Source organism: Scomber japonicus, chromosome 21, assembly GCF_027409825.1.
Source record: "Scomber japonicus isolate fScoJap1 chromosome 21, fScoJap1.pri, whole genome shotgun sequence".
Taxonomy (NCBI): domain Eukaryota; kingdom Metazoa; phylum Chordata; class Actinopteri; order Scombriformes; family Scombridae; genus Scomber; species Scomber japonicus.
Genome location: NC_070598.1, coordinates 21,786,383 through 21,930,561, shown reverse-complemented (window position 1 = coordinate 21,930,561; position 144,179 = coordinate 21,786,383). Strand labels below are relative to the sequence as shown.

At 40.1% G+C, this 144,179-nt stretch overlaps 4 protein-coding genes across 6 annotated transcripts in view; 3 read left to right on the top strand and 1 right to left on the bottom strand.

Moving 5' to 3' along the window:
- Positions 1-20,041, bottom strand: part of sspo (SCO-spondin) — a 107,534-nt gene extending 87,493 nt beyond the window's left edge. Inside the window, 35 exon segments of the mRNA XM_053342197.1 lie at positions 1-105; positions 666-818; positions 964-1,195; positions 1,507-1,604; positions 2,592-2,771; positions 2,851-3,024; positions 3,135-3,256; positions 3,495-3,609; positions 4,749-4,921; positions 5,035-5,128; positions 5,247-5,396; positions 5,501-5,610; positions 5,719-5,846; positions 5,946-6,148; positions 6,427-6,561; positions 6,665-6,921; positions 7,003-7,097; positions 8,372-8,582; positions 9,964-10,231; positions 10,764-10,929; positions 11,028-11,246; positions 11,462-11,634; positions 12,625-12,784; positions 12,883-13,024; positions 13,129-13,381; positions 14,162-14,318; positions 15,091-15,216; positions 15,918-16,003; positions 16,597-16,755; positions 17,012-17,114; positions 17,399-17,622; positions 17,717-17,887; positions 18,490-18,572; positions 19,481-19,690; positions 19,989-20,041. The exon segment at positions 1-105 is cut by the window's left edge and continues 33 nt beyond it. Of these exon segments, the coding sequence (XP_053198172.1) occupies positions 1-105; positions 666-818; positions 964-1,195; positions 1,507-1,604; positions 2,592-2,771; positions 2,851-3,024; positions 3,135-3,256; positions 3,495-3,609; positions 4,749-4,921; positions 5,035-5,128; positions 5,247-5,396; positions 5,501-5,610; positions 5,719-5,846; positions 5,946-6,148; positions 6,427-6,561; positions 6,665-6,921; positions 7,003-7,097; positions 8,372-8,582; positions 9,964-10,231; positions 10,764-10,929; positions 11,028-11,246; positions 11,462-11,634; positions 12,625-12,784; positions 12,883-13,024; positions 13,129-13,381; positions 14,162-14,318; positions 15,091-15,216; positions 15,918-16,003; positions 16,597-16,755; positions 17,012-17,114; positions 17,399-17,622; positions 17,717-17,887; positions 18,490-18,572; positions 19,481-19,690; positions 19,989-20,041 (5,488 nt within the window).
- A 5,222-nt stretch (positions 20,042-25,263) lies between these two features.
- On the top strand, positions 25,264-29,522 carry aoc1 (amine oxidase copper containing 1). The gene is made up of 4 exons (XM_053342205.1): positions 25,264-26,806; positions 27,459-27,747; positions 28,275-28,407; positions 29,031-29,522. Exons 1-4 carry the CDS (start codon positions 25,270-25,272, stop codon positions 29,298-29,300), a joined length of 2,229 nt encoding a protein of 742 aa, XP_053198180.1. The 5' UTR covers positions 25,264-25,269; the 3' UTR covers positions 29,301-29,522.
- Positions 29,523-64,691: 35,169 nt separating this feature from the next.
- slc12a7b (solute carrier family 12 member 7b) lies at positions 64,692-105,231 on the top strand. 3 transcript variants are annotated; one of them, XM_053342204.1, is made up of 26 exons: positions 64,692-65,036; positions 85,040-85,134; positions 85,914-86,045; positions 87,645-87,791; positions 92,104-92,158; positions 92,570-92,700; positions 92,802-93,043; positions 93,158-93,369; positions 94,455-94,622; positions 94,755-94,853; positions 95,168-95,225; positions 95,514-95,688; positions 95,783-95,901; positions 96,076-96,174; positions 96,585-96,704; positions 97,041-97,145; positions 97,615-97,783; positions 98,397-98,592; positions 98,856-99,025; positions 99,354-99,485; positions 99,682-99,789; positions 100,124-100,240; positions 102,595-102,770; positions 103,562-103,576; positions 104,875-105,008; positions 105,139-105,231. In XM_053342204.1, the coding sequence occupies exons 1-26, from the start codon at positions 64,916-64,918 to the stop codon at positions 105,228-105,230; spliced, it is 3,387 nt and encodes a 1,128-aa protein (XP_053198179.1). In that variant the 5' UTR covers positions 64,692-64,915; the 3' UTR covers position 105,231. The 3 variants fall into 3 exon arrangements, with proteins under 3 accessions (XP_053198179.1, XP_053198178.1, XP_053198177.1); XM_053342202.1 differs by lacking the exon at positions 100,124-100,240 and having other exon boundaries at positions 64,697-65,036; XM_053342203.1 differs by lacking the exons at positions 100,124-100,240; positions 103,562-103,576 and having other exon boundaries at positions 64,695-65,036.
- Positions 105,232-114,028: 8,797 nt separating this feature from the next.
- gfod1 (glucose-fructose oxidoreductase domain containing 1) lies at positions 114,029-143,448 on the top strand. Its single transcript, XM_053342472.1, has 3 exons — positions 114,029-114,899; positions 142,409-142,602; positions 142,708-143,448. The coding sequence occupies exons 1-3, from the start codon at positions 114,647-114,649 to the stop codon at positions 143,446-143,448; spliced, it is 1,188 nt and encodes a 395-aa protein (XP_053198447.1). The 5' UTR covers positions 114,029-114,646.
- The last annotated feature ends 731 nt before the right edge of the window (positions 143,449-144,179 follow it).

Genomic DNA, 144,179 nt, shown 5'->3' with positions numbered 1-144,179 from the left:
TCCCGCTGCTGATGTGGGCGCAGGACACTGGGCAGGGAGCACAGCTGTGTCTCACCAAGCCAGTGGGACAGCTGGTGTTGACACAGCCATCGTTAGGACAAGGCTCTGAAATGAGACAGGAAAGAAAATAAGGGAGCACTGAGGTTTCAAATACATAAGTGCACTTATTAAAAAGTAAAAAATATGTTTGAGTATTAATTATTGAATAACAAAGTGAATTTTAATCAAACTGTCTGACTAAGTTGTTTTTTACTTACATTTTGAGCAAAGAGCAATAATACATTTAAAGATTCGAAAGAATAATAATTATAGTTATTTGTGAAATTATATGTAAATTGATTGGTCTAAAAGCACCTTTCCTTTCAGAGTCTCAAGACTGAATTAAAGGACCAATTCACCCAAATTAATGCATATATTTTCTTTTGGTTACAGTGGTATCTAGCTTTGCAGATAGTTTTGGTTTTATTCATCCAGGTTTTGTGATATACTGCAGGTCTTTAAGACTTCAGCCTTTAAATTCAGGTGAACCAACACATGACATAAAGCATTCTTTTTCTGTTGTTCATTTTTAGCCACAAACATCTTCAGTTCAGGATCTTTTGTTTCAGCTTAATCTCTCTGTTGTTTTATTGTAGTTAAGTTTAATTTGCACAGATAGCTCTTACTGATTTCCATGGTGACGTTAGATGATCCAGGAAGCTGCGCGCAGTCTCGGCCTCCGTAGCGAGGAGGGATGCAGCTTCTGTGTCTGACCTCCACTCCTCCACAACCACTGGAACAGTTTGACCAACTCACCCAAGGCAGCCACTGACCATCCACTGGGCGGGAAGGAGAAAGCCATCACATTATAGTTTCAAACTAAGCCGTTGAGAGATGAGTTTTCTTCACCTTTGCATGCCTGTGACTTCTTACATTTCTTTTTAATTTTTATATCTATTCCTTAGTTCATCTCCATCTCCTTACCAGGGCATGTGGTGTTGAAGCACTGCTGCCTCTGGACCTCCTGGCCCTGACAGCGGCGCAGGGGGTCTCCTGGAGGACATGATCTCTGTCGGCTCATGGAGCCTGTACCACAGGAGGCGCTGCAGGGGCTCCAGGGACCCCAGAAGCTCCAACTTCTGCAACCTTGCTCATCTGTGGGGCCCCCGAGTGCTGCTAGTGAGGAATCTGGGCAATCTGCCACACCATTACATACCTGTAGAGTAGGATGGAGGTAGTGAACATGACTGGTTGATTGTAATTGGAAGGAATAAGCATATTTTTTGTTGTGTTCAATAACTAAGTGTGAAAATGAATTTCCCTTTTCTATTGAATACCTATGAAACTGGAAAGAATCATGCATGATGGTACTGACCATGACTCGATTAAAAAAAAGACTTCTTACAGACCTTCTGAATGCGTCACAACTTTTTGCCCTGATTAATACATGCTGTTTGTTGAAATGTTGCAGCAACTTCACTGAAAGATCTTGTGTGTCTTATTTGTCACAAACCAAACAGCATCTACCATGTTGAAGGGGATGCAGGATCCATCCATACAGGTGAATTCTGGACAGGTAGTGGTGGTGTTCCTTCTGCCAGGGGGCGCTGGTGAGATAGTTTTATCTGGACACGGAGCGACAGAGAAATATATTATTTAACTCTAGTATTAAACTTCACAAAGATCAGTCACCATCCACTTTGTGAATATAAGAGACTGGGATGTTTAGTTATTTCACTGTTTGTTGTCCTTCATTCTTTCCCTTTTTTCCTTCTTTGCTCCCTTTTATAATTTTAACTTCTATTGATCTTATTGGTCAGGTCCTCCTTTCTCCATCACTCTGACAAGTCAAGTCAATTTTATTAATATAGTTCCAAATCTCAAAAGTTATCTCAAGGCATTTTTTCACACAGTATACTATAGGTTGAACTACAGAGGACAATCTTCTTCCATCATTACAGTCAACATCTACAATATCATAATTCAAAAAAACATCTGAAAAGGACTAGTGAGCAAGATTTACTATTCATGGTTTTTCACTGTAATGCGTTACAACTTAAAATAAACCTCTATGTAACTTCTATCAAATTTGTATTATTGCTTGGTCATGAAACCACTTTTCCTTTTTTAAGTATGACTAGTGATATTTATATAAGCAAGGCATCTTCAAAAGTTATTTTTAGATTTTTGTCTTCCAACCTCTGCGGCACAATGTTCAAACTTTTTTTTAATTATTTTTTTATATTCTGTATATGTGCAAATAAACTAACTGTCCCTCCTCCCATCTCATACTCTACTTATCTTGTGAGAACTCACCACACACCAACTCATCCTCTCCTCGTGGACAGTCTGGGACGCCGTTACATACTTGCGTTACGTTCACACAGGTACGGTTGTCACATGGGAAGCTGCCTGGGCAGGGAGGAATTCTGATGGAGCCTTGAAGAAAGACAAAATTATTACACATTAGTATATCTTCAGAAAAAACACATGATAAAAAAATCTATAGGGTTCTTTAAATACTCAAAACCCATATTGTCATATCCAATACCACATACCACAGTTGTCTATGCTCTCATCTGAGGAATCCCTGCAGTGTGGGGTCCCGTCACAGAGCTGCTGGTAATCCACACACTGGTCTCCACTGAGGCAAGGCACCTGTCCAGGACCACAGAGTGTAGGACACTGCTGTTCATCACTACCATCCATACAGTCTGTCTCCCCATCACACCGCCAGGCCTGAGGCACACACTGCCCACCAGTGGCACATTCAAACTCATAGGACCTACAAGCTGAAGAGACAGAGGTCCATAAGAAACATAGAACTCTGAAGAACTTCTCTTAAAATTTCTAAATCATGATTGTGATTACCTAAAGTGGGTGTGGTCGGAGTGGCAGGTGAAGGAGCTGGTGTGATGATAACAGAGTAGCAGTTGGTTCTGTTCTCGTCCTCTCCATCTGGACAGTCTCTCGATCCATCACACAGCTTTGTTGTGGCAACACATGTTCCATCACTACAGGCAAACTGGTCGGGAGCACAGGTCACTGCCACACACAGAGAGAAGGACATGTTGGGTTTAAAATCCCTCTCCAAAACTGTATTATACAGGATTTGGACAGGAGTTGGTTTCAGATATACATGTTATAATTTCTACCTTTACTTGGACAGACAGCTTCGTCTGTTCCAGATGTACAGTCTCTGCGTCCATCACACACTCTGTCTGCAGGGAGGCACTGATCCCCGGGGCACTGAAACTCCCCTGGTGCACAGACACACCTAGAACCAGCCAAATAATGATAAGATCATACAGATGAATCCATTATTTGATAGATGTTTGCTTCTAAGGAAACAAACGAAAAGAAAGTACTATCTACATGTAGCGAAGAGATAGGGGCTGAACAGTATTTGCACTGTTCTGATTTAGTATCACTGTATCAGCAATTTCACATCCTAAGAAGGTGAAAATAAACTCATTTATGACATCCAAAGTTTGTCGAAATGTAGACAAACACACCCCCTCTCATCACTAAGGTCCCCGCAGTCATCATGTCCATCACAGCGGTGGAGGTAGAGGATACAGCGTCCTCCAGCGCACAGGAACTCTCCTTCATCACACACCACGCCACAGTCTTATTGGGCAAAAAAAACAGTTCACCACAGAGGAAAGTCATCATTCAAGTATGCTAGCATTTAAAAAACTAAGAAATTATAGAAATTTACTGATGAACTATACATACAAAACATTTTTTGGAGTATACTGCTGGACGGAGTGTAAGTAATAAATCACCTTGCTCATCAGAACCATCAGCAAAGCCACAGTCCAGCCGTCCATCACATACACGGGTGGCTGACAGACACTTCCCACTGGCACACTGAAACTCCCCCGGTGGACACAGGGGCACAGGGGTGGTGGGGCCACAGAACTCCTCGTCTGATTGGTCAGGACAGTCTGGGTGGCCATCACAACGCAGAGCCAGGTTCAAACATGGTCCACTGCAGGGTCGGGGTTAATTCATTTTATTCACTTCAGGAATTACATTGTAACAGCTGAGAATGACTCTTTTAAATATAACCCTAACCCTAACCCTTATTACTAGTGAGGCATAAATGTAACATTTAGCTGTTGAAAGGTATCATGTTATTGTTTAGCATGTAATATTATGCACGTTATTATAAGATTATAGCCAGTATGTAACATTTTGGTTTGCATGTTAGTGGGATAACATGCTACAGCTCACATATTAAACATCAGCTCTGTCGCCAGCAGGGTGAGGCCTTTGAGAACGTATCCACAATAAGACAACATGTTTTGAGCAAAAACAGGAAATAAAGTGATAATGCAGCTTTAATTAGCTAAGAAAGACAGCATTATAATCTAACATCTAACCCTGTGGTATCATTAATTTTAAAGATATACTATCTGTAAACTAAAGTGACGTGAACATTTACTGTGGTTGCTAAATGAATCACAGGGTCATTAGTATTAATTCTCTGAAAACCATCAATGCACTGATTAAATTTAATGGGACTCAATTGCATGATAGTACTGATACTTTACTTTAGATCAACGTGTTAGACAACCAACTGATACTACTGTACTATTCTCTAAAGCTATTCTGTAAGAGTGGTTATAAATACCAACTCTTTTTCAAAAATACTTTTCCTCAAGGCTTGTGACCAATCAGAGCTGATCTCAACCTTGTTAAAAGATTAAAGTGAGTTTGGATTCACCTTGGTGTGCTGGCACAGCGGAATTGGTCCGCAGTGCAAGTGGATGGACAAATCTCATCTGAACCGTCGCCACAGTCATCCTCATTGTCACACACCCACTGAGAAGGGATGCAGCGACCCCCAGCACAGGTAAAGTCTGATTCCTGACAGGAGGGGAAAGGACGAGGGCAAGCCACACCCTCACACTGCCACGCACCATCCTCACAGGAACTGGAAACACAAGGGCAGAAAATTCCCAATGAATTCAGTCTTAATGGTCACATATTTTGAAAAGTAACAATTTTTCTTAATCTTTTCGCAAAGGGTGCTAGACATCAACTGACCAGTTCTGGCAGTATTGAGTGATGCTAGTTCCAGGTGGAAACATGGAGCCCTCCCACTCACACGGACACTGGGTGGAAACTACGCAGCTGTCACCTGGAGAAGAGAAAACAATGTAGATAGATAGATGCCTATTAACAATACATATGATGTGTTTGACCAGAGTATATGTCATTCTCAATAGCAAATAATCAGTTTGTTAAATCTGTCATACCATGTCGGACAGTGCCAGCAGGGCAGAAGCATCCCTCCACACAGGAGAGGACACCGCACTGGGAGTGTGGACTCTTCTGCACAGTGGGACAGGAGGGGGAGCAAGCTGGACCGCAGGGATTGTACACCAGCCCGTTGTCACACTGCAGAGCTGCAGGGAACGAAGGAAGAGGAGACTACACTACGTCAGTAAACAAAAGCAATAGAAAGAAAGCGAGAAAGGAGTGAAATCACAAGCGCTGAGGAGTGACGTACGACATAGCTCTTGGGACCTCCAGCGGATGTAGACCCCTCTGCGGTTACACTCCTCAGCATAGGCAGCAATGGCTGTACAGAGACACTCACAGTCCCCACCTGAATCACAGCTAAAAACACACACAATAAAATCACATGGTGGATTCAGGTGTAACTTACAGTATTAGTGTAAGTGAACAATATCAGTACATCCAGTGTAGATTAATGCTGTCACTCACCCACAAGCATCAAAGACACACCAGTCATAATACTGCTGGAAGGGCACCTCAGGGTGGCACTGAGAGAAGAGCTCCTGAGTCAGGACTGCACATCTTTTCTTGGCCCATGTCACTCTGTATGGGTTCAGCTGAACAAGACAAAGAGACAGACTTTAGTTTGCTTTAAAGTGTATGTGTGTGTGTGAGAATGTATCATCAAAACTCTATTTCCAGTGTATGAAACTCACAGTGCAGGGGTCTCGGAGGTCCTGGTCTGCTACATCAGGGCAGGAGGGGCTGACCTTCCAGGAGTTGCCAAACAGCTCGGGTGTGGACTCCACTATGCCTTGTCGCGTTGTGAAGTCATTCTCTGTGTCGCCGTCAAAGTTGCCGCACAGGCCCCCGACCCGGCCCCGCAGATGTGCTGCCAGACGCACGTACACACGCATACCTGCAAACAAAGCAGAATGACATCATTACTACTGACTAACCTGTATCTAAAGCCACAGACTATTTGCTACCATTGTATTTCCCTACAGTAATACTAGATCAAGCACTGTATGAAAATATACAAAAATATGATTTTTGGCAAATACTAAATGTGACAGGGATCTAGAAAGACGTTTTTCTTTTAAAGTTACCAGAGAAAAAAAATTACAGTCTACAGAGACAACTGAGCATGAAATGGTTAAATGAGAGATTATTTTAGGTTGTTAGTGTCTGTCCTACCGCCATCCCAGAGCAGAGTCACTCCAAGTTGAGAGGAGAGTGAGACAAACAGTCCCACTTGCTCCAAAGTCAGACCACTGCCACTGTAGGTCTTTGGTAGAGTAACTGGCATCCCGTTGACTGTCACAGCTTTACCTAAATGGCAGAAAGAAGACATCTTAATTCAAGCCCCTACAACATAGTGTGTAATACCTATGAATGCCAGCTTTGTATCACCCAGCCTCTGCTTCCCCTCTACCTCTCAGCAGGTGTATGATGGTGTTCCCCAGGCTGAGGGTGACTGATTTTGTACAGGTGACCCCAGTGCTCCCGCAGGGCACGTTCTCTGCAGTGACGCTGAATAAACCGCTGGTCTCCCTCGCCAGCACGTACTGGCAGTCGCCCAGGAAAGAGAAGCAGCGTCCGTCAAATGTCACATAATGTGGGTCACCGGTTGCCACACACACACCGCCACAGGTGGACTGGCTGCAGTGCCAGCGTCGCTCCTTACACACACTGCAAGAACGAATGGGGTACAGTTGAGATAATTAAATGTCAAAAAGGGATGTGATGCAATGAGGCAACTGCATACATTACCATGTGTTGCAGTCTTTAGTGATGGTGTCGTTAGTGTAGTAGAGTCGACCATTATGGCGACATGGACACTCATCTGGCAGGACACAGCGATCACCCTGGAGTAATCCAGAGAAGACATAATGTACAATGAGATTATGATATTAGGTGGCAATCATCTGGTTCCATTTAATATTTAATGGTTTAATGACATATTTTATAATGAAGACAGCCACATGAACCAGAAAAAGTGGAAAAATTATAAAGCTAACGAAATATGACACACAGTAAAGGAAAAGACTGCATAGTTATGAACTATGTTTAACCTATAGCATAGATTAGCACTAGCTAGCTTAGCTCCGCCAAAAGTTAAAAAAAAAAACCTTGCTCAGTATTAGCATGCTAACACATACAGCTGCTTTTAATAGTTTCATAATGACAATGGATTAGATTAATACGTGCAATGTGGAAGGTGTAATTCGTGACAAAAAATTCACAGAGAAATATATAACCAACTTTGTAATTTAGTTCTACCGTTAGCATCTAGCGCTCAGCCTTAGCCTTTAGCTCATTATTTTGGTTGAACACCACAACTTAACTACTTTTGTTCAGTCTAACTGTGCTACCAACCTTGTTTCCAGATGTAGCAGGCAACTTTTCTCACAAAGAAGCTCTGCCTAGTAAAAATAATTCTGCTCTGTTTTTCTGAATTTTCCTCCATGACATCGAGCTCTCAAACAGGAATGAGAGTTTCTCTTGAGATTTTGAGGTACCTCATTAATTCAGAAAAACTGAGAAAATTATTAGTTTCATTTAAAAAAATATTCTGAGGTTATTATCTTGTTAATTCAGAAAAACAAGGCTTTCTTTTTACGCTAAAGCCTAGCATCCAAATGTCAAACAGAAAAAGTTGGTGAACATACTGGAGTAATTATTTGCTAAAGGGCCAGAAGGAGTATGAATATTAAACCTACTTTTGCCAGGTAGACAGACACATGACTCCAAATTAATGCTAATGTTTTTCTATGTCTGCTACACGTATAAAAGTTTGCTAACATGTTTACCATATCAAGGGGTTAATAAAGCTACTGTGTTTGCTGGCTTAATGGCCAAAAACAGTTACTGCAGATTTACCGCAAATAATCTACTGGGGACAAATCACTGTGTTTGACCTCAAGGATTTTTTAAATGTCAGACATTGACATTTGGAAACCCACAGGTGGAACTAATAACCTTAATACTGACTGCATGTGTTTGCTAAAAGTATGGCTGACTGGAGCCAACGTTAATGCCAACTACACCTGTGCTTTGCCTGCAAGGGAACATCAAAATCAAAATGTCTGCGAAGAAAAAAAGCCTGTATAGTGTGAACTTATTTGGAATTTGCACCCACTAGTAGCACAGTTCCCTGAGGACACACACAGCCAGACAAGGGCTCTCTGCAGCTTGGCTGTGAGACACTGGACCCCTGCTGTTGACTAGGGGGGTCCAGGCTGGAGCAGGTGAGTAGGCAGGAGCGTGGAGAGTAAACCAGAGAGCCGGGACACTGGTTCACCTCCTCACAGTGCTCTTTGGTGCAGTTAAACAACCCATGCTCACACACACTGTGAATGGAAGAGTAGAATGAGAAGCATTAGTTCCAACAAAGACTGAAAGATATTATGTGCATGTTCCAGCTTCAATCAAGCTTTGTGTTGAAATATCAGCAGTCAGTAAGGAACACAAAGTGGAAAAACACACATGATGAGACAAACATCTTGAGGAAAGTTGGCGAAGTTAAAGAACTCTAGATATATAATAGTGCATACTAAAGTTGACTAGGGATCAATAAAGTTGCACTTCACTGTTCATAAAATTGGAACAGTAGCTATAAAATGCAATGAGGCAATAACTAAATGTGTTGAGTGGTGTGTCTACAGCCAAGTCATGTCAGTTAAGGTGAATGGATGTAATGGACCCCATTTTATCAGTGTAATAATTATCTAACCACTCAACATGTCTTCATAGCAATTAAGTAGGTCAATGGTCCAATCTCAGAAGTTACAACACAAGAAAATGCGTCAGGTAAAATTACACTGCACACACACACGTACATACAGGTGAAAAGTGCTCTATACAATAAAACCGAAGAAAGACATTCATGAAGACATGCTTAATTATTAAAAGATGACGTGTATGCATAGAGTGGTGCCGTTATGTGGTAAAGAGACACAATGAAATCAACCTATCCTGTAGCAGGGAGCAGGAACATAGAGTGATTTCATCAGAGCTCTTACACCACTAGAAACTCTCTGAAGACAATGTGTGCTCATAAGCAGTTTACAGTTTCATTACACTTGTTGTTAAAGCAGAAAACAGGGCTGTAACTGTGTAGACTTTCTGTTTGATTATAGCATATTTAAAATACCAGCACAGGGAGGTGCCAAGATTTTACAATTCTACACATCATGGTTTTAACTTTAAGTTTATGTACTTTTCCATACTAACACTTATATATATTATATTGCAGTGGCATTACAGAAAACATGCTTACTCACTCTGATTCTTTATCAAAATTACCTCATAATAAAAGCAACATGGAGATAGGCATTAAGGAGAATGCTGTTTTTTATGATGTGCCATAATGCACAATTAGGTCAGTTGGAGTTTAACCTAAATTAACTTCTACAATCATGTCTTCACTCTGAGAGGATTGAGTGCATCTGCTGTCTGTAGTTACAGCTGAACTGTCATGTTAATAGTTAACCTGGCAGGAAAATTCCATCAAGATTCACACAGGCCTCAGTGAAATGAGCTGATCTAAGTTATATGTGTTTTTTTTCAGTATGGCCTGTTATTTGTGTTAAAAGGCAGAACTTGATTCAACAAATATCTAAAACCCCATATAGTGTCAGTTACAATGTTCAAAAAATAAAATATATGGCAGAAATGTGGGAGGGAGTTCTTGAAATCTCAGCCTCATTATCTTCCTACCCTACTACATACCAGGTGTTACAGTTGTTCTGAACAACAGCCCCAGGCGAATACGTTCTGTCTCCTTGCACACAGGGGCACATAGCGATGGGCACACACTGGCCCTGGTCGTCCTGCACTAGTCCTGATGGGCACTGGCAACCTGGAACACACATCCTGAAGCCTGTTCCACCACCAACACCGCCATCATCACAATTCCAGCCCTGACGTAGGTCTGAACATGCACCCCTGCATGCATGACCACACTCCTGGTACACTTGGCCGCCTGAACACTTGACGGCTGGGGAGACACGAGAGGGGGAAATGTGTGAAAAGAAAATAAGTTGGTACAAATAGTTTGGCATAGTACATGAATATTCAGCAAGGGCACTACAGTCTGTTAAGGGATTCTCAGGGTTATGGGGTTTATGCTTATGGCCTTCAATAAAGCCTATAAACTGAATCTTGGCTTGGATATCTACGTTGTGTCTGGATACGCTGCTGGTGCCATCAAACACTTTGGGAGGGGATCGGAACTTTCAAGCCAGTAGGCTCAAGTTTGAGTGAAGTCACAAATCAGTGATGTTAAAGTCAAGTTAAATTGTAAGTCTTGCTTGAGTTTGATGTCAAAGTCTAAATTGGTTTCAAGTCTTGTGATCTCACGCCTGAGTCTGTTCTGACTTATGTGTGTTGCGCCTGATCCTTGGACCAATCAGAATCCAATTAATGGTGATCAAGACTGCAGACATCAGGTATTAATAGGATACTTCTACAAACTCAGTGTTACCACTAATAGGAATCCTGGAGCGCCACTAAACAATGGCCTTACTTACAGCAGAAGGTGTGGTTGCGCCAGTGGACAGCTACACCCTCCTGGGCACAGTGTCGGGCATAGGCGGTGAGGATGGTGCAGTGACACACCCTCTGTGGAGCACAGCCGCAAACCTCCGTCAGACAGAGGCGGACATAGGGCTCCCTCTCCACCACGTCATGACACGCCTAGAAGGTGAGAATGAGACAATGAGTATGTGTGAATGAGTGAGAGACACATCACACAACACAGTCTGAAAGAGACACAACATGTCAGATACACTAACTTGGAATATGGGGCTGTGTATGACGGAGCACACTGTCTCTGCATAGCGTCTCCTCTGGGTGTATGTGGTGCAGGGGTCAGGCGGTGCTCCTCTAGGTAGAGTACAATGCTCTGTAGTGAATTTCCCAGCAAAGGATGATACACTATTCTCCACGTCTCCTTCTGGGGTAGTGAAGTCATCATGCTGGTTCCAGGTCAACGTTCCACACAGGCCGCGCACCTTGAATACAGCAAATACACTCATTGTGTAAAACAAAGGAGTACGAGTTGAGTAGAGGTGAAATTTCGGATTAATTTGGAACTCAAGATGTCACCTGCGCTTGCAATTTGGAACCACAAAGGAATTCAAAATGGAAAAAATGCATTTAGTTTGTTTCAACTGAGGCCTCAAACTCGATTCACCTGAATCGACTATATACACTATGTAAAGGTCACCTTGTTTGCAAAGCCAGGCTGCAAAGTAATGAGGATCAGGGGTCCATCTAGGTGCCAGAGCAGCTGAGCTCCAAACGTCTGGATGAGGAGAAAGGAGGAGGAGGCCCTTCGCACCACCAGGTCCCCTGTCACCACGGGTAACGCCTCCCTCTGGCCATTCATTGTCACTGTGCCTGGAAGTAACAAAGACTTCTCACCATCAAAAGGAATATTTCTTTCCACAAGACAGCAGTAACTACAGTAACTAGCAGTAACTTGTGGTCATTTATTACATGAAATGCTTCTGCAAAACAACTCTCTGACGTAAATGTGCAGTGTGTAGAATTTAGTGGCATCCAATGGAACAGCCTTGGCAGAAATGGAATATAATCTTCATCGCCATGTTTTAATTAGTTCATAATTAGCTTAAATAAGACCCATTGTGTTTTTGTCACCTTAGAATGAGCAAGGACCCTGCCATGTTTCTGCAATAGCCCAGAATGGACAAAGCAAACACTGACTCAAAAGAGAAACTTTTGTAGGTGTTCTCCTCTGTTTTGTACACTTGGAAGAGGAAGGGTGAGATGTATTCATTTGGTTGCAATCTGCAACCTCACCACTAAATCCTACACACTAAACCTTTAAGCAATATCTGCTTGGTCTACGAACATTTTATTTAATCGCTGCTAAAACTACATAAAAATCTTATACATGGCTGCTGTAATAATACATTTTTTCATCTTAGTAAATATTTGGTATATCTGATCTGGTTCTTAAGCTGCTTTAACTGCTTCGCTATGTTGACGAGTTTCTACTGTAACTTTGTGTGTCTGCTGTTTGGTGCTGGGCAAATAGTGTACAATGGATTTATTAGAGCTTTTTTTATAAAAACAAAACAAAAACAAAAAAACCCCATCTGCCTGCTGTTGCTGGAAACAAGATTGATGATAACTGTAAACCAAAACAACAAGCTGAAAGACATTAAAACACTCCATAGAGTTATTCAGTATTCATTAATTGTAATTACACCACTACATTCTCTGGAATTTGTTTGAAGTTGCAATAATTAAATAATTCTGGATATGGTGGATTAAGTGTTTGTCAGGTTTACTGCTCCCAGTGTCAAAGTGTAAATTGATACCTCTGCAGTACTGGCACTGGCAGGCATGAGTAGTCTGACTCACCAGTGTCTGTGATGGTAACTGTGGTGCGAAGTGCTGTGACCAACATCTCCCTTAGACAACCTAGTCCTCCTCTGCCGCCACCACCACCACCACCACCACCACCTCCTGCTGTGCACTCCCCACAGCGCACACTCACCACCAGCTTCCTGTCAACAAAGTCCTGAACACACACAGAGCATGAAGCTAGAAAAGAGAAGTGGCTGCTACACACATAAAATGCATCTCATAGTGTATATGCAATAACTGCATGTGTCTCACCTCCACAGCGGTGAAGGAACAGTCCCCACCCTGTAGCGAATATCTCTTTTTGTCAAAGGTGGTGACCTGTAGCGCTCCCATCAGGCTGCACTGGGCCGCGCACTTCTCCCCAGTACACTGCCATTGACCTGCTCTGCACACACTGGCACGATTCAGAGTGAAAAATTTAAAAAAGGAGGATGGAGAGTTAGAAAGTAAATAATGAAACTGTGTGAAAAGGGGAATACAAACACGCTACACCCTCACCAGATGTTGCATCTCTGCTGTATCCTGTCGCCTGATTGGTAGGTGCGTCTGCGATGGAAACATGGACAGTCGTCTCTTTTCAGACAGAGGCCCTGGTGGACGTAGAGGCCCGGTGGACACTCGCAGCCTCCTACACACTCCTCCCTACACTGGCCCACAGCTGCAGCGGGCCCAGGGAGTTGCTGAGATGCACAGCTGGGGGGACATGAGGACACACAGTCCGAAAAGACCTGATCTCTGGGACAGACACGAGCTGGAAGATACAGTGGAGAGAGATGTATGATGAGTCATTGAGAGGAAGAGGTAGGTTCATGAAGTTGTGTTTCTGAGCACTGTAATGTGTAATAAGTATACACAGTTATGTTGTAGTATTTAGTTACTATTATTTTTTATCATTAAAAAGTCTTTTTTTTTAAAGATATATGTTTGAGATTTTAAAAACAGAAAAAAGTTATTTCACTGCAGTCAGTACAAACAAACGTCTGTCTGTTTAAGCAAGAAAAATTTCAGCATCATAATTTTTGATGCCAGACATTTAAATACAAAAGTCACATTTTCTATTGCATCCATCTATGTTTGCTTGTCATTTAATTTCCAGTGTTGTCTGACTACATAATTCTGAATCTGGTGCCTTTTATCAGTATTCCAGACCTCAGCATCACGATACACATCTCATATACCCTTTCTCTATTGCACTCAATCCACTCATGAGTTTTGTCATAACAGCCTTGTTTGGTCTGGTATGACCAGTAACTGTTGCTTAGCAAATTTTAAAAAGGTACTTAGTAAGTGATATTACTGACTGACTGACTCCTCTCGACTATATTTTAGTATTTACCAGTGTTGTAGTTGGCAATCATGGCCACACTGCCAGCTTTTCAGTAAAAATTGCATCAGCTTGCTTGAAAGTAATATTTTCTGAGCGAGACATAGACAGACTATAAATGTGTCCAATTTAAAATCCCTGTCTCACAGGTCTACAGCCCTTAGCCGACAGAGCCAACAGGTTACGCAAGCGCTTATATTTCTTTACCACATAGAGTGGCCGTTCTCCAAGTTATGATGACGTGCTGCTGGGCACACTCTCGGGCATAGCTTGCCAAAGTGTCACACACTGCTGCATCCCTCTCTCTAGGTGGAAGGCTACAGTACAGGTACAGACAGGTGTCTACGTACGCTGCTGGGTCCACCTGAAAGACATAAAGAAGGACATGTATTGCTGCTTTTTTGATAGCATGAGTCACTTAAGTTCTAAAAAAAATTGCATTGCTGCACAGAGTGGTTTAGAAATGGGATAGTAGAAATAAAAATAAGAAAAATGCAATTTATGGAAACCCAGATTGTGTAAAAGTATAATCAGATTAGACATTATGAAAATGAATAAAATACACTAACGGGATACACAACCTGGCCATCGTAGTACAATATGTTATCTTATCTAAAGACGTACACCTGTAACGCCAGAGAGAGATACTAGATACCACCATATCTAAAATATTAACTTATTAACCTGAGTTTTATTATTGCACCTATTCATTCATTTGGTGTGTCTTGATACCGCCTTGATCTCGTCTTGATACCGAGGACATTTCAAAAGCGTTTGTAAGCATTGTTAAATGTAGGTTAAACCCTAACTAGCAATTAAATTCGGTCACTAAGGCTCAGCTGTTGCTTAGTCTTTTCTATGTGTTCATTACAATTCATTAATCTCCGAGACAGTCACATGGTTTGCATTAATCAGACCCATTTCTTGGAACGGCTGTAACAATTTACACCTGGTTAATTATCTACCTCAATGAGCTGATTTGATTTACAGTTCATTATACTCACTACAGACCCAGCTTTCAAAGAAATACAATTAAAACACCTCTGTATACGCAAAAGAAAGGACAATGAAAAACAATGATTTTGAAAACACCAGGAAAGTCAATGTGAGTGTGCTGAGTATCAGGGGTGTCTGACCCGGGGGTGGCAGTGTGTGAAGCTGTCTTCCAGCAGTCGGTGACAAATGGACTCAGCTTGCCTGCGTAGGACCGCATCTCCAGAGACATCGCAGCTGTGACCGAGCTCAGCCGCATCGCTGCAGCCCTGGAAGAAGCATGGAACACAGAGAGCCATCATTGCCATGGTCTATCACACTTAATGCAAATTGACAGAACTGACACCAAGAGCAACCCTCAATCAACAGGATGGTTTGCAGCTGAATTTTTGAACAATATTGAGGCCTGTCACAATACCTACTTTTGTTGGACGATATATTGTCTCAGAAATAATCACGATAAACTTTATTATTGTCATTTGAAGATAATTTCATACCACTGATATGATGATAATATAATAGCATAATAAGGCAAGGGGGGGGGGGGGGCAGGTGATGGGATTGGAGAGTGGGTGCTACACTTCTATAAAAAAAACACAGACTGCCATTATGGGCCAGGACAGTTATTTACCTTTAATTCCACAGTGAGGAATGGAGGACACTACTTGCTTAGCCAATGTGAAGTGTGGCAATATTGAGGTCAAAAAAATTATCGAGGTCATGTCCATGTATCATACGATAAATCCATATATAGACTTGATGATGTTGATAATTACGTTACTGTAAGTCAATAATGTAATTATTGTGACAGTCCTAACGATATTCGTAGCATCATGCTGTGGCTGTGTCCGATTTGAATTTAGAGAGCATGAAAATCAAGTGCTTCATATTGAAAAATAACAGCTGTAATAAAAAGTCATAATGTTGCAAAAGGAAGTCAAATACTCATTCAACGTATTCGGTGCAGTACTTCATTCTGCTGGTCAGGAACTTTCCATGAGTTGCCAAAGCTGGCAGCAAACTGGGACACCGTTCCACCCATTGTGGTGAAATCATCTGTGACAGATATGAGAGAGATTTAAATAGTGGTTATGATGTGATGTAGTTCTTGTATGTATTATATATGTTACAAATGTTTTCAAGGGTTGTTTGCTGACCTCTGGGGTTAGCTGGAGATATATTTGCCTTAACCCTATTGTCTAAGAAACTGTGAAGGATGTCCTTCTAGGCATAACTGTTTGCAGAAGTGTCCATTTGGGGTCCTGACTGTTTTTAACAGTCTCCTAGAGAGGTATAAAACTGGTTTGTGTTCAGGATCTTTAGAGAAAAGGCCAACTGAACAACATGCTTTCTCTCTAAAAATACAACATAAGTGTATTTTTGTTTAGTATGTTTGTATTTGGACATTTGTGTAATTGTTTCTAAAGGTCTAATGGATTGTACAGTGTCTACAACTGCTTCAAAAACTGATCATGTTAACTCTCTTTGGTTTTTGAGCAACAATGAAAACATGTCTACAATGAAAGAAGAAATAGAGTAGTAACCACAGTTCTGGTTTGTCAGGTTAAATCCAGCCTCATTGATGAGAGACACTATAGCAGAATGTATAAACATCACGTGTGAGCTTTCACATGTGGCGTATCCCTCACCATCAGCGTTGTCGTTGTAGACGCCACAGAGCCCCCTGGTGGTTGCCAGATGTTCAGCGGTCACAGTTAGGTAGACTGTATTGGCCAAGTCAAACTTCACTCTAACCCCCAGGCCGCTCTCCACAAACACAAAATCCCCCAGCCAATGGACACTTACTCCTGCAAGACATGGGACATAACACAATGTAAGCTGGCTGAAGCTGTATCAGCTTCCAGTGATTTAGAATTATTGATGGCTGTGTTAAAAGTTAGCTCTATACTGATTAGCCAAATCCCTCTATTCAACAAGGTATTGAAACTAAAATAGACCTGAACATGTTGGAAAGGAAAACGGATAAAGGTTGTTCTAAGTCACAAAGAAGAGTTAAAAAAGGAGATTTGGATAGAGAAGATGACCCTGCAAACATTAGCTCACCATTTTGGAAGAGTGGGTCTCCATTTGGGACATAGAGGTTGTTCAGCGTTAAGTTCCTGTTCTGAATTGACACCAAATCTAAACCCAGCATCAGTCTTAGAGCCTGAAAAGAGAAGGACACAAATACATATAAGCATGCTATATTATCTATATGCAGATATTTCCATCACTGCTGATTTTAATGCCCTTTAAGAAGCAAACCCACTGGTCATACTTGCTTTGAGTGGCAGACAGTTTTTGTATGTGAGGCCCACATTGCTACTGCTATTATTTCTTTATATTAACTCATGCTAATTTATGGTGAAAGTCAAGAAAAGCACAACATGATGCCACCAGTACAATCATACCACATTGTCAATCAGTGGTGTAATGTGCAGTGTTTCATACCTTACTGCAGTCTCCTCTCCCATCACACACTGTACTGATATAGACTGCCCACGTCCCATCAGTAGATGAGGCCAGCAGGTAAGTGCAGCTGCCCTGGAAGTGGAAGTGCTTCCTGTCAAAAGTGCGATAATGGGTACCACCCCAGGACATACAGGTGGCTGAGCCCTGAGGGGCCCTGATGCTACCCAGCAGACCCCCACGCACCAGGGGGGAGGACTGAGAGTCTGGAGAAGAGCAAGAGAGGATACATTAGTGATTTAGAGTGCGATTTTATGGAAAAAGAGAAAAAAAAGTCAGTTCACGTTCATGTCCTCTGACCTGGAAGGAGAGTGTATGTGCAAGACAAGCAAGTCTGGTCTGATGCGTTCTTCCAACTCAGCCCCCACAGGCTGCTGCAGCACTGCTCCATCGGCATCAGGGACGAGTTGTGGACTCCGGGGAAGTCCTCACAACTCCACGTAGAGTAGCATTGGCCACGCACTCCCACACCTGGGATAAAGCAGACATACAGATGAGGTTGGCAGAAGGATGAAGGGAGTCATTGAAATGGAAACGTTAGAGGAAGGAGGGAGTCAGGAGGACACTTTAAAAAATCTGATATTGTCACAATCTTGTCACATCTTTGTGTAATAAAGAATTACCAATCATTACATCAAAGATTAGTTAATACAGCCATAGTTCAAGCTTATTTTCATTTTTTTTTAAAGTATATTTTTTCAGGCTTTTTGCCTTTAATGTACAGAACAGTGGAGATAGACAGGAAACAGGAGGCAGAGAGAGGGGGAATGACATGCAGGATAAGACTGCTTGGCTGGGGATTTGAACCAGGATCACCTGCAAAGAGGACTATAGCCTCAACACATGGGGCGGGCGCTCTACCCGCTGAGCTATGCTCAACCCCAGCTTATTTTTATTTAATTGCTGATAGGCTATAAGCAGTTAAATGAAAATAAGCTTGAACTATGGCTTTGGGTTATAGAACCTTTGGTTATACAAGGAAATAAAGAAACATAATAGGACAGGTACTTGTGTTATGTTCATATACGATATAGATATTTAAAAAATACTCTTCACTTATTTTTTGTCCTTACCCTCAGAGCAGTGTGTTCCGCCCCACCCCTCACAGCATGCCCTTACTGTCTTGTTCACCATCTGGCTCTCCATCTCTGGCGGCCTGGGGTGGACAGGCATATCAGATGAAAAATCAACATATTCATTTATAATTAATTCAACTGTCACACTGGTCACTGTTAAGTACAGGTATTTCCTTGATGTTAACATATAATCAAAGCATATCTCTTCCTGTATCTGAGGCTGGGCCAGCTACCAGAGTCTCCTTTCCTGGGAATGCTGATGGTCACATTTCTGCATAACTGTTTGGATTACACCAAGCAGCATGAGCAACTTCTCCTGACCCCTCAGAGCCCCAAATACCACAGGTTTACTATGTGTGTCTTTGTTTTGCTATTTTTTAAACATCAAAATTCAGTTTCCTTCATTACTTTATTTTACTTTGACTAAACAACCCCTACTCAACATCCACTTACAATCTGTTCTACAGTTGACACACACCTTTCAGCCCTGCCTTCTAGTCTATGGGCGTTATTATAATAAAAAAAAAAAAAATATATATATATATAATTATTAAAAAAATATAATTAAATAAAAATTGAATTCAAGCATTTGTTTTCATTTCAAGACAGTACATTTCAAAATGTGCCTGAGAACAGTTTTCTCTGCACAGCAGTACTTGTCAATTTATCTCACCAGGAGAATAGAGAATAGTCAGTGTTACAGCGACAAGAGCATGATCCCCCAACACATGACCAAACAACAACAGTTCTGACACAGGAGGAAAAGTTATTTGTTCAAATGTCTCAAGTTATATTTTAGATATGGTGGACACCAACAATGGTACACTGGTGCTATTGAACTTCTGGGAAACCCTTTTAAACCTATTTCAACAGCAAAAATGTAATCCCGAACATAATAACTGGGAGCACCCTGAATAATCCTGTATTCACCTGTTTACCAAAGACTCTGATATTTCAGTGCAGCATTGTTGACCAACATCTAACTTACTTGTACAAGAAGCAGGATGCCTTGGGACCCTGCTGTTTGTAGTAGAGTGCGATGCCATCATCCCCCCCATGCTTAACACGCATCCTGTCCACATCCAGCCTCCAGCCCTGGGTGTTATACTGGTACACCTCAGAACAGCTCACTTCAAGCTGCAGACGTGGTGCCAGGACTCGCTCCACTCTCTCCTCCACCGTGTGTTCACACCAGTGTCTGAAGTGTGATACAAAGATTTAAATTCCATCCCATCACCTCAAGATCAAGTTTACTGTTGTGTACAAAGTTTTCTTACATGTTCACTATCACTATGACTCATTTGTTACCCCACTGCTTGCATGCACATCAGCAAGTAATGCATTTTTAATATAACATAGTCACAGGAAAATGTATAATGAAACTGGTGTTGTTGAATGAAATATATAAGCATAACTAAAATAAATAATTCATACTTGATTTTGCACAGTTTTAACCACAGTTGTTGCTGTTTCTTTGACTGATAAATCATACTCACCCTATTCCCATCACTGTCTGCAGTCCAAGCAGAGTCAGTACCAGTGCCTCCATGCTTCTGTCTTGAATGGTTGTGCTTTTAATTACTGTAGAATAGTTCATATCAGAGTTTCAATTTAAATAAGATGAATTAAATATATTTTTGACTTATCATACTTAATCTTTAGACATTCTATAATTGTTATATACTCATTTCAGTTTTTAGATAATCAATGTTGGTGTTTAAAGGCTCACATTTATTGGAGAAATTATTGCTGCAAGGCTTCTGCAACCGATCAGAATAATATGTACATTATCAATATAGCATTTTGTGAATTGTATTTATTTTTATCTTCTGTATTTCTGTTTGATTATCATTATTATTGCTATTATAATTACCTATATGTGCCTTCTTGTTCTGTATTGTTCTCTGGAAAACTAACAAAATGTAATAAACAGATGTTTAAAAAAAAAGCGTTTTGTGACTATCTATCAGAAACATTTTGCTACTACAACTAAGAAAATGTGAACTTACCTTTAAAGTGCTTTGGGGAAATCTTTTTTTATTTTTGCCACAAAAAGTCCTTGGTTACCCGATATTTCATAAGTTAATACCTATTGTGGCTATCTTGTTCTACTTTTCCAACAGCTTGTGATACAGTCCTCCATGAAGTGATACGGTGTAATGGGGGAGCGGAGCCCCTGATGCAGGGTTTTAAATGCGGGGGTTGACTCATGGGATGTACAGTAGCATCTGAACCTGCTGCCATTGGGTATGGGCGCCAAGGTCACAGCTGGGAGTGCAGGAATTGGTCATCAGACCTGTGACAGACAAATCCTCTGACTTCGCCCCGTCAAACAGTACAAAACGCTGGAGGTAATGGCGGGGGTGGAGGAGCCTCAGCCACAGAATAAAGAGATGTTTGTCAGAGCCTAATCCTGTAAAGAGAGGCGTTTCGGGAAGGATGATGGGGGAATTTATTCAATGAAGCGTGTCAACAGACATGGGGACTCAAGGCTTTCACACTCACCAATACCCCAAGTCTGACCTCTGACCCCAGAGTGAGGAGGCTCAAACACAGCTGTCACCACAGCAGCTTAAGCAAGGAGGAAAGGAAGGAAAAGATACCATTGTCTTTAATGGTATAAGCAAAACACTGTGTCATAATTGACTACTTGACTTTTCTTCCATGTACCCCCAGGTAGTTCTCTCTTAGCCTTGGAGTCATTGTGCAACTTAATGGTAACAGCAATGAGCTGAGTCACTGTTGGTTTAGCCCTCCATCATCAGAGTTTATGGGAAGAAGGGTGAGAGCAGAGGGGAGGGAGCCAGAGAGAGAGTTTCAGGGTGGTGGGTTAGAGAAAAAAGCTTGAAATGTACCATGTAATAATAATAATAATAATAATAATATTCCCCAGATAAAAAGAAGGAAGACTAAGGGGTAAACTTCAAATATTGGCCGATATAGTTACTATTCATCTTGTGGGTATGACAGTCTGCATCAAATTCCTTAGCAAGCAATAGACTAATTTGTGATAAATTTGATCCAAAACCCAAATGTGAAGTTGCTCTTGGCGTTGGAGTAAAAGTCACAGATTTATCAAAGTCATTAAAATATGTGTTCTTTGATTAATTCATGTTTTATATCAGGTCATCCAGTAAAGTGTTGTGAGTAAGAACAGGCTGCTCCCTAATTGATGGGGACATTATCAATATTCTAAGTTGAAATTAAGTTCAGAGTCTCATAACTGGAACTGACTGAGCACATAATTAAACATGTAACATGCCCACATTGTAAAATATTACAACTTATTAATAATCTTACACTCAATATATAATGATCGTAAGTCATTTACATAGATATGTTGATGTGATGCTCGCGGGTGAACCTGTAAAGCTAACTTATAACTCAAATTTTAACTTTTACTCGCCCCAAAAAAGCCTTTGTGGCATGTTAGTTAACATCATATGATGTAGAAATGTAATGTTAGTTACTCCTTAACATGGCATGTGTAGATGTTTACATTCATAGTATCTTCAGCTTTAATCTGACCGAGACAAAACACAGGAGGACGCATAAATGAATATTAAAAGATATTATTTACATGAAAAATCAATTGATCTATTTGTATTAATAAAATGTAATTTATAGCTTCTTACACTGAGGAAAAGAACATGTTGCAGAGTAAAAAGCAGATTTTTGTATTCTGTCTTGTTACAGTGTTCACTCTGTCCCAGTAAGATGATGTAAAAGAGCCACAGCAAACACCAACTAGATCTCACTACGATTCAGATACGGAAGAGTTTAGGTAGTTGTATCACTGCAGCCCTTACACTGTAAGGACAACATAATGTGTTTGGTGATTTGCACGGCAGATTTTAAAGTTTTAGACATGTATTTGGATTTTAGGTAAAAGGCATTCAGTGATGCTGAATCCTGCTCACTCAGAAATAAACATGTAATCTCTAATATTATAGGAATGATGTGTGACCAATCATACCATGAATGATAGAGACTCTATGGCTCTATGTGTCTAAAGCCTCATGAAAACTTTTTAAATTTTTCTGAGCAGGTTTGGTGCACAGTCAGTTACCATGGTAACTGACTTTGAGTTTGAGTTAGAGTACCTCAGTTTCTCTCTATCTCTTGTTCTGGCAATATTTATTATTAGGAAGCACAAAGTCGTTCCTTGTCTTTCTCTAGTTTATTCAGTTGTCTGCAGACGGACTCCTTGCTGTCTCAAGCGTGAGATGGCACAGCAAGCCCAGAGCAGAGGAAACAGTCAGAAAATATACAATACATTATCTTGTGAAAGGATGACCTTGTTCTATCATCAGAACAATGTAAGCACAATAGTCACGTCATAATGTGTGTACAATCAGGACAATGGTTAATCAGTAGATTATAACATACATGATGTTCACTCAATGTTCAATGATGGTCAGCAGATTATGACACACACATACACCTAATCATATGGCATAGTTACTCATTTGTGTCAGAAAAGATGAATAATAAGAATTCCCATTACACTCTCTTTCTTCTGTGGTGGAAATTTGAAGATGAATTCTCAGAACACAAGTTGCCTTTCAGAGCTTTATTGCAATATGCAGTTCACCTTTGCAAATGCAGATCCCCCAGCTTGCTAGGCTGAGGGTTACTGTATGAAATTCCTGACCCTAAGACACCCACCCTTTTAATTAATTTACCATCTGAGGCGTTTATCTCGGTTGTCTGAGAGTTAGGAGTTTAAAGATTCATTCTTGTCTGCCTTTCCTCCCTAAGGACTTTCCCTCCCTGCCTCGCTCTATTTAATGAGCAATATTATTACAGTGATCAAAGCTCACAGCTCTTCTTCCATGGAACCTGTTAGGAACATGGAAAGCAGAGGTCATAAAGTCTTATAATGTGCTTTTGACAATAAGGCAGTAAAACATAATTAAAAGACAATAACATAAGGGTGTAAGTTTGCATTTCAGTTGAGCTGTCCTTATCATTTTTAACTGTGATAGGTACAACTGTTTCAGAACTATGAGGGCGTGCTGCTGCACATACATGAACCAAAATAACAGGGGCGCATGGAGATGGCCACACCATGTGCCAAAGACTTATCATCATGTGCTTGTCCTTGCACAGTTAAAGTAGGGCCCAGTATTTCATTACTTTATTGTGCACAATAACTGTCACAATGGCTCACTCAAAACATTCTACATGGTTTAAAATCAAGTATTCAATTCTTATTTCTCATTTCTATTAAAGTAGTAGATGGTCCCCAAAAGTCTTTAAATATGTTTTTCTTTTTTTTTCTTCTTTTTTTTTACCAATGGAAGACTTGGTACCATCTGCCTGGAAAATAACATTAACACAAAATAGTATTAAACAGGTAACTGAATATTTAAAATGAAAAAAAAATCACTTAAAAAAGTGTCTTCTGTTTCAGTGATTCAGTCAAATGTTTATAGTGGGGCTGGGGGTAGGAGTGGTTTAGAAATGAATGCTCATCCCCTGTCTGTTCTTTATTTAGCAAGTTATTTTATTTCATATCATTTTACATGTCATAACTGGACATTTTGAATATTTCTGAAGCTTTATGATTTATTTATAGATTTACATGAAAATATTACAGATGAGATTTATATTTACTTTAATGATTAGAGATTAATATAGTTTTAAGTATATATTTATTCATCTGAAATGATAAATGTTTTAAAAGTTAATTTCAATACATGCTTTTTTTTTTACCTGAGGCTCATACAGTGATCGCTTATTGCAAGTGAAAGGGCAATGTTCATCCTTGTCAGTAGATTTATTACAAGTAGTAAAACATCAATCAAAATCAATGTCACTACTTAACACTCATAAAACTACACACATTTTCTCCTGAGCAATTCCTATCTACAGTATTATGGTTATATAACAACTGGGGATTTTGTGATTCATTGTATCTTGATATATTCATTTTTATTGCAAACAATTCAACAAATCACAACCTGAGAAATTACAATTACCAATCCCAGTGTTTCCAAATTACTAGCACAGCTCACAATGAAGCCCACTCTGTATGATTCATTATCTATTAAGAGCATTTGTTATTTCGTCATATCGTAGTTACACCCCACTGTTGGCCAATCACTGTCCGTCACTGCAAGGTAGGTGGTTAAATATAAATGGGAGTGCATTGTTTCCTGTTTCCATAAGAGACTTTTCTTCCACTGCTGACACAGGACAACAGGACGAATCAACCTACTTTGTGCTTGAAAGAAGACACAGGTACAGTAGCATTGTTTATTTGTTGCTCACACAGAGGTGCAAGTGGTTTCTCAAGGAAACATTTGTAATATACAAGTCAGTACACTGATGTATCACATTGATGGGAACTTTCATACTGACAAGTACTGACTTGCAGTACAAGGTAAGTGTGCTGCACAGTCAGTGCAAGAAGATAAACAGAGCAGACAGGCACATTGTTGAATGAGGGTGTGTTGTTTGTGTTCCTGTGGAGAAGTAGAAGAGAAGCTGATATAATAAAAGCAAAATAAAAAGGAACAAAGACATCTTCTTATCCAGCTGTGAAAATAGAGAAGAGGGTGACAAGGGAGGCAAGTCTTTTCTTTGAATTCTGCAGGAAATACAGTACCTTTCTAGTCCCTTATTCTTTTTTAGAAACAGGTTTTGATGAGGGAGATAGGAGTCTTTCTTCACCTCTCATAAATGAACACCACTATGTATAATGTATAAGAGTTTTGATATTTTTCTTCTTCAAGTTTATGCAGATTTTTTTTTTCTTATCATATTTCAGCCATGAGGCTTCTCTGTCTGCTGCAGCTGGTCTTCTTGGCTGGTTGTAGTGCTTCCCGAGCCAGAGATTGGGCTCATCATGGTGCCCCCATATTTGCTGATCTCACAGTTCGAGAGATGAAGGCCGTTCGTGCCTACCTGCATGGCATTCCAGAGATGTTGCTCACTGATGCTCGCAACGAGGCTCTGAAGAAGAACAGCATCCTACTGATGGAACTCCATCTTCCAAAGAAGCATGAAGCCCTGAGAGCTCTGGATCGTGGACAAGCCAAACCCACACGTCAAGCCCGTGTGGTAATTCAATTTGCGAACCAGGCCACGCCCAACATCACTGAGTACATTGTCAGTCCTTTGCCATCCCCAAATTCCCATGAAGTCAAGACTTTCAAGGGGAATAAGCCTGTCCGGTTTGAATCTAGGCCTATTACTGCAGTAGAGTATCAGCATATTGTTGCAATGCTTGACCAGATTACAACTACAGCTTACAAGCTTCTCTTGGAGACCACAGGAGGGTTTTCCTTCGGTAACTGCTCTGACCGCTGCCTGACATTCTCAGACATAGCCCCCCGAGGGCTGGCTCCAGGTGAGAGGAGATCCTGGATCATGTTGCAGAAGTTTGTGGAAGGTTATTTCATCCATCCAGTTGGGTTTGAAGTACTCATCAACCACCGGGATCTTGACCCAAAGAAGTGGACTGTTGAGAAGGTCTGGTACAACAGTAAGTACTTTGATAGTGTGGAGGAGTTGGTAAAACAATATGAATCAGGAGATGTGGAGAAGGTCAGACTACCCGACCATGATGAGAATGACCTCTACTCCACCTACATCCCACGGGGTCACAGCAACACTCCTACTAATATCCATGGGCCGAAGCTTGTGGAGCCTCAGGGGCCTCGCTATAATGTTGAGGGTAACTTTGTTGAATATGCAGGATGGTCCTTCGCCTATCGAGTCCGCTCATCAGCTGGGCTTCAAGTGTTTGACCTACGTTTTAATGGAGAAAGGATCGCCTATGAAATCAGCCTCCAAGAGGCTATTGCCTTCTATGCTGGTGACACTCCTGCTGCCATGCAAACAAAGTACATAGATGCTGGCTGGGCAATGGGCAGCTCATCCTTCGAGCTTGCACCTGGAATCGACTGTCCAGAAATTGCCAAATTTGTTGACCTTTACCACTACTTTGACACAGACAAACCTGTGCGCCACAAAAATGCACTCTGTATTTTTGAGATGACCACCTCTATGCCTCTGAGAAGGCATTTCAACTCAAACTTCAAGGGGGGATACAACTTCTACGGAGGACTGGAGAGTACAGTGCTGGTGTTGCGGACAACTTCGACGGTTTACAACTATGATTACATCTGGGACTTCCACTTCTACCAGAATGGTGTAGTGGAGGTGAAAGTCAGTGCCACTGGATACATCCATGCCACTTTCTTTACACCTAATGGACTTCACTATGGCACTAAGGTCTACGACTATGTGCTTGGGAACCTGCACACACACCTCGTCCATTATAAAGTGGACCTGGATATTGCTGGTAAGTAATATACTATAATTCGTTTTTAGGCCCATTTTAAATCAGTAACTGTTGACCATTTGTACCTCAACAAAGGCAAAATTGAGCATCAGATAGACATCAGATAACGCAACTCAGTATGAGAAGAGTTACATCTATATTGGAGGATAACACACCTCACAATCTATGTCCAGTGCCATAATTCAATGTGAATGCAGGAAGCAGTTTGCCCTTTGTGTAACATTGCAGAGTATAACATATCAGACTTTCATGCAGGATACAAGAGTTTAGAGTTAAGGTTCTTGTCTTGTATTGGGGTTAGGTAAACCATATCACACAACATTTTTCAAAAACTAGAAGATTATAGGTTTTAACCACACCTATGTATTCTGAAGTTTGTATACTGGGGTGAAAGAAAGGACACATGAACTGGGTATTTTATTAATGCCCCTGCAGATAAGACGGCTTTCTGGACTTTACCCTGTCATAAAGAAGAAACTGTTCTGTTGAAATCCATGATTGAGACCATGTATTGCACACAACTAGCTAATCTTCTAAAATATGTCTGTAACTTGCTATATTATTGTATTGCAAGAAAATCTAAAAATCAACAGACTATTTATACCTTGGCATCTAATCTCCCCTTATAACTCTTTGCTTTACTGTGGCACAGGTCGGGACAACAGTTTTGAGACGATGGATCTGAAATTTGTCAACTTCACAAATCCCTGGAGCCCAGATCATAGAGTTGTCCAGTCAAGACTCCACTGGACTGAAAAAAAGACAGAACGAGATGCTGCTTTCCGCTTTGGCAAAAAGTTTCCTCGCTATGTGCACTTTTTTAACCCCAATGAGAAAAATAAGTGGGGACAAAAAAAGGGTTACCGTATTCAGTTTAACTCACATGGCGATAGTGTGCTTCCAAGAGGCTGGAGGGAGGAAAATGGCATCAGCTGGTCAAGGTAATACAAATATTTCTCCTCATGTTACAAGACAATACATATGTTCCATAACACACTTTTATATTTACCGCCTTTCCATCAAATGGACATATTCTAAATGTCTCGTCTATCATCTGATATACATTTCCACCAAAAAACACTCATGTTTTAGTGTCTGCTCAAACATTAACGCTGGGGTGTCAAATTTAGGTTCTGTTGATGTGAGCAAAGTTTGCCTACACTGATGTAAGTTGGTACTCAGGGCCAGGGTTAGCTAATGATTGACAGAGCAGAGAAAAGGTTAATGGTTTGGCTAGACATAAGGTCAAAGTTGGGTTAGGGTTTGGGAGTCAATAGAGATGCAACAGACATTCAAACAACATTTCCCAAGGAGAGATCACTATTTTAAATACCGTAGTAGAATAATCTGAATGAACAAGAGAAAAAACATGACAGGACAGGCTGAAGTGTTGTTTTTCTTTTTGTATGAATCATCACACTACAGGTAGTATGAAAACCTGATTGTCTGCTGGATTGTCTCCCTGCAGGTATCCTCTGGCTGTGACTCGTCATAGAGATAGTGAGGCCAGCAGCAGCAGCATTTACACCCAGAATGACCCTTGGGAACCTGTTGTGTCCTTTGAAGACTACATCCGCAACAATGAAGACATAGTCAACAAGGTACAGTAGTTATTGTAAACTCATTTACATTCCCTGGTCTGTATGTCTGTATTACACACATGTCCACAGTTGGCTTATAAGAGGACAGTCAGGACAGCACATTTGTCCACAATGCCTATGAAAATCAAGATGCACATGAGATCAGCACTGATTTTCTTGCTTTCACAAAGACATTAAACCAATGTTGAAATATGCTTCTATCCTAACTGAAAGAACAAACACAGCTGATTCCAAACTGTTTTGCAGACGTTGAACTTTATTTCACCCTCACCCTAACACTGTTGGCAACATATTCTTTCAATACTACAAAAGCAAAAAGTATTGAGTATTTAGGGATCAATGATCAATAAATCTAAGCAACATGCACAGCCTCTCTTTATTTACTTGTACAAGAACTCATAATTCCTTACCATGTCAGAGAAAAAGGGGGAGTGTTTTTCCAAGAGGTTACGTCAGTGGTTTGAGTTTGCTCTGACTAAAAGAGTCACTTCTCGTCATTCACAGTCACAGTAACTCCTAAACGTTGACATTTTCTACTGTTTGCATTTCAAAGTAGATAGAAGCCACCTCTGATGTGTCCTGATGACAAAATTGTAATGTAATGTTTACTCTCCTGTGTGCAGGACTTGGTAGCCTGGGTGACTGTGGGTTTCCTGCATGTGCCTCACTCTGAGGACATCCCAAACACGGCAACACCGGGCAACGCAGTGGGCTTCTTCCTACGACCCTTCAATTTCTTCAACGAGGACCCTTCAGTGGCATCCAAAAGCACCATCATTGTCCGACCGGGCAAGGACTGCAAGCCCAAGGTCCAGAGATGGACACCTGAGGTCATAGGTCACTGTGTGACAGACAAGCCATTCTTTTACAATGGCACTTATATGGGAGTCTAAAAGTGTTGTTGGAGTTTTTAAAAATATATCATCGTTTGCTTCATTTAAGTATGTTTGTAAAATGAAAATTTACTGTAAACAGCACTCACTCCCATTAAATATGGAACGATTTATGTAATGTTTAACCTTTTCTTGTCTTGCAATCTTCACATTTTGAAAAAACAACAACAAAACAATTAAAGACCGAATTGAAAAACATTTTTAAAAGGGAAATGTTGATATTATGTGTATCTTGCTTGAATAAATGATGTCTGGACTTTTGACAGCTGGTCATGTGGTAATATAACTTAAAATCCTACACACACACACACACACACACACACACACACACACACAACAAAAATTCTTAAGCAGCACAACTAGGCACCTGTCACCTATTCCTGGTCTCACTTATCTATCCTACTGCCTTACATGAAAACATGAATTTCAGACCAAAATCATACACATGCAAACTTAATCAAACTTAAAGTCAAAGTGTATGTATCAAACCCTCATCTCTATCACACCACCTCAAGCAACACACGTACCCTTGAAACAGGGGGGAGGGGAGGCGGTGTGGGGCATAGAGATGCTTCATGCCATGAGATCTCCCCTAATCTCACGCCAGGTCTCCATGGTTGAGGTTTAGCAGCAGCGAGCATGCAGGATGCAGGATGCTCCGTATCCGTCCTGCTCCTGGTTAAACCGCTGGCCCTCAGCGTGCTCTGCTTGCCCCTGTGGCGGGAATGTTTTTTTGCTAAGAAGACAACAGGCCTTACAAAGCAAACAGTCTGATTCCGGATGCTTCCCCGCAAACAGTCCAGGATACCACCCAGCTACACCGTCGCCCCTGGTAACCTGACTATACATACAGTAACGATGTGACAGAATATCAACAACACATGTACAGGCTTTGTACTTTATGTACTCATTCCTGACATAGTAATGTCGCTTCAACCAAAAGGATCTGATAGAGTGCTGAAAATTAAAGTGTTTTGGTTATATGTTTTTGTTTTTGATTAGAACTTTTCTGTATTAAGCAGAAAAATAATAAACACAAGTCTATGTGAGCCAGGCTTTGCAGACTGAACAGTGGCAAAGTCGGTTTGTGTGAATTGTAAATAAGTGGGCAAAAGGAATCTGGCCAACAACAGTTGTCAGTATTTTCAGTCTGAATCCCCTTTTTTAAAAGTGTGTGCCGATGTTTTACAGTGTACATGGTAAAAGAGGGATAGTATGAGAGCTATGCAGGCACGAGAGAATGGACGGCGTTAGAGGAGGGGACGAAAAAACAATGAGAATTCACTCCACTTGGGTAACAAGCATTCCTATAGCTATTCCCATGGCAGTGGTGTCCTTGACGTCACCACAGTAAAAACTACAGGAACACAACATGCAGTTAATTCATTTTAAACTAACAAACAGTAGTTTTACATCTACAAAAACTAACATTTTATCACACTATAATGCAGCAGTTACATAAAATCTATTTGCTTCTCTCTTGGTTCTCCTGAAATCTTATACTCTTACAGCAGCCAAGACTGAATACTAACAAAAACATACCGGTCTGACTTCATGCACAGCCATTAAACATTGTTTTACAAGGCAGAACTATATAAGATACATCAGCCACACAGTGTGGTAGATCATCTATAATGATGACTATGACCGACAGACCTAAAGATACAATTGACAAGAGATACTTCCCCAAAAATATAAACATTGTGATATGTCTACATAACTATAACAAACATATGCTCAGGTATAGTCTGCAGTGGATGAGAAAGTGGGTGGTTCAGGATAAAAGGCCTGGGAATTTAGGTGGTGAGCTATTGCCACCTACTGGATTTTTGAATAATTGTGTAGTCTGTGCACATCTTCCTGCTGAATATCCAACAGTCTGTCTGTGGTAAACATCTAACATCAACATGCTTTTGAGACATTTTATTATTATTATCCTTTAATTGAAATTATTCAGCTACTGAAACAGTCTTCAACAATATATATATAATATATATATAACATACTTGAGTTATTTCTTTGTTGTCATCGTCAGATGAGAAAGGAGCTGTTGGCTCTAACATCCAACTGCACGGAAAATGTTTAATCTGTCGAGTGAAACATGAAACACGGATATCCTACTCTGTGTGTGTGTGTGTGTGTGTGTGTGTGTGTGTGTGTGTGTGTGTGTGTGTGTGTGTGTGTGTGTGTGTGCGTGTGTGTGTGTGTGTCCGCAGTATGAGAAAAAAATAACTGATGATGTCACAAGGGTTAGATCAACTTGACCTTGTGGATGACAAATTGACTTTAACCCTTTGTCTGCTCAACCGTTTGGTAGAGGTCACTTTGTGTCATGATATCTGGTCAAAAACAAAATCTATTTAACCCAAACTTTTCGGGCAATCTTTACCATCAGATTGCGTTATGGTTGCTATAGATACAGGTTGTGCTAGTGTATAAACGAAGAATAACACAAATCACTGCTGACATCAGAGATCCTGCTGGAGATATTTTTGAAGTTGAGTTTCATTTTTTCATCTTGTACACAAACAGAATGAGTCTCTAATATGTTTTTTAAAAAGTTTTGAACAAATGAGGTCTGAATGAGGTCTGTAGAGGTCTGTAAAACAAATCCATGTTTTATGTTTTCATGGCCTCAAAAAAAATGATTTTTTAAAATAGCACTTTCTTGATGTGACCTACAAACGGTTAAAAAAGAATGGAGTTTGAAAGACAAACAAGTTTACCATGCAGAAAAGATTTAATGATATACACTAGCAAGTTACATTGTGGGAAGTGTAGGAGCAGTCCTGGATCAATTTTGACAATTTTTAACTGTTACTCGTAAGTCCAACTGTATATAATGGCAATACAAAATCACTGAAATACACCTTTAACCCAATAAATAAGATTTAAAAAAAAACAAGCGACACAATCTTCCCATTATTAAAGGGTATATATATGTAAAAATTCGAGTTTCAAATTCTTAATGCATACATTCAATTTTACACAAGTTTTCACACTGGAATAGTTACGGTAGATGCTGTAATTAAATCTTTCACTTAAACTTACCCAATTATTTTATTATCGATTTAATGATTTATCTCCCATTAGTAAAATCATTTTAAAATTAAATTGCTTCTACTTGATTTTAGTTGTCAAGTTATTTTATTGTAAGATCAAATGTGTGGGTCTTTTTCCTCATGTTTCTTTCAGTTTAATTCATCTTCAGTCTTTGATTTTCCTGATGCAGCCTCAGATAAAAACAGAGCTACAATAACGGTGTCTGGATTTGAAGGAGCAGACCTCTCACACATAGATTACCTTCTAATTCTGCATCTTTCCTTCCCACTCCTTCCTTCTTTCCTTACTCTTATTAGTTTATCTTTCCCCCCTCCTATATTCAGTCGTGACTTTGCTCCCATTATTCATCTGTTATCGTCACTAGATGATTACCCTCCATTCATTAAAGCCTTCGTGTGAATGCCTCGGTGTGACTCTGCTATGGAAATGTCACATGTGTTTGAATGATCTGATATCTCAATACTACATCCTGTTTGAGATTGAAGCCCCAGTATTTTTCCAGTGGTGTATAATAGAGAGATGTAGCAGTAAACAGATTTGTACTGAGAGAGTGTATTATTGGTAGCTAAAGCAAGCTTGAGCTTTTATTTTCTGCCCACCATCTTTTCACACTGTAAGAACATTAGAAAGAACTGATTGTTTATTTAAATTCTATTATAAAACTATAGTTATTTTCTGTGATGTCTGTGTACAATGATCTGCTGGTGTGGTTGTGGCTTGATAGAAGACTTAATACACTATTATTTCACATTGAGCCAAACTCCTGGATCAATCTGACTTTAAATCCAGCTGTTTTTATTCTCAGCACTACATCAGACAATAAATTGAGTCTTTTTAATGCAGATGAAAAAGCTTTATGCGTGTGTGACATATTGTCAATATATATTGTTGCACAGTTGGGAAACTTTAACCAATGGCCAAGAATTCATGTCAGTCAAGAGTCCAGATCTGGGATAAACTGAGCATATCATACTAATAAGCCCATGTGCAAGTGCGTGTTCTTGTGTATGTGTGCGGCCGGATGGGTGCATGATGGTGTGTGTGTCCCCACTGGTATGCCAACTATCCCATTCCTCTTTGTCCACTTCTCAAAATAACCCCATACCCCGGCAGCAGCTGAGACAAAGCTTCAGACAGACAGACCGACCTCTCAAAACAGAGAGCGAGATGAAGGGAGGGGATAGAGTGGAGTAGACGGAGAGAAACTTGCATTACAGGACAACAAGATGAGGGAGAAATCGGAATCACCTGACATATATCTGCAGTGAAGATTAGCTGGTTTCATGCCATTTGCTACTAGTGTTTAAATATAACCAGAAACTTCATACTTCAAGTTGTTTTGAGGTTTAAAAGGTGCAGATTAAAGGCGATGCAGGTCCTCAGAGATCACACATAACATATGATACAAGCATAAAGTAAAAGGGAAAGAGAATTTTTCACTTTCATGATGCCTTTAGCCAAAGCTCTACTCTACTTTTCCTCTTGATCATCAAGATTCCTAACATTTCTGAGGAGGATATGAAAATTATAAATCGGCCCTTGGTGATGTAAAACTGCACCTTCACTGAAATATATATATGCTGGTGTCACTGCTGCAACTGTGTAAGTGAGTCAATCATCCCGTGAGCAATGCTGCTGTATCCAATGTAACATGTATCCGGTCATTCCAAGCTGGCAGATGGGAACGCCTGGGAACATGAGGGGAGGACAAGAGGGCAACAGGAGGGCAGGCCGCAGTGGATTTGGAAACATGGAGAAGGGTTTGTGTAATTCCAAACCCCCAGGTCCAACATTAAGCCTCAGTAAGTGCTTGTTTATATCCACTTTCAGTTTCCTCTTTACTGTACCCCCCTCTCTCAAAAGCTACCATTGTAAGCGGCAGGATCACACAGGAGCTTTAGTTGGACTCAATCTTGGATTTTTTTTTCTTGCCTTAACATCTTATATCTATAGCTACACTTTTGTTGTTGTTGTTCTTGTTGTTGAGGAAAATTAAACACTTAGGTCTGTAAGTTCAGTTTTGACTGAAACAATTCAAATCTGAGGTGCTTTACCAGCTTTTTCCATAACTTTTCCCATAATATGCACACACACTCATAACAGCAAGAAACTGTACAATACTTAAATAAATAGAGAACAATCTTTGGAACTAGTAAATGGATCTTTAGTTGGGATGGTTTTGTTAAATTAATCACAATGTATAGTCAAAAACGAAAAAGAAGAAAAAAGAAAAAGAAATATTGAATAAAAAATGAAAACACAAAAGAAACAGCAAGTCAAGCCAAAGATAATAGTCAAGTCAGTGGACTTCCTCTGTATTGGCACATAAAGAAACCATTCAGTTTGCTGTTTGCTTTATTCTGTTTTTATCAGGCACTTGATCACACTTTATTTTAGTATAGCACTGGTCTTTTTTAACCACTGCTGCTTTATTGTCTTTTAATTGTTCTTATGTGTTTCTTAGGTATGTGTAGTTATTTATTCTATTTCTTTTGCACTCTGGTCCTGAGAAACTCAATTTCATTCCATTATATGTATTTTATATGGTTGGAGTGACAAACAAATACACTTGAAGACATAAGAGAAGAAACTTTAGCAGAGACAACTCAGAAGATAAGATAGCATTATAAAATGAAGTGTTGGAGTTGCTTTTTTGGACATTCCTCTTCCAGCTCAGAACAACATGACAGAGTTACACACTATGTGACTCTAGTGTTTCCAAAAAGATTTGGAATTGATTTCTAAATTACTGTTGTTTCTCCATCCAGCAACCAAAAGAGACACATGCTTGATGCTGATAGACACTTAAGCACTCAGTGATATCTCTAGGTTTATCACACTTGACACAGGCTTGTTCTACACCCTGATAGAATGTGCCAAAGTGAAGATATACCTGATGCTGCATCCATTTATTCATATTTTGGGGGAGATGGAAGCACATCATAAATTACTCCTACCATTAATCCTGACTGCCTCCACTTAACAGCAATTTGCAACTCTCAGGTTCAGTGTCTCCATGAATTATGCAGCAAAAATGAGTTGAAGAGCTCAACTGAAAAAAAATATTATGTGACTCCTTGGCTGGGGCATTAGCACGCAATAGAATGGGCAAACCTTTGCAAGGAGTCAGTCTCCTACCTGCTGATAAGAGGTCCTCCTTTCCTGTGCAGGCACAGGCACTCCACCAGAGGGCAACAGGAGTCCTATTTTTTTTAAATAAATAGTTTTGATATGAAATATGATTAAATCTTAACCTAAAGTCACATGACAACACCTGAATGGACCTTGCATGTGCTCTTGAATTTTGGCATCATTTGGGGCAAGTATTTGTTAACCAGGAGTAATTCTTCATTACTACATTTTTTGCCACATCGCCACCTACTGTCAGATCAAATTCACACACTGAATTTTTAATCCATATTGGATTTTTTTGGTTGTTCTGCATGATAAACCTGCATTTTAGGTGTATCTATTGGTAAGATACATATCAACACATCACCATCTCCACCTGCTCCACTCTAATATTTGCTTTGACTAAACAGGAACTGCTAATAACCAATTCAATAATCTGTCAATGACAACATAAACAAACATAGGCTAAAAAGGGCTCTAATGAGAATACCTGCACCACTTTTTCAGTGAAAAACAGTAGGTGATTCCAGCTCTAATTATTACAAGGAAAGGGCTGAAGAATTACACACACATGCTTCAGACTGGATTAAAATGATTGACCAGGGCAGGCCATTACAACAACTCACCTCCCCTAGAGAAATAAATCAAACACAAAACTCTACATGGGGCAATCCTGACCCCCTGCTAGATAGCAATTCAACACCTCAATACTCAGAGACCAACAGCACTCCAGAAGTATCAACCTGCACCCTCTGGCAAACAACAGCGGTGGTGATAAGAGGTAAAATAATTGCATTTTGCACAAATAAAAAAAAAATACGGGGACAAAGCAATCCACAAACATTGTTTGCAAAGGGAGGTGGAGAGATTGGACCTCCTGGTAGGGTGTAATGGTTCGGTATATGCCTTGGGTTTGGGCTCCATATTAGTGTTACGTATTCCACATCTAAAAGGGGCTCAGAGTGAATTAGTTTTGCAGATGAACATTATACTACATTTATAAAGTAAACTAGAACAAAGTGCCACACCTGTATTAAAGGCAAATTAAAATGGAAGTATATAGATCAGGATGCATGTGCTATGGCCTAAAGCATTATTTGAGAATTTTGAATATACTGTTCAGAATTTAAGATATCACAGGTGTGAAGTTCCATAGTATACTTAACATTATCACTGGGCAGCTAATGTTAGAGTCATGGTTTACAGATGGTATGGATATGAAAATAGAGACAGGCCTGACCTGCCCCCCTGACTGGCCTTTAAAAAGAGCCTAGCCTCTAGTCTAGGACCTCTCTCCCTGCTCTTCCCTCTTCATCACCTACCCTTTAAGAAGGTTCATTTCATCCTGTGTAACACTCAGGGGATCTGGAACCAAATAAGAAAGTCTTGCAAGCAAGATAGTGGCCAAGAGATGCATTTTGAAACAGTGGGCATCTGATTCAGCCCCCTAGTTTGGTAAATTGCGCCTTTTTAGTCTTCCAACCACACAATGTGCTCAACATTACAGGTCACATTCATGCACTAATGGCATAGCTTTCTGGAACAATTCAGGGTTCAGTATCTTGCCTAAGAACTCTACAACATGCAGACTAGAGATGGATCAAACCACCAATCTTTTGATCAGTGGACAATCCACTCTACCTCCTCAGCCATAGGAAGCAGAGGTATTATCCAGCCAGCCATCCATCCATCCATCCATCCACTAACCCACTAACCCATCCATCCATGGCTGAGTTGCAGATACCCTCTTAACATCTGCAGGGTCTTAGTAGAGGGGTTGGGGTCTGAGTTTGAAGTATGTTGGGGAGGTGAATTATGTTCTTGTAAGCACAAATGCTATACTGTATCATGCCAATGCATTAAACATATATGAAAGTGTTATGCAAAAGTCATGAGACTGTGGTGTGCTACATGGTGTCTGAAGTGGTGGAGGAGGAGGATTCTGGTCCTACATTGTTTCACTGATTAATATGGAGATGAGAGAAGACAAAGGCATAAATATCTCCACATATATAAAAGGAGGCGATTTCAGACAGGGAGAGCATTTCAAAAAAGAAAAACTATTACAAAAGTTGTTTTTATTTGACCATCAGAAAAGCCAAACATCAGGCCGAAATACTTTTTGTGGAAATTCAGCCTTTTCCAGTAATGATCTGACATGCCATTGTTGAACCAAATAAAGTTCAAACGATCAAATCTTCTTATGTTCAATTTAGTGTTACGTGGTGCGGAACAGGTGGACCAAAACGCAGTAGACTGCAGGCAGAACAAGCTGAAGAATAGCATCTTTATTCTGGTTCAAATGAAGGCAAAGTAAAACTGTACAGAACAAACACAGCAAAACAAAAATGAACAAAGAAGCCAACAAAGCTGAACTGAAAACCAGGACTTAAATACAAACTGAACGATTGAAATGGCAAGTAACAGGTGGGAGACATAAAGGCAGACAGGGAGCTGATTGGCTGGGAAGGACACAGGGCTTATGAGAATGATGCAGGGCAGGTGTGTTGATAATGATGAAACGAGGACAACAATTCTTATGCCAGCCAGAAAGGGGGGGGGGGTTATTCTGTGTACTACAATATTCATGTTAACTCAGCCTCTCCTGAAAAACCTTCCTTCACACACCTTTAAAGGAGAGGGGAAAACGGCAGTGCAAGTAGGTTAGCTCATATTAGCTTAATGCTAACATAAATATCTACACACACACTAACATACATCTCACTAACACAGAGGAAAAACATGTACGGCCTATCCAAAATAATCCTCATGCCTCTGCTTAGCGTGTTTAGCATTATTTTGGTATTACTTACAGAGTACCTCAGTCGCAGGAGGTGACATCACATCCGGGTCAAAGGTCACAGAATAAAAGCAACGTTTACACGTAGTGTATGCAGTCGGAACTGTCTAGTTAGTCAGGATATGTTGTTGTGATGTTAGCCGTAAGTAGAGTTGTTACTACAGCTGTTTGAAGCTGTGCACGTAAGCTTTGTAGCTAGCAGCAATAACATTATTGCATGCTATGTTATCATTAGCTTCAAATCTTGTCACTGTAGTTGTGTAAAATCATCCTGAACAGCTACCTCCTGTTAGTTTTTACTCCGTTGTGTTTTGTTACGTTACATAAACAGATTGATACACAGATACACAGATTTACTTTATTGATCCAAGATTAGGAAAATCTTGATTTAGACTAGCATGTTATCAAGGCATTCCAGAGGAAAAGAAAACACACAATAAATCAACACTAGACAATAGAAATATATGTCTGTAAAAAAAAACAACAACAATAGCTCAATACAAAAATATAATTTTGAAAAACTGTATGTTGTTAGTTAGGTGATGTTTAATATGATGATTGTTTAATTCAGCTGAAAAAAATAAGGCCTGGTCATTTCCAAAAACAAAAATAAAATCAGCACATATTTTCTCCACAGTTGTTACAATCTGTACAAACTGTATATGAGTGTTTTACATTTCACATTACTGTATCTTCTCAGTTATCCAGTAACAATGGCATAAGACTTATAATAGCTCTGTATTTATTCTTTTTAAAGGCATCCCAGACACAGACGTGATGTCAGCTCCAGAAACCTCCCTGCTGAGTAGTGCTAGAACTGTATAGTGGATAAGCATTATAAGTGCTTCATGTTGGAGGGAATCTGGCAGAAATACCACGCTGTCTGACCCTGGACAGGGTATGCAGCTGATGAGACTACTCAAGGTCCAGGTCCTGAAATGAGAAAATTATTAACATTTCATTAGTGTTCATAAGTCATGACCAGATGCAGTTTTCAGACTATATGTAGAGCCAGTGTCAGTCCAGAGGGAATGCTGTTACACTGATGTAATCTGGATTTATTTCACAGGATAGGGATATTTATGGAGGGAATTTATCTAACTTACTGTCCCGCAGTAGACGCTTCAGACTCCGCCATGTGGGTCAGCTTGCGCAGTTGTTAATGCGCGCCCATAAACTTCGAGGGTGGATCCCCAGAAGGAGCCCAAAGGGAGGGGAGGGAGGGTTGTTTTGGTTTTCACTCACATATCAACAACTTTTCTCCTCGTTTTTTCCCACATCGCTTACTATCATACCTTACATCGGTTACACACAAGTCACAAGTAAACAGCATATATTGCTGTCAAGCTGAGGGGCCTACATATTAAGGATTCATGTAACAACATAAGTTGAACTAAAAGACAACTTGTACAGCTGTGAATAACATAACTAGCGTTTAAGTTCACTTGAACACTTAGTTCCAATGGGAGTCAATGTAGAAAGAAACAGCTTCCCAAGTGATCCTTTTTAAATATAGTCTGGAACTTCCTATCTGTCTTCAACACACAGTTCAGCCTGAGGGCATCTGGTGGATTGGTAGGGGGACATAGAGCTGGGCTCGGACAGAATATAGATATAGATAGAAAATAAGTAAGGATGTAGGATGCCAATGATCTAGTGTTTTATTTTTCAATTTCTTTTCAGTGTTTCATCTTGTAACAAACCTTTTTACATGTCACAAATACAAATGCGATACACATTAGTGTCTGCCGAATGAAATGTTAACATTGTGAACAAATGAATGATCACGTTAAACCACTTAGAGCAATTTGCACCTCTCAAGTGTGATGTCACCATGTATTATGCAGCAATCATGACATGGAATTCAATTATCTCATATCAGTCTACACTCAAACTGCAGTGACCGTATAGTCAAGGAAAGACCTGTGCAAACACTGATACCAGAGGGTCTCAAGAGACCACAAAATGTATTGTTATTGATCTCATGTATTTGCCCTACTGTTTGGCAGATTTTACCACTTTGTTTCTGGAGTAGGCTATACGCAGGAGGTGCTTTACAAAATAAAAAGTATTGCAGTACAAATTTAAATAATTTGATGTAGGCTAAATTTAGCAAGGTAAGTCTGCAGCTTGTACCGTATATGGTTACTAGATGTTGTGTAATTTGGAAGCTCTATTGAAGAGATTCAGTTATTCTAAAAATGACAGATTGAACAAAGATCGCAGTCATTTGGCTGGCAGACAAAGTGTGTATTTTCAGAAAATAATAGCATAGTCAATATAACAGGTGGAACTGAGCATATCATATGCAGCTTGATGTAAGCAATGTGTGTATATACAGTATTAGGATGTGGAATGTATGGTTTGCAAGTTATGAACAAAAATTTAATTTGTCTTTATAACAGCGCCCCCACATGGATGTCCAGTTTATTTAGGTTTTTTGCTTGTTTGGTTTTTTTGTGCTTTGAGTTTGAACAATTTCATCTCTATCCTGATAAAAGTCAGACCAAAATCAATCAGGTTCCAGGACTGTTACTGCTTAAACTGCTAACAATGAAAATAATGTCATAAATCCAATATTGTTAAGCCTTTAAAAATAACCCCCAGAGAAATTAGTCCTAAAGTCCGATCAGGCCTTCAGGACATCCATACGGAGTCCCAACCATACCGCATTTGATCGCTGATGAATCAAATCTAAATCTTTAATGCAATTGTGTCTGCATCATGGTGGTTGTGTCATCTTTTCCATCTTTAGCTGCCTGGCTCTTATTGACTGCACACTTACCCAGCTGTGCCTCGTGTGCACACATTGCACAGATATTTACTCTCACACACAATTTTGACTTTTTGACACAGGTCTAGATATAAAGTGTACTCATGTTCTCTGTGTATCTATGTATCATACACACACACACACACACACACACACACAGATGTCCCTTATGAATAGTGCAGCCCATGGGATCCTGTTACAAACAATGTGCCATCTGCACGCTGATAAAAACAAGTCCTGTTAAAGACTCCTACCTCTTCCATAATCACTTCCCCTCTGGCTGTCTGCCAAACAACCTTTGATTCATGATTATAGCCAATAACACCAATGTTATGGTTATGGTTTTGCTGGTTTTAACATTACATGTGTTAAATTCTGTTTTATTCAGATATCCCAGGTTATATTGAGAGAAATAAGCTGTATATGATTGATCACATAAATCTACAGTATGAAGAGTGAAACGTATCTCAATTACATCAACTTTTCATGAGCTAGATAGCTGTTTTTTTTTGTTTTTTTAGTAACACTTAATTTTATTAAATAGGTTTTTTTTCAACATGTTTTGTAGGGAGTGGCAGCCATGGTATCACTACTGGGGACTGTAAGCAGGGAAAAGCCTTTTCATAAGAGTATTGGTTGCTGAGTTGCCTTCTTAAACACATTAGGGCGTGGCAGAAGGGCCTGTACTGCTCACAGCATCCCTGAACATCACGTCCCCCTCTGAGATTCGTTGAGACTGCAGAGCCGAGGGTGTGCCACTGATGACCCTTCATATTCGGTTGTGACACAGGGAACACAATGACACAGCAGTGGGGGTCCCACTTAGAATAAAAGCTTTCTTTCATGCTATGGCGTTGACCCACATACACTCTAGACACGCATCATCGGCTCTGGTCGTTTCACCCAAACAGCTGAAACAGTCTTTAGGTGGTCAGTAAGCAGCTGGATTACAGTAAGTGACTGTGATTGCTGCTGTTTAGAAAAGTTTATCAAGGAGCACACAGAGTAACAGCCTACACCCTTTTGCTTTATCAACTTTAGAAATCTGGAGGAAACCAGAGAAGGAGTTAGTGGCATTGACATTGAGAGGAATTTGTAGGTTTGACATATAAAGTCTGAAAAACCTCTGAACTGTACAAACTACATTTAAATGTAAACTGAAGTTGAGTGGAGATAGTTGTAAGAGACAACATCACAATGATACACAGTTGGCATAAATGAACTTATGACTTGTATATTTATAAGATGTTTTTTCTCATTCAGTATAATATACTGTAATGATAATGATAAGTGCTACACTCAACTGTGTTTCAAATGTGATTTTTCCCTCTTACTTGCAGGTCAAGAGGGTAAATTATCTCACTCAATCACTGTGATGATCACTTCATCTTGGCAGACAGTTTGCTCAGTTTCCTCCCTGAAGACAATCTCTATGACAACAGAGTGAGAAGAGGATCAGGGGAGACTGCCGGTCTATACTTCCAATGTAAAGTCACTTATCATGCATGCTATAGTGTTGTCTCTCTCACCTTCCAGGTTGTTTTATGTAATATACCACATAAAAAAACAAAAATTAAATCAAGAGTTAGTATTATCATCACATTTTCAATATGAATACAGTATTTCTGTTTTTCTTCATAACATATTTAGTTCATTAAATATCCTTTTTAATTCAGAAAAATACAGAAATAAGTCTGTCACAAATGCTAGCTGTGGTTACAAGGATGTATGGAAGCTCATTTCTGTCATAAAAATATAGATAATAAGGAATGATGAAAAGAAAAGAGACTGATATTAAGTAAAAGTTTTGACTTGTACAGAATCAAAATGATTAGATTATAAATCAAAATTGCAATTTACTAACTAAAAGTGATGAGATAGTAGTTCAATTTGTAACTATAATTTTTTTCATCATGTTTTTTAAATCTATAATTCAACTTTGTATCTCTTCCAGGAAAATTGAAAATCTGTAGGATTTAGTAGTATAATCTTCAAAGTTAATAATATTTTCAGTATTGCATATCCATCATTTTATTAAAGGTAAAGATGAAGATCAAACAAACATGAAGGCTTGCAGTTGTCACCCTGACACTCACAGCTGTGGTTGGACTGGAAAGGCCACATCTGTTCTCACCAGCTTAAAAAAGTAATCTGCATTTCATTTTGTCTGGCCTGCAAGTCATTCTGAACTGAGGTGATGAGTTTGACAGTGGATGAGTAAAAGAACATGGATATGGAAGATTACAAGTTAGTTTGAAAGTGCTGTATTTCAGCCTCACACATTCATACATTCATCCAGCCAGGCTGAAAAAGGCAAGTGTGTGTACACAAAGAAGCTTAAAAACACAATTACACATAAACAACACACACACACACACACACATTTTGTTTATGTTTATATTCACATTTCATTTTCTCTGTTAAAGCACTTCCCAGTGATTCTTTTGTGAAGTGAACTGACTTTTACTACTTATGTAGAGTCAACCCCACCACTCCACCCCCACTTACCCTCCCACCCCTCGGTCACCCAACTGTCCTGCCAGCTGTCTATTTTAGATGTCCACGTAACACCCTTCAAGCAATTACTGCCTGAGTGGTCTCCTGGAGTTCATCCAAAATATTTACTCCTTAGCAGTTTTGGATGGCTGAAAAGTCAATGGCAAACATGCACCATTAAAGAAAAATGATAAAGAACTAACAGCAGGTTTTGGCAGGAAGTTACTGTAAAATGTTGTTTTAGCTGAAATGCATGGTTTGTGCTTTTATGTAAATGAAGCATAACGTTACAGAAAATACTGACAAAAAGATTAGATGTCTGTTTATTTGCACTTGAGCATACTATTGTGTGCTAGTAATTGATTAGCAATGACAACTACAGTGATAACAGAGCTTTTGATTTGAAAAATGATGACTTGAAAATTGCTTTAAAAGCACCATCTTTTAAATCAACTTTTAAAGTGGAGAAAGATTGCGTTTTGAATTATCACTTACATTTTTAAGAGGAATGATCTAAGTTCAAATGTGATTCTGAAATAGTAACTAGTAACTAAAGCGGTGACATAAATATAGTTGAGTAAAACATTGCAGCCTTTCTCTCTGAAATGTAGCAGAGTTTTCATAAGAAGGAAGTAAGCATCTAATGAAAGAATTCCAGTAATGCAATGTCTGCTTGGTAGTGAAGGTTAAAGGTGTACTAAGTAGAAAAGACAGCAGCAAGCCTGGACAGGAGAGCTGGCAAGATGCCCTCACTAATGTGACTGTCAAAGCTGATTATACACTTATTTCAGCATAACTTTTCAAATACATCCGTAAATGTTTGAGCTGGAATCTGATCTAAAATATGACATTGGACAACATGAAGAACACATGGAAAAACCTTAGCCACAACAAACACCTATTCATGGGCATGTGTGATGAGCTGACATCAGTTCATCTGCAAGGTAGAAAAAATGTCACTAACAGTTTTCAGGGCAGGTTGAAGTGCCGATTAAAGAGTTTAGACTTGGAGAATTTCTATATTTAACCTCAAGTTTTGGAACTTTGACCATGTTTAATATAGAGCATTGTAACAGGACATAGATAACAGAAAATCACAAAAAGCATAATATATCTCCTTTAAGGATGACTGTTATGTTATCAGTATCAGTGTGTTCAGAGATATTAGTTCAGTTAGGATAAAAGAACTGTGTTTGATGAGATTTCCGGGGTGTTGCACATGGTTGCATGGTGTTAATATTTAAAAGGCAGAAGCTTAACAACAATAGAGCACAGAGTGACTCTTACGAACCACTAGCACCACCCAGCAAGTCATGACGACAGTAGAGCTAGAGCAGGCAAGGAGCCAGAATCTCTGGTCCGGTTGTGACTGCTGTGACTTAATTTGACAGGTAAAAATACATTTTTATGTTGTTTATCAAAACCGAAACAGCTACAATAAACGTCTTTTTAGACCTACTACTTAATTACTGCATACACTTATTTACCAAAAGTTCATACGTGGTACCTCTGCCCCAATATCAACTGGTGTCTGATGGAGAGTTCATCCTGTTACTCTTAATCCTTGTGGGCCTTTGTATGCCTACTCAGGTGATGTTACAGTAAGTTTACTTCCATTCCAATCATCTTAACTTAAAATGTGGAACAAATTCATAAGTAATTTTAAGTTGCATTCCATGTCAGTTTTTCTTAATATTTCCAGCTTTTTATCTTATCTTTAAAGGGTACATTCAGATCTGCAGTATGGTTTGTACACATTTTCCCTCCTTCCCACAATTACCAAGCAGTATTCTACTCCATAGTATTATCTCCCAACCCACAGTGTCTGATATAATCTCTGCATCCTATAACCTTGTTTCATCTTTTGATAGCGCAGCTCTATCTTGGATTAAATGAGACTGGGAGAATGTGCTTGGTTTGAGCTTGTTGGAAGACTGGTAGGGGGATACCCTGAGTAGGGGGAACATGACCTCTTCTTGTGCATGCCTCACCCTGATCCATTTTAAGGTCCTACATAGGATAGTAAAAATTCAAGGCCAGGAAAAAGTTTTTCTGGATTGGATAATACCTGCAATGGATGCCTATTATCTTCAGCAAACCATACTCATATGTTTGTCTCATGTTCCAAACTGTCTCATTTGTTTTGGTGTCATGTCTAAAGCCCCTAAAAATGTCATTAAACCCAGCACTCATATTTCAGTTGTTAGTGTTATAGAAGATTGTCGCGCTGTTGGCCTCACATCAGCCAAAACCAATGTGTTGGCCTTCACTTCCTTAGATGACCTAAAAAGATGGTTATTGCATTGGGAAAGCCCAAATCATCCTTATTGTATCTTATTGTATTCTATTCAGTTTACCAGTTGCTCACCAGGACATTTCCACAGAAGTTGGGATCACATGCTCTATTCTCTTACCTCAGGTCCCACATTGAGACCTCAGGATGGAATTAAATGAATGATTTACAGCATAGCCAGTACCCAGCCTTCCCTCTGAAAAAGGTGACAGTCTAAGTAATGACAGAAAAGGAAATGGTTTGTAGTATATTACCAGCAGAATGCTTCACCACTGTATACTGGCACATTTCTAGAAGGCATTTGGTGACATTATCATCAAAGTTAAATTAAGCTCTGCATGTAATTTAGAGGGTCCAGCTCCACTCTGCAACATCAGATGTGCTGACTTGACAAAAAAACAAATATCAGGTCCATATTTCACTTTACAAGGAAAAGAAACTGTGACTGCCACAATGTCATACGTCAATGTACAATCAATAGGCCGTCAGCTCAGACACTGACATCATCTGAAAATCTAATTTATATTGTAGCAACTTCGTACTTATTTTGAATTAAATTAACAGCATTGTCTAACATTGTGGTTTATGTGTAAGCTGAGATGTTTAGGTAGGAAATGACTGGCGTCTAAAGGCTATTAGACAGGGCATGCACACAACAATGAGTAGAGTGTCCCATGGCACATAGGAAGCTTTCAATGTATGATTATTCACTTCAGCACTATTCATTCAATTATTCATTTAATCACATTGCATTAGTGTAGTTGTTCTTATTGTTGCAAAAAGCAGCAAACATCAAAAGACTTCATGCTCAATCATATTTCTGTTTCTATCAGGATGTAAGGGGTGTGTCTCACAAAAGTTTTTCTTACCTTCAACTGACCATAGATTCTGTTAACATTTTTCATGTTTCATAAAATATTTTGTTGGAATGTGTGCTTTTTACCAGCTGCTGCTTATATAACGTCTGTGACGTGGGTACATTTTCAACTCACTTTGTTTGTTTCTTAGAGTGACGCGTCAACAGGTCTCTGCCCAACAAACAGGTTCATGATCTGGTGTTTCCAGCACCAGAAGATTAAGTTTAAGAAAACTTTAAGAGAGAAACTTTATTCAGAGCATCCAGATTCAAAGCAGTTATTAAGGGGGAAAAAAAGAGAAAAAGTTGCTGTTGCTGTGTGTACTGACAATTTGAAGGATGTTTGGAGAGCTGCACTACACTTTAAAAAAGATCAAATGTTCTCTGGTCAGCAGGGAGTTCTGGGTTCTGTCATGATGGACTACATGTATCAAACAGTGCCTAGAAACATGAGAGGTCATTCTATCCTGAGGTATTGACAAACCATTTATTGTAAGCTGGAACATACCAAAGTTATTATAGTGGGGTGTTGGCAGGAAATGATTTAGTCACAAACCAGTACTGATTTTTAAATTAGAATGATTTATTGTGTTTCTGTGTCAGGCTGGAGGATGTACAGAGTGAGTGTTAATTACTTCATCATTTTGAGATCATTCAATAAGTTTCTAATGAGTTTGGTGTGACATGCCAGTAGGTGTGCCTTAATTTTTGCACTTTTTTTTTTTTTTTTTTAATGAAAGGCATGAAGATAAATAGATGATAAATAGATGTGTAAAGTGGAGAGAAATAAGCTGTGTTGTAAAGGTATCACATTAATTCCATTTATTTTGTGCTGAAATTGAGTGGATATTTGCACTTCTTTCAACTATTTTGGGGGGCTTTCTGAGTACCATTAAGAATATAATACTTTGCAAACACTCAGGCTTTTATTTTATATTTTAAAATAATATATTTTTGTTTGTTTGTTTCTTTTTTTATCACATTAAACTGGAGGGGTATAATTGAGGCAAATTTCAGAATTCGCTCATTCCACAATTAACATACTTGAACCACACTGATTTGCTCCTGCGTGTGATCGACAGCGCTCCTTGACCCCCTCAACCAATGAGCGTATGCCGAGGGCGGGCGCGTGTGTTACTGTAATCAATCCCCTGATGAGCGGGTGAGAGTGTGTATATGTGTGTCTCCAGTTGTGAGCTGTCCGGTGTGTTCGTTCGCACAGAGTGTGAACCGCAGAGGTTAGCCGGCCGGTGCGTTTCCTCCTCTGCTAAAAGTCCTGAAGAGACAGGAGAAAAAGAAGGGGAAGGGGAACATGGGAGAAAGATTTGTGGTGGTCCCCGTTGACGGCGTTCGAGGAGGGGTCGCAGTGGACGGGGAGCACTCGGACGCGGTTGTCTCTGACCCGGCGCCGGACACCGGTAGCGGCATAGAGGAGGAAAAAGAGGCGGGGGAGGAGGACTCGGTGTTCGAGCAGCAGGACCCCGACGCTGTGGTGCCTATACTGGAGTACAACAGGGAGCCCAACAAGTACGGTAAGACAGACGCCCGTTACAAACTCCCTGCCCCACTTCTTATCTCCTCTCACCTATCTATTGAGGATTATCTGTCGCACTTCACTTTAGCTCTGTTGGTGCTTGTATTTATGTAATGAAGTAACCCCCAAAACTAGCCTGTAGCAACCTACATACGATACACCTAACGTCCGCAAAAACTTCTGAATACCGTTAAACGTATTATTTTTGGTCAATATAATGACTTAACAGACTTTTATCATCAAATAAGCCGTCGAAAATATTGACACTTATTTGAAGTAATTACAAAAAATGCTCTGGAAAAAGTGCACTAGCTTGAACTGTCCATTTAGTTAAAACAGTAACGTAGAATTAGCATGATATCAAACGTTGCTTCATAATTGAATGGGACTTAATGAGCGCTCTGTGTTGAACTGCTTTTACATTTCCTCTCCTTCAACAACCGCAGTTTCTTTCTTCTGTTATGAAAGTGCAATACCAAACGGGGAAGAACAGTAGCGTCAAGTCATGACTAGTTTTGACACTTTAACAATACTGAAAGCTCAATTTTAACCTTGAACTATGGCAAGCTCTAAACAAACTTTAGGTGAGCTAGGCCTTACAAACCTCACTCATGTTCAAGTAAAGATACTACGTCAAATAAGTGTCCCTGTGGTGCTTTATCATTCAAAATGGCATAAGTAGCCAAGTAAATATACATAGTCTTGTAATTTCATCATAACCTCTACTATAGGTTCACTGTTGCTGTCCTGTCATATTAAATATGCCACATCACAGCAAGAAGTCACTCTGCTGTCTTTATTCTTAAGTCTTGTTGGACCAGTTGTCACAAACAAGAGGCTCCTATAGCAACAGGCTGAGGGCTGGAAGGTGCTGGAATAATTGCTTGGTACACTGGCCAAGCAAGCGTGCTAAATTACAGTGTGCTGATGGTTTCATGTTGGTGTAGACAATCTGTGTGTGTGTATTGATTGGTGATCTTTAGAGCATAAAGTGTTCTGTTAGACTGAGGGAAGATGCTAAAATGGGTCACTAGTTGTGGTATCTTGTGACTATGAGATGCTTTAATGAATCTGTGTCCCATAGTGAGTCGAGTCTTTTATCTTCAGACTGATGCTTCTCTCCACTTGTGCCTGAGCTTATTCAAAATAAAAAGGTAGGAAGATAGAAATGGATGTTTTAAATGCTATAAAAGCATAAGATATGAATGAAACAAATCAGATCACACAGGTGGTTATTGCTGTATAAGTGATGTATCATTGTGACAGAGGAGAGTGTTCCTATTGGCATAGTGTGTCAGTCTGTTATGTTAAGTCCAACAATAAATGCCCCACTGGCTCAGGGCCAGTATAAGATGCAGGGGCCAGTCACAAGTCTTTTTCTGGCCCTACTGAAGCTAGTGAAAGTGTTTTGAATACTCAAATACATAAGCTGATATCAAGTACCAACCTGTTCCATCACTGTTGTGTCGAGTGAGAAGAACAATAGTTCATGATATTAGATAAAAGAAGGATTAAAATGTAATTAGTTTCTTTATCTGACCTTTCAATTGGTGCTCGTGTAAAAAGACGTTTGTTAATTTTTGACATCTGTGGTTTTTGTGAATTGTTTGTGTGTACGAGCCTCAACTGCAGCGTGCCACGAGTGCTCTGATGATACACAGCTTGATTTAGAGTGTGCAAATGTTATCTTAAATCAGTAATGCTTCATATTGAGTGCATTAACCCAACACAGCCATGACAATGTCTTCCACATGATTCCCTCCTCCTCTGTGATACGAGAACAGGTTGGCACCTGTTTACTTACTTTTAACGCATATCTCGAATTTCATCTTAAATCAGTTTAAGTTGCTAAGAAGAAGAGGACGGACGCGCACATGCACACATGCACAGTTAGCGCGGGCGTGCACTGCTCAAGCTTGTTGTCATGCTTTTCTGTCAGACAACCATGGAGTATATTGTGTGAGAGGTTTTTATTTTAATCTCCTGAGAATGTGTTACATGACTGGAGAAGATTGTTTGCCTGTTTTAAGGTCACATGCAGAACTGGGCGGCTGCACGATGAAAGAATGATGGGGAAAAAATGATTTGAAGAATGATTTAATATTGATTTGTTCAGTTTAGAAAGACACAGTGAATTTGTTCTCTGAGGAATTTAGTCCCATGTTAATTATTTCACAGCAGAAGACGCCAATGTGCCATGTTTCCCTTTTTATTTCATTATAAATGGAATATCTTGTTGTAGCCTTCTCAGTTTGAAGATGTCAGCTTGGGTTGTGGAAAGATGTGATAGATGTTTGCAATTTTTTGGACATTTAAGCAGTTAATTAATAGAGACTAAAGAACATAGACCAACCTATAGTGGAACTAATGAAAGCATCTTTGAGATTTGCCCATTTCCTGTTGTTCAGAACAGAGTTTCTACTACTTGAAGACTGTGTCAGCTGTTCTTGCTGTAATGGGAAGTGCAAGTATTAAAAAAAAACAAAAAACCCATGACGTCAGTTCTCCTGCGTCACTTAAGTATCTTATTATTAGATATTGACCCGTTGTTATGTGAGTTATTTGTCCCTTCTTCCACTGCAGTCTTTGTATAGCAATCAATAGATGACTGATGGCAAAGATACCTATGTGATTTGTTGTAATGTGTTTAGTGATAGGCTCGCTGGATGTTTGTTCTAAATTCAATTGGCGGATGATGAAGTTGGTAAGGGTAGCAGGTAATGAGTTTAGATAATGGATGGTCAGGCATTTTCCATTACATCTTTTAGTCTTTTTTTTTAGTAACAAGGAACAACCTGTGAGTCTTAAGGGGAGAAGAAAAGTAAGCATAGAATCTTTTTAATGTCAGAAAAGGTGCTAATTGGTAGCTTTTCTCCAGAAGGTTGTCTCAAATGGAAAACATTAGAAACTGGAAGAAGGTCTTGACAGGCAGCTCACTCTACAGTTTTCCACTGTAAATATACATATACATGATGAACCACTGTTCATCAAGTAAACTAGGGGACATATTATGCTTTTAATGTGGTTTTCTGTTATTTATGTACTGTCAGAACTTATCAGACATCTATGTTAAACATGGTCAAAGTATCAAAAGGTGAGGTTAATGTATGTCGACAAGTTCTCTGCAAATGTCAGGGGATCAATATGCTCTGAACACTGCTGTTTTTTTCTACCTCACAGACTTTCACTTGTCGCACATTCCCATAAACAGCCGTCCGCTCTATAGGTTTGATTGCTATGGTTGTTGCTAAGGTTTTTCCATGCATTGTTTCCTGTAGTCTACGCTCATATTTCAGATTGGATTCTGGCTCAAACATTTATGGATGGAAGTGAGAAAAGGTGGTGAAATCCTGCTGCTGTAGTTTGGATTATGGTTGGTTGACGTAACCTCCTGAGCAGCCAGGAGTCAGTTGTGACGCAATGGGCAGGTGTGCCTCTGTATAAGATAAATAAAGAGCTTTTTAACTGTAAATTAAGTTAATCCCTGGATTAAAAATATGTACCCCAAAAGTGTCCATTTTTAAATGATGTGAAATAGAAACTCTTACTTGCAAAACTGTTTACAGGCAGATTGAGTAACAGGTATAGTAAAGAGGAAGCAGTGGTTATGAAGAACATACTGTTGGCTGAATGATAGTGGCTGTTTGTTCGGTCCTCCTTTTAAAGCCTGTCAGTTCCATCCATAAATGTGCTGTTTTTCTTGTTCCTTGCTCAGTCTCGTCACACTGTGTGAAGGAAAGGCCCAGCTGGGAACAAAGTAAGTGAATTGAAATTTCAACATGGATACTGTCAGTATTATATATATTATAATTTGGATACTGGCAAATTATATATAGTAAAGATTTAACAATGTATGAAGTTAGTGTTCTTTAACAACAAAGCTACATGGTGAGAAGATATGGAGCAACACTGCTGGCTTCAGATAGCGAGGCTGACACTGAGATTATATTTGGATTAAAGAGAGATTAGACAGGCATTGAAAGATAAATGAGGTTCTGCAGGGATAAGGGTCTCCAAAAGGTGTCGGATTTAAACTTGACATGACAGGACGCAGACACCGTCAGTCTGTGTCTCAACTCTGACAGGCAGTGCACTGACACATGTGTGTCTTACTCAACTACAGTACTGTCGGCTGGGTACATATGCTACCTGTTGCAGCTGAATCATTTAAGCAATGAGCAATACATGCTTCCTTCATCCAGTGTCATCTGAGACATTCGCTGTCAGAGACATATTAGATTTGTCTATTCTGTTGATTGGTTTATTATTTCTTTATCTTAGTGGTGAGATTCTTTCTAAAGTTAGCTTTTAAGGAAGTGTTGTGTTTATACAATTATAATTAGATTGGACAGCATTATATTACATAGTTAGCATGCAGATAAATTTGATACAGGCTGTGACATACCAGCTATGGTTTCCTATACACAGTGAAGTCGGTAGTAGTTTTGTAGGGCTGTGCAATATGGACCAAATTAAATATTACAATATTTTTGACCAAATACCTCAATATCATGATATTGTGGCATATGACCTTTTTTCAAAATATTTACAAAATTAGATTTTTTGATAAATAATCATCAGCAATGTGGATATAATGACATAAGTGGGTAAAGGCAAATAATAGAACTGATAGAACAGTCTGGTTAGTTTAAATAATACATCACGTTACTGTAATGCAGCCTTTAAAACCAGGAAAAGACAACACTTATTCTATATCACAATATTATGATATCCAAAATATCTAGTTTCATAACACCATATCCACATCATATTCAAATGTATTGCCTGAATTCTGAAGTCAGAGTAGAATTTCAGATTAAGAGCTGTTATACAGTACATCGTCATCTTTTAAAGTGACAATTAATTTTTATTGTCTCTTAATACATGGGTGAGTGTATGTGTGTATGTGTGTGTGTGTGTGTGTGTGTGTGTGTGTGTGTGTGTGTCTGTGGTCGTGTGATGTGTGTTTTACTTCCTTATTTACTCTCAAAAACAGAACACAGTGAGAAGAATGGTTAAAAGAGGTGTTTCAGGGTCACTCTGTCCAGTATTGATATTCATTAGAAGCATGTTAGGGTTAATAAATGAAGGTGAGTCTTTGGCATGTCTCACCACACAACATATGCATGCCTGTGCATACACATTTTTAAAAAAGGCACACACACTGGGTATCATGTGCTGACCTCTGCTTTATTTGGAGCCCACCAGTCAGCACATGGACACCAACTGGCCCCTGACGTCCACTATATAGCTGCTCCCAGTCCACTGCCGCCTCTCCTCCCCTGCCAGCCCTGCGTGGGATGTTTGTTCCAGTTGCTCCCTGTTTACACGCAAACACTCAGGAGGAGGGGGCGTGTCCCTCACTGGTTAGACAGAAGGGTTTTCAGAGAAGGTGCCTCCTATTTTTAGAAACACACACACCCACTGTTAAACTCAATCTTTAAAATGGTCTTTTCACCAACTTTTATTTATTTATTTTTTGTTTTCAAAGTTCTATACAGATGTGGTGCCCCGCATTTAAGGACATACTAGTTTTAATGTATTAATAATTTTATACATTACATTATAACATGTTACCTTGAAGGTTAAAAAGTTAAAGTGGGAACCTGTTAGTATCAGTTTCATCTGTACTACATCCACTCAGGAGTCACTAAAAATCCCACATTAACCTATTTGTCATCATACATATCTGCTTTAACATCACTGATTAGCTTTTGTCAGAACTGGCTCTGTTAATTCAGTGTAGTAACATTTTGGGCCCACTTTGTTCCAATTATGATTTTAATCCCATAAACATTAGATTTAAGTGATTTTATGTTAATTACAGACCTCACAAACTAGTGCAGAATGCTGCTACTGTACTGTCTGTGCTGCCAACTCCTGCCATGGCTCTTCAGGGACCACTTTCCGTAGCTATCAGTATCTTTAAAAATAACCCCACGCTGTCCATCTTTCCCCGTGGACGTGCAGCCCCGTGCATGTCAGTCATCATGTAAAATCACACAGGATTTCTCTGCTGCTGTCAAGTCGTTTTGTTCATGACTCCTGGCAGATATTAACTGCAGAGTTTGATATAATGCTGCAGTTGTCAACTGAATATTGTTGGCATGTGTACACTTCAAGGTTTTCTATTGATTAGCATGTGTTAATGGTCCGTTACAAGCTTGAAGCAGTTAGATTATATGTTGGCTAACTTCGTTTTTTGAGCACTTAGTTGCTGTGATTTACTCCAGCATCATTATTTCAACAGAAAATAGAATCCAGACTATTGGATCACAAATGGAAGTCTAGCCTAAGATCAGTCATATGATGATAAACAATATTGTTGCCCACATGATCAGCTGATCAATAAGGATTTAGTGGCTATGGGAAGATAATCAAGCTAAAATCCTGTTCTTATCTTTTCTAAGCTCTGCACATAAAACGACAGTGACTGCCAACGTCATACTCACAATGCATGCGCTCACAATCATATCAGTAACAATGTTCCAGCAGCTGGAAGCCACTCAATGCTACTGAATGAACAGACGATGTGTGAGGAAAAACTACATAACATGTTTTTCCCCTGGAGGTTCTCTCTGCATTCGGGGCTGGTAGTCATGGGGTTTTCCAGCTCTGGGTCAGCAGCATGCGTTACTCTGAGTCATTTTGGCCTTATTCCATTTGCTATTGCAATAAATGTGATCGTTGGACAAAATGGAAGCAAACCAGGCTTGCGGAGAGCAAAATCTACCTTTTTTTTTAATGACATCAGGAGCTGGAATCAAATCAAGGGGCGCAAACAGGGAGTGGACACATCAGCACCAACACCTGTATGATATTATACTCCCAATACCATTACCCTGCTGTAAAGTTAATCTTAGAACAGTCAGCTTTTGTTTGTGGTGTTGATTCAACTCTATGTAATGTGTTTTTAATATACAGTATATGTGCATTTTCCTTTTCTATCTACTTATGTATAGGAAAAGATATATTACTTAATAAATCAGCATAGATGGAGTTGAGTGTCTTAGTCACAATCAGACACGAGAAGCTTCAAGGCAGTAATTATTGGACTACTTGTGTTGGACATCATTATATTGAGCAGGTGTTTGTTATTGTGTTTAATCCATGTATGGTAGAAAATGCAGCTAGGTAGAGTAAGAGTTCCTTGGTGGTGTCGTGTGTGTGTGTGAATATCACATGTCACAAATGTGTAGGGAGAACATGATAATCGTGTGAGTATCATGTTCTACCCGTCTGAATGAAGAGCCCCAAGGATTACCCTCTTAACACCCCCCGGCCCCCTCTCCTGCTACAAGCTGCCCAAAAGACCTCAGTACAGTACAAACAGCCAGACATGAAACCGATACAGTGACAGCTTCACTCATGACTCGTAGTGAGCCGTCTGCCCCCAAAAAAGGAACCAAGCTGACAAAAGGCTTGAGTCAGCTTCTGTTTTTGCTGAACTTCCTCAGCGGCCGTTATAAGGTCCAGCTAACCTGGCACATCAACAGAGGTGGAAGACTTAACTGTTCTTACACAGGGACTGGTTACAGAGTCACATCATACTCCTCAGTATATGTACAGCCTGTGAGTGTAATCACTAAAGTATGGCTTCATGATGAAACAAAGGTGCAAGGATTGTAGATGTATTTTAGATTGGATCGTCCCCTCCCTCCAAGATTGTCAGTTGCCGTTTAGTGAGAAGTGAAATCCCACAAAAACAATTTGCAGCTGCTCAACAGAGAGCAAACTAAACATCTGGAGCTGAGGACAAAGTGCCAATGTGCTCTACATTCTTATAATTTTTAGCTCTTTATATTAGGATATCTTCATAGAAGACAGATGATCCTCACCTTACTTGATCTTACTGCAACACAATTCCTGTTTTTCATCTGCATGTAAGCACTAAGCATGTTATTCATTTTCAGCTTCAACATGACCTGCAATTAGCCCTGATTACAGATACAGCATTTACAGAAAAAAGGCAAAAATGTCTATGTATATATATATGAAGGGGGAATGCCTCTGCCTTCAAAGAGAAGAAAGTGCCATCTGAGACCGTTGTGTCAAATACAGTGTTTCATGGATGACTGGCAGGCAAGTGTGTGGTTACCTGAGCTGGTCGAGGTGCGGCTGTCTGTGTGTGCAGTAAAGTCATTACAGACTTCATGTTGCCTCAACTCATGCAGAGATCAGCGTGTACCTGTGCTTATAACTAATATAGTGTGGTTTCCCTCCACCAGCTGATTTCTTTCATTATCATAATCAGGATGTATTTCTCGCTGTACGTTTGAGTTCACTTTCAACGCCCAGCTATTTAGTAAAGATCTTGTTTACAGACCAATAAACAAAAGTCATGGAAATGTTTCTGAAAGGCTCAGTCACAGTAGGACATTCGGAAAGTCTGACTGAGGAGGACGGCTGCTAGTGCTTGTAAAACAAAAAAACAAAAAAAAGAGCTTTCCATCTTTCCATCTGCCAGTTTATGCCTGCTTACATGGTTTACTGTTAGAACTGCAAGATCTCCACGTGGCAGATTTTTTTAAATCCATGTATTCTATGTACAAATTATACAACACATATTATGTACATCATGATGGTGGCATAACTGGTGTATTTCCACATGTGATCAAATGGGGGCAACAAAGTGTCAGTATTAGTCTTTAAGTATGACAATAGGAGACTGACCAAATTCATTTCAGACTGAGACTGAGCTTTTATTTTTGTATTCTCAAACTAACACATGTTGGATTGTAATTTTAATTAGGCTTAGATGCAGTATGTGTCAGTTTCAAACCTCAAATAACTGTGTAGTGTAATTTATAGGTACTGTTAGTTACATTTGGATGCCTAGTGTAAGCATGTCTTTCAAGCCAAACAGATCAAGATATTTAACTCAGGATTAAGTGGAATAGGTAGACTAAAGCTAAGGTAAAATACTGCAGAGTATCTGTCTTGCATTCAACACGACTAAGTATGTACTAAGTTATGTACTCTATCTTGACCTCTGCCAAAGTAAAAAAAAACATGGTGTGCAGTTTGAAGAACAGGAGGAAGTAATAAAGGAAAGATGTCATGTGACAGGGGTCATGAACCAAACTCACATGACACGATAAAGAGATGACACTCTGTTAGCCATCATGATTTCCTTGTAGCTGTAATATTACTTAACATCATCACACAGGGTCATTGAGATCCTCACAGGAAAAGCTTGTCCTTCCTCCTTCTCTCCTCCAGAGGGCGCTCTCAGTTACTGAATGTGGTGCATCACTGAGCAGAGCAGATGGCTGACACAGAGATGGAAACAGAGGCTTTCTGACTTTGCTGCTGCTGCTGCTGTCATATGAGCAGGAAGTTTTATTTTAGTTTGGGACCAACCCTGCAGGAAATGGATGTGTGCTAAATTTAACAATAACAATGTATATTGATAATGAACAAAAGCATTGAAGCTTAGAAATGACAAAAATAAACCTTTTTTTACTGCTGTGTTTTCTAAACTAAAGCAACTTTTAAAAGCAACAAAACCAACTGTATTCAATGAACTTCTCTCTTGCATGCCCCTTAAGTTATCTCCCTTACAGTTAAATGTACCACACAGCAACAAAAGCATGACGAGGGGAATAGACAGGATAAAAATCAGGCTGTGTAGCAAAGATAAGCAATTATCCTGAAAGAAAGGAAATGTTCAAGTTGGCTCCTTTCTCAACCTGACTGGTGTCCTTGAGCTGTACTTGGAGTATCTGTTGCACTGCCAGTCTCCTCCCATCTCCTTCTAGATTCAATCAATACAACTATTTTGGGACTAGAAATCTGAGCTCATGGTGACAAAAGTTGAGTTTAACTGAACTGTTTGTCAAGAGAGATTAATTAATCACTGTCTGAACTGCATCAACGACAAGTGTTTGTGTGTCAGAGTGGTGGAAACCCAGTGATGATGATGATGATGAAGAACAAATGTGTTTATCCAACCACAGTTCTGACAAACAGGCTGTGCTTACACTGTAAAACGTTGTGCAGTCTCCTCTATATAACTGGACTTAAAGATGATGGTGATGACAGTCAAAAAGTACCTTTGTTACTTTAAAGAAAAAGTGACCTTGTTAATTTGTACAATCACTTGAACCTGCAAAACATGTCAGGAAAACTTAAGTGAAAAATGTCCATCACCTAAACACTCAAACATCTAGCAGAACATTAAAACCACTATAGAGGTTATGACTTAATACCTAAGTTTGGCTCTATGGCCACATGGCTCTGGTTAACCCTGTAAAACACAAACACATGCTACTCAATGCCTTTCTGCTACAGTGGAACATGCACTAGCTTTACACTAACGTTACGTATCGAGCAATTGTTGAGGCAGAAATGTAAAAACAAAGCATCATTTTGAGTCCATAGCAGATTTATGATCTATCTGATTTATATTTTGGGGACTGATACTGATATTAGGGAATTTAAAAAAAGTCTGATACCGATGTTTTGGCCAACAAACTTATACATGCAGAATATATACATAAACACACATTTTTTGCAATGATCCTTTAAACATGGTTACCAAAACCAATTTGTGACACATATATGTAATGAAGGCCATGATATTTCACAGTTTAACAATAAACTAAAATGACAGCAGTGGAATTTAATAATTATGAATAACTAACTAGAAAAACACATGGAACATAAAAAAAACCTTTCAAGCCAAACATATTAAGCTTTAATTAAGAAAAAGGATCAAATATACATAAAATGCTGCCTATATATATTTTTAAAAGTCAGCTTATATTGGACAACATACGCTGATACCATATATCTGTGATAGGCCAATATATATAATATCGGCTGGCCTATATATCGATCAGACTCTAGTAATGACTTCATTGTGAACAGTGTATAGACTGTGAGCACCCCTGGGATCACATGGGACTGCAGCCAGCTCTTAATAACTGCTGGACTTCTGAGGTGGAAGAAATGATTTGCCAACAACTGATCATCAAACACTGTCAACTCAGTCTCCCTTCAAAACTGGACCGTTTTGGGGTTCAGGCTACACCTCACCACAGTCGAGCGGAACACACTGAAACATTTTCAAAAGTGTTGGAAACAGACACATTTAGTTGATTCTTCAATTTTGTGTTTCCTGCAGTTGCATTCGAGCAGTCGGTTTAAAAAAAACAAACTATTCAGTAGCTACTAATTCAGTAGTTAGTGCTTTTACTGTCTGAATGAAGACAAATAAAATAATAACATTAAAAAAACTTCAAATATATAAAAAATATCACTTCTGCGTCATGTCTCACTAAATGAAATTATATTATTAGAGTTTATCACTGGGGGGAAAAAACTACAAAGAGTCTTTGAGTTTGTTCTTGTCCATGCACTGTCTACACAGCTGCAGTGTGAAAAATGCTCTAATCTAGTTGTGTAATCCAATTGGGATTACGTCAGGAGTGTTTCAATAAAAGTAACTCAATAACACAAAGTAAGACATTTATACAGCTGGCACATGTCTAAATTCAAACTTAAATCCAGCTGTTGAATTGTATCTATTACCTGTCAAGAATGATTCCTCACACATCTGTAGCAACTGTGACAGACTGAACCGGCACACAAACAGGAGCCTGATCAGTTCATTACTTGCCTACTGAGCAAAGTTTGATAGATTGAGATGACATCTAGTCTCTTGTGATCAATTTAATGACAACGCTTCTTTACCTTGTGAGGCAGCTGGATTCACAAGAGATCACATGAGACTCTATGATGTTTAATTTGTTTCAAAGCCTGTGCACATAAAATCAGGTGTGTGTGATTTGAGTGTCCATGAGCAGAAAAAAGCATCCTGGCACGAGGTACGATTCCACAGATATTTCTCCATCCAGACCACATTAGACCTAGATCAAAAACCACTATACTTAGACCTGATACTTAGACTAGATTATAACGGGGACTCCAGAGAGTGATTTTCCTTCTCCAAAGAGTATGTGGGCAGGCATGTGCATCTTTAATGCATGCATACATGTTGAATACCTGGATGTATTTTAAACACACTTCATCATAAACAGTAAATTCAGTCAGTTTTGGAGTTAAAATTCAGGTAGTTTGAATCAATAGTGAATCTCTGCTAGATTTCTGAAGACCAGGTTCCCATCCTGTTGTTGTTTTTTAAATGAGGAATAAGAAAGGACAGGCATAATGATTACGTGAGTTATAACTCCATACAGAAAGCACAGAGAAATCTCCAGTATCATATGATTGTAGTGAGGATAAATCAAATAAAAGCTGGGAAAACTGACCAGCAAACACTTAAGGTTGATGTCTAGAACATTCCTATACTTATTAATAACTCCTGACTAACCCTACACAGTGAGGGCTTTACATTTAGAGTTACGGTCTGTTAACTAGATTATTAACATCTGACATGTACAGGCTTCCATGTTACTGACTGTTTTACTCATTTATCTACTGTAGTTTATTGCGTTGTTTATCCATGATATTATTCTGATGGATTGAATCACAATATATATATATTCTTAATGCATATAGTGGTGTATTGTAGAACCCAACTTTTTGGCAATGATTAAAAAACTCAGTCATGTAGACAGGACATGTTCAGTGTCTGAGGCAGTGGGGGATTCTGCTGTAATTTACTAGATTGTGTAAATGGGTGATATCATATTGTGCCATTAATTTCTTCTATTTTACACAAAAGTTGCACAAAGTAGTGCCTCTGTAAGGACTGTTTATGAGCGAGACAGAAAGATTGGAAATGCCCCTGGAAGTTTTGTGTTTAGTGTGAGGGTGAACTCTGAGGTTAGCAGCAACCTCACCCTGGAGCTGTGGAGGAGTGTCAGTGTGCTCCCAAACCCTGCAGTCTGCAGGAGGAAGCAGGTTGTTTCACACGCAGCAGTCACAGCAGTTACACAAGCGTTTGTTAATATAACAACTCTCGATAAACATCCTGATGAAATAATTAGAAAAACAAAAGCCATGAAGTATTGTTTCATTCTATTTATAATACATCTTATTTTGATAGTCACAATACATGTTCAACAAAGCCTCATTTACTTTGATTTTCCTGTTTTAGAAAAGAGTTCCCAACTGCTAGATGTTCTTCATAATCCATGATTTTGTGTTCAGTACAAATAATTAATGACAGCTCTACCGCTCAACAATCTTCACACGTGTGTTTTAATAAGATGTTGAATTGATTCCAGGGTAAATGTGACAGTTAATAGTGATGTTGATTTTATGTGATATTGCTCAGTCCTGTATTATAATTAGATCATTTTCTCTTCTCTGTGATTGTTTAGGAGCAACACATGAGTCTAAAATGAAGTTACGTAATAAATCCCCTCGTGTTCATTTGTTTTCAAACCGTGCTTCAGCTGTTTGATATTGCGTCAAACATGACATGGCAAAAAAACGTCTGAGAACCGCTTATGTCACATTTTAGCCTAGTTTCCCGTCCTCACTGTGTATTGTTGTAAAGTCTCTCTCATAAAAAGGGGATATTGTCCTCCTGGCCTGGATGCAGTGGCTGTCCCTGAGAAGCAGTCTGACTGTCTGGCCTCTTAATCAGCAGATGCCAGTTACATCACCGCTCATTCACTCTGCAGGAAGCAGATGAGTGCCGCCTTTGTTACCTTTAGCACCACCATACTACTTTGTGAACATCAAGTTATTTGATCACACTATTGATTAATGCTTTCCTTTCACCACGCTAACATTCAATAGGATTCCTGGAATTAACGTTGCTTTAGACTGCATGATATCATGGATGGATTTATAAGAAATGTATCATCATTTTTTCCCAGTGGTCATTCATGGTATTGCAGCTAAGAAATCCCTTGGCGGCCCCAAAAGCATTTTCCCCATAGACCACCATTGTAAAAGAGACGCCTGTTAAACTGTTGACAGGACACATTGAAGTGCACAGAAGGTCAATTATGACTTTTTCTATTATGAATTATTGATCCATGGAGGTTAGGCGTGTGACAATACACTCAGCTCACGAGACGAGACACGATATTGGGTTCACGAGATCGAGATGAGGCAAGATTTTATCACTATTTTTAACAAATCTTCAATGAGGAAATAAATGACTGGTCTTGAAATTCACAAACTGTAAAACAATGCAGGTGTATTTTGAAATGTTTTAACTAATCATCTTGTAATGAATGACACTTTAGTTCTACTTTCTAAGTATGAATTATCATACACAGTATGCAATATGCAAGCACTGTAAAAGGTTTCCCCATATAGATAGATATTTTATAGATAAATCATTGTGGTATTTATGGAAATAACAAGTTGCACAAATCCTATATCACATAAATACACAAGTAGAACAACATATAAATTGTGTTTATAATTTGTTAGTGTGACTCATTTGAATTTTTGCATCATTAGGCTTCCATAGCTTCAGGCTCAGTGTAGAGACCTGAGGTCAACCTGCTCCTCTCCTCATCTCCTACTGCTGACTGTGAGATCTTCTCAGCAGGTAGAAGCTGTAACAAGCACACGTGACATCATAAAAAGAAGACATTATGTGTAAATGAGTGATGGAAAACCGAGTCTTGTTTTTTGGTGAGACAATACTCACCTTGACGAGAAATATCGGCACGTTTTAATCTCGGGAGATCTCGCGGCATGAGGTCTCATCACACCCCAGTGGAGGTTTTATATGTGTAAATCTTTCCTCAAGCCGAAAAAAGCCAGTTAAAAATCCATGACATCATCACAATGTAAAGTCCATGGGCTGAGTGGGATCTCGTGGGTGGGGCCAGCAGGGGAAACACTATTACTATAGGACTGAATGGATTCCATTTTTAGTCCAGGATCCAGCTCTTCTCTGTATTTATAGTGTAACTTGCATCCTGTCCCATGTACTGCACCCAATCCTACTTACTGGAATTATGAAAACTGAATCATCATCATCATCATCAGTGTGTTACAACACAATGCTCCGTTAAATGGATCGTTCCCACGTATCAGTGAAGGAAAGTACTAATTTAGTGCAAGGCCTGGATAATTTTGTAGTGGATTAAACTCCAAACATTCACACAGTGGAACCAGATGGAAATTTTTTTGTAGAGTTCATTTCCTTTCATTTCCCAACACTGAGCCAGGCTGAACCTTGCATAAGCTGCCCCGCTAAAATGTCAGAATGCCTTCCTGGTAAGACTGTTCGTCTCTGTCTCTTTGATACTCTCGCCTTCTGCCTTCTACCACCTCCCTTCCTTTTTCTATTTCCTGCAGCCCCCACCCTTCCGTCCAGCGTATTGATCTAGCATGTCGTCACATAACAGGGTAAGAGAGGGTCTAAAAGGAGGGAGAGTGATTCTGGGTGGGACTCCAGATGTTTCGCAGCCAAATGAGACTCCAGGGCTGTAGCATTATGAAAGAATCCTGCCTTCACTGCTGTGCCCTTTTTTCCCCCCTTAAGCAGGGTTTCTTTTAGCATTTTGCATCACACAGGGGTGTTGGTTACTTGGTGTGAGACATAATACCTCCTATCACTTTCAATGTTCTCGTTAACCTAAGGAAATGACTCATTGTTTCTGGCTTAGCATTAGCAGCAATGCTCTGCTGCTGAATGACACAAAGCAAAGCACAATTAGATAGTAGATAGCAGCGACTTTATTGCTTCCTATGGAAATGATAATAAATGAATGAGTGGACAGACAAGCACAAACACAATCTGACAGTCTTGAAGCCTGTGATCACATTTTCCCAGCCATTACTCTTCTCTGTTGTCAACACAGCGCCTCATATTTCCTAAGTTGCTCTTTAGAGATAAAAGCATGAGGTCCACACTATTATTGATTCACTCTGAGCTCCACATCCCCATTCTCTCTAAGTATTTTCACAGTGCACTGATAATGAGCTGTACATACAATGCAGAGCTTCAACTTGCATACCCCCTCTATAAAGGGATGTCTGTGTGTGTGTGTGGGGCCAGTGTATGTCTTTAAAATCAGCCCTGCCTTCTTCTGACTGTGCACATGGAGTCAAATAACACTGGATAGGAAATGAGGAAATGTATATGTGTGTGTGTGTGTGTGTGTGTGTGAAAACTTTCCTTAGTGGAGCAGCTCTGGACTTCCTCCTCTCTTTGAACAAAGCCTGACATTGCCGGCTTTTGTTTTTTTTGTGAGCCGGAGCCACATTTTTGTCCAGAGAATCTTCCCTCAGACACAGAAAGCACTGTGTGCATGCTCTCACACACTTACGAGCACACATGCATGTCATGTTTTGCTGCAAGTGTATGTGAGGGGGGTACTGCCCCTATTTGGGCGGGGCAGTCCCGCTCTTCCTTATTTGGATAGTTAAGAGGGGGGTAGGGGGGGACACAGGGGTGGGGTTGAAGGTCACATGGGTGTACAGCAGTCTCCTAGCGATAGGAACAAAACCTCCAGTAAGTAAGACCCGACGTATTGCCCAGGAAGACAAAAGTACGCCGGGGCAACAAGTCAACGAAAAAAACAAACAGCCAAAAGGACGAGAGCAACAGAGAAGATAAGAGAGAGTCAGCTGCTGGACGGAGAAAAAGAGAGAAGAGCCTGTAGAGCACAGAGAGAGAGAGAGAGAGAGAGAGGGAGAGAGAGGGAGGAGAGAGGAGAGAGCAGAGAGCGAGATAAGAGTTTGACAAACAGGAGACATTGAGAGGAAGCACATGGTGTAAAAATGCCCACCAACTTCACTGTGGTCCCGGTAAAGGACGGCACAAGAAAGGCAAAAGAGGGGGACGAGGAAGATGATGTGGATGACAACAATGCGCTGAAAGAGGAGGAGGAAGACACCACAGGTGAGCTCAGACGTTGTGGGGTTTTTTTTAAGCTATGTCAGATGGGTGATTAGCACCACTGAGATATGCCAAGTTTTATTTGTCTTTACTTATTTCCTTTATGACACCAGAGAAACCTTTACACCTTTTTAACCTTTGAAACACATATTTACTTTTCTATTGAGACACTAGTTTCAGACTTTACTTACAGCATCTAGGACAAGCTGATCATTTGGTAGTTTTCATCAGTTACTGTTGTCTATATTTGAAAGCAAACCTGTTTATGGGCTGTGCGTGGGTGCATAATGTGTAGGGAAGAGGAAGACAGTGAATTTCAGGGAAAGCTCACTCCTGTTCCAGCCTAACTCGCGTGAGATGAGAGTTTCCCTCACACGCCACTCAAGGGAGTTTGAAATGCCATGCCAGAGTTTTTCCCCTTCAGTCTGAATCTCTTCCCTATTTCATTTACTTAACCTCCTCCACACACACGCATACACACACACACACACACACACACACACACCACCAGTTACCTGCTTTTTTCCTCCTATTTTTATTGTCTCCATATAGCACCAGGTTTCCTAGCGGTGCACTAACAAACACTCTGCCGACACATACACTCTAATTGGGACACCAATGAGTTTCACATCTCCTAACATCTGTCTGTGTTGATTACCATTGACATGCAAGCCCTTTTAATATGACTCAGCCGCCGAGGACCTTGTGGTGAACCTAGACAAACAACAGGATATCAGAAATAACCACAAGTACCAAGACAAATATACATATAGGAACACAAATACTTCAAGGTGTATTATATGTGATATTCTGCAAATCTGTCCCAGGTACAAATGAGAAACGTAGGATTGTGCTTAGTGAAGGCTGAATTTATTGAGCTGACGTTTGCCCTACTAATCTGAATATTTTATTTCTGGTCCCCATGAAATATTTAGCAGGCTGTCCATCTTGCAACATTCATTCTAAATGGACATAGACATGGATTTGATGGTGATTATGATGGTTAAATGTTGGAACAAAGTGTTCTTCCTCTGGCTCCTGCTATCAGTATCAATCTGGTACCAGCCTGTGTGAAGGCGTAATGTCAGGGCAATATTATGAAACCTCTGTTTTTGTTAGAATATCCAGCATAGTGGGGGGGGTGAGGGTTGGGGGTCACGGAGTGCATGTTTAACAAACTCCTCTCTAACACTCCTGTGTTTTTCCAGACCGTTGTTAGTTGAAGTTGCTGCTTTTACAGCGCTTCACGTGGCGCTGAGCGAATCAAATAATTCCTGCCGCGGAGCTACAATTACGGCCGCACGCTGGGTAAGATTTTACAGACTACGGGAGAGAGAGAGAGAGAGAGAGAGAGAATGGCATTTTATTATGATGCTGGTGAAGGATATGATACGGCAGCGCGCTTCGGTTTCCGCCGTGTGTGTTTGCCTGCGTGCAAGCGTCGCTCTCTGACAAAGAATGCAGCGACAACAATAACGTGGAAGCAGGGAGGGGACGGATCAGAAGCCACAAAATGATGTGCTGTAACATCAGGACCACACACTTTATTTAGTTTGCACTGACGCTGTTTTAAAGATGACAGCTCTATTGTCTGCATGAATCCAGATAATAACTGGACTTCAGGCCTCCTGCTGTGGATCCAAGCTTATGCTCATGAGCCAGACCAGAGGACTCAATGTGCAATCTTTGTCTAAAGTGTCTGTTTGAGAGGATCTGCTCTGTATGATTTATGAGGGAGGGGTCCGTGATAGTTTAAATGCTCGTTGGCTCATGAGCATGTTGTGCAGGGAGGACTGAGTCAAATAGCAGTCACTGTTATTGATTATCCTGCTGGCTCGCTTCCCGTTGGCTGAGTGGGGGGAGGTGAGATCCCACCCCCATGCTGTAATGTAATGGACTCCAGTTCCTCTCATTCGCAATGAGTTCCCTCTTTGTCCCGCTCTCCCTCTCTCTGCTTCTAGGTTCTGATTCTTTTGCCATCGCTTGTTTTCTTCTCTTTTGTGTGTTTTCTGTGAGTCATTACTTTCTATTTCACACAGGTAGCTATTTAAAAAAGTGGATATGTGATAGTGAAGCTATGTTACTCATCACGTCATCCAAACAAATGCAAATCTTAACCAAATGTCAGCAGCTCAAGCTTCCTGGCCTAAACCCTGCCTTTTTTTTCATTAGCTGTGACCTACTCTTTCTCTTTCCTCACCTCTTTTTTAGAGACAAGCCACTAGATTTTTAGGAAACTACTGGTCGCTTGGGTGTGTTCACATGTAATGAAACTGTTTGTGGCGAGCCCATCCCCTTTTTTTGTCCCTTTCAAACAGCACAGAGTTAATTAAATAAATAAATTCTTCATGTAGCTGTGGTGTGAAGAGGAAGTAACAGCACAAAAGCAATAATGAACAGCCAGCATGATGTCTCAGAGAATTCCACACTGTTTTCATTTTCTATGTGTATCTACATTTAAAGACATGAGAAGAGCTCCAGTTGCCTTTTCATCCTGATTTTGACCCCTGCTGCACTAAAACATTTGAAACCCTGTTCAGTGTTACAGCACACTGTAGGTTTCACTGTTTGTAACCGCACCATGTACTGCTGAGTGCTGTAACTAATCTGTTACAACTCATTTGCTTGGAAATGCCAACTTTGCTGTGATTTTTTTCTGGACTGTATCACATCTCAAGAATTTCACCTCTTAAAATCCCTTCATCACCTTATTGTACCCCCTATTTTCCACTTCCAAAATGTTAAAGCTAATAATTTTTTTTTTTGAAAATGTCAAGTAACATACATTTGAAATATGGTTTATAGTAGGCAGCATAAAAATAGTTTATCCTTAAAATATGTAAATACAGCAAACTCTCAGTGAACATTACCTCTCTGTTACCCTACTCAAAAAACTAAGTGAGCCTATGTTCAACCACCCTCCCCTCAACATTAGAAATGTCCATCCCTAATCTAATCTAATCTGTCAGCAGTAACAGCATCCCTGCTTCTCTGAAGTCTGACATTCCAGCATCTGTTGTTGCCATGGGAAATGACATAACCTCCCATATTGGAGAAAATCATTTAATAAGACGTACCTACAGTTCATCAGTAGCTACATTAGCAGTTTGGTTCAGATCAAATGAAAGGAACCACATGCGTCTTATTTTCCCTGCTGGATCGGGCGGATGCATTTTTTTTAACAGAAAGCTGTGTTTGCTGGAGAGTGTGATGTGCATCTACACAGGAGTGGCAAGAGTGGGATGGTGTAAATCTAACTTTGACCATGCTAGTGTACTATTAGAACCTTTCTAACCTACTGAACTAACACAGAGCTCGGACTATGACTTCATGACATGATTAAAGTTTACCAATAATTATTTTTTAAATGATATGGCAAACATCAACCTTATTTCAGTGTTGCTTAAGCAAAAACTAACCAGGTGATCATGCCAAGTGCCTCAGTCTGTCTGTGCGTGCATGCGTGTGTGTGCGCGTGCGCGCGTGCGTATGTGTGTGTGTTGGCCCATCTGTCCTGGGCATGTGTTTCCTGTTTATTTCCCAGGCAGGTCTGGTTCTGTTTAAAGCTGTTATGTGTCTTGTCTGTCTGTTTCTCTTTCTCTCTCTCATATGTTGTTAACCTCTGAGCCCCCTTTGCATTCTCTTAATGTCTTTATTTTTGATTTGTTTTGCAAGTAACATATATCATGCAAACACAAACACAAAAATCTTTATTATTGTCCAGTAGGACAATAATAAAGATTTTTATACTAGTTTTCCCACCATGTAGCTGAATAACACATGTCACTTTTCACTTGCAATCAAAACACAGTCAGCTTCTCCAGAAGGTTGCAGTGAGACTTTTCTCTTTAAAACTGCTAAATCCTTGTACAAATATAGCTCATATACAGTGCATTAGCCCACCAAGCCACCTTCAGTAATGGATGAAATGAAGCAAACATCTGCCAAAGGGGAGCTTTCTTTTGAAAAGCCCCAATGATTCAGGAGCAGCATTCAGTGTGGGAACATGACGACCCGTGATCAGGCCTCCACATAAGTCAGCTTTTGAACTGTGAACTTCAACCAGAGAATAAGTTGTTAGTTTAGCAGCCGCCTTCGTCAATATTTCAATCTTTTTATTGAACTTTTTCTACTTATAGATTTATTCACATCACATAACACAATCTAAAACACCATACTGTAGCTTCAATAAAAAGACTATAACATAGACTGAATGCACAAAAAATAAGATATAAAGCCTGTAAATACACAGAAGTTGGTGGTGATTTATTGTTTAAATTAGGAGAAGAAAGGCCTTTAGACAAAAAAAAAATTCCTCTTATGGATTACTTCATATTTTTTTAACTTAAGGCGTGCCAAAACACATTCCACCCTAATACAGTTTATTATGAGATATACGGTAAGAGGAAGACTTACTGGCTGTTGTAATCTACTCGTGCCTTATTCTGTATGTGTCTTACATTTATTATTGTCTTTGAAAATGGACTGCTCTTTAATTTGTTGGTATGATTGTGTCCAGTCCATACCTGCGTCTCGGCTTCTGTTAACAGTTTTCTGCTCTGGCAGATGTGTATTATACAGGGCCTTGACAAAGGAGTGGTTTGGAAACTATAGTTTAGGTTATTTATACTGCGGTGAGGTCCAGCCTGACCCTGCAGTGTTGCTTCACTCTCAGCAGTGTGTTTGTGTTGGCCACATTACTTAGTTCTACTTATTCTACTTGATCCAGCTATTATTCAATGTCAGTCGGTGCTTGCACCATGAACTTGGGTCATGAAAGAACATACAAATAAATCCCCCCATACGAAGTGGTATTCTAAATGCTCGCTGTGCCCACGGTTGCTTGAAAGTATAGTCATATTATGATGGATAGAAAAGGGAGTGACTGAATGAATGGGACATGACATAATACCAAAGTTGATCAAGGCCAGAAATGTATATTTGTATGTGATTGATAGAACTAACACACATTTTATAGACATTAGTAGCCATTATAGTCCCATGTCTTTTTTCAGATCTTCACCTTTGTTCAACGGTGTAGAATAGAGCTGAAAGGTAGAGGGCAGTTTTGATCAATTAAGCGCAAATGGGCATTTTTATTGCAGTTGATTGGATGGTTTAGTCAGTCATACTTTCTGTGACTGCTGCTTCCTGTTTCCTGTACAGCTATGTCCTCCTCACATGTTCCCTGCTCTCAATGTGTTGTGTCTGATAAGCCCTCAACCACTAAACTCACGCACATTTTTGTAGCTTTTTCTCTTTTCCCTCTATCTTTTTCTGTCTCGTGTCAGCTGTAGTCTAAGGCCCTCAAGCTCACACGTCTTCTTTTTCTTTTTAAATAGTACAAAATAGAATGGTACAAACATAGTACACTGCTCCACTTCCTTTTCTTTTGGCCATGTATACAAGCATAAGAATTCCCACAGAGATGTAAAACAAAAAAAAATGAATCCAGTCCAGTCCAGTGTTGACTGGTGTTTTGGTCTTATTTATCCAGTTATTCACTTTGGGGCTTGTTGACTGTTTAAGCATATTTTAGCAGTTAAATTTTGTTCATTGTGGGCGTGACATTGCTGATGGATGTCAGACATGGTGTGCCTCTTTCTGTTGCAATCATAAGCAAAACCAGTAAACATCATTAAAGTAGCCCTTTGGTAAAAGTCTGGTTTTTATTGCTATGAAATGTCCCCACCCTTGGATGTGGATCACCACCAATAGCTATTAGCAGTCTAACTCTTCACCGCTAATTGTTTGATCAATGCTATTGATGTGCCTACATTTCCATTATCTGATGCAACACACACACATATGTACATAGTGGTGGGTTTGGACATTAAACAGCTGTTTATGTGTTCTTGGCATTTATGTTCAAAGTGTATCTGTTTAGAGTAAAACAGTATGTTCTTTATTCTTTATTAGGATCCCTATTAGCTTCTGCAAAGTGGCAGCTAGTCTTCCTGGAGTTCACTCAAAAACAATAACAAACAATAAATAAAATCACAATGTTAGTCAAATAGAAAGGTGAAAGAAGCCAAATAAAAAGATCAGAAAAAAAGTAACTTACAATTTAAAAAAACAAAAAACTAAATTACAAAAAGAGAAAGAGGAACTTTCAAATGACTTGTAAATAATAGTTTGTTTACTACTTGTTTACCAGCTCCATTGCTGCTGAGCAGTCAAGAAATACGGGATGTAATGTTGAAGTGCACATTATGATTATTTCAACATTATTCAAATTCTAGTGGAGCCAAAAAGTATAGAAATGAAATATATATTGAAATGAGTGAGTGTGACATTTACTTAGTAACTTAGAGGTGCTATCACATAGAGCTGACCTCTGACCTCAGAGGACTGTGCTGGTTGTTGCAGTCTTCTTAATGGTTTGGCTGCCTAAAGTCAATAATTTGGGACATGTAACATTTATAACATCAGTAAGTGGTTGGATATTCCATCTCCTCCATCACTTATATCAAGTGCAGCTAATGTCTGTTCTCAGGAGTCAATCGGAAACATCCTCTAAAAACATCCATCCAAATAGTCTTGGCTGCATTGAAAGTGGACTGAGGGTTATTATAAACGGCTAAAGATCTCAGTGTGATTCAGGATGAAATCCAGGAATCGGCTCACCAACAACAGCTGCAATTCCAAGTAAATTGGGAGGGGGGGCACTCTGTTTCCTATAGTGAAACTGTGACACCATCTGGAGAAGGCTGGACCTGTGTGTGTGTGTGTGTGTGTGTGTGTGTGTGTGTGTGTGTGTGTGTGTGTGTGTGTGTGTGTGTGTGTGTGTGTGTGTGTGTGTGTGTGTGTGTGTGTGTGTGTGTGTGTGATTTCTGCCCCAGCTCATAAAAAAAATGACATTGTTTCACTTTGGGTGGAGTCTGCTGAGTTTTAGGGAAGAGGATTTGGTCACCACTGCACTGCCTGCGGCGAGTCATGTGCATTCTTTGTTATCCTCACATGACCATGATTCATCTTCACTTGTAGTCAGAACAAATGTGAAGGATTAATGTAGTGCCACTGTGCATCTGATTTTTCAATATATTCTTCTATTCCATTCACTGTTTGTAATTAGGTTTTAAAGTTTTATCTTCAATTGTGGAGAGGAGTTCTGTTTCAGTTTAATGTGTTAATCTGTAGAATGCAAGACAAAAAGCAGAGATACAATTACAAAGACACACACTTTAGATTGTAAGTTCAAGTTAAGTAAAAGTCAAAAGCTTGATAAAGTCAAGTGTTAATAATAATAAACTTTATTTCTACAGCACTTTTCCAAACTGAAGTTACAAGGTGTTTCACTTAATACAATATACATAATATATTAACAGAATATCATGCACAAAACACAATAAAAACAGTGGTCAAGCATAGAGAGATGAAAGAAATATAAAATTAACACATTCAGATTTTTTTTACAGACTAGGATTCCAACAGCAATGATAACTATCAACATAGAATGGGTCAAGCCTTTTGCCATATCTCTGCGGAGCCCAACAAAAAGGAGAAAAGAAAGCTTTGTTTTTTTTCTCTCCCATCTGCTCAATGGTCCCCGGATTGACCCGAATGGTACATCCGGCCATGCCTGTTCCGTCCAGAATTACTAAGAAAATGATTCATTATTTTAAATTACTTCAGAAGTGTAGAGCATGATTCATGTGAAAAGTATTAGTTTGGTGGTGGCAGTTGATAAAATCACTATTGTTTTCTCACGCATTTCATGCTTATTGTTTACACATGGCAGCAAGGATTTAGGTATAAGCAGCACTAAGTAACATTGATCCCACTAGCCTTGGCTGACCCCTATTCTCTCTCTTTTCTCTCTCTCGCTGAAACATTCCCACACCTTCTCCTCCACCCATTCCACATACATTACCATTTTTTATACACTTTACATACAGATCTGCAATTACATTTTTTTTTTTAAATTCATGATCAGGAAAGTTGTTTCTGAAGCAAATTGAAGCATATTTAAACCTTGATGTTCCTCATGTCGTCATAGTGTGCAAATTTTAATAAACCCTCAACCTTAAACACTAGTACACACTGTCAGCAGCCCTCATCCCTCTGTTCTTTCTCTCCCGCCCATGCTGTGGGTTGCATAATAGACAGTGTTGTTTACCTGAAGGGTTTAAAGGCTTAGGACATCATTAAGTGCAACACACAGACACTTATATACACACACACACTCACACAGACACACACACAAAATAACTAACAGCAGCCATCTGACATCAAACCAAGTAGAGCTTGATACTAGTAAATCCTTCTTACTGTGTGATTTGATAGCCCCTCTTTAAGCTCTGCCTTGGCACATCTGTCAGTTTAATGATGGCTGCAGCGGATGTTCAGTTTATCTTCACACTGGCTGCTGATGCCTCGGTGGACAACATTTGTTCACTCAAGTCAGCAACAAGTTTTTATTAAAGCATTCCAAATTGCTCTTACTGTAAGACATCTTTAGGTTATTGTGAATGCTTTTGAGTCTCTGTTGAGTCTGTGATAGGTGACGCTGGGGGTGTGGCTTAACACGTCTCTCTGAATAACCAACAGCTGATCTGTCCCAGCCTGCTGAAGGACACTCACTTGACAGATAGGCGTCCAGCAACCAGAAGACAGCAGCAGAAATTGAGCCACTGTGTGTGTGTGTGTGTGTGTGTGTGTGTGTGCGTGTGTGCCTCTAAAGCCGTATCTTCCTCAAGCCCAGAGCCTCAACGTGGCTTCAGGGTTTTATAAAAAGTTCAGGATTAGCCTAATCTGGTTAAGTGATTAGTGCCCACTTCATATGTTTTTAGACAGACAGATTGATGGCCAAGACAAGACAAAGGTAGGCTCAGACAGCAGAGTGGTGGGTTCACTGATGATGTGGGGTAATAGCTGGGGAAGAGCTCAGTCTGCCAGTGTCTGTGTTTATTTGTGGGGCTTTGGCACATCTTTGTCTGTCTGCCATGAGTTCAGATTAACAGTGTATGAGGCAGACAGAGGGATGATGATTTGATAGCACTGATATACTGAAAGTGATACTCAGTGAAATTTTTGTACGAGATCATAATAGCAAGAATGAACATAAAATGAAATAAACCCAATGTCCACAATAATCATCAGCCACGTGCACATATTTAAAAGAAACATGGTATCTGTTACAAGTTGAGTAATCTGTTACTTCAAGAGGGTTGCATTCTGGGTATTGGGGGTTTTCTCTGTTTTGGGTTTTGGATTAAGAATATGACCTCGCCTGAGGTTCTTGGAAATATTGATGGCCTTTTTAATTCATTTTATGGAATAAACTAATAATTGATGCATCAGAAAAGTAATGTAATGAATGAATAATGATGTTTAGCAGAATGCTATAATAGCCTGTTCACATTAAAACAGTTTATATTCATGTTGCCTGTTTACTGGAATCCTGTAAAATCCAGTACGTTGTTGTTGTAGCTCCCTGCTGTATTGTCCTGTGTCCTCTCTGTGCATTGCTGATCGATTGACCATCTCCATCTCGGAGGTCAGTGAAGAGGTCAGAGAGTAAATGAAACTGTTCACTCAGGCATCACCTGCGCTTTAAAATAGTAAAAGACTATTGATTCTAAATAATATATTGGTCTGCTTTTAATGTGGATGGCAAGCCACAAACTCACAGAAATGTTCTACGTGGAAAAGAAGCCAGTTGTTGCTGTCTCATCTCTGCCGTTTGTCGTGTATGTGTGTGTGTGCATGTGCATGTACACCCACATCCATCCATCCCTCTCCCTCCTGCCACTCTCCCCTAAGCTGTCCATCTTTGTTTTACTACTGCTTTCTGCTTCCCTCGCTTTCTTTGCTCCACCCACTTGTGTGTGTGTGTGTGTGTGTGTGTGTGTGTGTGTAGCAGGGATCAGAAGATCAGGGTGGATGAGGCAAGTGTGTGTGTGTGTGTGTTTGTTTGTGTGTGTGTGTGTGTGTGTGTGTGCGTGCGTGTGTGTGCGCATGCAGGTCTGTCAGCGGGAGGGTGAGGGCGCTTTGTGATGCATGGCTGATGTCGCTAGCATCGTCGTCACAGGCCACTTTTCTCACACACACACACACACACACACACACACACACACACACACACGAGCGCTGTCACAGAAATAGCTGATCCTCACATTATCCACACAGCACAGGCAGCATTCATGACTTCTGCACCTCACTAGCAATATCTCTATACTTTGGACTCCCTTTTACTGGAGTTCCCTAGGGAGCACTGCTAGGACCCCCTCCCTCCCACCCCCTTCTTCAGCCCTGCTCCTCACAATGGAGCACAAGGGAGGCTCTCGACGGAAGGGTAAGTTTTTCTGAACTAAAGTACTCCTTGAGCTGCCCTTCACTAGCACCATAATATTTGAGCTTAGTCGTGTAATGTGCACTCTCTCCTCTCCAGTTTATCCTTTTTATATGATTGCTTTGTCGGGACAGTTGTTTTATTGATGGAGTTTTTCTAGCACACCTGGATTACAGTTTGTTGTCTATGAATTCTCATTTAGATAAATGATTCTACTAAAATCAAATGTAGCTTTTAAAGGAGATGTGTTGTTTCTCTGTAGTAGATTTGAAATGAATAGTGGAAGTGATGGAGGAGCTTTAAAGTGCTTCTGTAGTTAATGACACACAGTCAGAAGTCATGGTATTTGAGTGAATTGTGGTGTTCTAGACAATGCCGGGATAGATCCCTGTGACCTGGTTGAGCGTCAAAAAATGTCATCAAGTTTTTAGCGGCCCTGTCATTCTGTGTGCCCGTCATTCAGGGTGTGTATGAGGGAGTGCTGCGTGTGTGTTTTGGGACCGGGCTCACCAGCCAATCACAAGCAAGTTATACACATATGTAATCAAGTGTTACCGACCCAGCCCAGCTAAAATGTTATACTCAGCAGTTATACTAGAGGGTATAAGTGCATATCATTTTTTGTTTCTGCTGTTTCTTAATCTTGAAGCTGGTGATCGTATTTTCTTATTTTTTTAAATTTTTTTAATGTTAAACTTGACTGTAAGAAATTGATTTTTGACTCGCACTGCTGGAAGTCTCTACAGTCTTTTCCCCTCCCTCTTTCCCTTTTTTTTCTTTTTTTTTTCTCTAGGTACAATGAGCCATGGGCTAACTCTGGCAGCGTTAGGCAGCTTACTGCGTCGTCCCAGTGTGCAGCTTAGCAGTTATAAATAGCATGCATGGTCATTTATTACCATAGTGACCAGAGAGGCTGAGCCTGACAATTAGCACAAACTTTAATGTACCTGTACCTGTAACCTGTACCAATCAGTAAACACAGCGATGATCAATTGTTACTTTAGCTCAAGTGTCTTCAGCCAGGGAAGTGGCCACCACACACAAAACTGTGAGGATTATACATACAGATTCACAGCTGACACTATATGATAGTCACTCTCTCCCGCTGGTGACATACTGCTGACTGACAGCTGTCTGGACTAATAAGCACACTGTACTGTGCAGTGCTGTGGCAAAGTCAGGGAATCCCACTCCCTTATGTAACCCCACCGACTGTGATGTCAAAGAATGCTCTTTAAGTCTCAGATGTTGGGGCAGTCTAGCATGAACACGCTCACAGCTGCTTTATCCTGTGGCAATACCATGACTGTGACTCAAAACCAAACTGTACTGTAACCTAGTACATTATACTTTGTAAAATCATTAACAGTACTGTAAAGTGTAGGTGAATTGTTTACATTTAGCCAGTGTAGTACAGTAATAGTGCTTTAAAATAACATAAGTATAATAAACTATGTCTTATCCATTTAAAAAATTGTTTGATATAGTGCTGCAAAGCTTTTATTGTATTTAGTTTTAAAGCTAACAAGCATCTAAAATGTCTCCACGTGCACTGACTTAGCAGAATAGCCATGCCGTGCACTATTTGTGTTCATTTCCTCACAATGCTCAGAGCATAACAGTGTCTCTGCCAAACACTTAAGCTGTCTTTGGCAGCAGGCCCTTTTAATTAAGTAACTATTAAGAGTGCAGTCAATTATAGGTGGAGTCCTCAGATAGAAGAACATAATGAGTTTAATGAAATGCCACATTGGTAGTTCCTGTCATGCAGTCACACTGCTCATTGTTTCTCTGGTGTCTGTCTCTGAAGGATGCTTATGTATAAGTTGTGTTTTAATGTAAGAAATACATAACATAACTTATATTGGATTTTCTGTAGTGACATGATCTTATTTGGATTGTTTTATTTTTATTATTGTATGAATGTGTTCTATGACTCTAGCTCCCAGAATGATGGGAGGACAGTGTGTTGATGTTCTAACCAGAGAGGTCATGTCTGAGGTTTTATTGGTGTCAGCTTACATGTTGTCTCTTTCGTACACATTCTAGCAATGTCACATTTTTAGGGGTCACATAATGCGCTATAGCACAAGGAGACTCTCCACACCACCTGCAGAAGTGTAACATGCACACACACATACACGCACACACACACACACACACACACACACACACGCACCTCTCACTATCGAATACACCTGCATTCATTCATCAACAATAGGTTTCACCCTTCTCCCTTTTTTATTATACACAGTCCAGCAAGCTTCTTGGATTGTGTATTTAGTGTGGCAAGCAATTTATGACGGAACTGCACAAATAATCTCAAAGCAAACTTCATTAGCGGTTAGCTTTTGGCTTTCTTCAGCAGCTGGTTGTTATCTTTGTTTGCAGTTTGGTGCTGGGCAGGTAGTATACATTTGCTTTATCAGAGCTTGTTGTGTTGGAAACAGCTGCCTGCTGCAGCTGGAAACAGGTTTGATGTGAGGGTAAACACTGCAGTAAATTAGCAGGCCATAAAACAAAACAAAACAAAACAAAAAAGAGCTGAAAGAGCCTTAAAAGTTCTGTAGAGATGGAGACACGCCAGTGGAAAAAACACAAGAACAATTCAGTGACTACCAAATATTCAGCTGCAGAGTTACACTATCAAGTTTACCTTTTACAGTGGAGAGATCAGGATCCTGTGTGCTCCTTATCCTAATATATTATTATGCATTAGTTTCTTCTTCTCCTTCGTATTTGTATTTTTTTAACTTGTATTCTTCATATTCTTTGGATTGGTATTATTTGTATTCATATCTTCGTATTTGCATTTTTTGTATTCTTCCTATTTGTATTTTTCTTATTCTTGATATCCTTTGTATTCGTATTCTTGATATCCTTCGTATTCGTGTTCTTGACATTCTTTGTATTCGTATTCTTGATATCCTTCGTATTCGTATTCTTATTCATATTCTTTGTATTTGTATTCTTATTTGTATGGTTCATATTCGTTGTATTATTTGTATTTGTATTTAGAATAGGCCACTTGTTTTGGTTGGTTCATAGGCTTGAATACAGGCAAGTCTTTAAACCACACAATGCTGCTAACTGGTTGCTAAAAAGTCACATTTTGTTGCAGGATAATCGGGAAATTTATGAGGCAAAATGCACACCTTCATCACCTGATACAACAACACACAATATAAATGTTTGTTAGGTGACTTTTATGGACCACAGATGTCATGTGTGGTTGCATGTTTGCTGTTCAGGCACCATTCTGTTTACATGCATGCAAATTAACAAGGGAAAAGGTTGAGGAGAAGCCAGCGTAACCCCAGGACGCATTCCAGCTGCGAGAAAGGATTCAGTTTTTTTTTTAAAGGAGATTGTGGTTTTATGTAATGTGATTCTGAGTAGAAATAAGACACATGCTGTCCACCAACAATCAGCTTCACTGTGTACGTGTAGTTTTGGGTGTGGTGCAGTGTAATATTTGTAGCTGTTGACATTGTGATGGAGTCTTATTTACAATGTAGCTCCACTTATTTATGTGTCTGTGTCATAAATAGATTCAGTATAGATTCAGTATGTACACTATGGTGTAACTGTAATAGAAACAAGCACAGCATAGTTTTGATCAGATGGAGAACACTGTAGTTGGAGACATTGTTGGGTTTCAAGGGTTTTACTAATGTCAATATATCTGGCATTTATTTACATTGTAACACACACTCTTTGCAGCTTCTATCTTCAGCTGTGCTCTCCTCTTTCTTTCAAGATTTTCATCATTTCTCCCTCACGTTTATATGTGCAGTGCATCCTCAGCATTCCAGAACTGACATGAGAACAGCTGATGTTACGACTTCGCACTATCCAGGACGTAATGTCAAGAGAGCAGGCTGACATCTTTACAGTATGCACCTGGTCAGTCATCATAACGGAGCTAGGTGACCCTGTGCCCCCCTCCCCAAAAAATTAGGGAGTGGGGCTCCACTTTTTGTTTTTTTGTCAGTTTACAACAAGCTTCAGTTCATTCAGATATGTTTTGGTAATGCTCAACAACCCAGATTGCTCATTTTAAGGTCATTTTGTAGAGATGCACAGACACTGATATTGGATATTAGTCCAATACTGACTCAAGTAGCTCATCATATACCATGATTTTAATTAATAACAATATAGTAAATTTTGATCTATATTTGTTACATTAAGTTTTACAAATTTAGGAAAGCCACAGTCCAGCCTAATATTTGCCTTACACGTAAAAGAATGATCCCAGTCTCTTCCTTATTAAACACGGCTATCAGATTAGGACTGGGATACTCTGCATTACTTGAGGTCCATTTAGTGAGAAACTGCAGTCCAGATGCAGCTGATCATGTTTTTACATAACCATGAAAAATTCCATGAAGCTGAGATAATTATTCAAGGTAAATAGCAACATGTGTAATGTGCACAGAGGCCAGCATCTCTTAACTAGGCCAGCATCTTGTCAAAGCTACTGTACATGAAACTGGACCATGTCCCCCAGGACCATTCACTACAGCACACCAAAGCACTTGACATGTGTTGACATTTACACACCAATAGTCATGATTATATATGATTACAGAGACATGCAGAGATAAGTAAGCTTTTCATCTTCTATAGCTGTCTGCTGTGTTAATTGTTCTTGTGCTTTTCCTTTAGTTCATAATCGACAACTACTACTTATAACTGTAGTAACTGCAGTATTTGTCATCTACTGTGGGAGGATTTGTGGCAGATGGCAGCTTTGCGTTGTTGGTGATGTGTAAGTGCAACTTGAGGTCACTGGAAGATTTAATGAAAGAGGTGGGACAAATGTGTTGCCACATATCTTTTTAGGTATTTATAACTTAAAGGGATACAAGATCACAGCTTTCATTGACTATGAGAACATTACTATGAGACAGATGAACATTTTTATTGCATATTTGGTAAATAATTAAGATCCAAATAATGAAGCAGACAAAGATATAAAAACATAGCACCAGTGTATTATTTTAGAGGCCATTGATTCTCATGAAAAGTCTGTTTGCTATAAGTGGCATGCTCCCAATCTGAAAAGTGATTCTTTTTAATGGCCAATAGGGGGCGAATCCACTGGCTCCAAAAAGAAGTCAGATTGCACAGAAAAATAACCCTAGTTCTCACTTGATGTATTACCTCAGTAAACATGTACTTGATGTCTTTATGGGTTTAATAGCTAGTTTTAAGTCTTCATCAATACAGCATGACGTTCATCTAATAAATGATGTTTCCATTTACAGTAAAATAGATGATAGAGCAGGGTATGTTTTGGGAGGAGGCTATGTTGTGATTGACAAGTCCCTTCTACAGCCGACAATGTTGATTACATATAATGTATCGTAACACCAGATTAGAATAGCAGTACAGGAAAGCTGTAGCTATTTTAGTGTTACCACTTCTTCATCAAAGTTAATTGTACCATTTTAGTGTACTGTGAACATTTTTATTTAAGCCTGCTTGTTGTTAGCTAACATTAGCAATAGCATTAGCATTATCACAGTTAATCATAGACCTTAAATGCACCGTGCTAACCTAGCTCGGAGTGAGTGTTCAGCTCCACCCTCTCAACAGTCAAAATGGCAAACTAATGGGTGATATCATGGTTGCCACGTCCATTATTGTTATTATTTTCTTTTTTTTTTTTTTACAGTGTATGGTTTGCTACTCTATTTGCAACAGTCAGAAACTACTACTATTTTCTGTTGCTTGTATGACATATGTGATGTTTTATTTTAGCCTCCCATCCTGTCTGATATTCCACATCACACACGAACAGTGGTTGCTTTTGAGGTCAGGAGACAGACCTCTGCTACACTGAAATATGTCATTTAATTAATATGTCACAAATAGTTTTAAAAGTTGAACCGTGTGAAGTTGATTCTTGACCTTGATTCTTGAAGTCAAGCTTAATTGAGTCTGTAAAATGTGGTTGAAAGCACCAGGAAAGGCTAGTTAGTGGGTAGTGACTTTATTTTTAATATCCTAATTGCATATGTACTGTAGTAGTAGTCAATGTTCTGCACGCTCTCTCCTGGTTGACGTGTAAAGCACCTCACACGTGGCCACGTTATAAAAGCAGAAACCTCACCTGTATTAGAAACAGAACTGCCAGTTTTAGCCCGCCTCCAGGCCTCAAAGAGGATTTGCTAGTTTCATTTAAGACAATGATTACCTACCGTGGTGTGGAGCATCCTACCAGGCTAAGCAGTGACTGACAGGTTGCTTCACCCTTGGCTGCATCCTTGCAATACAATACGGAAGGTCATTATGGTAAATTTATTCCCTGTTATCCCAGCTTATTGATACGATGTGTTCCTCACCTAATGTGTTACACTATCCCACTCAGATTGTGTTTTAAAGAGCTGCACAGTACAAGGACATAGTGACTTTCCCTGTGATTACCACCAGGCTAAGCCACGCTGCAAGCCTCTTATTCCCCCTGCAGCTGGATCAAGCAGTAAAAGTTACCCATGAAATCCTCGCTGCAGCCAGAGAACATCGAAGGCAGCTCCACTGATGAATGAATAGCCGGCAGAGAGCTGTGATCGAGAGTGGCTTAACATCACAGTATTTTATTTAATGGAAGTGTAGAATGAACAAAGTTATATACTGTGAGAATTCATTTTACCACATTAACTGAGCAAAAGAGTCCAACATGAACACGCAAGTTCTACCAGAGCTGAAACTACAGCTGTGGGTTTGCTTGCTCATGTTGTCAGACCACTGTCTATCAAATTTGATGAAATCACACCCATCAAACCAGTTCTGAAGAAGAAGATTATATAAATAATAAGTAATGATGAAGTTTCTAGTGACTTTATGTCAATACATTGATAGTTTATTGACCAAAAGCTGTTTGATAATAAGTAAATCATTGGAGCCATTTTCCAAGCAGTAAAGCCACATAATTATTAGTTCCAGCTTCTCAAACATGACAATTTACTGCTTTTCATTTGGTTCTATAGTAAACAGAATATCTTTTCATTTGAATTGATCTTAAACAAAACAAACAATTTGAATATGTCTTGTTGAACCCTGGGAGATTGTGAATTAAATATATATATAATATTGCTATGTATATATTTGCATGCAGCTAGAGCTTGCAGACAGCTGGAATTGGACCTTTTAAGTAGCTTTCCTGCCGGCTCTGTAAGGTTTGGTTTCAGTGAAAGTAGTGAATGCTGTTGCAAATTCAGTGAGCATGTCTGTTATGAATGGAATGTCTGGCTTTGCTGTGTGTGGATGATACCGATGTGTTGTTGTCAATTTGATTTTATCCTTCACATACAGCTTTGTCTGGAACTGACGATTCTCAACCAGCATCATATCATTACAGCGTGGGTATCAAATGCAAATGAATGATGTTTAATTTCCCTCCATGTTGCCTGCACCCAGATCTCCTTGGCAGAAGGTCTTTGGAGATCTGCTTCAGATTATAAACTAAATCTCATTTTCTACAGTGGTACCTTCAAGGATGTTACAAAAACTCTCCCACCTTTTTGTTTTTTAAGAGCTTTATAGTCAATACTTCCAGTTTGTTAGTGTATTTTTCCACTTGGATTCCTTTTGCACTTCATGTTTATAGTTCTATTGTTTGTCTTATTGGCTTTTATTTCTAGTGTTTTATTGTCTATAAAGCACAATGTAACAATTCTTTGTTTTGTAAAGGCTTATGCCAGCACAGTTTTATTATTACTCTTGTTGCGTGGCAGATCTGGGATCTACATAAACTGCTGACACTTCACCTCCCTCTCCTCCCTCCTCTTAGCCTGCCTCCTGTGCTATTTATTTTTTTCTTCCCTAAAACAAACCTAATTAATTAGCATCGTGGTTATTATGTGGTTATGTTTAGCAACAGCAGAGTTTTTCCTTTGATGTAAAAGCAGATGATTCGATATGAATCAAACCAAGCTCACATGTTCAAAGAGATATTTGTGTGGAAATCGGATGCCTGGCTGTTTACACTTGGTGTTGACTGCAGCATGTTGGGTATGTTAGCAGCAACGCTCTAAGCTGTCTGTCCATTCAAGACATTTGCTCAGTGCGTTGCTGTGCAGGTCGCCGGCCCCGGCAGCAAAGACACAGCGCCGTCCACAGTTTGGTGCTAGAATGTTCTCTGTGGAGACGGCTGTGTGACCGTCTGAGGGCAGATCTGTTTACATCTTAAAGTGACTATTAGCAGGACATACTTATATTACAGTATTTGTTGTTACTTTGCTCATGCTGTTGGTGTGGTGGGGATCTGTTCAAGCTATTATTCATGCTTTTTCAAACGTACTAGTATAAATCCATAAAAAAAGTGATAAACAGAGGATTCAAAATAAACTCAACCACAGTCAGATAAAATGCTAGTTTATATTCCTCAAATTTAAAGTATTTGGAAGATAGAGCTTCCAAATACATTAAATCATCTTTGTCATGTGCAAATGTTGAGAGAGAGAATCTCTTCAAGTGGTTATGCACACAGTGTCTTTCACAGCATACACTGGAAATATGGCATCCAAACAGAGCTATAATAATGATCATTTACATTATTTGTGTTTATAATGTGTTGAATCCACTTCAGTTTAGTATGGTGTTGCTTTCTTCTGCTCAAATGTTGCTTTCTTAATTGCATTTTGCTTTGTGACTGTTTCTCATTGAGATTACTCATTGTATCCATCACACTGCTCACTTATCCACAATGTTTGGTTTTTTGTAGTTTTTTTACTACGCCACTTGAAGGTTTGACATTATTGCTTTTAGCACACTAACTTAGTGTGTTAGTTTAATTGTACATTTCATAGTTGTTGTGTTTCTATCTAAATGTGCCTTGTAAAAAGTATTACTCATAACCTCGATGAAGGCTGAAACATGTTGAGATTATTACTTTTTTCATGTTTTGTTTGTATGTTTAGTATTATCTGAATTGATAATATGAACATTTCTTTCTAAAGTGTGTTAACTTGTTTTTTAATATGTGGGTTTTTAAGCATCTTAACCAAGTTACAGAGGATGAGAGGTCCTGTACCTTTTTTGATTTTAGTTAGGGCATAAAAGATCACTGTATTTTATAATACAATAATAATAAGTAATTCTGGTTATAATGGATCATTAAAAATTAATATTCCATTAAAAAGACACTCAAATGCACATACACATACTCCACAGACAAGAAAATACTGTCACATTAACATAGTTTGTTATGGTTGGCAGCAATTTCTTGCTTTTCTTGTTCTCTGTGCAAAAATCTTGTGGGTAACAAATACTAACCGGGGACTTTGTGAGCCAAACCAGACATTTTCTAAAGACTTCAGTGGCTATAAAGTGTGATCCACTTTAGATCAATTGTTGTTTGTTTGTACTGTGGCCGAAGAGAGGCTGTCAAAATCCTCTCCAAACTTTAGCCTGAGCAAATCCACACTGACACTTCTCTCAGCCTCAGACTCCACAACACTTGAGAACATTTGGAAGAACTTAATACCTCCAGCACATGTTTCAGCCTAAATGTGCACTGTGCAGCTTTAATGAGGAAATGATTAACTGAAAATATCACTTCAAAATGATTTGATAAGACCTGGGTCATCCGTAGTGTGTGGACCCGGGACAGTTTTATAGCAGTTGAGCCACAACCCATATTTTGCTTTGGTTGCCACGGGTGACATGTTAAAGTGATTTCCTCTGTTTTGTGTTTCCACAGGTGATGGCGTCCCAAAGGAAAACAGTCCCTTCATCAACAACACAGACAACGACAAGGGAAACAGCTACGATGGCACCAACATGGCACTTTTTGAGGTAACACAGGGCAACATATAGAACATGAAAGACAAACCCTAAAGCTCCCTAGAACAGCACATAACATCAATATCCTCTTTAATTAAACATCAACTGCCAGAACTATATCCACAACTTAAATTCTGACTCGCCCATGAAGCTCAAACCCAGCCCAGCTCCAACCATTCATTAATGCGCCGAACGCCGAGGCATCAACATAAAGCTCGCGGGCGGATTAAATAAATAGCACGCGAGGAGATGAAAGTACCAATTTCCTCTTAGTTCAACAATGTGTCAATCAAAGCGCTTATTTGTCATAAAAGCCGGTGCGCTCTCTTCAAGTTTATTCAGCTGAATCTTGGCCAGGTGCTTTGCCCCGCCAAGTTGGCAGACTTCGCCTTTCCCTGTGGTCACCGGCCCTTTATATAGAATCAATTAGGCAGCGCGGCCTCTGCTTTCACCACTGATCCAGCTAAGCTATTCTAAGATGTTTTGAACAGTTAAAAACTAAAATTTGCACCGTTCATTTTGACTTCGGAAGAGTTTTTCCTTCTAAACATACACTGGCCGACCACACAAAAGCCTTATGAAAATTCAAATAAAAGCAGTATTTAAAAAAGGAGCTTTATTTGATTTGATTTAAAGAAATATTTCAACCAAATCTAATAATTTCTTTAAAACATTTGCAGACGTCTGGATTACATGATTGTAATGTAGGAACAGGGAGGAAACTATGCCATGCAAACCGTAACTGTTAAAGAAAAGCTTGTTCAAACATGTGTATTTGTCTCGTATTACAGGAGGAAATGGACAGCAACCCCATGGTGTCATCTCTCCTCAATAAACTGGCAAACTACACCAATCTCACGCAGGGAGCCCAGGAGCACGAGGAGGCCGACGATGATGAAGGACCCAAGAAGAAAGCTGTCAAGGTACAGCAGGGATACTTGTTTCAGGCAGTGTTTGTGTTTGTGTGAGAGCAGTTAGGTACACTACAGTTGCATATTAACTGTTGTTCTTTAAAACCTGCTGAGCTGTCATTACATAACAGGACTGATGTGGCCCTGCTGTTTGTTTTTTTGTCCGAAAATCCTCCTGATAGCACGCACACTCAAGCACCTTATTTTCCTCTCTGCTACATTGTGTATCTTTCCTTACCTCATCCAGGGACTCAGCAGGATACAACAGAATAATGTGTGTAAGCTTTCAGAGCATCAGTCTTAATTTACAGGCTATTGTGTAAAGATTGTAGTGTTTATTTAATTCTACAGACCTGTAAGAGCTGTGACTTTGTTTCCTGGGTCAGAGGACAGAAGTAAAAGTCTGTCACACAGATGAAATAAGACCTCAAATACTGTCTCCTCCTCATGAGTCAGCACAAGCCTCAGCCTCTTCCAGCTTATTCCCCCGCAGGATCCTTCAATTGCTTTTGCTTCTTGGAGAATAAAAATATTAGAAGTAGCCGCAGTGCTGCCATGCGGCACATAGATGCTTTTGTAACCACAGCTCCAGTCCCATGCCAGTTGCCCCATCCTGTCCCCTGCATGGAAATAGGCCCCGGGCCCCTCCCCATTGGCTCGCAGGGACATCTTGGTAAAAGAATTGAGCGGATGAAGCCGACACCATTGTCGCCCCGCTTTGTCCGGATCACTGGGACTAGTAACGCACATTGGGAAATAAATGGCTAAAAAGGTAGCTGCTTGTCAGTTTGAGGTGATCGATTTTTTTTGTCAGAATAGTTTTATTCTTGTTGCCTTTTTTTTTTTTTTTTTTTTTTTTTACTACACGCAGTTGCGAAACTATAGCTTCTCACAGCGAATTCTGTCAGTTCTGTTGGAATGGAAGCATTTTCTTCAGCGTTTCCAACTTATGTTTCTGCATGATGTCTGTATATATCATTTCTGCCTGTGTCACTGGGATGTAAGTCTTGAATTCCTTTCAAATATGCATCAACCATCTTATGCTTTGAAGAGATTTTACACAGTCCTCGCATTGCTAACAGTAGGAAATGCTGCTCTATTGGAGAAATGATCTGAAGAAGATTTTTGTGGGAGAAACCACTACTAGTAAGCCATTATTAAGTGGAGGAAAGAAGATACTGTATATTAAGATCAGATGTAGTGTTGATGTAAGTTATTAACGGAGTTGTGTTTAGTGATATTTTGATTGGCACTTTATTAATTTAACTGTATAGGCATGCCTTGCACAGATGTCTGATTTTATGAGTTTGTAGGAAGAGATTTGACTAAGTTGACTCATAAGATAAAACACTGTGTACACACATTGTTTTTCTTCCTTTCACTTCCTCTTTAAGTGTACCTCCATGTCCACACCCTTCTTTAGCCTCTCCTACGGTTTAAATCTGACTTTCTTTTCGTTGTTGTTGTTGCTCAGAGTTCATTGCTATAATTCTTACCATGTGTTCCACTTTCTGTCCATAATCACCCCTCTCTCACACAAACACACATTTTAACTCTGTCTTTTCTTTCTCACCCCTCCTCCTCCTCCTCCACCTCTTCACCCTACTACAGAGCCCTCAGATGGGGACCTTCATGGGTGTCTACCTCCCCTGCCTCCAGAACATTCTTGGGGTCATCCTGTTTCTTCGCCTTACCTGGATCGTCGGCACCGCCGGCATCATGGAGTCCCTCGCTATCGTCGGCTTGTGCTGCTCTTGTGTGAGTACTGAACTCTAATCACCTACATGACTTCCTTCTGCCTCTTTAACTGCCTATTTCAAATGAAAACTGTGTTCATGTTGTGTTCAATGACAGAAAAGTGGGAGGAGCTGCTTACTCTTGGCATGATGTTATCTTTTATCAAGGGATTTAGAGTCATTAAAGCATTGATGTGTAAGATTATGTAAGAATGAATGTAATGTACATATCTAGCCCTTTAATGTGTTGTGAATGCATTAGCACATGAGAGATAATACGTGTGCTTGAGTGTTTTGATGACACTGTGGGATGATGCGGCTATAACTTTTAACAGCAGGCAGGGTGTAAATGTTGTATCGACAGCAGTGCTGAATGACCAGCAAGTTTAGTCAGTGGCCACTGATCCCCCCTATATTTAGCCACAGTGACGCTCCATTTCCCATACGGACCCAGCTTCTAATGGTACCTGGCAGCTCCCAGTGTAATCCCTCCATCTGCAAAGTGTCAGAAACATAGCGACATGCACACCCACACAGTGGCTATATTTACCAATCCCACCAGCAGACAATGGATTACTTTAGTTTAATCAGGGAAAGTACAAATTAAAAAAAAAACCTGATGATGCCTTTTGCCTCATAATGGAATACTATAATGGCCTAACATTATCAGTCGTACTTACATTGGCCAAGAGAGGGAAAGTGACCACATTCATACTGTAAGAAGCAAGCAAAGCCATGACTGTCAGACATTTACTTATATTTTTAAGTCTTGAAATTCCTCAATTTTATATACATACTGTGATCAGAAAGAAATATAAAATGATGTCTGTGATACTTTGAATCAGTATCAGATTTTAATAGCTGTACTATGTATGTATGCCGAGAAAGGTGCAAACTCCCATTTCATATATTACAATCTAGTGTAAGTGCATGGGGAAGGTTTACCCCCCACTGCATCACTGCTGTTACATAACAAGAGAAGACCAGCTTAGTCAAACAGATTAATGTTCATTTTCACTGCTTAGACTACGTCTGACTTTGCACTGATTGTTCCACATCAGCCACCTGCTCATAGGTCACATTTTGTGTGCGCTAGTCAAACCTGACCCCACAAATATCTAAAAATAACCTGAAGGGAGTTCAGGCAACTTCAGTTTAGGACAGTTAGAATTTACTCTGTTCAGTTCTAACAGATAAATGTGTCTTTATTCTACTGTTCTCATGATTTATCACTTTCCTTCTTTTGCTCTTTTTAAAATGGAGAGATTCCTGTTTTATTGCTTCCTAAAGAGCTGCAAATGGAGTGACACAGATTTGTTTTTTTAAGATAAAAAACAAAGAGGCAGTGAGTCTCACAAAAACATAGTGAGAGTACAAACAGACTTGCAAACACACACACACACACACTTATAAACACATGCATTTTGTGAGTCACTAACTCTTTCATTAGCCCCATACACAGCACAGCACGCAGAATATTTTCCATCATGTCATGATTTGTGTGTTCTTTGGGTTGAGTTTTGCTCAACAGCATGTAAACACTGGGTGCATTGTGTTTATAGGTCACTGCAGCACCTGCTTTTCTTAAATGCATCCACATCAGTACTATAGTCACTATGTAACACACACATAAGAAATGCTTTAAATTACTACAGGTAAAGATCAGTTTATTTGTTTGTTTGATTATCAAGATCATGATTTAATTCAAAATTGATCTTCAATTCTCAATCAGTGCTGCTAGTTTTATCTGCAAGTGTTTTATTTTTTGTATAAAGAAATGTCATTCACAGTATTGAAGTTTCTATATCACTATACTGAAATGTTTATAGTGTAAAGACTCGAAACTGAGGGATTCTTGTCTTAAAGCTGTATTACTGTTGGTGATATAGTTTTCTAAAAAAACACTTTTTAAAAAAAAAATAAGATATGGAGGTAGGTCTGTTCAAATGTGACTCTTAACTTTGACTTTGACTCTTGAATTTGACTCTTAAAATGCTCCATTAAAGAGCCAATGTAATGAAGTACATTACAGTTTCACAGTTTTTTGTGTTAATTCTTATAAGCCACATATATGTTAAAACAAAACCAAAAAATCAATATCAGAGTATGTTTACATCAAAATCCGTCTTTTCTCTTTTTCTTCTTGTAAAATGGTTTCACATGTTTGATGACTCATCCTGCACTCAGGGGTGTTTACAAAAGTTCATCCAATCACATGTGACTTTGGGCGAGTTGCCACAGTAACCACATCAGTCATATAAAACCACATTTCATAGTTTGTGGATGGCAGTAGTTAAAATAGTCATATGGAGAGACAGAGAAGAGATGTGTGCTTGTTTATCAGAGTTTTAGATATTCTGATCTAACAACAGGTGAGGAAGGTGAGTGTAGAGTCTCTGCAGCTCCATAGCACACTCAACTCTATGACCCGCCCACTTTGAACAGTCCAATCACATGCTAAGGATTTTATTTAAATCCCTCCAGATTTTATTTAAATCCCTCCCTAACAGTACACCACTCAAATATTGTGTTTGAGTGTATGTTACAGTACAGACTTAAGACACTGTGAACATCCATTTGACTGGGATCATTTGACATTAACATTGGGATCATCAATCAATTTGATGATGTTATACTGTCAGTGAGGTAATACTTTGTAGTTAATGCAGATCTTTAGCAAATTTTACAACCTGTTAGTTCCTAACTGGACCTCTCTGGCCCTGGTTGGTTGGGTGGCTGTTTTATAACAAACCGATCCTCAGGACTTCTTGGAATTGTGAGGTTCATAGTTGAGGACATGTCTCAACTACTTTCTGTAAAGTCCAGCATTCATTAGTGGTGAAGACCAAGCCAGTGTGTAGCTGCTTAGGGTTTCAGTGGAAGTTGGAGGTAAAATTGTCAGCTAATTGGCTTTACTCCAGCTTGTCTGTCACTTTAAAACCAGACACCCAGCAAAGGGCAGAAGGTTTATCTTTGTCAAAGACCTTATTCACACTTAGTATTAACACGCTGATCACAAGTACGTCAGTCCACTCTTGGCTTTAGAATGCGTCTCTGCATGTGATCAGATCTCACATCTCCACTGTATGTAAATAAACACTTTTTCTTAGTGACTCTTCAGTTCAAATTGAAATGGTTTGGGCCTCACTCAGAAGAGATGCACAAGATGTTTATCCGTTATCTGATTAGTGGAGCCTGAGATTGTTGCTAAATGAGAATATCTGGTCTACCTTAAAGGTCAGTTCACTTAAAGGTAGGAGCGAGCATGTGTGTGACAGTGAAGCTGGTGACCTTAAGGTGGATTGACCTTTTTAGATGGACCAGGTTGGGCTTTCTGTGGTCGAGTGGTTAGAGCGCATACAACATATGCAGCCGACCCAGGTTCGAATCCTGGGCGGAGGTCCTTTCCTGCATGTCACCCCCCCACTCTCTCCCCCAGTTTCTGTCTGCAGTTTCCTGTCTGTCAATTTCTGAATAAAGGTGTCTATGCCAAAAAAAACTTTATTAAAAAAAAAAAAAAGATGGACCAGCTTTTCTCGTTTAGTGGCAGTCTCAGCCACAGACGGAGAAATGTCTCTCTCAAGATTTGCTCAATTTCCAATCATATGAGGCCCAGACCACCTGAGTAATCAGATCAATGCATCCTCAATCCTGTCACTGTCGAGGTGGACGCAAGAGAGAGACAGCGGGAGTGAATTTGTCCCTGTTGCATTCACACCTTTACTTTGAGCTGTCCACTTGTGATCATATCACCCAATACGTGCTTTAATATCAGGTGTAAACAGTTCCTAGACAGTCACAGTCTATCCCTGCTCTGCTCCTCCCTCCTTCCTCCTCTTTCCTTTGTCCTCTATTCTCTCACCTTCACGCTTCCATCTCTCCCACCTCTCCCTTCTTCTGTCGCCCTTCAAGTTTTAACTTTCATGTCTCTCTCCGCTCTTTTCTTCGGCCCCTTATCTCGTGTCTCTCTGCCCTTCTCCCCGCTCTGTCCTTCCTTTCATCCGGAAGCTGTTAGGTAACAACTGATGTAAATATCCTTAGCTACAATGACTGATTTCACGGATAAGCTCCTATCCATTACCAATCCGAAAGATTTAGAGCATAAGCCCCCTTAGAACTCTTTTAAAAGGCTAAACGCTAGATTAACCCTTTCAAGGAAATACAGAATTGTTTAATGTCAAGGTTTGTGTTAAATGTGGTACTCAACTTGATTTTGAATGGTTATAACTACATCAGAAGTTCCATTATTACAGTACAGAAGTCTCCTATCTGTGTTTAAGTTGTTCAAGTTTGATGGATATTCTTTATCATTCTTTATCGTCCTCTCTCCACAGACCATGCTCACAGCCATATCCATGAGTGCAATCGCTACTAATGGAGTTGTGCCAGGTAAGACGCTTTAGTACTCAGCCATTAACATTAACAGGGGATCTATTATTAATGGAGAAGAAAATATGTTTGTATTTTTCTTTTTTTGTGTGTTTTCCATTTTTCTTATGGTGAACATGAAATAATGCAACTTCATTGGCTGATGTGTCCTAGCTCTTACTGTTTGTTTCTTGATTCTATGGTAATAGATCACCCATATTATTATCTGAGAATTTCAGGCATGTGTATAATATTGTGGGCTCCATAGATAGACCAAAATAACAAGCTTTTCTTGTTGAGTGTATTCATGAGTGTATTGCAAAATCCATAAGTAGTCCTCAGTTCCCTTATAAAAAAAGTTAGTTAGTTAGTTAGTAAGTAGTTAGTTTCTTTTTTCTGATAAACTCAGTCCTGCTGTGTTTTGCTCTGCAGCTGGAGGTTCCTACTACATGATTTCCAGATCTTTGGGTCCAGAGTTTGGTGGAGCTGTCGGTCTCTGTTTCTACCTGGGCACAACCTTCGCCGGCTCCATGTACATCCTGGGTACTATAGAGATTCTACTGGTGAGAGAACACTCCTTCTGTTCTGTGTAGCAATAAAACTTGAAATGTTAAAAGAGATCAACTTAAAATAACATGTGTTGTCTTTCCCTTCCCCCCTCCAGACCTACATCGTGCCGAAGGCAGCCATCTTCATAGCAGAGAGAAAAGAGGATGAGGTGGACGCCCTGCTGAATAACATGCGTGTTTACGGCACATGTTGCCTAGCACTGATGTCCATCGTCGTCTTTGTTGGCGTCAAATACGTCAACAAGCTAGCTCTTGTCTTCTTGGCCTGTGTCATTCTCTCAATCCTCGCCATCTACGCTGGAGTCATCAAGACCATCTTTGAGCCTCCTGACTTTCCGTGAGTCTAGTGCACAATCACCTCCAGTTTCTGAGCTGCAACTCATCATAAAGTAATGAGTGTGTCATTTTTAAGATGCCTAACTGTCAGTCTCTCCTCTTTTATTCTGCTTAGTGTTTGCATGTTGGGGAATCGCACTCTGCAGAACCATGGCTTTGACAAGTGTTCTAAGTTGGAGGTGATAGGAAACCTTACAGTCACTACCAAGCTATGGCAGCTGTTCTGTGATGGACCTGAGCTCAACGCCACCTGCAACGAATTTTTTGTAAACAACAATGTGACCGAGGTGCAGGGCATCCCCGGACTGACCAGCGGAGTCATTTCAGGTTTGTTTTTCTGGAGGTTTTGGTAGCAGTGTGCAAATGTCCTACCTAATATACAACACACTTAATACTTGAATGATTTGTTTTTGTTTGACTTAACCTCCACTCAGTATACTGAACTTGCCAAAACACACTTAGAAAAGACCACAAAAACATAAATGCAGAGTCAAACTCAGTTAAATACCAATTTCTCTAAAAGGAATTTACACAGTCATGAACTGCACTGTTTTTCTGAATACTGTACAAACTCCCAACATTCCTCATGTTATGCAACCGCTGGCCATGACAAACTGGAACCTCAGTGCTTGTTAACCATCTGGGACAAGAGTGTGCAGGTGCTGAGGGTTTTTATACGCGATTGTTTTACACTCCTTTTTTTCTATTTTCTCTTTCATTCCTCACCAGTCCTCCTCAAATTACTTCACTTTGACCGTATCTTCTTTCTCTGAAATATGATTCCCCCCTTTCATAAGTCTCTAGATTTCTGCTCTTTAGTAGTGAAAACATCATCTGTAATCAGTTTTCCTGTCTGTTCCATCGTTCCTACAGTTATATGCAGTGTTTACTCAGCACCAGCCATTCATTTGCAGGATCTCTTTGCTCCAGTGCTATGGACACAAGGATTATGATGGTGACTTATAAAAGGGATTTACTTTCATTTTATGCAGTGTTTTAGTCATGCTGGTCTACTCAAATCACTTCTATCTATGTTTATATAAATATTACAATACAGGTATCCTTTGCTACTGGAATAGTGCCATGTTAGCTTTTTCTTCTCTTTATTTCTCTCTGTATGTGGGTTGTCACTTAGTTTCTGCTGTCCTGTGTTACTACATTAAAGGAAAAAAACAAACATAGTATTGACTATGAATCCATAGTCAGATTAATAGCCAGTGACTAGGCAGTAAGGGAAGTTATTGCAATGCTGTAGATAAGGAGCAACCCACTTACTTATCTTTTCTGTGAATTTGTCTCACAGTACATCTTCATATACATGTGTAGCTTTGATCCTTTCTAAACACAGTGTATGACCTTTGTTGCTTAGAGTTAAGAATGACTGTGCTCCTGTCTCTCCTGTGTTCTTGTAGAGAATATGTGGTCAGAATACGGCCCTCTGGCTATGTTGGTAGAAAACAAGAAGCTGTCATCTGTTGGAGCAAGTGACCCAGCCACGGATATCTACTTGCCCTATGTTGTGAACGATATCACCACCTTCTTCACACTGTTGGTCGGCATCTACTTCCCATCTGTCACTGGTGAGACTGTGAAACAAGCCACACACACACTCACACACACTATAAAGTGTTGTTTTGTGTACTTGTGAGTAATAGTAGAGCTTGGTTTCATTTCTAAAGATTTAATGTTTGATTAATCTGTTGTGTCATCAGGTATCATGGCTGGTTCAAACCGGTCAGGTGACTTGAGGGACGCCCAGAAGTCTATCCCCATCGGGACCATCCTGGCTATCGCCACCACCTCCTTCATCTGTATCCTTTAACCTTTCACTGTGACCCTGATGTAGTCACATCGAAAAAGCTGCTGATTTAAAAATGTTCTCCATAGGTTGATCAGCTAGACCTTATTGCTGTGCTGAGTTTAGAAAACCTAACATTGCCAGATGTTACTGCAAGGTTGAATCTCAGTTGTCAACTTTATAGGTTGTTGGCAGGAGTACTTGGTTTTTGGAGCCCTTGGAAAAAGAATTAGAGCAAAGGGAAGGCTCAGGACAACAGAGCTGCTTTGTTGTGTCTAAAAACGTTGTCTGCAGATTCATTTTATTCTCCTGAACAGATCTTTTCAGACGTTACCTGCGTGGTGCTGTTTGGTGGCTGCATTGAGGGCGTTTTACTTCGAGACAAGTAAGAGTTTGACACAGACACATTACTTTAATATACTGTCCACATGTGGCAGAAAATATGCTTAATATGAAGTTTTTATGAGAGGAACCGAAAGAGAAACAGTGCACCTTTTGTATCATTTAGGTTTTGGCCTTTTCTGTTTTTAGTATGATCCCTTGAGGGTAGGTGGATAGAGAACCCGTCATCACAAGAAGCTCAGATTCAGTGTTTTTCACATTTGGTCTCGTGTTCATGTGATACGAATGAATCCAATTATATGATTTTTTTTTTTTAATTTTTGCATTGCAGGTTTGGTGACTCAGTGAAAGGGAACCTTGTTATTGGCACGCTGTCTTGGCCCTCACCCTGGGTCATTGTGATCGGCTCTTTCTTCTCCTGCTGCGGTGCCGGGCTGCAAAGTTTAACCGGGGCCCCGCGCCTCCTGCAGGCCATCGCACGAGACGGCATCGTACCTTTCCTACAGGTTAGACACATGCTCACCACAAACACAATCAAAAAGCTGCCTTCATCCTCATGCGCTGATCTTCAATTTCACACTGGACTGTGCGTGCGTTTAGGTGTTTGGTCATGGGAAAGCTAACGGGGAACCTACCTGGGCTCTACTGCTCACTGCTGGGATCTGCGAGATCGGCATCCTCATCGCCTCCCTGGACGCCGTGGCTCCTATCCTCTCCATGTCAGTATCTGTTTGCATAGTAATATTACATGCTTTCTCTCCATAAAAGGAGATCAGCAGATAAAGCCTTTGATCCCTCAAGTATTTGGCTTCTTAAAACCACTTATAGCAGGTCATAAAGTGGGGATTTAGATAAGATAAGTATTTTGACACCTTATTGTCTTCTTCTCTCAGGTTTTTCCTCATGTGCTACCTGTTCGTCAACCTGGCCTGTGCAGTTCAGACCCTGCTGCGAACGCCCAACTGGAGACCACGCTTCAAATACTACCACTGGTGCGTGATGTGATGAACCTGAGGGTCTTGAAGTACTGCGGGTTTAACAGTTTGTCAGGCTTATTTAACCTATCAGAAATACTTCTATTCAGATGATGATGCTTTACTTTACTTTAGGACACAACACACCCTCACAACCACAGGCACACCTATTTAGTCTGGTGTGCGGGATGATGGCCTTTACTCAGATTAATTCCACAACAGAAGCTGAGAACAATACAGCACAGCACTATTGTTAGCAGTGGATTTCATAATGTGCCTTCGGTCTAAGCCTCTCAGCTATCCATTCTGTACTGGTTTCATTTCATTAAGACATTTTCATGAATATGCAGAAAACCTGAAACAGCTGCTCTGTAAATATATATCTAGTCAATGAACTGGAGTTGTAAAGTGTGTGTTCTCTCCTGCAGGGCTCTGTCCTTCCTGGGAATGAGCTTGTGTCTCGCTCTCATGTTCATCTCGTCCTGGTATTATGCTATAGTGGCCATGGCCATCGCCACCTGCATCTACAAATACATTGAATACAGAGGGTAGGCATGAATTTGTGTGCAGTAATCTCTTTGGTTTAAATGTGTTCAGCTGTACAGTAAATCTTTGATGTGTAAAAATCTAAATATGCAGAAAATATGTGAGAAAAGAATTGGAAAGGAACATTGACTCAAAAGGGAATGAAGGGAAATGTATATAAAATAATTGCAGAAAGTGCAAAAATTGAATATCTGAGCCATACATTCAAGAAAAAAAACTCTTATTATTAACCAGAAAGGATTTTATGAGCTAGTTTGTGTTAAAGTGTTAAAATCTGTCCACCACCATTGTTTTTTTCATTCTGTGTTTTCTCTTCATTCACTCCTGTGCATTACCAGGGCAGAGAAGGAGTGGGGTGACGGCATCCGTGGTCTGTCTCTTAATGCAGCTCGCTACGCTCTCATTCGCCTTGAGGAGGCTCCACCACACACCAAAAACTGGAGGTACAGTGCAGTGTGTGTGAGTGTCATGTAGATGTGGTTAGAGTTGACACAGTGCCACCTGTCACTGTCGAGGTGGACGCAAGAGAGAGACAGCGGGAGTGAATTTGATTAATCTCATTGTCCTCTACCTAATCTGACGGAAGGGGTTGATAAGCCTTCATACAGTACAGAGGACCGCTCTGGCTGACCTTGCAGACCGCCTGTCCAAAAAAACCAAACCACTAGTTCAGCATCACTTACATCCCTTAAAAGAGCTTCATGAAGTGCTGTTTCTAATTATACAAACATTAAACTCCACTTAAGTTTCACTTCATAGTTGAGTGAGAAACAATAAAATTGAAATAATGAGTCAGAGTATAACATGTGACAGTACTTTTGTTTTGATTTGACAACAGGATAACTTTGACACATTTCTTTGAATCTGCAATGAACCATTACTCTCCTCTGCTGCTTTTCTTGATATATACAGGCCTCAGTTGTTGGTGCTCCTGAACCTGGACTCGGATCAAGTAGTCAAACACCCTCGCCTGCTGTCCTTCACCACTCAGCTGAAGGCAGGGAAAGGCCTGACAATAGTGGGAAATGTTTTGGAAGGAACCTACCTCACCAAAGACGCAGAGTCAAAGAGGGCTGAGCAGGTAGAGTGGAAATGCACACACTTGGAAGCATGTACACACAAAATGTCACAGGTGATGATTTTACCAACAACTATTTGCACTCCTCTATTCTACCAAAACTGCTTTAATGCTCTTTTCACTACTACATAATTTACTGTCTATTCTTGGCTCCAAAATCAACTAAATAATGTCTTTCTTTCCAAGCAGTGTTTAAAGCTGACCTGTCAGCCAGGATACAGAGTCAGGACAAACTGGACAAACTCTGCCATCTAATGGCAAACTAGAGTTCATTTGTTACTTCTGTGCAACCTGATTTGACTTTGTTCTCAGAAGCATTTTTAATCAGTGGATTACTTTTTTTTATGAAAGTAATCATGTGCTGAAGCTGAACTGTAGATTACATAGGCCGCTGTGTTCATGGGCATTGTTTAGACCCATCATTATGAACTGTCCTGAATCAATACTAATGAGAGTACAGTATGTTGATGGATGACCATATTTATACAGCGGGTCACTGAGGAGTCAGTTTCCTTCTGTTTTTTCTTAATGAAAGCAGTCTTGAAAGATCAATAATGTATCACTTTTCTTCCCTTCTTCCTTAATTGCTCATTTTAAATCTCCTGTTTCTCTCCAGAACATCAAGTCTGTGATGACAGCAGAGCGTACCAAAGGTTTCTGCCATGTTGTCGTGTCTTCCAACCTTAGAGATGGCTTCTCCCATCTCATCCAGTCTGCGGGGCTGGGAGGCATGAAGCACAACAGCGTCCTAATGGCCTGGCCTGGAAACTGGAAGCAGTCCAATGACCCACAGTCATGGAAGAATTTCATAGGTACGGAGCAGATTGAGACAGGTCAAAATAAACAGAAATGAATAAGCAAGTACAGAAATACAAAATAAGAAGAAAGAGTTAATAGATTACATTGGAATTCATCTAAAAATACAATGAAAGTAATGATAATACGTCTTATTTTGCATATTTGCACATCTGCTTATAAATGAATTCCATCAAAGTGGCAATGATGTAATAACTCACAGAGAACACACTATAGAACATGTCTCTAACACACGCTCTCTCTCCTTCTGTCCATCCAGAGACGGTACGGGAGACCACAGCTGCCCATCAGGCCTTGCTTGTAGCTAAGAATGTGGACAGCTTCCCTACAAACCAGGACCGCCTCGGGGAGGGCACCATTGACGTGTGGTGGGTGGTTCATGATGGAGGCATGCTGATGCTGCTGCCCTTCCTGCTGAGACAGCACAAGGTTGGTTGATTGATGTGTGTGTTTATCTCTGAGACATCACACACACATGTGGCCACAGGACCGATTAAACACACTGAAGGATGATTAACTAGTAATCATATATATGGCAGTATGTTAAGTCTCCATTTGTTTCTTGGTGAAGAGATGAAACATTTGAAAAAACTTGCATCTCATTATATCGTTATCTCTCATGCTGTATCCATCTTTCCATAGATGTCTTTCTTTTACCTCTCCCCCTCCTTTTGGTCCTGCTCCTACTCACAAATCCATCTATCTACCCGTTTAAAAGATGTAACAGTCTCCATAATACTGTTGCTCCCTCTTCCAGGTGTGGAGGAAATGCAAGATGCGCATCTTCACCGTGGCCCAGATGGACGACAACAGCATCCAAATGAAGAAAGATCTCCAGATGTTCCTTTACCACCTGCGACTGGATGCAGAAGTAGAAGTAGTGGAGATGGTGAGACTCTTAGTAACAGGCTGACAGTCTTTTTAAAGCAATGGTTTGTCATGATTCTAGTTTCAAAATAAAAGCAATTCATCATTAGAGTCACATTAAAGCTGAGGAACCTTCCACCAGATTAAAGGTTCAATGAAATTATTTTTTATAGAACTCTACTAATTCAGATATTTATGTCCTCATTTGTCCTGTGCAGCATGATAATGACATCTCAGCCTTCACCTATGAGAAGACTCTGGTGATGGAGCAGAGGTCTCAGATGCTGAAACAGATGCAACTCTCCCGGACTGAGAGGGAGAGAGAGGTAAAGTTCACATGATTCACCTGAACACAGTCCTGCACTCACAGCCCTTTTATTCTAGTAGTATTTCAATTCAACACAAGTTAGTTCTATATTTTTATGATTGTGTCTTTGATTAGCTCAGAAACATCCTCCAGAAGACAGAATTTATTGTAACTAAGTGTTGTTTGCAATTAAAATAGCTTTAATATCATACAAATAAGATTATATCGAGTATGAAACAAACCTCAGTAAATGGTAGTCATGTAACAACTAGCCACCCGTTGAGCTAAATGACAATTGGCCCCTTTCCCTGTTCATCTGCTGCCGCCTATCTGGGCCACATCACACCACTCAGATTCAGAGTATCACTGATGAATCGCGTAGCTCAATCCGGAGGAAGAACCCAGGCGCCGGCCAGAGCTCGGGCCTAAGCCGGCAGTCCTCTCAGACGGAGGACACTCTGGAGGACGAGGTAGTCAATTTTGTCAAACCGTGCTGTCCCTCACTGTTAGACAACACAGGCCCGTCTTCACAAAGCTGGATCTTTGGCTACAGTTGTCACTTGATATTGAACACATTTTTAAAGACTTTATTTAAAGATCTGGACCCAGAAATTCTGATTGCACTCCCAGTCTTACTAGATGTACACACTGTCTGATCAATACACAGATGGGAAGACAGGATGTAGAAGTAATAAGTAGCATCATAGCAGATGCATTTTCAGTCTAGATATGGACATTAGTATGAGTGAGAAGTGTAACATCTCTAGAGACGAGGTGCTCATCAACAATCAGTTATGTTTATGTTGTTGTTATTTAAAATGATGATTTATTAGAATGATGAAAAGGTCTAATTTCAAGTTTTATTGGCATGAGTGTAGCACTTTCTCTAAACAAGTCTGAAGATGTGTTAGACATGAATATTCTTCAAATCCATGTCCAGAATATGCCTTTAGTGTTCTGTAGTAGTGTTATACAGTCTACAGAGTGTAAATAGAGGATAATGTTTTGTCCTCCAGATAATCCATTATACCGACTCACTGTGTGCATTTCCTTAGAATTAGCACAAGGCTGACTTACCATGTCTGTACTGTAGAACGCAGTGGTCTGTCAGAAGTCGATCATGTTACATCAGAGCTTACACTGCGTGAGAGCAGCTCAAGCTAGTCACATCCAGCTGATCTACTGTAGAATGCAGCAGTGTAAAGCTTCCAGAGCACTTACTGTAGTTATTGTAGGGTTTGTAGATTTGTTTTGCTTTTAGACAAACAGACCAGTGACACTAAGCTGGCTCACGGTTCTTGATCGCATCCATCTTGTACATCTGACATTCAAGCCAAGTCCAGATTGGTCCAGTAGTGCTGCTACTTACTGCATAGTCACTGAGAGCAGCTTTGTGAACACCAGCCCATCATACCCTGATACTGCAGCCTGACCCGCCATGACCTCCATCCCACTTCATCCACACTCCCCCCACATACATCTGAGGTGAACGAGTGGACAGTGTTACTTCAAATTGAACACTATGAGTCATTTTTACACAGTAGCAGTGTCTTCACAATATTTTAAAGTTCCAGCATGTCATCTGACACTTTATTTTCCTGCTATGTAATACACCCGACAGCCTCATAGGGTCACTATTGTGTCTATAAACAACACAAATGATTTTAAATGTACAATACTGTCCTCTCTTTCATTTCATTTCATCTTAACCATAGTCACCATATCCTACATGCACTTCTAATCATTGTGCATACAAATGGTCACAGCAAGTGTCCAACAAGCACAACAGGTAGGAAGCAAAATACAGACTGTGCATGTTATCAGCATCCACCCTGTTACTTACATAATTCAGTGTTTTTATCAGGATGCCATAAATATGCTACATTGTTAGCCTGTTGACTCATGAGCACAGCTGTTATACATTTCCTTCATTATGAAAATACTTGAAGCATTAATCAAATATGAGCCGGCACCCATGAACAGAGAGACTATTATCTTTATCTCTTTGATGACAAATGATTATAAAGCCATAACTTACTCTTATCCCGTGTGAGTGACAGTGGTTATGTAACTGTGGACGTTGTACTCTGGAGCACGGACATAGACACAAGTGAAATAAACTGTTATCAAATGTGATGAAGTCAAATGAGTCCTACTCTACTCTGCTGTATTATTCCTGCACTTTCCTTGCTTTATAAGCTCATAGACATGTTTAGTTTGCTTCATGCAGCATGTGTTAGAATCTATAGTAGCTCTGTTTCCATTTTGAACTACCTTCCCACTTTGCTTCATTTCACCTTCACTGCTGTTCTATTTTGTGTTTTAACCCCCTGCTGAGACCTGCAGCCTGACCAGAGAACCTTTAACTGTACTATAATGGTCCATGTGTGATGTTATGATTGTTGTGCTTGCTGAGCAGGTTTGTGTCACTCTTATTGTTCTATAGCCATGTTTCACCTGAGAACATGTAGCAGGAACGTTGTTTTCCTTCCCTTCTCTGTCCTGTCTTTTAACTGTTCGGCTTTGTCATTGGTTGGAATTGATTCCTTACACACTTTCCACCTTCCTGTTCCTCTCCTTTTGTCACTCTCTCTTGCATTATCTTAGACTGATGTCTCATTTTGTCTCTTTTTCTTCATTCCTGAACATCCTCACTCTACTTTAAAACATCATCTCTTCTTCATTTCTGTCTTTCCTCTGTTCAACCCCAAATTTCACTTCATCTATTTTAAAACATCTCCTGGTTCGTCCCCATCCCCTCTACCAACCCCATCTGGATTTCCTCACCCGTCTCTCTCTTTCTCTCTCTCTCCCTCGTTTCCAGGCCCAGCTCATCCACGACAGAAACACAGCGTCTCACGCCGCGATCAACGACAAGGCCGACACCGTACCCGATCGGGTTCACATGACTTGGACCAAGGAAAAGCTTTTCACGGAGCGCAACCGCAACCGCGAGGGCAACGCCAACGTTGCCGTACGCGACCTGTTTAACATGAAACCGTAAGTTTCACTAATCCAAAGACTACCTAAACAACACCTGCACATTCATAGCTAATAAGAGTTCAAATCTAGTTAGAGTAACATCAGTGATCGTGTCTATAAGTAACCAGTCATTTAGTGATATAACAGTGTGACTGCATGTGCCTTATAAGAGACGTTTGCACCATTTTGAATCGGTTTGAATCAAACAGAAGAAGAATGAGAAGAGTTAATAGTGGACAAAAGTTCAGGATGGTGCCAAAGCCTCAGTGCAGGAGGACAGCATGTGTACATGTAGCAGCAGCAGTAGTGAGTAGGACAGGGTGAGACGGGACAGTCTGCATGGTGTGTGTGTGCACTCAAGGCTGCATTTGGTGTGTGTGCGCGCATGTGTGTGTGTACACTTCCAGCCATTTGAGTATTAGTGCATGGCCAGACCACGCAGACCACACGCACACCCCCTTTTTTTTTTTTTTTTTTTTTTTTTGGTGCCGTTTAAACTAACACCTACTCATCCTCATACTGTCCATCCAATCAGAGCATAGAGTTTATCAGGTGTGTCCCACGATGAGGCAGCACAGGTAACATTGGAGTCTAAAGTTTGTGATTCGAATCAGTCACCGAAAGTCTGACAGGACACCATCACCACACACACACACACACACACATCAAATGGCTCTGTCTCCTTAAGGTGTCAGGCTGAGCCGTTTGGGACAGTTGGAAGCATTCTGTGTGGTGGAGAGAGCTGGAGTAGCGGGTGTAGAAGCATCTAAGCCTGTTTCTGTTGTTCTGTCCCATTTTCCTCCTTCTAGAGAGTGGGAGACTCTGTAAGTTGCATTCTCTTTGCTCTAGGCCATATGTGTGTACTGCTGTGGTTGACCGTAGCTTTTTGTTCAGTGTCCTCCAGCTCATGTGCTCGTACGTCTATGTGCGTGTGTGTGTGTGTGTGTGTGTGTGTGTGTGTGTGTGTGTGTGTGTGTGTGCGTGTGCGTGTGCGTGTGTGTGTGTGTGCGTGTGTGTGTGTGTGCGCGTGTGTCCTTGTTTGCTTGTATTATAATGTGCATGAACGTCCTGTTCCAGCATCATACAGCATGTCGGTGGATTATCCTCCACATATTTAATCTGCATGGAATATGTATGACATTGTTTGTATCCCTGAGCAAATTTGTGCTTCCCATTCATTCTTTCTGGAAATGATTAATAGATACAAAAAATGGAATTTGACACTAAAATTTGGCCATAACATAAAATATTCATCAGAATGGAAAGCACAATTATTATTTTTTTTCTTATCTTAATGTAATTTGGCTTTTGGCAGTTCCAGCTTCATGGCCTTGTGATGTAACATTATATATAAGTGATAAAGAAGAGGCAACATTTTAAGGAACAGCACACACAAACATGCCACACAGTTAATGGTACAGTGTGAAAGGATACCACATGTACAATTGGCCACAGCAAACTAAACAGTAACACAGTGCCATCATGTTTGAGCTGTGATACCGCATGTCTTAAAATGCTGCCTCTTTTATTTTGAAATCCGAACGCTTCAGTCCGCTAACCCCGCTTCTGTTTTCTTATTTGTGTTTGAGGCTAACATACAGCACGCTAACTTATTGTAATGTGAAATGTCATTGATATATAATGTGTTGTACTGATGAAGGTGTATTAGTGATTTCATAAGCAAGTTAGTGAATGAGTTATGTTACATGAGTTATGTTTTTAATATTATTTTGAAATGTCACAGTAGCTTAGGTATAAATTAGAAATGAATGACAGTTGAATTCCATTTAGCTGCTTCAGGTTCAGTGTCATGACCTACTGGGATGCTTTAATAGAACAGCACCTTATTGTGTTAGTGTTAATGATTGGTTGATCAGTAACACCAGTGCTTTTCCTGCTATCACAAGTCCAATGATCTGTGACAAAGGCCGAACAGGCTGAAATCTAGTTTAACATGTGATGAACATATAAAGCTACAGTTCACACAACATAGGTCAAAGATTATGAGGACTCTACTCCCTCTTATGCTACTGTGCTGTAGGGTTTAGTTTAGTTTAGTTTAGTGTGCTTCATGTTGTCTTTGGTGTGGTCCTTCCTCACTGTGAGCTTCCTGTCAAACTAGGAACCAGTCTAATGTCCGTCGGATGCACACAGCCATCAAGCTGAACGAGGTGGTGGTCAACAAGTCGCAGGGCGCCCACCTGGTGCTGCTCAACATGCCCGGACCACCGAAGAACAGAGGAGGAGATGAGAACTGTATCCTAACAATAATAATAATAACAAATCCTCACTGTGATTGGTGGGAGGGTGACATGTGTTTACTTTCTTTGTGTGTGTGTGTGTGTGTGTGTGTGTCTATTTGCCTCCTTGACCTCCCTCTCCTCAGATATGGAGTTCCTGGAGGTTCTCCTGGAGGGTCTGAACCGGGTGTTGCTGGTCCGAGGCGGCGGCCGCGAAGTCATCACCATCTACTCTTAAATAAAAAAAACTCTCACGCCCCACCCTGCACACATGGGCTATCGCCATGGATACCGGTCACCTGGCATTTTCGGGGGAAGAAGCCTAATTGGGTTTTTTTTTTTTTAAATGGAGGGCAGGGGCTGTTGGAAGGCAGGGCCACTTGTGATTGACAGATGGTCTGGGAAGGGGGAGGGACCTCTGGAAGAAGGAGGCAGTTATATGTGGCTCAGTGAGTGAAGACAGAGAGAGAGAGAACACAGTGTGAGTCCATGCTGGGCCACAGTACCCCTGCAAACAGAAGATAGAGCATAGAGACACTTTATATTTTTCATTTAACTCTAAAACGTTGTTATGTTACATTTTCATATTCTTTTCCTCTTGTGTCGATGTTGTCATTTGTTGACACTCACTGTGTACAGATAAGCAAAGAAGTGAATGTGTGTTGATATGAACCTCGTAGTCTTTCATGTTGTCTGGTGTACTCTACTCTGGGAGGCGCAAAGACGTTTGCTGGACCTGAGAACAACATGCAGGGAGTTACTGAACGGATTACAACTCAAATACAGCCAACAATAGATAATCACCTTTTAAAAGCTCTACTGCACAACTTACCTAATATTACAAATACAGTTAGGTGATCTGTATGTTCTGCATCACCCTTTATTTTATGTCACTTATCAGAATCTTGTTTTCAGTCTGAGCTGCACAGGGGGCTCACAGTGTGTTTAGAAGCTGCTCCAACATCCCATATCCTCCTGTATGAGGTTTGCTGGGCTCGTGTGTGCAGCAGCGTGTGTAGATGTAGTGTTGTCGCTCTCTGGTTGTTTGCCTTGTCAATGATTTAGTTGAAGGACTCGGCCGGGAGGTTGTTGAACGTGCACCAGGTGTCGGATCACCTTCTGTTAGGTTAGGTGGGAGCCTTTCAGATATCGGGTACTGATACTTAATCATCAGTCAATATTTCCCACATTCAATGAATGCTATTGTTTATTAGAGGAAAAATAGCCATAGGTCATATTCTAGAACCCTTTGTGAGCTTTATATTAAATGCACATGTGAACATATGTATGGTGTCTGAAGTAGTGCTCAGTTGACTGTAGATTTTTTAAATCAGTGGGCTGTTTGACAGCGTACAGTAGCTTCATACATCTCTAGATGAGCTAGTTGGTTTACATATTAAATCTATAATCTGCCTTCAGAACTGTTGGCATTTGAAAAGGTGTACTTTCAAAACAAGCACAAATTGACTCGTGAATTGGGTTTTTCTCTGATGTGGTTTCACATGTGTGTTGACGTAGCTCCAGCACTGTTGACTTTGCACTACGGAGCTCTCGCAGCACTTCAGACATCGTGTACTCACGCTCGGACACTTCCTGTGGGCCAACACGTTGTTTTTACATAAGAGGAGCGGAGACACCGATACATGAGCGTGCTCTGGTCAGAAGCTTATGGGGGAAAAAAGACCCATTCTATGTTAATACTCATGTTTCAATGATTTTATAATATTTTACTCAACGAAAAAAAAATGTAGGCTTTGAGTCCCAGACTGAGTAGATGAATTGTTCTGAGCATGTGTAGGAGGAAAAAGTGCCAAAATGACTACAAAAGAAACTGTGGAAGTATTATTAACACATCCTAAAACATGTTATTGTTACACTGATAATCTTTACAAACCTTTTTATTAAAAGAAAAAGAAAAGCACAGGGATAAAACTACTCATTCCTGCCAGAACCCTTATTTTGAAAATTCTGATTATAAATAATGAGAGGAAATGGAGCTATTTAGTGAAATTTCCAGGGCATTTCAATCTGGGCTAAAATGCTGGAAGTAAAGGATGACTTTGAGGTCAGAGTAAAAGAAGGAGAAGCATTAAGCCCCGTCCTAGTGTGTACCTCCACAGTTTCTTTTCAAATTTAGCTGTGCAGTATTTTGTAAAGCAGCGAGTCGTGTTTTCCCTGCAGCTCTGCAGAGAAACATAAACTCATGAGTCTGATTGTCAGTTATGCAACATTTGTGTTTTATTGTCTGTGTTTCGTTCAGTCTGACGTATGCTTGTGTAATTCTATAGTCACGGTCTCTGTAGTGTTTGTTACATTATTAGTATTGATCTTCTGTTACTTTAAGTGTTCATTTTCAATGTTTTTTTTTTTAAGGAAGGCGGCAGAGAGAGGCAGAGTGTGTGTGTGTGTATGTATGTATGTGTGTGTGTATGTGTGTGTATATGTATGTGTGTGTGGAGACGGCAGCAGTTGTCAGATTATTTTTCTTTTCTTTTTTTTTTTAGTTTCTGTTTTGTCTCAAATCCAGCAGAAAGGCAACATGCACAACACACAGGACTGAAGAGCCCTCATGATACAGTCCTGGACTGAGAGGAAACCTGAGTGAAGCAACCAGGGAACAAACCAATAGTTCAAATAACCCTCACTCGATAAATGAAGTTCAAACTATTTCACTTTTTCTTGTTCAGTGTTATATTTTAGCCACCAAACATGGCTCAGAATGAAATAAATCTAAAATTGTCTAGTTTTTAACAAGTTTAAAACATTGAAAGTTGTAAATTATTAAAGTTTTTTTGTTTTTGTTTTTAATTTGGTTACTGAGCTCAATAGCAATAGCTGTGCATTAAAATAAAATACAGAAGAACCTTTGAACAACATGTTAAATAAATAAAAAATGTTTGTGAAGGTAAAATAGGATTGTCAGCAATGTGTGTGTTCACAGCTGTGTTTGTTTGAGGTGACTGGAGAATGTTATCTACCTCAAGGTGTCACTGAGGCTTGGCTGAAGAAATAAAAACTCGTTCAATCCCATCTCTTTTTCAGAACTGATGTTACATGTGGAATAATGAAGGAAGGAGAGGAAAAAAAGCCTCTGCTATGGGAGCGGACCAGCAGAATTGTGTGTGTGTGTGTGTGTGTTTGTGTTTTCAAGGTACATTTCTGTGTGTACCATTGAGGTGAGGTTGTGTGTGTGTGTGTTTCTGCTGTTGTCTGGCTCAGCTAGCAGGCCTCACAGGCTGTAACAGGAAGTCATTTGTGGGAGCACATTTAGTGGAAGGTAGCCCTGTAAATTGTATTTGTGCCTCTCTGAGTAATTATTAAAAGTGCTGAAATACAACAAGCAGTCTGTGTGGTGATTCTGATCAGCTGTGGTGAAACAAGCAGTGAAGATCACACTTGGGTATGAGAATAGAATAGATACTTTATTGTCATTGCATTGATAAAACAATACAACAAAACTTAGTTCAGCAGCATTCCATATAGCAGCTGTGTCCTTAAATAAATAATCACCTTAAAAAATAGTCATAATAAGTAATAATTGTCATAAGTATGAAAATAAGTAAAAGTACAAGTATTAAAAGTAGTGTTTTTAGAGTGTTGTATTTATCACATATAATAGTAGAATATTATGAGTGATGCATTTACATATAAGCAGCAGTTTAATGTCATGGTGGAGTTCATTTAAATGACTACAGTTTGGGTTTTTGTATTGTTATGTATAATTATAATACATCAGATTTCATAAACTGATTCATATGTTAACATGTAAAATCTGAAAGTTACTAGAGTTTAATAATTACATCAATAATTACAACTTTTATATAGAAGTTACACCTATTGACAAATCCTGTACATGAATAATCTCTTAAACTGTTTATAACTACATTATATTGTGTTATAAAGCATGTAGTAACTGTTAGGTGTGTCAGAATTAGTTTTAAGTGGTAGCACACATTACTGTGTTTCCCACGATGAATAAAAAAGGAAGTGTCAACTTATCATATTGTCACAGGTTCTTATTCCTGTCACTGCATTTAAAGCCTGAGTGGGTTCTGTGGCTTCTTGATGGTGTTGCTCCTCCAACAGACACTGTTTGTGTTTATCTTTCGTTTTCTGTACATGTGTTGAAAAGGCCCAGAAGCTCAGAAACAGCTCTGTCAGTCAGATTAGACCCAAACAGCTGCAGACATACACTGGATTATCATAATGAGTCAGAACAAATGTTTCAGAAACACAGTTAGAACATGTAACCGATATTTTTGCACAGTGGAGAATGTGTAATCATATTGCAGTAACATCTCTCCTCCACTAGAGGGCAGCCTTGCTTTGAAATAAATGACAAACGGAAAAAAAAGAATCACTGAGCCAAATCAGTCATGTCCACATATTTGTATCAGATGTCCTGCTGAGATACAGTTCCAATACATCATCATTATTATTATTCATAATAATAATAAAGTCATGTGCTCACTGACCTTTGCTTATCCACCCACATTTCTCTCATGGCAGTCAGAGGACGTCGTGTCATCCTCCTCCTCTTCCTCTTGCCAGATCTACACCTCCCCTTCCAACTGGACACTGACAGGCCTGACCCCGACTGGTCACATGATCCCTGTCTCACACAAACAAACCATACCAACATCTGATTCAATTAGAGCGTGACCATGACAGAGAAACAGAGAGGAAGAGCATACCAGAGATGCTGGTAGATCACGACTACATGTTTACACACTTTACAGTTGTTCCTTTATAAATCAGAGCAGCTGCTGGACATTCATTTGATTTACTAGTTATATTCTTGAATTTACACTCAGTATATATTGACTTGTTCCTCCTGATCTTCTTCGTTACGGCAATTTAAAGAGGAAGTTATGTACAGCTGGTTGCAACAAAGGCCTGGATGTGAATCCTGTTACCACACAATGCGGTGCTCTTTGATTTCAGTGAGGAACTAAACTTTTCATACAGTTTAAATTCATGTGAAAAAGATTCTCTGGTAAGAACACCCACTGAGTTTTGGCCTTGACTAACCTTTGACCTTTTACCACCAGTGTTTGCCTTTCACCACTTTCTCAACACACTCTTCTAGTCCAAAGTACTGTCTCTCTCTCTCTCTCTCTCTCTCTCTCTCTTTCTCTCTCTCTCTATCTCTCTCTCTCTCTTTCTCTCTCTCTCTATCTCTGTCTCTTCTGTTTGCTCCAAATCGATAGGAGAGATGTTGACAGCGTGACCGGACGTTTGTGTTGAAACTGTGCAAATGTATGTGTGTGAGAAAGAGAGAGAGGTTAAGATTGAAATGGAGAAAGAAATCATCTCATTGACCTCTCATTGCCAGTAGCAACACCACTTGGAACACAGATAGTTGTTCTGTGAATGGTGAATGGTGCACTCCACTCCAGTGTATTACAGTAAGCTCGGCCCGTATTGATTCAAACTATGACGTACGAAGCTTTTTCCATCCATTGAAATGTTGCTGATAAATGGCATCAGTGGCAGGTCAGCAGAGATACTGCTGGGTAAGAGCCTGTCAGTGGTGGATGATTAATGTTGGTGAGATTTCAGTAAAGTGGCTTTTACTTACTCAAAAGTGAAAACACAAAACAAGAGTCGAAATGAACTAAAGTGAACACAAAAAATACAAAAACTGAACTGAGACTAAACTGATCAACTGATATAGAATATATCTGTATATCTAATATATCTATAGAATATATAGAAGTATATGACACATGAGGACAAAACACAATAACTACAACACTGTATCACTCTGCCAGTTTAGGAATATAAGAGCTAAACCCCAATAATCAGTTCAAACTCAGCTACTGTTCACTAACAAAGACCATCCCAACTTAGATATGAGTTTAAAGATGTGTTGCAACAAAAGTAGAAGGGTTAGTGATGGAGAGATGAAGGGATGGAGGTGTAGGGCAAAGGATGAAGAGATGAGGTGAAAATCAGGATACCAGGTGGATGGGGATAGGTGTAGGACGCTGTATCAATATCATGGTGGGTATAGGGGGGTAAGACTGGGTGTCTTGGATCGAACCCCAGTGGTTCCTGAAGTCAGGCAAAAAAAGGATTTTAGAGGGAGGGGTGTGAAAACAGATCAGAGAAAAGGGGGAGAGGAGCAGATACGGTGTGACTTAACTTGTGTGGAAATAAGGGAGGTATTGGGCGTGAGCTTTGTTCCCCAACTTATATATAAAAATTAATTAATGCAAAACTAACTGAGGAAAGTTGAACTTGAATGATAATAAAGGTGCAATATGGAGTTTTTGACCCCCGCTGGGAACAAGCCCGCTAGCCAGTAAACACAGATGTCAAGTATGTGTGTTTAAAATATCTAAAAATATATATTTTGAGGAAGGAAAATCATTCAACATGTTTGTTAGACCACAAATATTCACACCATGTATTTTGTACCATGCATGTGCAATACTGCAATGATGTTACTACTAAAACCTTATTATTACCTATTGATTGACTATGATTTTATTGATTGATTGTATTGACTTTGACTTGGTTGGTTTTACTGATTGATTGACTTGGCACTGCATTCTAAGTTATTTCTTTCTTTATTATATTTGTCTTTCTATTGAGCTGCGGTGAATGAAGAGGAGACTGCCAAACCAAATGTGCTTGTATATGTTCTTATGCAATGACAGTTAACTTATCTAACTGATCTTATCTTGGTGCATTTTTGGTCCACCAGTGTTATAATCACATTTTATGATAAAACATCATAGTTTGGGTTTAAAATGCTGCTTGGGTCAGGTGAGGGGATCTTTGTTGTCATGGTTACAATAACAACCATGTAGGGGAGCAATGGTAGTCATGGCTAACAGAAACATTGACTGTTGTTTGGATGTTTTTCAGCTGACTGGTTATTGCTGCAGCTGCAAAAAGGCGTTATGTCTTTAACATATGATGCTGCTGTTGGAATTGCTTTTAATATTTTCCTTATGACTACACCTGATGGAGCCTCTTTGTTCCTATATTAGTGAGGACAGCACTGAGGGCTGATTTCAGTCACCGAGGGCTGATTTCAGGGTTACTATAAAGTGAACTCAGTGCTACCCTTCATCATGGTTATAATTGTAGTTTTCATCATGTATGTCCTAACTACAAAAAAGAAGACCTTTGGAGTGTTTTAACAAAAGATGATACTCCTGTATGACGTATTACAATAAAAAAAAGCTGATCTTGCTTCAATATACAAAAATATAATATACAATAATATACAAAAGTGTTCTCTTCCCAAACCTACCTGTACAGGTGTTTGGTACAGTCCAAGCTGGAGCCATATAACACTCATCATCATCAAACTCATGTGTTGGCTGTAAAATTAAAGGAAATGTACCTTTAATTTAAGCATCAATGAGACAGAAGGTGATATTAAAGCACAATGTAAGGGTTGGAGGAATATGATATTACCAGTTTGTATTTTTTGACAGTGTCTGACAGCTGCTCAGGTAGAAGGTCAGTACCTATAACATCAACCTGAGTGAGACCACAGTGTGTGAGGCGTCTGCTCTGATAAACTCTACAGAAGCAGATGATGTGTGGAGCAGTGCGGCACACAGCGGACTCACAGATGATGAAATTCAAATCCTTTCTTCACTTCAAAGGCTCCTTATCCCCTCTGCACAATCCAGAGCAGCTGAACTCTATCATATCTTAAACCCAGCAAATGAAGTCTTCCCCTCGTCTTGTTGGATCCTATCAGATTGTGTTACATGGCTCTGTGAAGCGTACAGGGTGCACTATAAGGTTGGGGGGGTTCACCTCTCTGTGCAGCAGAGTGAGTGAAGCTGGACACGTTTGTAGGCTGAAGTGAAAGTGGATTCCTAATGAGCCGCGTCTGCTGGAAATACAGGCAACATTCTATACCTAGAAGAGAGGAGAGAACAGCACGTATCACAGCTGCTCAGAAGGTGACTGAATAACTGCATGAGAAGTAGGAGAATAGGAAAGTGTAATATTTTTAATATGTATAAATAGCACCTCTGAAAACAGCTCAGAAACAGCACTAATATAGAGCATCTAGACATGCTTTCTCATTCAAGGTAATAGGAATGTGTGTTTAAAGTGTATAATATAATGATAATGAACAGGATGATCATTATGAGTCCCTAATAGGAATATTACAGGTATTTGTATTAGCCTATCAGCTGTGTGCATTGTTATTTGTGATTCTAGCTACCTGCTCTGCTCTGTACAGCTCTATAGTCAATGTAAGTTGTTTTTAAATGTGCTTTATACATTTGGCTTGACACTTCCTTTGTTGTCCTGGAATATTCAGACATGCTGGAATGTGTTGTTGTTGTTGTTGTTGTTGTTGTTGTTGTTGTTGTTGTTGTTGTTGCTGCAGTAGTATCATCCCCTCAGTGCTCAGTGGGCCAGTCTGCTGTATTCTGTCCAGAACCTGCAGGGTTAAACATGGGAGGAGAGAGGAGTGAGAAGCTGCGTCAAGTGACAGGAAGAGACAGGAAGTTGCCCAAGATTTCCATTAAAATAAAAGTAGATGGTTTTTACTCTTCCAACTCCTCCTCCTCCTCCTCCTCCTCCTAACTACTACTAATAATAATCATGATATTAATTTTTTTGAAATAACACACTTACACATAACTGGATCTAAGCACCACAATACATATCACAAGTGAAAACCCATGATTATTAGAGATGACTCTTTTGAGCAATGTTTCATCTAATATCTAGTTTTGAGTTTTGTGACATTTTTTGGAAACACTTTAACCCTCAAACTACCAACATAGTTTACATAAAATGACATATTGGGGTCCCTGGGATCCAAAAGAACAAACTAGTGAGAGGATCATCATAGCATAGCAAAATGTTTACTTTTTTCATTTCAAGAAAAATACGAGTTATAGTGAAAAACGCTTATTTAAACTGAAACAGAAAACAAATACATGACGTCATTAGGAATAAATAAATTGAAAAATTGCAACATAAGGGATTCCTATATTAACATGAGATAATAATATCCGGTGTCAATGCGGCTTTTATTTTGAAAACTATACGCATGTGTCGCTTCTGGTAAGAGATTCTAACTTAACATTCGGTCTGAGCTGTAACATCAATAGCAGCCTTCTTCAGCATAATAGCGCTGCAGCCGCTGCGGGATCCTCCGGGGAGCGGACAGTAAGGTGACGGCTGAGTCTCTGTCAACCTGCCGTCACATGCAGCTCATCTCTGCCTCTCTTTTATTCCTCCTCGCGTTATTTGGAAGAGAAGGGCCTGTTTTAAAAGAGGAGAGAAAACCAAAAACTGCAGGAGGTGACATGCCCTTCACTGGTTGGCGCAGTCAGTGCGCTGATCGCTGTCAGACGGTGGACGAGGTAAAGATCGGAATGGTGTATTTGAATTTGTCTTAACACACAGGAAGCTGGGTTGTGTTTTATATCTGTGTTTTTTTGGATTATTCACCGGGAGGAAATAACGATTTTTACAAGCGGGATCGCAGAGCCGGATGACGGGGGGAATGCAGCACAGCGGGTGTTTGGCTGCAGGTGGATGGCCAACCTGACGGGCAGCGCTGGCTTCATCCGGACCTCTGAAAACAAACTGAAAAACAAACAATAAACAACAACATCAACAATAAGAGATCAAATTTAAACTAATCAACCCCGAGCCATGCTTCCAGGAGTCGGCGTGTTCGGCACCAGCCTGACCGCCAGGGTGATCATCCCTCTGCTGAAGAATGAGGGCTTCGCTGTCAAAGCTCTGTGGGGCCGGACGCAGGAGGAGGCGGAGGAGTTGGCCAAGGAGATGAACGTACCGTTTTACACCAACCGGATCGACGATGTGCTGCTGCATCAGGATGTAGATCTGGTGTGCATCAACCTGCCTCCGCCTCTAACGCGGCAGATCGCAGTCAAAACACTGGGTGAGTCCTGCTGCTGCTGCCGCTGCTGCTGCTGATGATGATGAGGGGTGGGATGGATGGATGCTGCGGCCCTGGTGGAGTGGTGTGTGTGTGTGTGTGTGTGTGTGTGTGTGTGTATGGGGCTGCTGCTGCTGACAGACAAGCCACTGACACCTTTACTTGTCAACTTTGTGGGTTTGTTGCAGCAGCAGTGGAACACACAGGAGTTTAGTGTATAGGTGTGGTTAGGGTGGAGGGTTTATTCATGCCATGAGCAGCTCCATTCAGCTCTCCTTTATGAATCTGACCTCTTGTCTGACTTCTGTGAGGCTGCTGCTGCTGCTGCCGGACCTTTCTCTCTCTGTGCAGTAGTTGTGAAGCTCATTGTATAATCTTTCACATCTTACAGGAAGTCTGGGTGTGTGGTAAACCTAAGCGAGGGGACTCTCCCCCCCCTTTAACAAAGCACCTGGTCAAATACTAAACTGAACCTGCCTTAGTGAAAGTGACAGACTCAGGAGCCCAGAGAGAGGCAACACAAAGAGAGGTTGTTCTACTTTTCAAATCTGGAGCAATGCAGCTTATTTTAGAGATCACATTCAGGAGGTTGCGGAGTGACTGTGAAAGAATGGTAGAGAGGGTGCTGAGCTGTACTCCACACAGGCTTTATTTACCCCCAGTGTTTGGCAGCAGGGCTCAGCTCAGCTGGCAGGAAGTCTAATAGGTCAGGTTTGTGACTGAGAAACTAATGGATCCAAAGATGCTTAACAGCCAGAGAGGAGCTTATACTGAATCTCAGCTTTAAAACTAGAGAATACAGTAAGGCTGCAATTACCATTCTCATTATTCTTAGTGTTATGAGTCTATAAAACACAAGAGGCCAAGATGATGTCTTTGAATCATGTGTTTGATTTTCTGCCAGAGCAGCTGGAAACTGAACTATTAGATTGACAGATGTAACCTCAGGGTCCATTCAGTAGCTGTCATCACATGATCTTCATCAGCGGCAGGTGGAGTTTGGCCCGTTGCCATGGAAATTGTAGGTGTTCAAATTTCCATGTTTTAAAGGACGTCTCGGCTGTTGATGCAAAGTCACCACAAGGTCCACGCAGTAGCTGTTCTGAAGCTTTTGACCACGTTGCATGATCTTCATCATTGCTAAAGAAGATCATCATCAGTCTGTGTGTAAAAAAAAACATATGAAAATTTGAATTTGATCTCCATTTCTCCCATCGTATATATACCTGTTCGCCACAGCTGGCATCGGCAAAACAAGTGCGTGTGTGTTTGTGTGTGTGTTTGTGTGTGTGTGTGGGGGGGGGGGGGGGGGGTCATTGACTGTTCCTCTAATGACAATGTCAATCACCTTCACGTCACTCGTCACGCTGGTGGGGAGCTGAGCGACCTGACAGCACCAGGAGCGACTGCATTAGCACTGGCTCCGAGTGTGTGTGTGTGTGTGTGTGTGTGTGTGTGTGTGTGTGTGTGTGTGTGTGAGGTACAGAGAGGGGGGGGGGGGGGGGTTGGTAGGGGAGGACATGGAATACGTCCTGTGATTGGACTGGCCTGATGTAAATGTAATAGGTTAGTTACTGCTGAGCTGCTTTTGACTTTAGCTGAATGTCATGGTATGTTTTTTGATCCTATAGATGTCACCTTCATGTTGGAGGGTTGGAGGGATGGAGAGTCAATCCTCTAATTGACACCAGTTCCTCATAATGAGCCAGTTAAGTTTGAATTGAAAGGGTCAGATATGGCGTCAGGCTGTGACCTGCAGGACTGAGGTGTGAGTCTCAGGGGCCCACCCTCACATTACCGTGGTCGAGAGCGTCCATAAAGCAACGTGACTCCCAGGGTAAACATGTAACTTCTGCCTCGGCATCCCAGCACGAAGATAAGGCCACTGTGACTCCATTCATTCCCACACTGCTGCCTTGTTTGCTCGCTTGCTGGCTTCAGTGAATTCTGTGGAGTGGCAGCGTGAGCTAACAAGAGGGATAGGCCAGACTTACAGTGGACAGTATTTATTTATACCATGTCTACACTAATGTAAATACATACTGTACATGCACATGCTCTAAATCATAGATTAACATGTGCATATATCTTCTCTGTTGGGTAGTGGATTAACTCAAATGTATAGGACTTCCCTTTCCACATGTTACACTGTTTGTATTAAGTTTGCACAAGACTGCTGATCCTGAGCCATAATCTCTAATCGTGTCCCAGTGAACTTGACTCAACCTGCTTACACACAGCCGCCGCGTCTTGTCAATGGCCATTCTTTCTCTTTTCCTCTGGGCTCGTTTCCTTGCAGCCGGATCCTTCCCACCCACTTCTTTCTCTCTCTTTCTCAAGCCTGCCTTCACCCAGCCAAGTCTGGGCCCGATCCTATTAGCATGTTTGTTGGATAACAAACAGAAAACAGTGTTTGCAAATGGTGCAAAACCCACGGCTGGGATGATCAAACCGTGTCAGGATACAGTATGTGCTTACAAGACCTGCACCTAGTGTAGTGAGGGATATACAGTACAGTAGCACTTAGGTCATTTAAATGGAGGGAAATCTATATGTTAATGTATCCATGACTATATCAATATCATGTACTCTGTTGTTCTGACAGTTCATCTTCTCTATTGGTGAATTTGCTGATTATTTAGTAATTAAACAATGCATGATTTAGTCATTAATATATCATAAAATAGTGAAAAATACCCACTTAAGACCTAAAAGTGACATTTTCAAATTGCTTGTTTAGGCCGAACCATTAATCCAACCCTTAAAGATAAACTCCACATGTAGACAGTAGACACAGAGTAGTGTTGCTGTGAATTTAAAAAATATATCTGTGTGATTATCTGCTCAATAATGGAGTTACTTGTAATTTCAGTGTCTTGCATCATTACAATGCATGACACCTCTAAGGAAATTCTTGCGCAGCCCTCGTGGCCCGCTCTCTGTATGTATGTGTGTGTGTGTATGTGTTTGTGTGTGTGTGTGTAAGGCGGCAAACTAACTTCCTCTTCTGCCCGGGTGTGTGAGCTGATAGTGATCTCCCTGTCACTCCGCTGCTGGCTTATTGCTTACCTCACAAGCTAAGTTGATAAGTGTGATCAGACTCCTTCAATGTGTGAAGACCAATGTTTTTTCTGTCTTTACATATTTATACATACAGTTTCAGTCCATTTTAATTTGAGATTGACCTTTTCTCTTCCAAGGAACACCATGACAAAAATGTTGTTGGACGAGGAGAATTTAATACTAACCATAGGAACAATGGAAAATGGAAAAAACACTTGTACGACATGCTCCACGTGTGGTTCAGGTTTAACCCGAGTAGGTTTGTCCCCTCAATCCAGTAAAGCTACTGTCATTAAAGCAAACCAGTCCATCTTGTTTAGCAGCATCTCTCCTTCCACAGGGATTTCTTTCACAGTTTTTTTCCTCTCTTTTCTCTCTCTCTCTCACTACTATGGCATTCCTGAGACGTCTGATGTCACTCAGGCTCTCTCGTGTGTATTGGGAAGCTGCAGGAGAGGGAATGTCACAGCTTTCCCTTTCTACGCACACACAAACACCGGCCTGCTTTCTAAGATGCACAGGCGCATGAGCCTCAAGCATTTCTCGGCCATCGGCTTGTGAAAGTGCGATTTCTTAAGCAGCAAGGAGCGGCTGGATCTGTCTGTTTATTCAGATCCATTGGAATACATTAGCATTTTTCAGCAGATGGAATTCAGACAGGCTGCTGTGTATGTCAGAACCTCATATAAGATGCATTTTAGTGTGGTAGATGGCAAGTTTCTCAGTAATTAAGTTCTGCTGTAGAATTAGTTATGATTTTTTTTTTAGCGTGGCTTAAAGCAGCATCTCTTTAATGTTTTAACAGCTGTAGGCTCATCTAAGGATCAAGGCTTGTAGAAATATGCAAAACATATGGAAGATGGACATTTTAGATGTATGTGGAATAATTTGATTCCTCAAGCATCCCCTTATAAATATTAAACAATGTATCCAGCTTCAGTGAGGATGAGAGTGACACATCTCCCTCTGTAGAAAATATGCTTAAAGCTGCTCTAATCAATATTTTTATATTAACAATGGATCAAATGACTGTGTGTAATGTGATAGGTCGCTCACAGTGATGAATCCACATCAGATTATCACACAGTTCTGCCCTGTGTCTTTAAACTCATTGTTTTGGTTTTGCAGCTTGCAAATGTACTGTTTTAATAGTTGGTGGAAACCAAAACAGAGCTAAAAGGAGAATAAGAGTTGGACTTACATTCACCATACAGCCAGACATTTGACTCTAAATGAATGCTAATGTTTCATACTTGTCTGCTGTATGTGTAAATAGGCTGTTAGTTAACACATCCGCCATGTTGACCACAGGATAAATTAATGCAGGTTTAAGAATAGCTTCAAAGTTTATTCCTGGCCTTTGAAAGAGTAGCTTGAAAAAACATATTACCTCAAGGTCCACTTACTAGCTTTTTCTGGAGCTTCCAACTTTACACAGTCTTCCTTATAAGATGGAGTTTGCTTAGTTGTCATGGTGATAGTACAGTGGTCATCAAGTGATTCAACTATGGAAGTTACTAACTCAGTTATCATGAGCAGTCTCCATGACAATTTGGGCTGAGGAACACTGAGGTTGAAAGCTCCAGAATAATCTATGATGTGTGTGATGTGTGAATGTTAGTAAAGAATATATTAGAATGTAAAGTGTATTTTTGGACGTCCAAAAATGATGTTGGATGATCTTACTCATTACAAATTCCTAAAAGCCCTAGATTATGTCATCAAACAACACTCCCAAACCAAAAGTTCAATCATAAAAAGACAAAGAAAAGTAGTCAATTCTAACCCTTACTGTGACCCATAATATAATATCACACATAATCAAACAACTTACAGGTGAACAAATGTTCTTCTTTTTGGTATTGTTCCTGTTGTGTTGTGTGCAGATGCTGAGAGGGAATCTGAGAACTTAACTGAAATGTAACACGAGCAAGAGTTTCAGGTGCTCTTTCTGTCCCTTTGTGTAGTTTTGGTTTGAGGGTGGGAGGAGGAAGTGGTGAGATAGAAGGCCTTCAGCTCAACTCTGTACCACCCGTTATAGTAGTAGTAGCAGCGGTGAATGGCCCTTTATGACGTCTGTGTAAAATCCCCTTTTCTTGTTGCCTATGTATATATTTGTGAAGTTAAACAAATTATGTCACAGCATTGAGTAAAAGTGGAATCTTCATGAAAGCCACAAGGAAGTTGAAAAGGTAAAGCAGGACTGCATACTGCAATAACGACTACTGAAGAGGAAACTGACTACATCTTAGTGTTTAGTCTACAAAACAATAGCAGTCTGATTACTCATAATGAAAGTATAAGTCAGGATCTGTTCATACTGTTTAAACCAGATGCATTTCTCAGTGTGAATCATACAGAAATCAAACAGCTGCTGAAAGGCTTCCTCAAACCTTTATAAACTATATCCAGAATGAGTCTGATCTCTCATGCTGGTGATAGAAGCTATCAGGTATCAGGTCAGTGTGTGCAGAGCCGCACACCAGACGCTTGCTCATCCCTGCTGACTGGACCAGACTGTGCAATCTAAGAATAGCATCTAACGCTCATCATACTCCAACAATATTTTGAAGCACAGTAGCCGTTTGGGTAATTACCCATCCCCCATCGACTCATAGACTTTTGTAACCCTCAAGCTGAACTAAGCAACCTACTTACATGGACAGAGACTCAAATGACTATGTTTAATGTGAAAGGGGTTGGCTAGGTGTGAAAACGCCTTAGGGCTTTAACACCACCTCTGCTCTTCTTTTCAGTGTTTTTAACCTTTTTTGCTTTGGCTTTACTGTTTTAATTGAGTCTCACTGCTCTCATCACTTAACCTAATATCTAGACCTGCCAGACAGCTGTTTTCATCAAAATGTTTTGATAAACTGACATGTACATTATTTGTCAAGTACCAAACTGCAAAAACAATTAGTGGTTAGCTGGTGAACATAGTGGAGCATTTATCATCTAAGGACCCAGTTATTTCCTTCAGTGGTTGGTGGAGACCAAAGGAGGAGAGTTAATGTTGGACTTCTAGCTACAGTTACCAGGTGGTCAGAAACATGACTTCTATATGAATGCTGTATGTGTAAATAAACAAGACTCTCACTATAATAACATAATAAGGTAGTTGTATGTTGTTTTCAGCTTGTTGTGCTGCCCCCAAGTGACCAAAAAGGATTAAAGATACTTGCGAGCCAGATGGTTTGTTATGCAGAAGTCGTCCTTGGAAACTGTTAAGACAAGGGCAGGCACTTTCAAAAAATACTGTCTATCATCGTCTGTTCTCACTGTCTTTAAACATAAACCACGCTCATAGCTGCCAGTTAGTTCTTCACAAGATTTTGTTGGTTCAGCCACGAGCACGTAACTTTAAGCTCGACAAGATGGATTCTGGTGTGATCTTGTGATTTCATGAATCCAGCTGCCTTCCAAGGTAAAAAGATACTACCTAATTTTTTTTACAGTGTAGAGCCCCAGAATTCCTCATCAGCTCCCTGTTGGTGTTTTGAAACTCAGCTTGAACACTGTTGGGAGCTGTAACAAAATCAGAAAGGTTGTCTTTAATTTGCCTCAGGGCTGACTATGATGTTGTCTGGCCTAATGAAATTAAATGGCACTTTTAATTAGCTCGGCTAGGTTGGCATACGAGGCTGGCTTCCTTGAGATGAGTTTATCTTGACAGCCTGGCCCTCGTGGAAACTTTAAATTAGGTTATGAAACTCAGTATTTTATCTCTACCTTAATGAGAACCTCCTGTGATTAGCTGTCATGTGTTCACATAGGACAGCAGCCCTGGAACATTGATTCAAGACCTGTTGGCAGTCATTAGATGAATATTTTTTAAAGTGCAGAAGGTTCACAGTAGAGTTGAATGCAGTTAAGCTGTCATTTATATGTCTTTTACATGTCCTTCAACAGCAACTGTGTATACATGACTAACTGAGAGAAAGCTGACAGGCTGTAATACCCAGCAGTGAACAGGATAAGATGTTTTCAGTGACTTCATAACCTGATTAAAATACCACGTTTATGATTTATTTCAGTGTCTTATAATCAAGATGAGAGCTTATCTGGGACAAAGTGAACAGCACATGACGTCTGCATGAGTTGTTCTTTTTATGTTGACGTATATTATAGTAAAAGTACACAAGCACACTGATGAGCTCTCAGACACCTGCTCTGAAGGGTCACCCAAAGGCATAGGGCTATTTATAACCTGACTGCAAAGGGCAAGCAGGCGTCGTCATAAATGCATGTTCTCACCACTGATGCTGTTACGCAACTGCACTTCCGACCAGTGATGAGTTGTTTGGCAGCCCACTGAACTTTTTTTAAAGAGCTAGTGACCCCAAAATGTACAAACTGTTTGACAGTGACCCTAGAAGGTTCAGAAAGTTATAATCAATCTCTTGCTAATGTTTTCACTGATTCCCACGAGGCGTTACTTTTTGTTAATGTTCTTCCGACCTCTGTTTGTCCTGCATTACAGAAAAGAGGGAGTAGCTAGTGTTAGCTGTCTCTCTTTCATGGGTTCAGTTGATGGGATATTGACTGTCAAATTCTCAGTTCTGTAACCTGAGCACTTCAAATCACAACACGGAGCAACGTAGGGACCATCCAAATCACTGATTCACCAAGCAGTGGCTAATATCTTCAGTCCCCAAGATTTTAAGTGCTAGTATAGTGCCACACATATATTACACCAATAGAATTTAAAGGTGTAGTGTGTAGGATTTAGTGGCATCTAGTGATAAGGTTGCAGATTACAATCAACTGAATAACCATCCCCTCACGGTCCCCTTCCAAGCATGTAGGAGAACCTAGGATGGCCATGAAAATCACCTAAAAAGCGAAAGGCCCACTCTAGGTCCAGTGTTTGGTCTGTCCATTCTGGGCTACTGTAGACACATGGCATTGCAACATGATGGGCTCCATAGAAGAGGACCCATTCGTATGTAGATATAAAGAGCTCATTGTAAGGTAACAAAAACACAATGATTATTATTTTTAGATGATTATACACGAATTGAAACATACTTATGAATATTATAGTCCATTTCTTCCAAGTCTGTTAAGCTAGATGCCACGAAATTCTACACAGTGCACCTTTAAATCTTTTTACAATTCTTAGTTACACAATTCAAAACACTAATGAAACTGATTTCTTAGCAAAAATAAATTTAACTCCAGTTCAACTTTAATAAGGAATACACACATAGCAATATTTCACTATGACATTACATTAGCGAGATGAGGCATGAAACTGCAAGGCTATCTATGCTCTTTAAACCTTCAATTTAACTATGACTCACCCAACTTAAAGTAAACAAGCTTAACAAGACTTTTCAAGCAGCCTGAAAGCCCACATCACCTTTCTTTCAGTGTGACTTCTCTTGCATTCATCAGTTTGATGGATTTGGGCCTTTGGGTCGAGCTGTGCTTCCGAGCGGCTTTGGTCCAGCCGAATTAACAAACCTCTTAGACGAAGTCAACCAGCAGAATGTCACAGATAGAGAGGTACGCTGCCATTCCCAGGCCTTCTCTCTCGGTGTCAGAGCTTGTTTTTCTTTTTCACCATGAGTTTCCCACTGGTTCACGTTCATGTTCTCCTGGACGTTCCATTGACATGCTAATGACGGCCTGAGAGTGTGTGTGTGTGTGAATGAGTGTACGAGAGAGAGGAAGAGACGACGAGGAGCGCCGAGGAAGAATAGGGCAGAGAAAGCTCGTCTTCCTGTGAAATTGCCTTTGTGTGTCAGATGAATGGCTGAACGGGGGAAGCTCTTTCAGGCCGCCGCCACGCTGCGCTGACAAGTGAGCATTCCTGAAGAAAACAGGGAAAGTAGAAGACTTCGCCATCCCCGCCCCCTCAAAGTCCAGATTTTCTTCTTCTGCATGGACCCATAAGGAACTGTTGTGTGGTAACCTTTGGATGCAGGCTTTGGTTGAGGAATCACATTGTATTAATAAATCCAAGGGTGAGAGAGAGGGCGAGCTTTTGATATGGAATTATTTCCATTACATTTAAAGGATGGGATTGGAGGCAGGCTTTGGATATTGAATAATTCTGCATTATTTAACTGGAGTCTTCTTTTTTGCTATTATTAATTTTTAGCAGTGGAATGGAGGGAAGGCTTTCAGCAGTTATCTGCTCTGTGTGAAGGGCTTAAAGCTGACAAGAATTAGAACATTTCCACAACTTCTGAACCTCATGACAAGAAACTGCTTGGAAATGATGACTGTGAAGTTTCACCAACTGAGATTGGAGTTATGACCAGATAATAGAGCAGGCTTACATGGTTGAGATCAGAATCATAATATTAATGTGGATATATTCTGATTTCGATATAAAGATGGGTGGAAAATGAACAGAAAAATCAAGTTTTGCCGTTGGGTAAACAAGAGTCTTCAGAATATTCATCTGGTGTTTGGATGGTTGTGCAAAGAGATAATGCTGAATTCAAGAAACACAATCTGTCAGAAAATTAGTTTTTTCATAGAAGATGACAATCAACACAGCATTTGTGATGTGTCCAGACAAAACGGACCAATAGAAGCCCAGAGCACCACATGGTAAAAAGAAAGAGGAATTATTTTCAAGTTGATTACAGTGAACCTGTAATCATTTGACCATCACCTTTGATCAGGACCATTTTACTAAATTGATCCCATCTGTGAGTGTGACTTCAAACTCACTACACACATATGCATGCTGCCTGCCTCACCCTGTTTCTAGCATCTGGGACATCTCAAAAGGCAAAAATATCACGTAGTTAGATCCGGTTGTAACAAATCCCATACTGTTGGTGTTCAGTTGGGTTGAGATCTGGTGACTCAGAAGGTTGTAGAATATGACCGACATTCATCAAATTCATCATTCATTCAATGAGTATCTGTACTATATATCTCCAGTCGATCCAATCACTTATTCCACTTCCTCCCTTTATTTGTCACCCATCTAATCATCATGACAAGTTCAATGTATAATGGTATGTCAAAAGCGATGGCCTGTGCTCATCTGTTGCTTTACATGAGACCAACTCTTCATACTGTACATGTAAAATGAAAATCTGTGTGACAATAGCATGAAATCACATGATAGTAACACGACTCAGCTGTAATTCATTCAAGTTCAAAATTTGTTTTAGCATAAGGAAGTTTTCTAGAGTTTTCAGCCACATCAGCAGTTGGAATTTGTTGTTGTCATGGTGATGATTTAGCTATCATGTGCCCTATCTGGTAGTGTAACTTTTAGTGATAGATGACTGCTGTGTTATCGCATGACTTAAATTCCATACTTGATCACATGATGAAGAAGTATCACCATGGTAACTTGTGGCTGAAAGCTAGAAGAGATTTTCCAGGAAGTGACCTAGTGGGGTGTTTTTTTTGTCAAGCAGCTATGTCCAAGATAAATAATGAATGCAATATTAAATTAATGCCGAGCCCTACTGGTACCAATAACTCACTCTCATAGTTATGCTTGTATTTTTGCTGTTCTTCATCAGTGTAGTTATTACAGAGCATCATGTTACAGCACGCAGAGTATTAACTCACATACTTGATTGTTTTCCACCCTAAAATATTTCACTGTTGAGACCATTGAAACACACCCATTTACTGAGCTTTTATGAAAACAGCTGGCATTGAAACGGAGGAGAGATACCTGCATGATCAGCTGTGGTGCAATATTTTCATCCTGCCCTCAAGTAGTGTGCTTCTACTGACATGTCATGTATTTTCCATTGCAGTCAGGCTCCTCTCATCATTTTCTACATTGTGTTGATGACTGGTGTGTCACGAACCTTAACTGGCTCTTTATTTTTTGTCCTTTGTGTATACTGTGTATTCCCAAGATGAAGTTGTTCCATAATAGGGTTGCTCAGATGTCCGTTATGTGCTAGTGTTCAGGAATAGGCCTGTCTGTGTTGCTTAATTGGTCATAAGGGACTGAGGACAAGAGGCAGCAGCCCATATGAGAGCAGGGAGGCGGACGTACTGTCAGTCAGAGCTTCTGATGGAGAGGCGCGTGGCTTTGTTCTTCCCCCGGGGGCCGACAGTGTTACTACAGTGTGTTCTGAGCATAGGTTTCAGCTATTGGGGCTTTTACAGGTTAGATTTCAATGATCTGAGAAGAAATATAACATTCATTGACAAAGTTTTAAACAGCAGAGTGAAGCGTTATATAGCTTTTAAAAACAGCTGCGACAGGAAGTGATATTTTGGTGAACCGCAGTCAAGTGTGTCTCGCTTCCTGTTGTGTGTGTGCAGAGGAGGAAAATAGCATGTGTTTGTGTGCAATTGAGGAGTCTTCTCAATCACTTCCTGCTAAGGACATGCAGAAATATAACCCTCTCCCATTACCCTCATGTGCGAGAGAATATAATCTACTCTCCAAGAGGGAGATGAATGAAATGCTGAGCAGGTTTTGCCTCTAAAGAAAGATGCAGCCAACCCTTCTCGCTATCACTCCATTTCTAAAATTTCCACTTGGTTTCATGTTACTAAACAGTTTATATCTCTTTCCATCCTTCTTATTTTGGACACAAAGAGCTTCCAGCCTGTTCTCATCCATGACTCAGTCATACTGGAGTATAGGGATAAGTATATTCCCTCCACTGACTCAACGCACCAGTCAGTTAGTCAGCCACAGGGATATGATGAGGCACAGGCCTATCCCCCAGTAGAAATGAATAATGCTTGTTTTAAATAGAACCAATATCCTGGAAAAGAAAAAAAGGACATTTCTGCAGGTACATGTTTCAATATTTTTGGATATACGTTCATTCACTGTCTTTTAGTATGATTATGGGCTGTGAAACCAAAACAATGAGCTGAAAAACACTAAAATACTCCATAGAGTTAGGTGATAGTTCTCTACAGATTCAACACAACCAGTGACCTCTCTCATATTACACAAAGTCATCAGATCTATAATTATGATGAAAATATTGATTAGTGGAGCTTTTGGTACAGAGCTGGAGTGGTTAACCTAGCTGAGCATTAAGACAGGAGCAAGGGGAAAACACCTACCAACACCTCCTAAGCTCACTACGTAACATTTATCTTGCTTTTTAAAATCTATTCACGAAAATAAATGTTATGAGTTCAATGTATTTCTAAGCATACAACAGCCGGGTGCAGTGACTGTGTTCTCATAGTGAAATCAGCAGGTTTGAAACAGGGACCTATCCCTAAACTTATTGCTCACTAAGCATATTTAGCAACCTCAGCTCCAGCCAGAGACACCGCACAGGAGCATTAAGTGGAAGGATAAACGGTTATTTGTTAAGAAATAGTTCCAGCACAGTAACGCAACCTAAAACCACAAATTGCTGTTGTTGTGTTTTGGTTCTGATTCACCCAAACAAGACACAACATGTTAATCAGTGATCTTTAACTTTGGGGAGGGCCAAGATTCTTTACTGTATGTTCAGATATGAGAGTGGTATCCATGTTCTCATTTGACTCTTAGAGAAATCTTATATCAAACTAAGTCAGCCAACTAGATTGTGAGCTTACATTTGGGTGGCCTACTCATCCTCTTCATGCTGCAGAGAATCCAACATACAACCTAAGATGCAAATGTTGTGGTAAAATAACTGTCCATAAATAAACAGTGCATAAGTTAGAAAGCTTATGTTAGTCCATATGGCAGGTGTTGGGTGTCTGCTGTCACAGTATGTTAACGAGAGTCCATATCAGATTATCTTGGAAACATGCAAATGTATGATTCTGCATACAGGAGTAGAGGATGAGGTTTATCTACTCAGCTATTCAAATCCACACAGGCCGCTATAAACCTGAGTGGATTTCTTAGAATGACAGATGTGTCACAGTTGTGTGCGCCAATGATGATACATATCTGAGTCTCTAAGGAGACTGGCTGGTGGTACACTCCACCACTCCACTGATATTGCAGCATTGTTGTAATATGTGTCTGAGTTCTGCAGAGAAAAGCCTCACAGTGACTCTGCTGTCTAACAGGAGTGCGGATATATTTTTCTGCTACATTTGTTTGTTTGTTCTCTGCGTAGTCTTTGCAGAAACGCTTTGCATTTTCCACTTTGTTTATCTCACACCCCAGAGGAGCCTCACATAAATGAATCATTGTATCCGTGCCCTGTCTGCTGTTACCCAGCCAAGGAGAGTTATATCCTCCAAAGCAGTTACGAGACAGCCGGCCAAATCTAATTGTGGCAAAAACAAATGGCCAAAAAAAGGTATGAAAGGTAGTATTTCAACTCGTCATGTCGTCTCAAAGGGGAAGAATGTGTCGGTAGTTAAGAGGTCATCGCTGTTGATTTATGTAACGTCATTGTTGATCTCACTCTCATCGTGTTAGTGATTCACAGCCTCGGACTGCAAACCCTCAGACTATTGTGTCATGTCTCAGTAGTCACATTGTGATTGTGCTGCTTGTCCAGCAAAGATTGTTTACAGAGGGAGGAAACGCTGTTTCCCCTTAACTATGATATAACTGACCCTAAACAGTACATGTGATATTGAGGTCAGATTCATGGTGCACTTGATCCTCATAGGTCCACTTAGCTTAGCACAACTTTCTTAGTTATGCTTACTTACAACGTTAAGTGTTTGCTAAGTAGAGATTTATACATCACTAATTAAAGTGTGTCACGCCACACACACTAGTTCTTATGTAGAAACGAGCTGTTACTAAATATTTTGCTGCCTCTAGTATCTGTAAATAGTTGACTGAACTCACTGTCAAAACTAATGTCAGTCTGTATATACTGTATGGCCTGTTTAGACCATTATATGTTCAACACATTTGACATTTGATCAAGATGTTTTATGATGTATACAAATGAATCTGTAGTTAAGTTTATTGCATTTGTATTTGGCTGTTACGTATTATGATGATGATCTTATGATGCTACAGTGACTCCAATTGCTCTTGATAAAATGGCATTACAGATTATTCAAAGACTGTAGGGATAAGTATATGCTACTATGTTTATGCTAAAACATTCCAACATGTTTTAATGGTGCAACATTCACTAGTTTGAAACAATCTGCTGTTACGTTGACATTACAGATGTTTCATTGCAACAAATGTACACATTATTGTTATACATTAATATGTGCTACTGTGTTTCTTTTGAAGACATTCCAAGATGTTTTAATGGTGTATCTTGTTCACCAATTTGAAACTATCTGTGGTCAAGTTTAAAACATCGTCTTTGGCTGTTACGTTAGCTTACAATGCTACAGTGACAGTACAACTAACTGCTTTTGATATAATGGCATTACAGATGTTTCACAGAAACCAGTTTACAAGTTACTGTTGTATATTAATACGCTACTATGTTTCTTGTAAATATATTCCAAGATGTTTTAATAGAGCAACCTGTTCACCAGTTTGAAACTATCTGTAGTTAAGTTTAAAATACTGTCTATGTCTTTGGCTGTTGCGTTAGCTTATGATGCTATAGTGACCATACGATTGCTTTTGATAGAATGCCATTATTTCATAGCAGCCAATTTACACATTACTGTTATATACTAATATATGCTATTATATTTCTTGATAAAATATTCTAAGAGGTTTTAATGGTGTAACCTGTTCACCAGTTTGAATTTAGCTTGTTATTACTTAGAACATCTGAAGGATTTCTGCACACTGTCACAAATAACTGGCTCCAAATTCAATCTGTCCTCCATTTCCCTCTTCTCCTTCCCGCTTGCTCCTCTTTCCCTCTCTTGACCTCAGTGTCAGGCAGAGAGAGACAGATAAAGAGAGAGAGAGAGAGAGAGAGAGAGGGGTGTCAGGGGGCGTTGTCACCATGACAACAATCCAGATTCAACCAAGCATCAGTGTGTTTTCTCTCCTCCCCTCCTCCCCTCTTTTCACTGAATTAAAGAGGGAAGTTCATCTGTCGCTGTTTAGATCTGCAGCGGCCCTGACAGAGAGGCAGATAATAGTGGAGCCTCCGTGGCACACAGCTGTTGAGGAGGAGCGTCTTCTTCCCCTGTGGTGAACGCGATTCACTGAAGATGTCTCCATCCATTAGTTTGTGCCTCGAGTCACCCGGCTGCCCGTGCGCCTCAGGACATTAATGGTTATTAATGTGCTCTTGCTGTCTTTTATTACCGCGTCGGCTCATGGTACAAGTGTTTTTCCTTCCCCTGTATTGTGTCATTGGTGGTTCTGAGGTATCGTCTCTGCATGCTAAATCTTCTAGCTGCAGGCTGTAAACGTTGCCCTCGACATTGTTAGATTAAATTCAAAAGACAGAATTTCCTCTTTATTCTTCTCCTTGTGCTCTCTGTCAGAGTATGGAGGTAATAAGCTTAAGAATCAACTGAATAACTGCCAAATGCAGTGAGTCATGTGCTCCTTACAAGACCTGTTTGTGTAGATGTATAGCACTCATGGCTATGTGTATGGATCGACTATACAAGTAGCTTGAAGTCATCTGTAACTGTTTGCTCCCTGCTGCTTATTAGCATTCTGAGCTCCCGCCCGTCACCTCCTTCTTTCACTCCGCGGCGGCCTCGTCTGACACAAAGATGCCCTTTATGGCCCCGACAGAAGCCGCCAGAAAAGAGGGGTCGAGACCACCTCACGTTTTCCCAACTGGCCTCTCTAAAGTCCTCACCTCTTACTGAGTTCAACTACAGCTGAAACAGGGGCCTATTTTCCTTTTGTGGCCTCTGCATTCTTGTTTAGTTTGTTCTGATCCACGAAGGATTATGGGGAAGATGCTGGAAGATGAAAGTGGCTTGCTTAAATGTTTCATATGTGAAAATGCTGTATAGAGCTCGACGGATACTGGATTTTTGGTGCCGATGCCGATACTGATATTAGGGAGTAAAAAAATACCAATATCAATATTGACTGATAACCTTATACATACAGAATTGACAAAGGAGGCTGTGATATTTTACACTTTACCGATAAACACAACAACAACAACATGTACATATATATTAAACTTGAATCAAGAAAAAAGATCAAATATACATGAAATCTTGTCTATATAGCTTCAAAAATATATATAAATATATTCATGGATACTGATATATCTATGGTAAGCCAATGTCGGCTGACTGATATGTCGGTCTGGCTCTACTGCTTTATGCATCGTCCACACAAATAGCATATTCTTCCTCTTACAAATGAAAGGTTAAACTCATAAGCGCACTTACTGAGTCATAGATTTTGCTGCTACAACAGTACTTGGTTTGGTATGATCAGTAGCTTATGATGGCCAGTGTGAGCAAACTCTCTAGAAATTGCTGGTTTACTGACATTTACTGAGTTATTTTGCTGACTTTATGACTCTCTGATTTTGCTACTGTTATATTATGCTTTGGTACAGAGCAACAGTAACAAAAGTGAACGCAGTGTATCTCACCAAAATACATTTCCTACTTATTCCATTCACTCACTCAGCACTATGATGTCTTTAAAACAGCTGACTCAAGAGAATCTTCAGAAATGAAGGGCTTCTACCCTGTAGTTGCTACTTGAGGCCAAAATGGTAGCTGTTAAGAAACAATCACACTTCAAATGATAAAATACCAACATATATTCCTTTATGTGTTACGTATAGTAGTATCAATTAACAAGAATTGGGCTTTGAATCTGAAAAACCACTTGAAATGCTGCTTTCCTCTAAATTTTAAGTCATCAAATGAACTTAAATATTCATCATCAGTGCAATATTCTTTTATCTATCATTTCCATCCCTGCTGATATACAATATAGTGCCAAACTCTGTTACCAGAACATCAGGAGCAGTCTCAGCTTTGCCTCTACAGGATACGGAATCACTTACACATGTATTATTGATGACAGCTGGCAGTCTCACTCGTTGTTGTTCAATGTAGTTTTCCTCAGACATGCCAGCAGTCTTGTGGTGGATTGCTCACACTTTGCTTTCTAGCCTATAATAAATAGTCTGACATTCAACCTGCCATCCTAATTAATGAATTGGGACATATACACTGAAGCGTGGGTCCATTTTTGCAAAGCAATAAGCGCCCGCTCCGACTGTTTGTTAAAATGTAAATGAGCTGAATTGCTCTTTGAGTCGCCTTAATTTGCCAATTACAGGAAGAGAAACAAGAGGCTTGTGTGGACAGTCGTTTCAGCTCGACCTTTACCTGACAAAGACACACAAAGGCTGGTAGTAAAATGCAAATGGAACAGGGAGGGTCTGAGATGATTCTTTGTGGGGAGGCAGACAGTCTTTTGGAAGCCAGGTTTCATTTGTCTCAGTTATGTATGTTACCATCAGGGCTGTGAGGCGAAGTGTGCTGATTAGGGTGTGTGTGTGTGTGTGTGTGTGTGTGTGTGTGTGTGTGTGTGTGTGTGTGTGTGTGTGTGTGTGTGTTTGTGATTAGAAAGGAGGGGTAGCAGTTCAACTCAGCAGTTAATTAGACCCTGGAGGGCCACAGTGGGTGCAGGTGGAAGCCTGATTACCCACAGACACACACGCACACACACCCACACACTTTTGCCTTTCTATTAGGCGTGTTTACTAAGCAGTAGTGGGTCCATTTTTGCTCAAACACAAAAAGCCGTTGTACTTTTTACAGTTTAGGGTGCTTGATGCAGTGTGTTACATGTTGATAAATGCTCACCAGTCCAGCATATGATTACTATTAACCATTACTCTCACTCAGATTACAAAAATGTGCAATATTTGATCACTTAGCCTTAGTGTCATATAGTTGTGGTGCTCAAAACACTGTAAAAGCCACATTTGAAAACTCATCAGTGTCCCCATTGGTCTAAATAATCCATAGACCTGTATTTATTCATTTATCATTATTTATGCATTATGCACCATGAAGATAACACTCACCTCCACCTTAGAGGAGACTGACACTACCAGATACAGATATCTCAAAGCCTGGACAGAGGAGATGTGGGACACTTTGCCAGAAACACTTCCACTTCCACTTTCACTTCACTTTCACTGAAACGTGACATTATCCTTCAGCAGAAAAGGGTAGAAGCACATTTTCACACGGCCAGCTAAATTATATATGTGTGACTTCATAAACCAAAATAACCATGAGGCAAGAATGTAATGTTCAAGGGGGAAACAAAACCATAATGACTAGATAGCACCTTAGGTGCAAGGGTTTTTTGCAATTTTGGTGAACTGATCCTTTAAAATACTTACTGTAGCCTCATTAGCACAATATTTCAGGAGCTGTTATTATTGAATCATTCATGAAATTAATATCATTTACTAAAATCTAACAGCTTGTGTTTAGAAGAGATCTGTTATAAAGGCATAAATGAATATTGTGACAGCTTCAGTCTGAATGTAATACAGTGCTCTAATTGCAGTGTGAAATGCTGATGTAGCAGCCTGCTGAGTGCACGGACATCATTAACATGTGCTTTTAGTGCATGCATTAGGAACCATGTGGCCAGACGCTACTCCTTTGATTACTATTCATCTCTATAGTAGCCAGCGAACAGCTCTGGTGCAGGGGTTAATGGCAGCACTTTTAAGAATGTTAAACTCCTTGTAACTGGCTGGACATTAGCAGCAGGGGAAAAGCCTGCTGAATGAGACTAATGCCCTTCATCATTCGTACATGCTGGTTCTGCTGTTCACTAATGGACCTGAAGTTGCCATACATATAATAAAAACCCTAAATGCAACCTGCTGATGTTTTTTATAATAGATGTAATCCATCCGGTTGCTTTTTGTCAGTCTAAAGTCTATATTGCGTGATTAATGCTATATTTCAACATAAGGAAACACTCAAGTTTAGTGGTGTTAAATGATTTGAGGAAAATATCCAAATGCAATTTTTTTAAACCAATATCTCAATTGTTTTTACATGAATAGAATCATTTTGGATCCACCGGGATTTTATTAAACTAGTCAGATAGACGTTAGCTTCTATGTTAACCTGACTGACCACTTTATCCCACATTTCTCAGGATATTACATCAATTTTCTACTCAATGTCAATCAAGAGTGTTGTTATATGTATTGATAACCTCTTTCCTTCATTTAAAGTAATAACAAACTGCTTGTAAGCTATATCTGACAGTGTTTTCATTATCAAGCTTAACACCTGTAATGTTAATGATAAGCTAATGTTGGTAGATTAAGCTTAATTAAACAGTTACATTAGCTGCCTTCTTGACTACACCCAAATCCTGGCTGGTCCACATTCAGAGCTATAAGTAGTGTGAAAGTATGAAACTATAATAATTATGTGTCTTAAAGATTAAGTGGGAGATTCCAGCAATTTTGTACATAAGCTGTCCATTTACACACCATGCTAATGCTACCTGACATAAAGCTGAAAAAGTAAAAAAAAAATACTTGAGAGCCCTCTAAGCTATTTTAAACAGAAAAAATGACACAGTGTACTTTTTATTCTTTCAAACATCAACATTATACAGAGTTGTTTCTTTTTTGATAAAATACATCTTTGGCTGGGTGAAAATAATGCATGACCAGTCTTTACAGCCAATCTTTACTTGCTAGCTTAAAACACTGTTAAGTATGTAAGTTAGAATCAAAGGCTGTGTCTCAAATGGCGCACTTGCACACTTCAAGCACTATGTTTTAGGGCATAGTGCGTTCACACTGAAGAACAAGCGAAAACTCAGTGCTCTGAAAGTACCCGGATGGTGCACTAAAAACGGACAAAAAATCCAGTGTGAGATGATGGACACTACTCACACTAAACGGACGCCATTTTGCCTACGTAGCGGAAGGGGAGGGACTTTTTGCCCAGTTTTCTGATTTCAATTGGCGGCCAGCAGCGACATGCAAGCCCGTCACTTCCGCTAAGTGCAAAACGCCAGTGCTCCATTTCAGACAATACTTACCCACGACAGTGTGCACCACAGAGGTAAGTGCTCAGTGCGCACTCCGCACTACATTCTGGTGCACTCACGTAAGTGCTCCATTTGAGACACAGCCAAATTCATGCATCTTCCAAATAGAAAATTGCACTCTTTCAAATCATAGTTTTGGTATAAAAACAATGAATCAGTCAGTGGCTGTTGGTTTGTAATGTATCATAGTGACTGAAATAGCTCCTTCAATCCAAGTCTAATAAAAACAGATGGGTCAAGGGCTTTATTCATCTGTTTTAACAAATTATTGATATCCTGTGCATGGCCATTTCCACAATACTGTCACCAACTTGTATCTGCATGACAGACTGACCAGACCGACTGTCCACCCCAAAACCTCATTAAATCTCTAATAAAAACCCCATTAAATCCCAGTAAACCCTAGATGACAAACTCCAGTCTTGTACACTGAGTGTATATTCCTGCATAACAGCAGAGGGTTTGGCTGGTCATCACTGTTCATCCATCAGTGCTATTAAGGTTGCTTTTTATATGCTAATTTCAGAGTGGGAACACATGCCAGTCACACAAAAAGGACAAATTAGTAGCAAGAAGCTTGTTTGCTCTGATTTACATCCAGCAAGAGAGCTGGAGCTATACACTGAAAAACACATATAGTCGCCCATGTCTGTGTTTCTGTTCCACCCCCTCCTCACTACTCCTCACTAATTGCTTTAAGCTAAATTTAATTTGGGATAATCATCAGAAAGATGAGCCTGGTCTGTCTCTGAGAGTCTACTCTGTATTGAAGCCAATGCATGCACAGCTTTGTTTTTAGGTTATAGTAAACCATGTTTTCTACTGTAAGACTTCATTCATGAGAAACTATGTGAAAATCACCCAAAAAACAGAACATATCATCTATCCTAATGTTAGATGTTTTTTTCAGTTGGTCAAGCCTTGAGAATATTTTATCTTCAGTTATAGTTTCTGTTATCAGGCGGACCACACGACGCAGGCATGAGTCAGTAGTCCTTCTTTGAACATTTGCAAATGCCTCGCTTGATTACTACGTGTGTGTGTGTGTGTGTTTGTGTGTGTCTGTGTGTGTGTGTGATTTTTCAGAGCTTTTCCTCCTCCACTACCTTAATAGACAAAGCTAATTACTTTTCCAGTGCTTCAATGATGGAGGGTTCTTTGTGATATTTCAGGCCCACTCGCTTCCCTTTGTCTGGTCCCAGCACTGCCACATATAGTGTTATACACTTGTGTATTCATGCACACATCTCAGTATACACACATACTCACGAGAGAGCAACAGCATTTTCCAAAGCAGATGGTTGAGCTACTGAATGCACTATTTTGCTTTTTCCATCCATCCACTGCCCATACTGTATACCTTTGTGGTCATACAGATACAGATATATACATTTACGTGCATACTTTACTGTATTTATACACATTTACATCCAATACAAATGTGTAGTAATGTTTCTTTCCTGAGCAAATAGAACCACAATGATTCAGATTCACAGCAACCAAAAGATGCAGTCAGAAAACTAGTGAAGAATAGTGAGTTGAGAGACACTACAATGTTGAGTGAAGTGATTGGCTGTGGCATCATCACTGCAATCGACACCTTTCATATGACTCATTCAATCCATTGTTAATATAAACATATCTAATTAGTCCTCATGCATGCTTAACTCTGCGTAGTAAATTAATGAATCAACTCATTTTTACCTGTAAATTCCACAATACTACTTTAATTGAATAATGTTGTGAGCATAAAAAAACAACACTGACAAATGTACTTAAATGCAACCTGACACTGTTGAATTGCCATACAGCGTGTAAAACATGTATGAAGTGTTGACAGCGACAGCATGATGTACCGCGAATCGTTTTCATCGGTATGTACAGTAGGAATCTTAAAAAGCTCCTTCCTGACATGTCTCTTCCTCCTGACCCCTGCCCTGCTGGAGCACGTGCACGCCGCAGTGTGGCAGATGGCTATGACTCCCGACCGGTTCCCCTGGCTTTTCTATTTCTGGCATCCTCATGCGGAGGGCCTATTGTGTGGGCTGTCATGGTAAAACATTCAGCATCTTTCTTAATCCACCTGGCTTTTCCTCTGTGGTGATTTCCAGCTGTTGCCACTGGGCTACGTTACAGATGGCTTTCTCGTCACTTTTACTATGCAGCTGTAAAAATTCGATTTTTTTTTTTGCCAAAGAAAAAAATAACTGGAAAGGTGTTTGACTGTATTTTCTTATAAGACACTGAAGATTCATTGCTGTAAGGTCATAAGAAGAACTGCTGTTTCCTCAATCTATGAGTCAAGTGAAATGTATCACTGTTGTCACAAGATTACCAGATGACAAAATGCACACATTTAAACAATTACTAATTACTTGCTACATAACTCACCTCGCCCTCACTTACACCCTACCTCACCTTCCTGCACAGTCACCACTTCCAGCCCTTCCTTCCTCAGCATTACTACTCTGGCGCACAATCATTGGAGGTATGAGCTCAAACTCTAAAGAAACTATGGCGTTTGTGTGTTAGTCATCAACATTTCAATACTCAAAGCCTTCTCTCGCTCCTTTCAAGGCTGTGTCCTGTGTGTGTGTGTGTGTGTGTTTGGTGGCGTGAATTATAGTGTTGAGAAGAAAACATTGAAGCAGTGAGGCCCAGATGATGTGTGTGTGTATGTGTGTGTGTGTGTGTGTGTGGCAGCGAGCCGAGAGGAGCGCTGGACTGGAGAGAGCTGGCCTTCACTCGTAATGATGCAGCTGCTATCTCTCCCTCTCTCTCTCTCTCTCTCTCTCTCTCTCTTTCTCTCTCTCTCTCACTCTCTCTCTCTCTCTCTCTCTCTCTCACTCTCCCTCTCTCTCTCTCTCTCTCTCTCACACTCTCTCTCTCTCTCTCTCTCTCTCTCTCTCTCTCTCTCTCTCACTCTCTCTCTCGTGGCCTTTTTCTTTGTCTCTGCGTGTTCTCGTGCTTGCCCTGTCCTTGTTCCTTTCTTTGAAACTTTCTCTGTTTTCCAAAGAAATAAAAAGTGGAACCAGTTCCTCCTGCTGTTGACTTAGCAGGAAGGTAATTGTGTGTCTATTGTAGGCCCTGAAGCAGTTTAAACATACGACTTGTTCATTTAAACTCAGTTCACAATATACATGTCGGTAATTTTACACTATAGATAAAGGCATTCTGTATAGCTTTCATCAATATATCAAATAAGAAGGAATGGTGGAGATAGATATTGTTGATGTCATGCTATCATCAGTTCTGTTCCTTCAGATGCCTTCCAAAAATGAATGTCTTATGATGTGACAACACTACGGTTTAGTAGGTTTTATTAGGCTCAGGCACAAAATCCTCTTGGTTAGGTTTAGGGAAATGTGTGGTTTTGGTTGAACTCTGTTTCCTCTAGGTCATGGTTATAATAATAATAATCATGTTCTTAAGGTTAGAGATCGTGGTCATGGTTTTATAAAAAAGTAATGATGTTGACTCGTTGAAACAAACAGCTGTGTCCTGTCCTAAAGTTTGATGTTTTGACTGCTTATTTCATAACTTTGCTCTCATCAAAATTCTTACTACCACCAGAGGGGCTTGTTGTTTAAATGGAAACATATGTTGTTTTGGGGCGCTTTGCTGAAAAGGTTCAGTTTGTCATTTTTCTGGAGGCATGTGCATAAAATCATTTATGTTGATGACTATCACTCTACAGAAAGACTGGAATGTCCATGTGCATTCTTCTCATCAGATCTACATCTAGATGTTCAGATTTGATTTGTGATGCTTCCAAAATTGAAAGATTGCATTAAAAATTAAACAGCTATTTGTATTTCAAGACGTGATCCTTGACATTTACAAGTGTGTAGTTTGTCCAGAGTAACCAGAACATGGATTGAGTCATTTATCTCAATAGTTTTCATGTTAACTGTCTTCTTGCTGTAAACCATCCAGCAGATTTCTGACTTTGTTGTTCCACTACACTCCAGAATCTACTTACTCTGGCAGCGATCTCATTTGTTATAAGTTATTATACAACGGCTGCAATCATGTTGAGACTCTGCACGTGACACATTCAATAAAGATTGAGTGACTCATCTTCCATTCCGTCCAATTAATTATAATGCCTCTCTGCATCTCGTTTTCCTCTCTCTTTAATGAGATTAAGGAATTAATTTTTGTTTCTCAGTAGGTGATCACGAGCAGAATTTGTGTTGGCAAGTGATCAAACAGTAGTCGTGTGTAATGAGAAAACAACTGTTCCCCTGCTGTTGAGTATGAGTGTGCGCTTCACTGTCTGTCTCCCTCGTCAACACTTCATCTGTGGCACTTCTCCATGTTAACCACTTGGACCTGGATTTGTTTGAGGTGTGTCGGGCCTCGAGTCTGTGAGACGACAGGATGTGAGGTTAGCTGATTCCCTCTGACTGGATGTCACTGCTCGGCACATCAAGACCACCGGAAGGCATGGCGAGCAGACGGCCGTCGTTCACTGCTGCTGAGGAAAGCACTTCTTCTCCTTTTAGAAAGCAGAGAGTGATGTTTATGAACAGTGGTCTGATACCACATTCTCCATGAAATGACTGTAATGTCAGTCATGTTATTTTCTAATACCATACAACAATATTTCCACAATATCTCTCCTTCAATAATGAGTCTATTGTGACATTTTTGTAATTACTACATACCAGACTAGGCTAAGCTTAGAGTGACCTGGTTCATTTTTTCATTTATAATTACGTAACCGTCATAGTTTTGCTGGAACACCTGCATAATATGTGTCGGGTTGCAGTTGTTCTTTGTACTTCTTCTCCTGCAAGGACTCTCAAGCTTTCTCTCGTTCTGTCTTTCAAGTAGTCTCTTGGTTAGATATGTCCTGTACATGAATTATTGATGTTGAGGGACTGAGCTACAGCGCTGGAGGCTTTTTCTGCTCCATTACTGCTCTCCCACCGGGCCGCAAGCTTTACCTGAGAGTTGAGCTCCACTTCGCCCTGGCTATGACAGAACCAAGAAACTAGTTTTTACAATGTGATGTGATCTCTCAATCAAAACTGTTTATAGCTGCTCTGCACATTTAATGGAGGAGTGAAAAGCCGTTCATCATAGGGGTATGATATCGTTTAAATACAGGAACAACGGTGCACATTTTCAGACAGTGGTACACATGGTAGTATACGTGGAAAATTAAATGGTAGGTCTTAATTTTGGTTTCAGAAAATTACACTCCCAATTCTGACATCAGAGTAGGGGAAGGGGATTTCATAAGCTATTGAACCATCCAATAATTCTACAGTTGTATTAAGGGTTAGCCCAGCCACCCTGCAAAGGAATCTCATTTCGGCAACTTTCAGAGTCTCATTCTTTCGGTCGTTCCCCAAAATTCATGATGGTAGGTGAAGGTTGAAACATGTTGTAGATCGACTGGTCTGGTCCTTCAGCAGACAGTCCACAATGCTGCTCATGCCACACCATTTCATTTTTAGGTAGACATATAGTCCTGCTACCTTTCACAGTCTCATTTTCCATCTCTTTCTTTTCCTTTCATAATCTCTACTCTTTTTTTCGCCCTTGTCTCTCTGTTCATGCCGCCCTTATCCTGTTTTCTGTTTTTCTTCTGCTGTACCCACCTCTTACTCTTCTATTCTCTGCTCTATTCTACCAAATGTCACTTTGTTCCAATGTTATTTCACTGTTACGTTCCATCATTCTCATTCGTCTTCCATTGGATGCCCAACATAACCTCTCACTCAACACTGAAGGAGGCTGTGGCTGAGTAGCTCTCTGATGACTCAACAGGCTGACCTGTCTAAGCCAGCCTCGACCTTTCAGAGTTTTGGGAGGGGAGTGAAAGGTCATTGTTGATCCGAAGAGAAGCTGTATTTATCTTTGTAAAGGTCACACTCAAAGCCTGAGATGACACCTAAGTACAATCATGAGTTGGAATGACATGCATAAAAAGCCTCAATTTCAATTATCTCTGGCTTTAATGTTTATGTAGCTTGAATAATTGTGACCTTGCTGAAGAGTTTTAGATGTAATTTGGCCAAATTGTGAAGAGAATAACTGTGGACAAGGGAAATCTGCCTTTGGGCATTTTAGTAGCTAGCCAAGCTATTGTTCTGTAAACATTGAGCTAAATATGAGTGCCAAAAAAAATCAGTTAAGTTCATTTAGCATTTGCCCAGAGGGGCTTTACCCAGGGCAATGCATCTTCCCAGTATCTGTTTGACTGTATTTCTGCCAGAAAGTAGGAGACGGGGGTGTTCTGTTGTTGCTTGGCTTTGTGTGTCTACAGTGGTTAGGTGGTGGGTGGGGGCTCTCAGAGCGCTCCTTTAGAACTGGGTCAGAGGGATTAATTTCCTTGCCTGGCCTATTGGAGCTAATGGCAGATTAGCATGGGAAGTTTCACTTCCATAACAGCCCTCCACCCACAACCCTTAGCCAGGACTGGAAGCAAAGCAGAATGTTACTGTTCACACTGAAGGGGCTCGAAGAATGTGGGTGTAAAGTAGTGCCACTATACCCATATAGTATCCTCAGTTTCATATCATTGTGAATTTGAATTTCTGTGGGTGTTCAATGGGCCCAACAAACATTTGAAGGTGTCAGATTGTTAAGGGCATTTTTTTGTATTTTGGGGCAGTGTAAAGACTGAGCAATGAATGGTTAAAAATATGATGAACAGATAATGACAATAGTCATGACTTTCCTAATCCTAAGGAACAAACTGTGTACCTATGACAAGACATTGCAGGGTCAGGTTCAAATCCAGATAAAGATCAAGTCTGCATGTCATCCATTTGTTGGCTCCAGTCTGTCTCCTTCCAGTTGACTGTCCACCAAAAAAAGGGAATGCCATAACAGAAAGGTTTCTGTCTCTCTCTCTTCGCATAGCTGCCCAACCCTTTCTCTGTGCTGTGTTGGGGTGTTGTTGGCACCAGTGGGCATTTTAATGTACTGGAAGTGATTTTAATTAGCTGTCCTGTATTGCCTCTGGCCTCCTTTTCTCTTCATCAGTCATTCACTTCTACATTGTGTCTTTTTATCAACCTTCCATCAGGACTCCAGTAATACCAGTGAAGCCTGTCTGAAAATCTCTCAGCTGTGCAGTCTTATCTCATAGCAGGACATTTATGACTTGCAACACCTTGCATGCTTGCCAACACTAAACCCTTCTAAATTGCATTTAAAATTCAGATTTAACAAGATTTAACATCCTGGTTTGTTTTTTTGCAGTTATATTCTAATTGTGGAAATAGAATGTCAACATTAATCTTCTTATAGTAGCAGAGGTAACAGTGTCATCAAATCTTTTTTCAAGAATCCTCTTTTGCCATAACGTCCATGATTCAGAGCAGAAATCCCCAAACGGAATTCTTGAGTCAGCTATTCTGGGAATGCCACAATTTGTAGCAGTGCATTGTTTCTTTGGGGGATGTTTTTATGCTCCAGAGGATATTATGTCTGAGAGTGTTGTTAGTGTTGACCACATTATATTTCTCTCTTTTCTCCTCTTGTTCTCTACGCCCTCTCTTCATCTTGACATTGCCATGATAAGGTAAACAGTAGATTCCTTAGCAAACCAAAAAATGCTTATTCCCAATTGTCTTTCTTCCTCTTTAAGGTATTGGCAAGAACGTGATCTGTGACCGGACAGCCACACCCCTGGATGCCTTTCGAATGATGTCAGCAGCCCAGTACTACCCCAAGTTGCTGAGCATCATGGGAAATGTGCTACGATTCTTGCCGGCCTTTGTTCGGATGAAGGAGCTGTTAGAGGAAGGGTACATAGGGGAGCTCCTGGTTTGTGAAGCTCAGGTATGACAAAATCTTTCAATCTCTTACTCACCATTGATTAAAATGACAACAGTGTGGGTGTTAATCAACATGATCTTGTCACATTGTCTCCTTTTTGTTCTAAAGGTCCACAGTGGCAGTTTACTGGGGAAGAAATACAACTGGAGTTGTGATGACCTGATGGGAGGAGGGGGCCTGCACTCCGTAGGCAGTTACATCATCGACCTTCTGACTTTTCTGACAGGCCAGCGTGCAGCAAAAGTCCACGGCTTTCTCAAGACCTTCGTCAAACAGACAGACCACATCCGGGGCATCCGTCAGATCACCAGTGACGACTTCTGCACGTTCCAGATGGTTCTAGAGGGAGGTGCCTGTTGTACCGTTACGCTCAACTTCAACGTTCCAGGAGAGTTTCGGCAGGAGGTGATCGTCGTTGGGACAGTTGGGAGGTTAACAGTCACAGGGACAGACCTGTACGGACAAAAGAACAGTGGTGGCGGGGAAATTGGGGGCGGCCCTGAACTCCTGCTCAAAGACAACACGCCTCTTGAGAAGGCTTCATTACCAGAGAAGGCCTTTAGTGACATTCCGTCCCCATATCTCACCGGGACGATCCGCATGATCCAGGCTGTTCGGCAGGCCTTTGAGGACCAGGATGACCGGCGGACGTGGGACGGGAGGCCTCTGACGATGGCCGCAACCTTTGAGGATTGTCTTTATGCCCTTTGCGTTGTGGATACCATCAAGAAATCCAACCAGTGTGGAGAGTGGCAAAACATTGTGGTTATGACTGAAGAACCGGAGATTAGCCCTGCTTACCTGATCAGCGAGGCCATGCGGCGGAGTCGGATGTCACTCTACTGTTAGTCTCCTGCCGGTTACCTTAAAGACTGGGGATTGGCCTTGGTATTGTTGGAACCTTTTTTTGATACAACTACCAGTTTCAGTTCATAAATTTGTCACTGGTTTGGTTTTAAAAATCTGTATTGATGCTGTTACAGACAGAGGTTATACCACTTTGATAAAGATGTGGTTTCCTGATACCTTGTCTCCGCAGGGTAGAGGAAAAGCAATGTGATTAATAATTAAACCTTTATTTATAAGGAATCATCTCCTTTTTTTCCCTTTTGAGAGAGAACTCCCTTCCAGGGAGATGCACTTCTAAATCAAACTGATTCATGCAACAGAAAGACAAGATACAGTCCTACAGTGGAGGGAGATCAGGGAATAAAACTATTGCTACTTTTTTCTGCTTGACTGTAAGGGTATTGCACCGCTCATCTCTGCTCCTCTTCTATATGACTGGGTCTGGAAGATAACACCTTACACTGTGGGTCCAAATGAGGACAGCCAAGGAAGAACGATAGTCCTCTCAGTTAAAACTGTGCCGCTGTATTGTTGCTATAAATCTGAAGTACTTGCTAGTTTTACCAAGTGAATGTTTCAAAAATCAGTGTGCTTGATAGCTTCAGTCTCTGTATGCTTTTTCTGTATGTGTGAAACAAGAGAGAAAAAAACTCAATAGTTTGGCTGGTGGGTTTTCAGAGGGTTTTACCTTCTGCTTTATGTATGCAATATATCCAGACTGTAGTCTGCAG

Coding starts and splice junctions, on each gene's coding strand:
- aoc1 (XM_053342205.1), top strand. CDS start 25,270: ATGAGGCTTCTCTGTCTGCTGCAGCTGGTCTTCTTGGCTGGTTGTAGT. Junction 26,807..27,458: donor AGTGGACCTGGATATTGCTG/GTAAGTAATATA, acceptor ACTGTGGCACAG/GTCGGGACAACAGTTTTGAG. Junction 27,748..28,274: donor AATGGCATCAGCTGGTCAAG/GTAATACAAATA, acceptor GTCTCCCTGCAG/GTATCCTCTGGCTGTGACTC.
- slc12a7b (XM_053342204.1), top strand. CDS start 64,916: ATGCCCACCAACTTCACTGTGGTCCCGGTAAAGGACGGCACAAGAAAG. Junction 97,146..97,614: donor CCACACACCAAAAACTGGAG/GTACAGTGCAGT, acceptor TGATATATACAG/GCCTCAGTTGTTGGTGCTCC. Junction 99,026..99,353: donor TCCTGCTGAGACAGCACAAG/GTTGGTTGATTG, acceptor TCCCTCTTCCAG/GTGTGGAGGAAATGCAAGAT.
- gfod1 (XM_053342472.1), top strand. CDS start 114,647: ATGCTTCCAGGAGTCGGCGTGTTCGGCACCAGCCTGACCGCCAGGGTG. Junction 114,900..142,408: donor GATCGCAGTCAAAACACTGG/GTGAGTCCTGCT, acceptor TTCCTCTTTAAG/GTATTGGCAAGAACGTGATC. Junction 142,603..142,707: donor TCCTGGTTTGTGAAGCTCAG/GTATGACAAAAT, acceptor TTTGTTCTAAAG/GTCCACAGTGGCAGTTTACT.